A 121,896-nucleotide genomic window follows, 5' to 3' on the forward strand; every position below is an offset into this window, starting at 1 on the left:
TGACTCCAAGAAGGATTGAATGCTTACTTAATATGGCACAGTAGACAGTAATTCAAATTTTTCTAGATGCTGACACCAGCAACATAGAAGAATAGGAGGATTCTAACTATCCCTCCTCCCACAGACACACCAAATTAACATCTACACATGAAACAATTATTTCCAAGAGAATGACAGAATTTAGTTGAAAGACTCCTACACACTGGAGAATTGAGAAAATACACACATCAAAATGAGTAGGAAAGGCAGATATAAACCACCAAGCCCACCCTGAGCACTGTGCCTTACGATCAGGAAGAAATCCCCAACTCCTAGCTGCATCTAGAGGGATGAAGGATTTGTACCACACATATCACTATGTTTATAATCTCTACCAGACAGCTTGTCTATTAAATTACCTTGCTTGAGGAGCAGCAGGAAAAGGATATCAGAGGATTTCCTTCAAGCAAAAAGAACAAAGAGGAGTTTTAATCCACACAACTATTCCCAGTATCTGTATACCTCAGATCAATCCAGCTTTCAACTTCTAGAAAGAGTTTGGATACACAGATTTCCAGAAGCTCCCTGTGATCCTGGCCTCAAGGATAAACCTCCTCAACCCTAAATAAGAGAGGCAGCAATTTCTGTGCCTTTGTCCTTACGTTTCTCTAGTGATAAATCCCTGCAATCTTTCATTGGAAGGAGGACGGGCTACCTTGCTGTGCTGAACTGGAAGCTCAATGGATACCTACTGAATAAATCCAAGGAGATCCACATCAATGCATCATAAATCAGACTGTCAAAAATTATGGACAAAGAGAGGATACTGAAAGGACAAGGGGAAAGCAAATCATTACATATGAGGGAGATTTCATAAGACTATCAATGGGTTTTTCAGCAATAATCTTGTAGGTCAGAGGGGACTGAGATAATATAGTCAAAAAGCTAGAAGAAAAACAACTGTTAACCAAGAATATTATACCCAGCAATACTATTTTTCAAAACTGAAAAAGAGATAAAACCTTTCTTAAACAAACAGAAATTGAGGCACTTTATCACTGCTAGTTCTGCCTTACAACAAATGCTGAAAGCATTCCTTCAACATAAAGGAAAAGGTCACTAAATAGCAATAGGAAAATATATAAAAATATTTTAAAAAACTCACTGGTAAAAGCGTACACAGAAAGAAGTAAAAGACATTTACACATGAAAGGAAGAAATGAAATTTTATCTGTATGCCAATGACATAATCTTATACATAGAAAATCCTATCAACTCCACTGAATAACTGTTAGAACTGATTTTAAAAATTCAGTAGGGGTGCAGGTTACAAAGTCATTACGCAAAATCAATGGTGTTTCTATATACTAACAACAAACTATCCATAAAACAGACTAAGAAAACAATCTTATTTAAAATTGTATCACGAAAAAATAAAATACTTAGGAGTAAATTTAACCAAGCAGGTAAAATATCTGTACATTAAAAACTACAAAACATTGATGAAAAACTGAAGACAACACAAATAAGTGAAAATATATTTTATATTCATGGACTGAAGGATTAATACTGTTAAAGTAGCCATACCACTCAAGGCAATCTACAAACTTAATACAATTCCTATCAAAATTCTGATGTGATTTTTCACAGAAAAAGGCAAAACAATTTTAAAATTTGCATGGAATCAGAAGAGACCCCAGATAGCCAAAGAAATCTTGAGCAAAAAAAAGAGCAAAGCTGGAGGCATCACACTATCTTATATCAAAATGTATTATGAATCAATCATAATCAAAACAGCATGGAAGTGGAATTAAAACAGACACACTGACCAATGGAACCAATTAGAAAGCCCAGAAGTAAGCCCAAGTATTTATGATCAATTGATTTTTTGGCAAAGGTGTCAAGAACACACAATGATAAAAAGACAGTCTATTCAATAAATGTTGTTGGGAAAAATAGGATATCCACATGCAGAAGAATAAAATTGGACTATTAACTTACACCCTACAGAAAAATTAACTGAAAATGGATTAAAGACTTAACGTAAGACCTGAAACTGTTTAAAACTGCTAGAAGAAAACATAGGGGGAAGTCCATGTCATTGACTTCAGCAATTATTTCTTGGATAGGACCCCAAAAGCATGGAAAAGAAAATCAAAATTAGACAAATAGGATGGCATCAAACCAAAATGCTTCTGCACAGCAAAGAAAACAATCAAGAGTTACAAAACAATCCGTGTACCGGGAGAAAATATTTGCAAACCACACATCTGTTAAGGTGCTAATATGAAAAATATCTAAGAGACTCAAACAACTCAATAACAAGAAAACAAGCAACCTGATTTAAAAATGGGCCAAGGACCCAAAGAGAGAGTCCTCAAAATAAAACATGCTATTAGACAAAGGATATGTTTAAAAATGTTCGGCATCTTTAATCATGAGGGATATGAAAATTAAAGCTGCAATGAGATATCACCTCCCACATGTTAGAATGGCAATTATCAAGAAGACAAAAGATAAGTGTTGGTGAGGTTGTGCAGAAAAAGGATACCTGGTGTTCTGTTCATGGGAATGTAAATTAGTATAGCCATTTTTAAAAACAGTATGGAGATTCCTCAAAAAACAAAACATGGAATTACCATATGATCCACAATCTCACTTCTGGATATATATCCGTAAAGATTGAGATCAGTATATCAAGGAAATGTCTGCACTCCCATGTTCATTCTGGCATTGTCTACAAAAGCAAAGATATGGCAACAACCTAAGTATCCATCAATGGATAAATGGATACAGAAAATGTAGTATACATAAAATAGAATAATATACATGCTTTAAAAAGAAGGAAATTCTGCCATGTGCAACAATATGGATGAAACTAGAGGACATTGTGGTAAGTCACATTTCAAACGCTAATTCATCTGTGAAGCATTCTTCATTTACTTGCTCCCTAAGTAACTTGCCTCTTGAGGAATTGTTCAAAATATTTTTTGCAACTTGCTTATGGCTCTTACCATTTATCATCTTGTATTCTGTTAATTTTTAAAACCTACTAAACTGTAAATCCCTTTGAATCAAGAAACATGCCTTTTCATTTTCTTCTTAAGTTGCTTTGTTTCATTCCTTGAGTATCTATGTAACATTGAGATTGAGGTTACAGGTTCTGTCATTGGACTGCCTAGGTTCAAATTTCACTCTCCTACTTCAAGAGTGAGATTTTAGGCAACATTCTTGACTACAGAGTAATTCCATTTCCTCTCTACTATCTATCTATGCTGTGGATAAAATATGGGCAATAACAGTACCAAGCTCATAGAGTTGTTGTAAGAATTAATTTATACAAGTATATTGACTTGAAACAATGTTTAGAATAGAGGAAAATCCTTATTATTGATAACATTTATTACTGTACAGGTTGTAGATAATCAAATGATATTTAAGTATGAGTAAATAAGTTACAACCAAACATTTTAAAATTTTCATCAGGGAAATTTTCATAAACATAAAATAGAATTATATTAAATAATTAACTACCATCTTTCCCAATAGTTTTCAAGATTTTGCCACACTGGTATCAAAAGGTGTCTCATGACCCTCTTTTCTATGGAATATTATAAGCCAAATACCAGATATCATAATTTCCCTTAAGGACATGTTTTTTAAAAGCTAAATCACAAAATAATGATGAATAAAATTATACATTAAGTACCTATTATCTGGGAGAAAATTAGGGAATATTATCAAATCTCTTTTCTCTGAATTATCTAATAATCTTAGGGAAAGGATTTTGGTCTCAAATATTTTGACAAATTTTGTTCATATTCACATATTTAGTCTCTAATAAAAGCCATAAGACCTGCAACTTACTAAAATAATCATAAAAAATCATTGTAGTTGAAAACTCTTCTATTGTTTCTAATTAAAAAACAATTTTAGTTGAAAATTCTTCTTTTGTTTCTAATTCTGAATCCTATAGTTTTAATAAGTATATCTATTATTTTATAATTGCTATATGCTGTCTACATATAGCAATTATACAATATAAATTATACAATTATAGCAATTATACAATATAAATTATACAATTTTATAATTGCTATATGCTGTCTACATAGCAAAAACACAAGACCCTGATTCATACACAGACACATACACATACATAGTAGGACCTACTAGATTTTAATGTTTTTGAGCCAAGCAGCATGGTTCCATATATCTCTCATAGTACCAGGTATACTGGTAAGGTAATCAGATAATATTATAAATTGAATGCTGAAGAATATATATATATAGTTGCTCATTATATATATATATATTTGTGTTTGTGTGTGTGTGTGTGTGTGTATTACATAAATACATACTGCTTCATGGCTTTTACTCATATTTTAACATCAGAATTATTTTGGGTAGTTCTAGACCTATGGATGCTGATCAGTTGACACTTGTCTTGTTAGTATTTGGTTCTTTCAATAAAGGATTATTTGCTCCTAATTCTTATTCAAAGTATTTTAAAATTTTTATAAATGAACACTATATTGTTCAATAAATAGCAAGTAGCAGTAAAATAATATAATACAGATTCATTTTGTTATTTTTGGAATCATATATGAATGTATCTAGATAGTTTCCAACACTATATTGAACTTTACAGGTTTTTCTAAAATTTATTTCCTTAAAATGCAATAGTTAATATTAAAATTACATATATATAAATATAGGAAAATTAAGTGCAAAAATGATGGTGAATATATTTCTCCAAAGACTTTTATTGGTGGATAATGAATTCTTTTCTAAATATATTTAAAATAATTTTTTTTTAATTTGTGTATTTTTAGTAGAGACGGGGTTTCGCCATGTTGGGCAGCCTGGTCTCGAATTCCTGACCTCAAGTGATCTGCCTGCCTTAGCCTCCCAAAGTGCTGGGATTAGAGGCATGAGCCACCAGGCCCAGCCCCTAAATACATTATTTTTTAATATAAGAGCAGATAAACAGTAGTTGAAATATTCTTTTAAAATTGTATGGATACACATAGAACCTAGCAATTTAAGATAGGAAACTAGGGCTGGAGCACCTGAAAGAGTTTCCATGTTAACAACAATTAAGCAGAAAATAAATGATTAACTTTATGGGTAATCAACTTAGCTTTCCATAAGTCATCAGCTTTTTCAAAAGATTACATTTCTTTCATTAGTTGGCTACTTTATGTGTCTTAAATCAACATACAACTGGGGATTAGGTTAATGGTTCTACTTATTTTGTGCAATAATTCTGCCTACTCACCTATGACTGATAACTAAGTATAAATACAGTATCTCAAGTCATGCTGTATCCAGATTTGCTTTTACATTTTCTTGCCTGAGTCTGAGGTGAACAGTGAACATATTTACATTTGATTTAACAGTGAACCTTAATTCTTTCTGGCTTCACAGTGAAACAAGTTTATGCAATCGATCAAATATTTTCATCCCTGAGGTTAACAATTACCATCAAAATGTTTTGTGGAGACTATGTGAGTATAATGCTTATTTCTGTAAAGCTTTTCACTCTTTTGAAACTTGATTTATAAAATTTCATTTGTGTTTTTTGACGTTTTTAACAGAAAATGTTGTTCTAATTTGTTTTTATTCTTACTACTTTCTTACTATTTTATGCCCATTTTTTGAAAGAAACATTTATAGAATATTTAAATTTTATTTCTGGGATTATTAAACATTACTATGATAACAAGATTTTTTTAATGCAATTATTTGCTATGCTTCTGAAGCAAATAAAGAAAACTGAAGATTAAAGATTTGGATTTGAGCATACCTAAGAATCCATTTAATTAGTGGGTCTTCAATATAACTATTAAACAGAGTTAATATTATGAAATCTTAAATCCATGCTAATTTTGAAACAACGTATTATCCCACAGAGGCAAGTTACTTTCATATGTAATTTGATTCAGAATTCTAACTGAAGTTATCATAAGATTTTTTATCTCGATATTTACTTCTATCTATAAAAAATTAAAATAATTTTGACTATTAATTTTATTTTAAATCCATGCTTTCTGTAAAAGATAGCTTATTTTTGAATAATTTTCTGTTGAATAGAAGCAATGTATAACAAGATTTAGTCTTTTTTTTGGCCTTGTCTGAATCATTTTAGTCCAACTGCTCTAATAGTCATTCACTTTTTAAAAAGCCAACATGAACATTAAGTTGTCTGAATATGCTTTATATGAAAAGGTCTCCATTTCACATGGTCTTGAAAATTATATACAAATGTGAATTTATGCCTTGTGGTCTTAGAAATTATATACAAGTATATGTGTGTTAATGATGATTCTTTACAAATCTATACTATAAAAAAACTTTCAGGAGACTGAGGCAAGAGAATGGCGTGAACCCGGGAGGCGGAGCTTGCAGTGAGCCGAGATCGCGCCACTGCACTCCAGCCTGGGCGACAGAGCGAGACTCCATCTCAAAAAACAAAAAACAACTTTCTGGGAACTTTTATGCAAAAAAATTATAACATAATTATTTTGTTAAACTTTGGCACACAAAACATTGTTTACTCATACAAAGTAATCAATGCAGGAAAATTTTACTTATATATTGTGTTTCTTAAGATAAATACTGAATTAGGACTTAAAAGGCAGCTATTTTCCATCACTGTTAGTTTAACAATCTTAATTTCATCTTAAGATTTCAAGATCTCATTTTGCAGTTGAAAGTTACCATTATTGTTTTATTAATTGTAAGGTGGTTATATTTCACTACAGAGAAAAAAAGGTATCAAGTAATTAGGCCAGCATGGTAAATGATTAAATTTGCAAATGCCTATTGTTTTCTCTCTCTGTTCATTTGAGTATAGTTATTTGGGAGTAATTACTATTATATTCTATGCATTGTGTGGTCTAATGTTACTATTTATATGCCCATTTTTCAAAAGAAACATATTTTATAGAATATTTAAATTATATTTCTGGGATTATTAAACATTACCAGGCTAACAAGATTTTTTTTAAATGCAATTATTTGCTATGCTTCTGAAGCAAATAAAGAAAACTGAAGATTAAAGATTTGGATTTGAGCATACCTAAGAATCCATTTTAAGTACTTTTGATTAGCTATTTTAGAGATGAATGTTATGTTTTATGTATAATCTCAGCAAGCCTGGATGGTAAAATGGTTTTACATAATCAATATCAGTATAGTTTAAAGTAATTTTCTATCTTAAGGTATATGACCCCAGTGGTCAGAATTTAGTGCTAAAAAGGCCAATATTTGAGGCCAAGCTTATCTCTTTAATCGGATGTTCTCAAGCAAGAGACTGGCTCTTCTGTTGACAAGTAATTTCTTATTTTATAATGTGGGTAGTAATTGACTGAGTTGTTTGTTAAAGATATGTCCCTAGATCCTCCTTATTTAGCAGTCCTGATGCAGTATATATAACATCTGAACTTATACACTTGATATAAAAGGGTTACCATTTTTGAGAACCACAGAGATAGGTAGTTCATTACTCTCAAAGTATAGAAAATTTAAATATACTTCAAGCAAGAGACAAGAATCATGGAAAAATGGTTACATTTCTGTAGGAGATAAACATACATAATATGTTAAAATTATTTTCTATATTTCTGGAGTTAGGCGGGCCCCAGTGATTAAGGTAGTTTAAGTGTGCTTGTTACATTAAGAAGGAAATTTATCTTTGGTGCACTAGTGTATTTTACTTATGTGCTTGACTGTAAGACCATCTTTCAAAAGCAAGGTTTAATTAAGAGATTATTGCAAGCCTGAGTTTTGATATATTAGTCAGATATAAATCACATCATAGGAAGATATTATTATAATATTATAATAGCTCTCTTAGAATGGAGGAAATTTTACTATACAGTGTACTTGCCCAAGTCAGGATCTAAACCCAGGTATCTCTACATCCCTAGAGCTCAAATTCTTTTTATTAATATATAATGTCTCTTTAGAATACACCTGCCTCTTTAGAATACAATTTTCTTGTAAAAATTGTTCGCTGATTTTGTCCTGTTTTGTCATCAGCTGATCCCCCTTGTTCATACAGTAGCATCTTATTTACTATAGATTCATTTCTTAGATGATACCCTTCCTTTTGACCTCTAATAGGATTAGAGTTAACTTTAATCCTATTCCCTTTTCTACCCTTTTGACACCTTTTCCTACTTCTATAATATTTATTGACTGACAGAAAATGTTAATCATAGCAGTATGAAAAGTAGGATACATGTTGATATCATATTTCTTACCTAAAATAGCATTATGTATTATACAAACATATAGAAATTATTATAATAATTTACTGTCTATATACATCATCCATACCTTGTTTAATTTAATCTTCACAGCAAATTGTCCTATAAGAATACCATTTAACATGCAAAGGTTTGAAGTTCTTTTGGAGGTACTAGATATTCTACCCAAATGTTTTATACATATTATTTTTGTGTTTGCAAACTTCTAGGACAGTATTATCATCCCCTTTTTCCAGATGAAAATACTAAGGTTCAGAAAAATTAAATACTTTTCCCAGGAGTTAAAAGCCAGTAGGTGACAGATACAGAGGATTCTGTGTAACTCCAAAATCATTTCTACCACACTGAGAGAAAAAAATGCCTAGGTATGATTATTTTTTGTGACCCCAATTAAATGAGAAAAACTTAGCAGCGGTATCTTTACAAAGATGCTTTGACTCATGAGTTTGCCTCAGAATAGCTCAAGAGCACGAAAGTCAGGCAACAGCATGTTAGGCAGTGTCTACTATGGGCAATGAGACATACAGCATTTTAGCCTAACTAGAATAAAAATAAATGCATTGGTTTTTAGCAGTGGATTACATGTAGTGAAGGAAAAGCACTCCATAAATCAGAAATGAATTCAGGGCATATTACCTAGGAGTGATTGCAGACTGACAAGACATCTCATGGGAGGAGAGGCTGTTGATAAGGCAAGATTATTTTCAAGACTGTCTTTTCCTATAGAAAGTAATTCCCAGGACAAAAACTTCCATCCAAGAAATCTGACTTTGATTGTTTATCTGCAGTATGACTTACTGAGCAAATATTATTAAAAGGTTATTCATACTTCAGATTGCTTTTCACTATCACAAGACTACATTGTCTGAACTTTACACACTTTGATTCAACAAAAGTTTTGAATCATGCTGTTATGGCTTCAACTTTTACTGAAACTTCTGTAGAACTAATAAGAGTTGGATTGGAAAAATTAAATTTAACTTTTTCCTTGAACTGGCATGCATGCTTGTTGTAAATTTTTAAAAATATACCATTATAACAACCATAGATTGGTTTTAATCTAGGGGCTGGGCAAACATCACTGTAGCGTAGTGGCTAAAGATACACTTAAATCTAGCCTTTCTGCATAGGATCCATGTGACTGAGCACTACTTGCTGAATCTTTCTGCACCTCAATTTTTTTTAACCTGTTAAGTGTGATAACAGCACCTATCTTATAAGGGTCTCTTGAGAATTGTTTGGCATATAAAGCACCAAGAAGAGTATCTGGAGCATAGAAGCATCCCAAAAAGATGAGCTATTATTCACAGTACCAGTGCCAAAGCTTGAATCCGACTCTGTCTAATTCAAAAGCCCTGGCCTTCAGCTGCCCAATGCACTGCTTCTAGAGGGGAGGTTAAGTTTGTATCCATTACTAATACAAATGCATATATATATATATATATGTATGTATATGTATATACAATACATACATAAGCATATATGTATGTGTATATATACAACAGTCCCAAATTTTATAAAGAAATTTGAGAAACAACAAAAGTTTCACAAGGGGAAATATATTTTCTGTTGTACTTAGCATAATGTTTATTTATAAGTAGATTGTATCATGCAAAAAAATTTCATAAACCCACTTACTTCAATTTCTGGTAACTTCTCTTCTTTATTATGGTAAAACTCCTCAAACTTGTATTACACCCATTATATACATTTCTTCTCCTTCAATTCTCTCCGTATCCATTCATTAGGTTTCTTTCTCAAATGCCCTGCCTGAACTGCTCTTATTAAAGTAAACAATGACCTTCATATGGTTAAATCCCATGCCTAATTCTCTCCTCTCATCTTGCTAGACATATGGGTGTTATTAGACACAATCGCCTTTGCCAGAAGTATTCCAGGGCCAAATTCTTGAAACTCTTCTCCTTCCTCCTTATAGCCTCTCCTTTGGTCATAAGATCCAACATAATGGTTTTAATTACATTCTATATACAGACTCTTTTCTGAATTTATGTCTCAACCCAGAACCTATGCATGAACCCCAGATTCCTGTAACCAAGTGTCTACTCATTGAGTAGAAACTCATCCTCTTATTAGTACAGAAAAAGGAAAGTTAAAAAAAAATTAAGCCTTGCTATTATCCTTGGCTCAGGTTCTCTCATACCTTACATTATCATTGCCTGCCAACTTCTGCAGTGGCTTCCTACCTGGTGTCCCTGGTCCCACCTCCAGGTACTGGTCAGAGAGTAATAAATATCATTGTCATAAACCCTGACCTCTTGAAACATGTATTTCATTGACATATAAGATTCATACTCACTCTGCAATTACACAAAGTAATGGAATAGGAGGTAAAAGTCAGCAAAGAGGATATTTTGAGAAAGCCATCTTGGTTTGAAAGTTCTTAATTTATAATAGCTAGAAAAATAAGAAGACTTCAATTTGTAGAATCACTTGCATTTTTCCAAGTGAGAAGTTAGAACACCTCTCTAGATATGTTGGTTTCTCTTGAATGGACTAGTTTTTGAGATTATTATAAAATTATCTGTTATTTTGACATTATGCTTATACCATTAACATTAATACAGTGTGCCCATTTAAATAAGTATTACTTTAAATCTAAGGCACTCTTGAAATTTAAAAAAAAAAAAGATGTTTAACTATATGTTCTTTTTTTTATTTTTCCTAATTAATCAACTTATTTAACAAACAGTAAAGGAAGAAAGTCATTAGATTATCACAAATGGCAAGCACTAAGAACGTACTTCTTTCCTTAACCCTTAAGGTGAAGTCTTCAGAAATTATGTTTAAGCAATATGAATCATAGTTAGTTTAATGAGTCATTTATTCCTGCAATTAGGTGGAGAGGAAAAGCAGAAAGAAAGGAGTCATTTAAAGGTCATTATTTACCAACTTTTCATTTTTCAGTATAGCCTCACACACACCCACATCCGACCCTTATCTACCTTAGAGTTCTTCTATCAGTAGAAATTATTTGTAATCAGAAGTAGCTCAGCCTGATTCATCAAAAAGGAAGGGATTGCAATAATTTTTAAAAGGAGATTTCAGAGTTTATGCTGTCAATCTCCCAGCATCAGCTTCTTCTAAATAGTCTCCAGCTATTTGTAATACTTTACTCATAGCTTTTGGACATGCATTTGTTATCAAAGGCAGAGTAAAACTTGCTTCCTGGGGCCTATTTTTCCTTGCCAGCATCACAGTCTTACACCACACAGTTATGAATATATTCTTCCTCAGTTATACTTTTATTTATGTCCTCTAGACATTCTGGGTAATTATGCTGGAAGGAACCAGAAAAAAAAAAAGACTATTACAAGTATCATGTACAAAACATAAAAGTAAATCCACACAAGATAATGTGTTTTATATACCCTGTTATAGATACAGTGGGAATCAACTTCACTCACAGCAACTTTGGATTGGCTTTTCATCTTTATTTGGTGGCAATTTGTAATAATAAAGCAACAGAATGTCTTCATGTATTTTATCATTCTATCTCTTAATTGAAACATTTCTGCTATTTTATTTTTAAATAAGCCAGAATGGAAGGCATTGTAGTAATACTTTTTCAGTTATGTAAAAAGAAAGCACTTTAACCACAGCAGATATAGCATTCTTAGTACTGTGAATTAGTAATCGTTTTAAAATATGTAAATCATATTGTATTTTATTGGTGGGTTATTCTTTTGTTGTTGCCCTTAGTACAGTAGTAAACTTCTTGAATTATTGTTCAACCCTTTGGAGATATTGAATAAATGTACATATTCTTCTAGGCATTCATTTAGTTGCCAGTCTGAAAATATTGTTTGAAAAGGTAAGTAAGAAAACGGTCAAAGATGCCGAAAGAGAGAGGCGTCAGTACCTGGGGACACATGCACCTTCTGTGTACCTTTCCTCACCTGTGGGCTGACTGCTGTGTGTTTAATCAAGAGGGCAACTCACATATAGAAAAGTAAATATTCACAGTGAATACAGTAGTCCCTTCACAGTAGAAAAGGGTTAGATTCATGAACCCTCAGTGAAAGGTAATTAATTAGTGGTTTTGAAATAAGACTTTTTCATGTAACAATGGTTACAACTGAACCTAATACAACTTAACGACCAGAAGAAACTCTTCGAGATCTCACTCCCTTCTGGTTCTTATTTTGTTTCATTCTAGATATTGTGAATACTAGAATGACTGTGGGCGGCTATGCTTGGTTTTCCTTCAAGATATTCAATGACTTCTAATTTCATGACTTAGTGGACTTGGTCTTTTTTTTAAATATATGATCCATATGTCTCTGAGTGCTACAGAGACAGAAATGGTTTTTATAAAATGTTATTTTAGTCATTTGGCAGAGGGAAATCAGTATCAAATAATACCTCCTCTCAGAATCACTGGGTTACATATAAACTGTCTGCCAACAATAACAGAGAAACAAGTGAGTTAGTCCCTTTCAAATATTAGGCTTCTTTCTCTCTCCTACAACATGCAAGAGTTCAGCTTTATAATCTAGGTTCATTTCCTTTTTGTTCTTTCTCAATGCTTTTTGCATATTGAGAAAGTTTTCAAACAAAAATTCATGTAATCTAGAATCAGTTGTAGAAATTTTTAAGATAGGTGCACTAAACTCAGAAAACTAGTCAAATGGTGTATTGTAATTAAAGGCATCAGATTAACTTTTCTTACATTTAGTCATGTTTTTAATCTAGATTTTTTAAGTCTGATTTAGAGAGACATGTAGACAGGTTGAATTTTCAAAAATACTTAGCTTTATTGGCAATGTAGCTTATTCTTCTCTCATCTGATTTTGATTTACAAGAACATTCTTTCCTTAGAGTGGGATATAAAACAGATTCATCATGAAATTGTACTTCCCTGTAAGGCTTTCTGTCACCTCACTATGACAATGTGTGAGGCAGGACATTTCCATATGGTTAAGATGATTGTCACCCATCTTTCTATTCACAAACTTTTTCCCTCCTTAAGCCTCTCATACAGGTTCCTTCATCTTTAGCTCTAAGTTCTCTGCTTCTCTCTCTTGTATGGGGTGCTCTTCAAAGTGAAGACAAAAACAACTGGGATCTGTTTCCTGCTACAACTCATTATTATTCTCATGTTTGAACCTCTATCTTAATTCGCAGTTGTAATTCTTGTGAAATTATTTTGTCAAACTATACGGTTTGAAGCTAAATTCAAACCAATGTGGCAATTTCTGATTTAAAAGTTTGCCATATTTAGTTTTATGAGACTAGATATGCACCTAAAAATACTATGTTTAAACTTTTTGTTTTGGGAACATTTCAGATTTACAAGAAAAAGTTGTCAAAATAATTCATAATTTGAATTACCCTTCCCCCAGCTTTCCCTAATGTTTACATTTTATATAACCATATTGAAATTATCAAAACAGGATATTAAAATAAGCACAGTGCAACTAACTAAACCACAGATATTGTTTAGATTATACCAGTATTTCTGCTAATCCTTTGGTTTCCTGCTTGATATGGTTTGGATCTGTGTCCCCACCAAATCTCATGTAGAACTGTAATTCCCGGTATTGAAGGTGGGGCCTGGTGGGAGGTGATTGGATAGTGGGGGCTGTTTCTCATGAATGGTTTAGTACTATTCCCTTGGTGCTGTTCTCATGAGAGTGAGTTCTTGCAAGATCTGGTTGCTTAAAAGTGTGTAGCACCTCCCACTTGGCTCTCTCATTTTCCTTCACTGGCTGTATGATGTGCTGGCTGCCCCTTTGCCCTCCTCCATGATTGTAAGTTTCCTGAGGCCTCCCAAGAAGCTGAGCCCATGCCAGGATCATGCTTCCTGTTCCTGTGGAACTGTGGGTCAATTAGACCTCTTTTCTTTATAAATTACCCAGCCTCAGATATTTCTTTATAGCAATGTGAGAATGAACTAATACACTGCTCCCAGGAGCTAGTGGCCATTGGGAACACTTTTAGGCTTAATCTTACTTTTGACATTTCTTTCTTTTCTCTTTTCTTTGTGTTTTTTTTGGGGGGGAAGGGGACGGGGGGAAGCTTTTCCTTACTTACAGCTACAAGATGCATTAATCTAATCTTGTATTTTTTCTTATTCCAGCCCTAGAATTAACCACTTCTCCAAAACGCCCTGATTCCTTCCATTGAAGACCGATATTTAAAACCAAGATCTGGATACTAGTTATACTCATTGCTACTGGGGTATCACTGTTTATATGCCCTCTTAAGAGTACAGAGCAAAAAATATGTGTGTATACTAACCCATTTATCTGCACACATCTATATTTACTTTTGTACATGTGTATGCATATATGTTTGCATGTATGCATGTCTCCATCTACCTTCCTACTTATCGATTTCTCTGTCTCTATCCATACATCTATCTACCATCTATCTTCATACTAATACCTCCAATCTAATCAACAACACCGTTCTAACCTTCACCATTATTTGTTACTTCTTTCTCAGACAGTGAAAACTAAGACTATCAATATCTGAAACCTGTTTGCTTATTTGTTTAACCCTACCATACATGTAGTTTAAAACTTGCTAAGCCATTACTCTGTGAGAAACAACTTTACCAAGAGGAGTACATTGTTTGGATTATTTTTATTTTTAGCTTTACAGTTCAGTCAAAACACTATTTTCTAAAGTTACTTAGGGCACATCCCCTCTCTCCACTGAGCTTATTGTGGTTATGAGATTTATTTGTTATATAAATAGATAAATTTGCTACAAACTGCATTTTCTGTTGGGTTTTCCATACATCTTTGTTGATTTTGTTAAACTTACATTTAACAAAATGTGCTTTTTGTGGTATACAATTTTATGATTTAAGTCATGTATCCAATGCCACATTTCCTTATAGAAGACTTCCATTATCCAAAAATTCCACCACACTGCCTGCCTGTAGTCAGCTACCGACCCCAAACTCCAAACTCTGGCAAATATTGCACTGTTTGCTGCTGCTATAGTTTCACCTTCTCCAGAATGTCATGGGAACAGAGTCATAAACTATTGAACCTTTTGGACATGGCTTCCTCCGCTTAGTAGAAACATTTAACCCTAATTCATATTGTATTAATCATTAGTTCTGCCATTTTATTGCTGAGTCACTGTCTCTTGTATGGATGTACCACAATTTGTTTATCTGTTCACAGTTTGAATGGATAAACTGTGAATGGATGAACTGTGGGTTGTTTCAGGATTTAGTGATTATAAATAAAGCTGCTCTAAACATATCAAGTTAAAGTTTTTGAGTGCAGTTATGTTTCCATTTCTTTTGCGTAAACACTTAGAAGCAAGATTGCTAGGTCATATGGTAACAGTACGTTTAGCTTTAGAAAAAACTGGCAAACTGTTTTCCCAAAGTGACTATACAATTTTGCATTCTCACCAGCAATATATTACAGTAGAATATCATTGTAGTTTTACTTTGAATTTCTTTATGGGTAATGATATTGATCATATCTTCATGTGCTCATTTACTATACCGTCATTGTGAATGTGTTTGTTTAAAATACTTCCCTATTTTTATATCATTTTCTTTGTTTATTTATATTGTCCTATACATATTCTGGATTAAACGTTTTATGAAAATGTAACTTACACACCTTTCCTTTCTTTCTGTGGATTGTCTTTTCAGTCCTTTAACAGTGCTTTTCACCAAGCAAAAGTTTTCAGTTTTGACAAAGTCTAATTTATTTTTTCATTATGGATCATATTTTTGTTGTCATTTCTAAAAATTCTTTCACTTACCCAAGTCATGTAGATTTTTTCTTATATTTTTCTTCTAGAAGTTTTATAGACTTACATTTCTATTAAGGTCTATGACAAATTTTGAATCAATTTTTGTATAAGGCATGAAGTATAGGTCAAGCTTATTTTTTTATATGAATCTCCAATTTTTATAGTACCATTTCTTGGGAAAACTGTTTTTTCTCTATCAAATTGTTTTCACTACTTTGTCAAAAGTTACTTGTCTGCATTTATGTGAGTCTAGATTCTTTATTCTGTCCAATCGAGCTATACTTCAATATTGTTACCTAATAGCAGAGTTTCATTAGTACTACGACTTAATAATAATAATTCTTAAAATCAGTTAGCATTACTCCTACAATTTTGGAGTTTCTTTTCAAAATTGTTTCAGCTATTCTAGGTATTCTGCATTTCCACAAATATTTTTGAATAAAATTGTCAACATCGACACAAAATTCTGCCAGGATTTCGACTGGGATTTTGTTGAAAATGTAGGCCAATTTAAGGAGACTTGGCATCTTAACAATATTAAGTTTTCTAGCCATGAAAATGGTACATATCTTTATTTATTTATCTTTTTAAATAACTGTCAGAAGTATTCTGTTTCTTCTATTCCAATATGTATAATGCTTATTTCTTTTAATTTTCTTATTGCATTGCCTAAGATTTTTCGGTATGGTATTGAAGTAATGGAAAATAACATTCTTGCTTTCTTCCTAGTCTAGAGCAGACTGGGGCGCTGGAAAGGGAGGTGAAGCATTCAATATTTCACCTTTAATTTTAGATGTAGGGTTTTTGTAGATGTCTTTTACCAAATTAATGAAGTTGCTTTGTCTTTTAAATTTGCTTAGTTTTTAACATGAATAGATGCTATACTTGTCAAGTGTTTTTTCTGCATCATGTTTTGATGGCCATATAAGTTTTATTTCTTAAATTGTTAATAAGGTGAATTAAACAGATTGATTTTTGAATGTTGTGCCAGTCCTGCATTATTGGGATAAACACAACTAAGTTGTACTACATCCTCCTTTTTATATATTAGTACATTGAATTTTCTTGTATTATGTTGGGCATATTTGCATTTATGTTCATAAGGGTTACTATCCTACAATTTTCTTTTCTTGTAATGTTGATTTGGTTTTGGTATTAGTATAATCTAGATTCATAAAATGAGTCAGAAAGTGTTCTCTTCTATTTTCTAGAAAAAAATTTGGTAGAATTGATATTATTTCTTCCTTAAATGGTTGGCAGAAATATCCAGTAAAACCATGTAAGCTGGAGATTTTCTTGCTGAAAGGTTTCTAAATACAAATTCAATTTTCTCAATAGATATGAGGCAATTTAAGTTAACTGCTTTTCTTGAATGAGTTTGGGTAATTTTAGTCTGTCAAGAAATTTAAATTGAATATATATGGGCATTGAATCATTCATAGCATTCCTTTTGGTAGGAATGTTGTCATCTATTTTTATGTTTATAGTTTGTATCTTAGTTTTTCTTTGTAAATTGGCTACAGTTCTATCAATTTCATTGTTGTCCAAATAATAACTTTACTTCATTTTATTTATTTTTCTCTTTTTAATTTTATTGATTTTACTCTTGTCTTTATTACCTCCTACCTCCTGCTTGCATTGCATGTAAATTTCTATTATTTCTCTAATTTCTTGTGGTGAAAACTTAAATTTTATTTCGTTCTAATATATTTATATTTAATGTTATAAATTTACCTTTAGGCACTGAAACATATGAGTATTAAAAGTGGCAGACTTGTGTGATAAATGTAGATGAGTGAATTTGTTTCTTCTCTTGTTTTGATCAGCAAAGGTCCATGTGGTCTTGAAAGCTTTTGGGATCTGTAGATTTGGGCACTTTTTTTTTTAACTTTTATTTTGAGTTCAGGAGTACATGTGCAGGTTTGTTATACAGGTAAACTCGTGTCATGGGAGTTCATTGTACAGATTACTTTGTGACTCAGGTATTAAGCCTATTACCCCTGAGTTATTTTTCCTGACTCTCTCCATTCTCCCACCCACCTCCCTCCAGTATGCCCCAGTTTCTGTTGTTCCCTTCTATATGTCCATGTGTTCTCATTATTTAGCTCCCACTTATAAATGAGAACATGTGATATTTGTTTTTCTCTTCCTGTGGTAGTTTGCTAAGCATAATGGCCTCCAGCTCCATCCATGTTTCTGCAAAGCACACAATTTCATTCTTCTTTATGGCTGTGTAGTATTCCATGTTGTATATGTGCCACATTTTCTTTATCCAGTCTACCATTGATAAGCATTTAGATTGATTCCATGTCTTTGCTATTGTGAATAGTGCTATAGTGAACATAAACATGCATTTGTCTTTATGGTAAAATGGTTTATATTCCTTTGGGTATATACCCAGTAGTGAGATTGCTGGGTCAAATAATAGTTCTGTTTTCAGCTCCTTCAGGAATCACCACATTGTTTTCCACAATGGTTGAACTAATTTACACTCCCACCAACAGTATATAAGCATTCCTTTTTCTCTATAAGCTCAACAGCATTTGTTATTTTTTGACTTTTTATTAACAGCCATTCTGATTGGTGTGAGATGATATCTTATTGTGGTTTTCATTTGCATTTGTCTAATAATCAGTGATAAGCTTTTTTTCATATGCTTCTTAGCCACATATATGTCTTCTTTTTAAAAGTATCTGTTCATGTCCTTTGCCCACTTTTTGGAGTGTTTCACACATACTCCAAACATGGAGTTGTTTGTTTTTTCTTTGTAGATATGTTTAAGTTGCTTATAAATGCTGGATGTTTGACCTTTGTCAGCTGCATAGTTTGCAAAAGTTTCTCCCATTCTGTAGGTTGTTTACTATGTTGACAGCTTCTTTTGTTGTAATTTATTAGATCCCATTTGTCAATTTTTGCCTTTGTTGCAATTGTTGTTGGTATCTTTGTCATGAAATCTTTGTCCATTCCTATTACTTGGGTACTTTTCAATGCAAACAATTTTAGGTCAACAATAAGTATAAACAATTTTGGCTCAATGATATTTTAAAAACATTTATTATGAATTTCTATAGTATAATGTGTGGGAAATGGATAAAATGTGGATTGTGGACCTGTAAAAATCTTAAAGTTTTAATTTTACAACTCAATTAAGCTAGGCATTTCTAATTTTATATCAGTGTGATTCTTGAAAACAATATAGTGTTCCATGGAACTCTTGGAAGAAAAACCAAAACCTGTGTGATATTCCAGACAGGTGCTAAAGAAGAGAAATAGAATGAATGATAATTACTATTAATTGAAATACATATCTCATTAATCTTCATAGTAACTGAAACTTGCAAAACGTCTACAACTTTTACTTTACAAGGTGTGAAGTAGGGGAGTTAAAATAATTTACCACTTTGTACAGCAAGGAACAAAGATGATTTAAAATCAAGTCTGCTTTACTGCCTTACTTTAGTGAGATATCTATGTCTGTTATCACAAGGGAAATGGAAAGGAGGTTGTAACATTTTCTGGCTGTGCTTTATTTTTTACAATGTCCAGAGAAAGTAATTATCAGATGTTTTCTGGTTACATGATACATGATTTTTGCTCCAGTTTGTCACTTACTTGATAGATGTATGCTTCTTTTTATGCCCTTCTCTTCCCAATCAGAAAAAAGAAAGTTAAATCATATAGGATAAAATGCATTACATATAAAAGTTCCTGATATTTTTAGATGTGTTTCCCATGAGATGCCTCAAAGATGGAGGCATTTAAATTAGTGGCAAAAAGTATGGAGGGCCTCATGGAGTTCTTAGGAATACTATCCCCCACATTGCAGGTTAGTTGAGAGCCTCTTCAAAAGACCAACGTATCCTGTAAAATTATCACATTAGAATTCCTTTTATATGGATTCCATTGGCAGTAATATAAGCAGACCAATAAAAAAGAAAAAAATATGGATTTACTTGATTACAAAACTGTTAAATAATTCTTTGAGGATAAAATAGATTTAGACCAAGAATGTCAATAAAAGGGGGCAACAGAGTAAAGGAAACAAAGAGTTTCAGTGGAGAATAGGAGCAATTTAAGTGTTTAGAGATTTTTTAGTGAATATCTCTCTGACATTGCTAATTTCACTTTCCAATTATATAAAGTGATGAGAAATTGTTGTATTTATCCTTTACCTAAAATATATTTTTGAACAACTCTGAAATGTTTTTATCAGATAGTTTAATTAATTAAACTAAGGATAATTACTGGTGGCAAAAACCATATGCCTTTATTTCATTCTTAAATTGTTCATTTAAACTCACTAGGACTAGTTTTCCATAGGTCCTATATTAGTAAGTTTAGGCTACTATAACAAAATACCATAGACTGGGTGGCTGAAATAACAGAAATTTATTTATCACAGTTCTGGAGGCTGGAAAGTCCAAGATCAAAGTGTCAGCAAATTCGGTGTCTGCGGAGGGCCCTCTTCCTGGCTTGCAGATGGCCACTTTCTTGCTGTGTCTTTACACAGGGGACAGAGACTCAAATTTTTCTCATAAAGATACTAATCCCATCATAGGATCCCCATTCTCATGACCTCATCTACATTTAATTTCCCAAAGGCCTCATCTCCAAATACCATTATATTGGGGGGTAGGGCTTGAACATATTAATTTTGGGGGACATGAACATCCAGTCCATTTAAGTACCATTACTTTTCTGTTACTCTTAGGCAATTAAATATTCATAAGTTACTTGCACTCACAAAAATTTATAGAAATTTAAAATGTCTAATCTTGTGTCAAGGTAAAAATCATTCCCCTTTTTAGACCATATAGGGTAACTTCTTGATGTTGCCATGGCATTTGTAAACTGTGATGGCACTGGTGAGAGTGTCTTTTAACATGTTAATGTATTATAACTAGAGTATAATGAGCAGTGAGGACGACCAGGGGTCACTCTCATTGCCATCTTAATTTTGGTGGGTTTTAGCCGGCTTCTTTACTGCAACCCCTTGTATTAGCAAGGTCTTTATGACCTATATCTTGTGCTGACCTCCTATCTCATCCTGTGACTTAGAATGCCTAACTGTCTGGGAATGCAGGCCAGTAGGTCTCAGCCTTATTTTACCCAACCCCTACTCAAGATGGAGTTGCTCTTTTTGAAACACTTCTGACATTTGGTGTCATTTAGCTGGTATTATAGTCATTTAGCACTGATACACTATGGCCTTCAAAGATGTTTCTTTGGGACCATTATAGGTTTTTAGGATATTTCTCATGGCAAACAATCTTCTCTTGCCATCTTCTTATCAATCTGCTCCCTCTTAGAGTTCCTGTCATTCCTTCTAAAGGAGAATTTGGAGCCAGATCCCTTTAAAATGGTTTATGCCAACTCCTCCTACTTTGTAGCACTTATGTAGTCTGTGGCAAAGTCTCACATCTTATGTCCCAATAAACTCTGGGAGCGCAACAAATTATTGGAATTCAGATATCCGTTGTGAAGCCACCCTCTCACTTAAAATAGCTATGTAGCCACGCAATCTGAGCTTTAGACATTTCTCAATGTGCACCTAAGGTGTTCCCCAAATATGGTACACATTTCAAGTTCTCTGGGTGGTCTCCTTTATGCTGACATCACCACCCTTCACCTCATTCCCCATGGCAGGACAAGGAGGTCTCAGAGAACACTATCACCTCTACCCAAATAAATCCCCTTTATAACCTCATCTAGGTTGGTAAGTGGCTATGAATAACAACACTGATTTTTAGAATTTTCTTTGCAAACCTGGTCTAGGGAATCTGTTCTTCACTTTGGAATGTGAATGCTCTTGGCAGCTATTATTTTCCCATCAGGTTACAGCCTCAGTGAAAACTGAATTATAAAGGGACCAATTTTAAAATCTTGTTATGGTGCTACATGAACTCTTTGATGTTTCCCACATTTTTTTTCTGCTATGTACCCATCAGATGAGAATTTCTACCAACCCTCACTTTCCAGAAAGAAGATCAATGTATGTTTGGTGCAGAGCAACCCATAACTGATTTCTGTTCAACATACCATATTTATTCAGCAAAAATTTTCAGTTTAATATAAAACACAGTATGAATTTTAATGGATTTTAGTCTCCTAGGCATATGTGCTCAAGTTTTTTTAAATTATCAAAATTCTCTTACTCCTTCTATCTTTGTAGCTATTACATTTTTTAAATGAAGAAAATCGATATCAAATACTCCAAATGCAATTTATATCAGAAAATTGATTTGGACTTAAGTACATGTTAGGAAAATATTAGGTACATTACCAATAATTCAAAGTATAAAATAAATCACCAAGTTAGTATTATTTTTTAAAATAAAATGATAAAATTTCATTCCCTCTTTAGGCAAGTGACTTTACCATTTCCTGAATCTGTCATTGAGTGGTTTGGCAAAGAGCTGACAGATGAATCTGAAGATCTTTTTAAAAAATAACTGCAGACTCCTTACCATATAATTTCATGATAATCAATATTTGCTGAATCATCTTTTTCTTACCTATATAAAATCATAACAAAATATACATTCAATGTCTTTATAAAACTAGGTACTCCTGAGAAATTAAAAATTACCTTTAAATATATTTTAAAAGCATTTTAGCTATAGTCAGCTAAGCTATCTAAGTTATCTCACTTAGTTTACACTCCTTACTATAATGCATCAATAAACTTCATGTTAGGCCGGGCACGGTGGCTCACGCCAGTAATCCCAGCACTTCGGGAGGCCGAGACGGGCAGATCACGAGGTCAGGAGATCGAGACCATCCTGGCGAAGACGGTGAAACCCCGTCTCTACTAAAAATACAAAAGAATTAGCCAGACGTGGTGGCGGGTGCCTGTAATCTCAGCTACTCAAGAGGCTGAGGCAGGAGAATGGCATGAACCCGGAAGTTGGAGCTTGCAGTGAGCCGGGATAGTTAGCCACTGCACTCCAGCCTGGGCGACAGAGCGAGACTCCTTCTCAAAAAATAATAATAATTTTAAAAAATAAAAATAAATAAACTCCATGTTAGAAGTAGAAACCTGTTAACCAACTGATAGAAAACCAATCAAGATAAAATGTGCTCCTTTTGTCTCCTTCATCCCCTGGTTTAGTTATAGCTAGATGTATAGTTAATGTTCATAAAGAAAACTAGTAATGAAATGCCTTCCACCCATATTAACGATGCTACAACATTTTTATTTGTGTTAATTCTTTTTTTTTTTTTTTTGAGATTGGTACATCTTATTTCATTGACTAGAATAGAAATGCTGTGTAGGGCATTCATTTAAAATAGTTTAAGGTAAAAATTACCCTAAACAAACTGGCTGTTATTTCTAACTCTGTAATATATATTATTTGTCTATCAAGGTTAATTTCAAAATTCTAAAACTTTTGTTTCCATTGAAATTCTTTCATATAGAAGTCTAGAAGTTCTTTAGTATATAGTTAAACAACTTATTTATGGATTGCCCAGGCCAGGTTTTGTCTAGCTGCAAACTGGCTTTACTTTAAAATCACATACTCTTGCTTAAGTAAGTATTAAGGAAAGGAAGAAAGAAAAAAACAACAAAACCAACCAGAGCCATGCATTATTTTAAAGGTAAAAATCTGCTGGGAATAGAATTTCGTGATACTTTCAATGATAGTCTATCAGTGTACAAAAAGGAGGAAAGTAAAAGGTAATCTAAAGGACCATTCTTTTTCTCATTAACATCTCAAGAACATACAGTTCTCTAGATAATAATATCACTGGTCTCTGCTACTGAAAGCTAAAGAACTTTTAATCTCCAGGAATCTGTTTCTGTTTGTGAAATAGATGACTGTGCTTTGTGAGTGCTGATTACTAACCTATCTAAAAACATCAAATGAGATTAAAGTTGCTGAAATTTTAGAATCACCATTCATCTAAGGTTTGTAATACCATTTTGTAGAAATTGTTCTAATAAATCTACAGAATTCAGTCCTTCACACATTAAATGTCAGCATAATCTCTGTTTTAAGTGTGAGATTCAGGAGTGCATGCATTCCTTGAGGGTGAGCAAACACTTAGATCCTATGTTAAATTTGCTTTATGTTTAACCCTTCAAAAATCTTAAATTACTATATGTTTTATCCTTTCTAGATTAATTTATGTGTACTAGGCCTTTTAACCACTTTATGTGACATGAAAAACATAAAATAAGCCTTAATTTTTCAAAATGTGAGAATAATAATCAAAAAAAGAGTAGAAAAGCATAAAATTGACAGGGAAGATACACTATAAAAGCAGTAGTTTAAATCCATAACACTTTACAGAGGACACAACATTCAAGGCACCTATTCCAGGCTGCCAATTAGTAAGCCACTGGCCTTGTATAAATACTGTCATTTTTTCATATATAATATAGAAATAGGAACACTTACCTTGCCTGATACACTCGTGTTAATATCAAATAAGATAAAGAATATGGAGGTGCTATTTAAACTGCACAGTAGCTATTCAAATAGTATAATGCCTCCTTCATCTCTAGAATGTCATGCTTTGCAAAATATACTTATCACTATTTTATTTGGGGCACAGATATGTTCACTGAATTTAAATATTATTTCAGTTCTTTTTAAATAATATAGTACTGATCAATAAAAAGCATGTAATGACATCTTATTATTAATTAAACTATTTACAAGGAGGGCTGAGTAGTATTTTCAGATCTGCTCCTTGACATTTATCTTCAAGATAAGCACAATAGACTTCAAGAAATATCCTATTAGTGGTATATTATGAAAAAGAAAAGCCAGGCTGTGGGCAGTGGCTCACATCTGTACTCCTAGCACACTCTGGGAGGCCAAGGCAGGCGGATCACTTGAGGCCAGCAGTTCAACACCAGCCTGGCCAACATGGAGAAACCCCATCTCTACTAAAAACACACAAAAATTAGCCGGGCGTGGTGGCATTCACTTGTAGTCCCGGCTACTCAGGAGGCTGAGGCAGGAGAATTCCTTAAACCTGGGAGGCAGAGGCTGCAGTGAGCCGAGATCGTACCACTGCACTCCAGAGCCTCTGCAGCAGAGCAAGACTCTGTCTGGGGTGGCGGGCTGGGGGGAAGGCAACAACAAAAGAAAAGCCAGATTACAAAAAAAAATATGTAAATGTGACTTCATTATTTCATTTAGAAACAAACACCTTATGACTATATGTAAAGATGTGAAAAGTACAAGAAGAGCACTTGGCGGACTATTTTCTCTTTTGGTTGCTATTAAAATATTTAACGATAATTTGTAGACAATGAGATCATAAATGATTTTTCTTAACTTTTTATGTCAGAGTTTTTTCATAACCAAATTTAATACATTAATTATATATTAATTTTCTAATGACTAAAAAATATTCCCATCTGTATTTCTCCTTCATATGGAAGACTAGTCTAGCAATCAAGAGCATAGCCTTTGGAATCAGACAGATTGGGGTTTCAATATAGGCTCCATACTTCACTAGCCATATGACCTAGCAACAGAAATGAATCTCCCTGCCGGCATGGTGGCTCATGCCTGTAATCCCAGCATTTTGCAAGGCCAGGGTGGGCGGATCATTTGAAGTCAGGAGTTCAAGACCAGCCTGACCAGCATGATGAAATCCTGTCTCTACTAAAAATACAAAAAAATTAGCCAGGTGTGGTGGCACGTGCTTGTAGTCCCAGCAAGTCAGGAGTCTGAAGCAGGAGAATCGCTTTAATTTGGGAGGCAAAGGTTGCAGTGAGCCAAGATCATGCCACTGTACTCCAGCCTGGGTGACAGAGGGAGACTCCATCGGAAAAAAAAAAGAAAGAAAAAAAAGAAAGAAATCAGTCTCTCTGAATCTGTTTCTTCAACTTTAGTAATAGGACCAATCCCATTTGTTTGTATATTTGATGGCTTAATGCCTGAGAGTTAAATATGCTGTCTTAGTTCATTGTGTGCTGCTATAACACAATATTTAAAACTGTGTAATTTATAAAGAGCAGGAATTTATGTTCTCACGGTTCTGGAGGCTGGAAAGTCCAAGATCAAGGTGCTCTCACTTGGTCTGGTGAGAGCCCAGTCTCTGCTTTCATCTCACTTGGTCTGGTGAGAGCCCAGTCTCTGCTTTCATCTCACTTGGTCTGGTGAGAGCCCAGTCTCTGCTTTCATCTCACTTGGTCTGGTGAGAGCCCAGTCTCTGCTTTCATCTCACTTGGTCTGGTGAGAGCCCAGTCTCTGCTTTCATCTCACTTGGTCTGGTGAGAGTCCAGTCTGCTTCCACAATGGTGCCTTGAACTTTGTGTCCTCTCTAAAGGAAAAGTGCTGTGTTCTCAAGTAACAGAAGGTGGAGGAACTCCTTTCATCAAGCCCTTGTATAAAAGTACATAATCCCATTTATTAGGACAGAGCTGTCATGGCCTCATCACCTCCCAGAGGCTCCACCTTCTGATCCCATCAACTTGATAATTAGGTTTTATTATAGATATTGGAAAAGACACCACATTCAAACCATAGTACAGGGTAATATAAATTATTTAGCACTATTCTTGATATATAATTGAAAACTCAGTGTGTTGACTATGATTTTTGAACACTTATTCATGGTGTTGAATTACTTCTTTTCTTCCCTTTGCTTTTTTACATTTATTCAGCTTTCATTTGGTTGGAATTACTCTTTAATATTATGCTTGGAAAAGTTATGTAGGTGGCATTTTACCTTTTGCCTTTCCTTTAAATTATAGTTTTGCTGGTTTTAAAGCTTTTCAGTTTATAACCTTTCTCTCTGGATTCTGGAAGGGCTGATCAATTGGCTTCTTGTATTTAATTTTGCAGAAGAGAATGCTAAGGGCAATTTGGTTATTTCTTTTGTAAATAACCTAAATAGGTCTAAATATTATGTTTCAAATGTTAATCTTGTTTTTTCCATTAATATTATCCAACATTAGGTAATCTCTTTTCATTTAAGGACTTGATTCTTTCATTACCTACATTTGTTTATGTTTTATTTATTCTTGTTTTTTCTTTCATTGCTCTGCTATCTTCCAGATGTGTGTCTATACATATATTTTATTTATTTATTTTTTAGACAGAGTCTTGCTCTGTTGCCCAGGCTGGAGTGCAGTGGTGCAGTCTTGGCTCACTGCCACCTCCACCTCCCAGGTTCAAGCAATTCTCCCGACTCAGCCTCAGGAAATAAAGATTAACAATTATCTTACTCATTTGAAACTCTATGTTTTCATGTCATTTGACTAATTAGTTTAAGGAACATGCAGCCAGCACATGTATAGTGTCCCCTCTTGTTTTTTTAGCAATTTTTAAAACTTTTATTTTAAGTACAATGACATAACTGCAGGGTTTGTTACAAAGGTAAACTTGTGTCATGGAAGTCTATTGTACCTAATAGTTGTTTTTCCTGATCATATCCCTCCTCCCAAAATCCACCCTCTGAAAGGATCCAATGTGTGCTGTTCTCCCTCTATGTGTCCATGTGTTCTCATCATTTAGCTTCCACTTGTAAGTAAGAACATGCAATATTTGGTTTTCTGTTCCTGTGTTAATTTGCTAAGGATAATGGCCTCAAGCTCCAACCATGTGCCTGCCGAAGACACGATCTCATTTATTTTTATGGCTGCATAGTATTCCACGGTGTGTATGTACCACATTTTCTATTTTTTGTTATTTTCTTTTATTTTTTTTGAGACAGGGTCTTACTTTGTAGACTAGGCTGGAGTGCAGTGATACAATCTCAGCTCACCACAACCTCTGCCTCCAGGGCTCAAAAATCCTCCCATCTCAGCCTCCCAAGTAGCTGGGACCACAAGCATATACCACCATGCCCAGCTAATTTTGTATGGAGATACGGTTTTGCCATGTTGCCTGCTCAGGCTGGTCTGGAACTCCTGGGCTGAAGCAATCTACCTGCCTCAGATTCCCAGAGTGCTGGGATTTCAGACATGAGTCACTGTGCCCAGCCTCTGTACCTTGTTTTATTTATCTAGTCTATCACTGGTGGGCATTTAGGCTGATTCCATCTTGATGCTGAATAACCCTATCATGGGGAAAACCCTGATACCTTCACTCCCCCAAAATACCACCAACTAAAATCTATTCCAACTCACCTCTATTGAAAGTTCATGACAACAGATGGGTTTACACAGGGGTTGTGCAAATAACTTGAAATCAAATATTAGACATTCTGTTCTTAATAAATTTCAGCAACCCAGACAATGGGAATTTCTTTTTGGGTGTCTTTCTTACTGCCTTTCCATCCCTCCCTACAATACACACGCACACACACACACACACACACACACACACACACACACACACTCCCCTCTTTCTTTTTGAACTGACGTAAAAATAAGAGCTCATCCTTTTAGAATTTTGTTTTTACTTGTAGGGTCCTTTGAAAATGGAAACGTTTTTGTTCACATAAGTGAAAAAAAAGTCTTAATAGTATATGTTATTTTATTTTACACAAATTACAGCTATAATGGAAAGGGCACTAACCGTGAAGTTAAATTTGGATTTGAATGTTGGCTTCATGAGTCAATACCTGTGTGGCTTTAAACAACTTACTCAGCCTCATAGTCTTCTCGTGTGTGAAATAAGATTATCAGTCTCACAAGACTGCTGAGGTGATTACCAAGGAAACGCAGGTGAAGATGCCTAGAGCATAGCCTGCTTATGTGAATAATGAATTTTTAAAACCACTGGGTAAATAAAAGATGTCACTGTGGTACATGGATTTTTTTATACTTTATAAACATTCTCTGAGCTCGCATTACGTCTAAGGCACTGCCCTAGATGCTTTGAAAAGCAAGAAAAGGAAGGTACCTGCCCTCCGGAAGTTTAAAATTTAGAGATAAAGACAAATGCAAAAAAAATGGAATGCCATGTGTAATAGAGATGCAAAGTGAATAATAGTAATACTTGGTAAAATCTGTAAAGACTTCACATAATATAGTTGGAGCATGAACTAGGTCTCAAATTTTGAGTGGGATACAATCCATATAGACAAAACACGTGCAGAAAAAAAAAATCTTACTTTTTGAATCTAAGAAATCACTATTAAACGGTCTATTGGCAAGCATGAGTAAAACCCAAAGACTGAGGCTACAGATATGACCAGCTTGGAGACTTTAGACAAAATATTCCATTTGTCTTCTTCTGAATCTATGCCTCTTTGTGTAAATTATATGTGCAGTATTCCTCTGAGCCAATTTTGTTTTGCATGAGCCAGTAATGGGCCAGTGAACATTTATTTCAAGAAAAACAGAAGTATGGTGTTTATTATAGCATCCTCTGTAGCCAGAATAACTAAATAAAAGAATGAGTATCTCCAGAGATCTCCCCCACCCCCCAAAAAATAACTAGAAGTTTCAGTAAGCTACTGAATCAGAGAGGCAAAAAGGCACTATTTTAATTTTTCATATTTTATTTATTATTGTAGAAGAAATCCAATTAATATGCAATTTGTTTCAATAACTGAGAAAAACATCCCATTATGGAATAAAGGTAGTATTATAAACTGGTGTCGTTTTTCATACAGGATGACTACCAACCAGAACTCAGTAAGGCAAATATTTTTCCAGAAGTAGGGATGTGTTTGAGCCAAATCCACTCTCATTTTTTAAATCCATGTTCTTTGTGACCTAACAGTGAAGTTTGATTCATTGAAGCCACTAAGTGATGAAACACTATGAAATTTACTAGCAATTATTTCTCCATTTAATTTTATGAATTTCCTCCAGTTTCACTAATATCATCAGCAAATTTTTCACACAGACACACACACACACTATGTGGTGTTATTAACAGCTTTATTAATCTGTATCTCATTAGTCTTAGCCTTGGCTAATTGTAAACATCAAATCCATCATAAAATAATAAGTACTCAGCCAGGCACATGTGGTCCCAGCTACTTAGGAGGCTGAGGTGGGAAGATCACTTGAGCCTGGTTGGTTGAGGATGCAGTGAGCCATGATTGCACCACTGCACTCCAGCCTGGGCAACAGAAAAAAATCCTGTCTCAAAAATACTAAGAAGAAGAAGAGGTATTCAAATATCTCTGAAAGCAATTCTGAAATACTTACCCCAAAGTGATATTTGAACAACTGGAAAAAGTGTGTGTTCTCCAAAATAACTCCTTTTAAAAATACAACCTTAAGATTAAATACATAAATATATGCTGTATTTGTCTAATTTTTGGCAGGAACACATCACATCACTTCATGGTTTCTTATAACACTCTTTGCATTACCAGCTGCATATACCAACTCTTTGTGAATAGGGACTGAATCTTCCATGTGTAGCTCTGCCATTGTACGGTAAGTCCTCACCTGATGTCATGGATAGGTTCTTGGAATCTGCACCTTTAAGGAAAACAATGTATAACAAAATCAATTTTACCCATAGGCTAGTTGATATACGTAAGAGTTATGTTCCTACATCTCTCATCACAAAAACATCACCGAAGTTCTAAATAGACCAAAGACTTCCAATATTAAAATTGAAATAAATGTGAGCTATACATACATTGAAGAAAGATTAGTAAAAACAAGATAAGTGTTTACCAACTTATTCCACTTCAGGGTTACAGGTGGCCTCAGAGCCTATCCCAGCAGCTCAGGCACAAGGTGGCAACTGACCTTGGCCAGGATGCCTGTCCACCACAGGGTGCACTCATACAATACTCACTCACTCACTCACTCACTCACTCACTCACTCCCTCCCTCCCTCACACTGGGACCATGGGGACAAGCAGATGAACCTAATGCGCACATCAATGGAATGTGGGAGAATACAGGAGTACTTGGAGAAAACCCACACAGACATAAAGAGAACATGCAAACTCCACACAGTATCACTGCCGGAGATTCTTTTTTTTTTTTTTCCTCATCAATTTATAACCAAACAATGTTGATCAAAATGACGTAACTAGAGGACCTTCTGTGTATAAGGATTGAGGACTATTGTAAAACTCTAAAGAAACAAGGGGGAAAAAAATGGGCCCTTGGCCTAATTAGCATGGGACAGCAAAGAAATGAGCTTTCAAAAGATTAAATATAAACATAAGCATTTCCTCTTTCAGCTGAAATGAGTATGGTGAATATTGTGTAATGATCAGTGTCACAGCAGTCCCAGCCATGTCCCAACCATGTATTTTCTATTTCAGGGAGGAAGCTATTGTAACTCTGCAGGGTCTCACTCACTTTGATTTATGCTGTGCTCTCAGCTCCTGAAAAATTCTTTAGAACAACCTGAGAAGTGACTGTAATCTGATTGTTCTCTGGGAGCAGTAGGGATTCTATGATGGCACTAGTAGTGTTCTGTTTTTTTCTAATGAGTTCTAGTAATGAATGGGGAGTTGGTACCCAAACTATTGAGAATCTGGCTGGTATTTTGCTCAAAAAGGGTGTACTCTCCTTAGAAAATATACTCTGTACTCTAGAGGATTTCTCCTTCAGAGCCATTTCATGATGGGGAAGCAGACTTTTAGAGATTTGCTTTTTAAAAATATGTGTGTATATATATTTTTTAACCAAGAAGAAAACAATTCTGCAAACATTGCTGAAATGTGTAAAGACACCTTCATGGTATATCCTATTTTTTACTTGGAGAAAGAAATAATATCAAGAAGCAAAAGTTATTATTCATGTTTTTCTGCATTTTTATTAATAAATTTTGTAACTAATTCTAAAGTATCTGGCTAACAGAGAACAATATTTGTGCATTTAATCAAATGCACAAATATTTGATTATTTAATCAAAGATGACAAAAACTCAACTAGCTGAAAATATTTCATATCTATGCTTGTTTTTATATTTACTCATTATCTACATGATTTTTATTTAGTGTGCCTTGATATATATTTTTCTTCAACAATGTGTAAGATTCTATCTCATAAGTCTTGTTCTCTTCTTAGTTCTAAGCATTTACTACTATTTAGATTTGTGATGAGGAAATGAGGCTGAAAATGATATGACACAGTGAAAAAGGAACTAATAGTGTCAGCCCATAAAACTATCTCAGGAAATGAGGTGGAACCTCATAGAGATAACCTCGTTAAGAGGAGTCAGAAAAATGTACATTGCACATCCACATAATTGGAAATAGGCTGTGATAGGAAACTAGGAATTACCAAAATGATTGCAGATGTCCTTGACTCATAAGGCTGATTTTCATTTAGCACACCTTCTCATATACAGGTGGAGCAAAGCAATCAATTGTCATAGAATCACAGAATTTTTAATTTTCAATTGAGTTCTGAGTTCTTCCAAAGCAGCCACCGTACAATGGGACCATGTTTATGCTACATGGTTTATAGGTACCTGCATTTAATAGCTTAGACTGAGCTTTGCAGTTCAGCTGTATATGTTTCAAAAAGTTTAGAACCATATTAATATGTATGTCTTTGGTTAATATATGAAATATTTTGAAATATTGTTATACGCTGCAAACAATTGATTAGTTACAAGCCCAGCCAAAGTGCTAGGCCTTGAACTTTGAGAAATAGAAAGTACTACACAAAGCATGATTTCTAATTATGGGGTGCATGAAATTTGGTTGTGTCCCCCAAACAAATTATTTCAGTGGTAAGATAGTGCTGGAAAATAAGTATATACATACCAAATTAACTGGTACAAGAAATTAGGGAAAGAATTTAAGTTTTTTGGCTCAGTACCAGATAAATTTGGATTCAAGCTTCTTCTTTGCCACTAAGTTGCTGTATTGCCACAGTAAGTTCCTTACCTTTGCTGTGTCTCACTTTTTTCATTTACAAAACGGGGAATAATATAGCTATAATAGCATAGGATAGCTTTAAGGATGAAATACAATACCGAGAAATACAGTTTTGCAATACTTGGCACTCTGTAAATGGCAGCTATTTACAGCAACTCATGAAAGATTATTTATAAGTTTGGTGACTTAATGGAGATGGGGTTTTACTGGAACATTGAAATATATTATGAATTTCATAAATGTGAAACTCATAGGAAAAAAGTCAAAATAGGAAGCCTCGAACCTAGAAATAGTACCAGATGTGAAAACTTGTTAAATAATTTTTATTTAAAGCTGGTTTCCAAGAAATATAAAATTTCCAAGCAATGTTTTTCCACCTGTTGCAATCTAGTCAAGTGTAAAATTTTCACCTCAAGTAAAACATCACTCATAAGCACATCTTGGGGGAAAAATACTTGTTAGCAAAATTCATTTAAGAAAATATTAACACTTCAGGAACAAAAAAGCCTGGGTAAATAACTGGTTATAAGACTTAACTTTATTAATATATTTCTATAAATTTATTGGAATATTGTTGGACAATTGTGGTCATTATGGTAATGGTACAGAATGTACATGTAATAAATTTTGATGACATCGCAATGTTAATAAAATACCTAACAACGTTGACAGGGAGAAGAGGGAAATTAGGAAGCAATGTGGGAGGTTCAATATCCTCATCTTTTACATAATGTTTGTATTTGAATCCATCTAAAATTGAAAAATTGTTTATAAGATATAATGACTTAATGTTAATGTTTTTATTTCTTCTCTTAACCTGAAAGTGACACTTTAAAATGTCAATACTTACAGTGCTTAAAGTGGATTTGTTAAAAATCAGTACATTTTTTCAACATCACTTCATTAATTTTTTTTCATTTAATCTAAGTAGTATTTATCCCAAATTGCATTTAGTAAAAGATATTTCTTGCTTCATATCCAGATCTAGGACACAGCTACTTTGGCCCATAAGGAAAAATTCATTTGGCCGTCTGCTTAAGTTTTTGGCACTTCATTCAATATATTTCTGTTACTTTAATATAAAAGTTTTTAAAAAGCAATTCTATCTTTTAAAAATATTTATTCTCCTAATCATGTTTTCATTTGATGTTTATAATTTTTAATTCTGAGTAGTGAGACTGAGGGTTTCTAAAAATTATCTGTAGTTTTCTTCATTGTTTACATTCTTTGAGTAAACATATGTCTTTTATACTCACCAAAAAACACACACACACACATTCTAACAAGGCATGAACTGTTTTCTATTTTTCACTTGAAGATTAGTCATTTTTCTTCAAATTCCATGGAATTTTGTTAGACTTTTATGATACAATGTATCATCTTCTTCCTTGAATCCATTGTGTATACGTATTTAATTTACAATAGTAAAATTATATTACACATGTTAGCCGTTTATTTTAACTTTCTTCAAAAAGTAACATGACATTTAGTTATTTGAATCTAGGAAAGTTAAATTCTATAAAATTACAATAAGTGTAGGCTACAATTTTAATCAAAATGCACATAATTTTTAAAGTGAATAGTTTAATTATCATTTAATAATATCAAAGTTAATCTCAAAAATTTGATTAAAAACACATTATCAAATAATTAAATGCTTAGAGCTAAAAATTGAGAACATTTGGTGCTTATTCAACAAAATTCCAAGTTTCATTGTTTTAGAATATTAAAAATCGTGTTTTCATGTGTTATAGTATACACCAAAAATACTTATTTCCCATATACTCTCAATTTTTTTCATTGAACATGTTCTTTTCACAGGGAAACATTCCCTTTAGTTTTTCAGCTTTTTTGTTTGTTTGGTTTTGTTGTTTGGTTTTGTTTTTTGTTTTGTTTTTGTTTTTCTGAGACGGAGTCTCACTCTGTCTCCCAGGCGGGAGTGCAGTGGTGCAGTCTCCACTCACGGCAACCTCCACCTCCTGGGTTCAAGCAATTCTCTGTCTCAGCCTCCCGAGTAGCTGGGATTACAGGCGCCCACCACCACGCCCGGCTACTTTTGGTATTTTTCGTACAGATGGCGTTTCACCATCCTGGCCAGGCATTTCGTGAACTCCTGATCTTGTGATCCACCCACCTCGCCTCCCAAAGTGCTGGGATTACTGGCGTGAGCCACCGCCCCCGGCCAGTTTTTCAGCTTTTTACTCCTCCATTTTGACCTTCCGTGAATGAGACTCACTCTCTCAAATCCATATCCATTGAAGTCTCTTCAGATCAGTGGTGTCTTAATATTGTTTCTAAACCTCCTAATCTCATTAGAAATATAAGGGTAATAAGAGGATGGAGAGGAAGTTTCCGACTGAGATCAGGTGGTTAGAAAATAGTTACCTCTTCCTGGATTGTCTAGAAAGTAATTTACGTTGAAACTCGCACATACATTTTAAGCCCAATATAATACTCTGTACTATAGAACTAAATTCCACTTGCGTGAATTACAACTACTGAGAGAGAATACCTAGAACCGAATTCAATATATCATATTGTATTAGGCCGTTCTTACATTGCTTTAAAGAAATACCTGAGACTGAGTAATTTATAAGGAAAAGAGGTTTAATTGGCTCACAGTTCTGCAGGCTGTACAAGCATGGTGCTGGCATCTCTTGGCTTTTGGGGAAGCCTCAGGAAGCATTTATTCACAGCAGAAGGTGAAGCAGGAGGTTGCCCGTCACATGGCGAAAACAGGAGCAAGAGAGATGACTGGCGGGCAGGTTGTCACACACTTTTAAACTACTAAATCTCGTGAGAACTCACTCACTATTGTGAGGACAGCATCAAGCCATGAGGTATCCACCCCTATGACCCCAACGCCTCCCATTAGGCCCCACCTCCAACACTGGAGCCCACATTTCAACAGGAGATTTGGAGGGGACACATATTCAAATCATATCACATATTTAGCGTCATTTCAAGTTAATTTTGTGAAGGAATTTGTGTAATCAAAATCCTGCCAGTCTATTGAAAACTTTGAAAAGTCGAAGTCAGAAATTATTTCAAATCGAATACACTACTATTAATAAAATTACACTGCACAAAATCTATGGTTTTGAGAGCTTATAGCCTAGAAGAAGCAGGAAACCACGTAGGTTTTTGTGGGGGTCTACACATAAGATTGCCTCAAATACCCTGAGCATGCAATGTGGAGTCCAAAGCCTTCCCAGATTTCTTCAAACTCCTAGCATGTTATGCTGCCTTGATTCTTTCCCCCATGTGAGCTCTATAGCTGTGCGTTGTTGAAGAAATCAGAGCTGAGTAGCAGTTAAAATGGAAAAACAAAAAAAACCCAGACTTTATTTAAAAACTATTGCAATAGGGGAAAAGAGATTTCAGTATTGAATAGAACTGAGCTCAGTTCCAAATATATCATGGATAAGTGGGGATTTATATTCAAGGGAGGCAGTCTGGAATGAAAAATTACTGAGATTAAGCATCAAGAGTAGAGGGTTGATTCTGGTTTAATATACCTAACAGGAATCTTGCTGAAGGCAGGCTGGAGTGACCAGCCATCACTTGGGGGATGAGGAATTTGATCAGACATTGAGGTTCATCAGATATCACATTTAGGACGTTTTCTTTAAACTGACTTAGCAAGATTCTCATTACAATTGAGTGATGCCAAGACTAACAGAGACCCCCAAATGTAGATGTCTAGTTGGGAACAGGATTCACAGGTGCCGAACTAAAGTTTGACTAACTAAAACTTAAACTGAAGAGAGCCATTGTCAGCATGTTATTTTTTTTTCACCCAGACAAACCTAAATAACTCATTCTTTTCCCCAACTTCTATAAAAAAAAATCACTTATAACAACCTTTTAACAAATGTTAATGAAAAATTGTGACTAGTAAGGGGAGGTCACAGAGAGGAATTTTGCCTCATTTTCCATTCTTGTTCCTTGTTAGGTATCTTCCCAAATTATTTCCTGGAGATCCAAATCCTTCTTCCTTTACTTGCAAGAACAGTTCTATTTCCATATTTGCACAGCCACTCCCATTCAGGTTTACTCTCAAGAAAACTGAGGAAACCCTGTTAATAGGACCCATTATTCTCAGAAAGCCAGTAGAATTAGAAATGGAAATTTTCTGCTGACGTGCAATTGATGCTGTAGTAGCATGTGCTACAGTTCCGTGCCCAGGATAAAATAGAGGGCACCATGTTGGGAGTGGACAGTCCTACTAAAGGCATCATGAATGGCTCCATGTAAAAGATGACTCTGGAGCTAAAGCTTGAAAGATAACATCTTGTATAGACGGTCGCCATGATCATAAGGTGAAGTCAAGAGATGGGAGTTGAGGAGGAAATATTCAAACAGATGGAACAAAATGAACAATGACACAGAAGTTCCTTTTAGCTGGAGTGTGTGACTGTGAGTCACGGTGTAGGAATAGAGAGGCTCAGGAGAGAGAAAATAAAATATGAAACTATCCAGGGAGTAAGGAATCAGGTCATGAAGAATATTGTATATCTGTTAAAATATTTGAGTTGAATCCCTTGAGTCATCTATTCTGAGTCACAGGAATATGTTACAGCATGCATTGAAAATGTTTAATATTGAAGAACCAAAGTCTGACTTTTTCTATCCTATGTGATTCCTGCATTGCCTATATGATACTCTCACTCAGTTGGATTGCAATATACTTTTTTGAGTGGGCAAGAATGGGATGTAATTAAAGCTAGCATACTGGGACATGTTCATAAGCCTAGATGCTCCCAAGGATGTTTCTTTCTTCTGAAAACCATGTTTCATGTGGGCCAGAGTACAAAACAAATATTGAGAAGCATTGTTTTGGGCATTAAGGATTTTAAGCATGGAAGGGCAAATAATATTTGATCTTTTAGAAGGATCATTTTGGTAGACAAATAGGATCTACTTGGCAGCTTATCAGATATAACTCAAAGAAAAATTGGCAAAGGTCTGTATTAAGTAGTAACAACAGAAATTAAAAGAAGGCAAATTACATGAAAACTATTGTGAGGCTAGGAACGAGGGAATGGGACTGAAGGGCTCGTTAACTGCGGAAGGGTAAGGAAGACAATGTGCTCAGTAATCCACCCTTTAATGTTGGCTGTGTTTAAAGCCATTGAAACCACTTTGGAAGAACTCTTGGGAGACATGAGGCAGAGGGTGAGAAATGCCTGAAGACCTTTAGGAGAATTTAGAGCATTTAGTTCTGTCCAAAGTAAAATCCAAGGAGCAACGCTCCAAAGTTAAGTCAATGCCATGTTCTGGGTAAATGCCTCATGAACGGAAATCCTAAGATTTCTGTACAATTTCCTCTTAGGACTCTTAAAGTCTTTAATTAACTAGAGATCTAGTATCAACTGCACTAAAACTAAGCTACTTCAAACATACTGAATTATCCATTGAAACCCACACTCCAGCAGGTGTCTTGTTAGTCAAACTGTCACCCTGCCTAGCTGACATTTCAAACTCAAAAAGTCTTGAGGCACTCAGATTGTCAAGGTGCATGTGACTCAAAAGCCACATGAGAAAAAGTACTCAAATGTGGGAAGCCTAGGGATGTTGGATCTGGAGGGATGTGGTTTTGTGAATCCTGGCCACCTAATTGGCTATGAATAAGTGAAATATGATCCATATATTGATGTACCTATTGATATGAGATAGTAAAAATAATTTTTTCAACTTCACGTGCAAAACAAGTGTTTTCTTTCAGTCTGTACTCAGTCTCAGGCATTAATAAATTTGAAATTTTTCTGTCATTTAAGGATACCTATTCGCAGAGGTGGGAAGATGGTTTCTAGAACTAAATTTTAAACATACAATTACTCATGCTCTTCAGTATAGTAAGTTTATGTGGCTGTTTATTCTGTCTTCTAAAAGGAGAGTATTCTTTATTCCTTTTTCAAAACCTAAATTCTTATGTAACTAGAAGCAAAGATTATATTTTGATTACCTTGTGGTAAGAATTTAAATAGAAATGACAGTTATTACAATTTATTTTGGCTTAGACAAGTTATACTATTTCTAAATCTGGCCACTTTCAAAGAAATGAAAAAATCTTAATACATACAGATACACATTATTTCTCACTGTCACATTGAAAAATGTACATTTTTTTCAAAATTTCCAATTTACTCTAAGGCCAGAATAAAAAAAAATCATGCATATAAAAAGGGCATTGTTCGAAAGGTATAAATTCTGGAAAACTCCTAAAACAGTCTCTGACTGTCCAAGGTAACTTTTCAGGGTAAACTGCCATTATTAGGTTAAGTTAAAATGTGTCTCAAAAAAATTAGTAGATTAAATTACATTTAGTTAACCAAGAAATCTGTATTTATTGAAAACATGCTGTTTGCCTCAGTTCAGGTTTACATTATAGCTCAACTGGCATTCTAAATTACCCACTCTTGCAACTTGTATTGCTTCTTTTTTGTTTCATTCTTTACATTGTTATAAAGTGTTACCACTGGAACTCAAATCAAATTGTATCACTCTCTTACTTAGTAACCTTGTGGCTACCACCTCCAACTCTATCTTTTGCATCTCATATACAATCAGCTGTGGAAACACTGCAGTCCCACTTCCCAGATCGCTTATTCATTCATAGATGTGGTTGGGGGAAATTTACACCCTCTTATCTAGGACCAGCTCTTCCCCCCACACCTTCTTCTCCAAGGTAATTCTTATGAGTCTGTCTGATATATTTATTTCTGTTTTGTTTTCCTGATGCAAAACATTAAATATAATAAGTATAATGATTGAAAGAATCTGCATAATTCACAGAATAAGAATTCCACTAATTTAGTTGTACTTCTAAGAATAAAAATATAGACATATCACAATCATCATGTTTTTTGGTCTACTTCAAATAGACAACTTCATATTTATTAATCAGTGAGGTAGAATCCAAACTGAATTCAATTCTTAGTTTTGAGTTCTTAGTCCTTCAAATTCCTTTTACAAATATTTTGATATTAGTATATTTATATTCATTTAGCTAGAAATTATGGTCCAGTCCTGTTCTCATTAATTAATTAACTTAATTAATAGGAATGTCTGAGTTCATGTCAGGGCCTAGAAGACTCATCTGCTGTGGGAAGGCATGAATTCCCCAATGTGTCTGGGCATACTGACAACAAACAGGGAGAGCTGCCCTTCTTAATAAAGTTTGATTGACAGCTGTATTGTGCTGAGTGTGATTATATGGTGCCTAGTCCTGACGGGTTCAGTCCAAAATAATGCACCATGTGGATCACAAGCCTGCTTTAAATGTTCTACCATTTTATAATTGTCAAGAGAGAGAATTTAGATAGAATGTCAGTCAAGTTTTTCTGTTTACCTCTGCAGCCATGAGCTTTGGTTAGATAATCTCTGCGTTATCTATATCACCTGGATTTTTATGAAGCTCATAATCCAAATTCAATTATTTTTATGTTTTTCTAATATGATTTTAGGGTCCCTTATACAGAAAAAAGCTGTAGTAGCAGGTACCATTTCTAATTCATATGAATGAAACGAATCCCACCAATATGGTACCCTTTTTCAGTTTCTATAAAATAATCTCCATTCCTTAAAAAAATACTTACTGTTTGTCAAGAAGATATATATTATTAATTTGATTCTCCCATTTTTTTACTATTGGTTTTGGTATCATAGTCTCTTATTTAAATAATAGATGCAAACACAGTAGAGACCAACAGATAAAATGAACTCAACCAAATTTTCTCTCTGCAATTGACACACAAGTAAGGCGTTTGTTTAACAGGCCTTGTGTGTATGTTTTGTAGTAATTTAAACACACAGAATATACTTTCATTTTCATTTGTCTGGAAAACAATGTTGAAACCTTTTTTTTTTTTTTTTTTTTTTTTTTTGCCTCCTGAGTAGCTGGGATTACAGGCGCCACAACACCCAGTTAATTTTTTGTATTTTTTGTAGAGAGGGGGTTTCATCATGTTGGCCAGGTTGGTCTTCAACTCCTGACTTCAGGTGATCCACCCACCTCTGCCTCCCAAAGTGCAGAGATTACAGGTATGAGCCACTGTGCCCGGCCACAATGTTGAAACATTAACATGAATTATTACAATCACTTTCTCATTGATTTTCCCACCAGGTGCAAGGAACCATCTTCCCAGCTCCCAATTTCAATCCCATAATGGATGCCCAAATGCTAGGAGGAGCACTCCAAGGATTTGGTAAGTCTGATTATTTCTACCATCTTTTATTGTGATTATTTTTTGCTTTACCTTGTTTTAAGACTATACTGTGGGTATAAAATAGTTGATGTCTTACAAAACACAGATACAGATTAGACAAAAAAAAAAAAAACTGAGCAAAGAAGTAGAATGAGAAGAAAAATAATATAAAAAGACAATAATGATGAACAAATTTGCCTTTAGAAATTGCTAGTCTAATCTTAAAATGTTTGCCTTAAATCCATAAGTGCCTCATCACTAACTACTAAATGAAATCTCCACTAAAACACCTTAATCCAGGATAGAGCATTCTTTTTAACCTTTGCTTCTGTTTTCTAGCTTGTTTCATTTGCTATTTGCTATTTCCACTTCCAGTCAATCAAACTTTTTGCTATTCCCCCAAATGACTCTGCTTTTCACATCTCTGTAAATTGGCCCAATCACTTCTCTGCCTGGAATGTTATTTTCTTCTCTTGTCTACTTTTCATCTAAATTCTCTTCTTCAAGAATCTGTTCAGATGAGCCTTCCTCTCTGAATCCTTCTTTGGGCACTGCAAGCTCAATCAGCTATGCCAACCCCCCAGGCACCTTACTTCCTACCTCTCACTCCCCTAATCTCATTTGCACTGTGCTTATGTTTGTCTCACCTGCTGACTGGACTGTGAACTCCCAGAGCTTGGAGTTTGACATAGAGGTGATTCATAATGAATGATACTAAAGTTTAGAAAAAGTATATAGAGAGAGAAGAAGGGAGGACAATTTTGGGATTCTTTTACAAAAAAAAATATTATATATATAATTTTTAAGATATCATATGGAGGTATTAAACTTTCATATAGTTTCCTACAATAAAACCTGTTTTAAGAAGACTCTTGATGAGCATAAAGACAAACATAGACAACATAAAAGAAATCTTTGCATAAGGCATGCAAAAACTTTCATAAGAAAGCAAGCTCTTAACTTTAAAGACAAGGTCGCCTTTACAGGAGCTTGACTGTGTGTGTGTATGCATGAATGCACATCTGTGTGTTTTATTCACTAGCAGTATCCCATAGGAAAACAATAGAGGACTTAAAATATGCTCGCTAAAGCTGACTTTAGGAGTTTGCAATGCTTTCATGCCTTTTAAAATATCAGTCATCACTAGAACAATAAAAAGACAAGTTAACACAAAGTTATGAATTAACTTTTTATTGAGGAGTGCAATTTTTGCTTTAAAACTATGGGTCACAGCAATCTGTTCACCAAAAAGTTTTTCTTTGCTCCAGTTTCAATGTTCCTGTCATTGCAATTTTAGGGTCAGAATAAGGATTCATTTTGACCATCATAATTTGTTGCTTATCAGTGTATTAGGCTGAAGTACGTCAGGAGGTTTTGGGCTTTGATTGCACGGTGTCCACTGTAGCATGCCAGAGCATGAACACAGCTCAAATTGCTTTAAAGTTCTATCCATCTCCATGACTCTGGCGAAGTGTTATTGAAAAAGACAATAACTAATGTTTTTCTTAGCTACTGTGTTTTATTTAGAAAAATCTGAAAGCAAAAACGTATTCTGAAACAAATGAAAGTGAGTAGCTCTGATAGAAATTGCTTTAAGTTGTATAAAAATTTACTCATCATCTATAAAAAGAAACACTTATTAGTTAACATTCCCTAATAGTACAGTCTACTTTCCAATTTATCACCACTTGAAGATACTTTCCTGCCCATGCATTCTTATAACCATTTTTATTTTGTATCTATTAACATGTGTAATTGCTAGGTCAGCCCTGTGAGATCCTGGACAACCGAAGTCATTTTTAACCTACATTCCTAAATCTTGACAAAGGAGAACACAAGTCAAAATTAATCTTTTTTGAAATGCTCAGTGCTATTCAGAGTGGACAATCTCAGCTTGTTCCTGATCTTTCTGATCATTAAGTATGATGCTAGCTATAGGATTTTTGAAAACGTTCATTATGAAGTTAAGGAAGTTCCCCTCTATTCTTAGTTTGCTAACAGTTTTTAACTTGAATAGGTATTGGATTTTGTCAAGTGATTTTTCTTCATCTGTTGATATAATCACATGATTTTTCTCCTTTTTCCTGTTGATGCAATGGATGACATAACTGATTTTTAAATGGTGAAACTGCCTTGCATATCTGGAATAAATCCCACTTAATCATGAAATATAATGCCTTGTATGCATTATTATATCTGACTTTCAAACTTTTTGAGGATTTTTGCATCTATCTATGCTCATGAGAAATGTTGGTCAGTAATTTTCTTTTCTTGTTGTGCCTTTCTCTGGTTTTGGTATTAGGGTAAGGCTGACCTAGTAGAAAGAGTTATGAAGCATTCTCTATGCTTCTAATTTCTGAAGGAGATTGTAGAAAATTGATATTTCTTTCTTAAAAGTTTGGTAGAATTCATAAGTGAAGCCATATGGACCTAGTGCTTTCTATTTTGTGGGTTATTAATTACCACCGACTTAAGTTTTTGATAGATATGGGCCCATTCAGATTGTCTATGAGTTTGGGTAGGTTGTGTCTTTGAAGAAATTGATCCATTTCATCTAGACTATCAAATTTGTGGTCTTAGAGTTATTAATAATATTTTATTATGATTTTAATGTCCATTGAGATTGGTAGTAATGGCTCCTGTTTCGTTTCTGATATTCGTAAGTTTTATCTCTCTCTCTCTCTGTCTCTGTCTCTCTCTCCCTCTCTTGCTTTCTCTCTCTTTCCTTAACCTAGCTAAAGCCCTATAAATTTTATTGATGTTTCCCCCAAAAAAAACCAGCTTTTGGTGCCATGGATGTTTTCTCTTGATTTTCCAATTTCAAATTCATTGATTATTGCTCTAATCTTTCTTTTCTTCTATTTATGTTAGGTTTAATTTGCTCTTCTTTTTCCAGTTTCCTAAGATGCAAGCTTAGATTCTTGATTTCAGATTTCTTTTTGTTTCTCTATATGCATTTTTCTCTAAGCATTGCTTTTGCTCATCTCATAAATTTTGAGTCATATTTTTACTTTCAATTTGTTTGAAATTTTTAAAAATTCTCTTGTCACTTCTTCTTAGTCTCATGTGTATTTAGAAGTGTGCTGTTTAATCTGTGTGTATTTGGGGATTTTTCCAGCCATCTTTCTGTTACTGATTTCTAGTTTAATTTCATTGCAGCCTCAGAGCATATTTTGTATGTTTTTTATTATTTTAAATTGTTAAGATGTGTTTTGTGGTCAAGAATGTGGTCTATTTTGGTTAATGCTCCATGTAACTTGAGAAGAATGTGTATTCTGCTTTTGTGGCAATAAGCATTCTATAGATGTTAATTAAATCCAGTTGATTGATGGTGCTGTTCATTTCAATGATACCCTCACTGGTTTTCTGTCTGCTGGATTTTTAAATTACTTATAGAGTAATTGACAAATTACTCTAGAGGTGTTAAATTGCCCAGTTATAACAGTGGATTCTTCTATTTCTCTTTGCAATTCTATTATTTTTTTCCTCATCTCTTTTGGCACTCTGTTGTTTGGCACATACATATTAAGGTTTGTTATATCTTCTTGGAGAACTGACCCCTTTAACATTTTGTAATAACCCTTTTATTCCTGATAATTTTCTTTGCTTTGAAGTATTCTTTGTCTAAAATTAACATAGCTACTCCAACTTTCTTTTGATTGCATTTGCATGGTATATAATTCTTCATTCTTTACTTTTAATCTCTCTGTGTCTTTAATGTTGATTTCTTGTAGACCACTTAGTGCTATTAAGAAATAATTTTACTCACCTCAGTTAAAATGAGTTTTATCCAAAAGACAGACAATAACAAATGTTGGCAAGAATGTGGAGAAAAGAGTACCCTTGTACATTGTTTCTGGGAATGTACGTTAGTACCACCACTATGTGGAACAGTTTAAAGGTTCCTCAAAAAAATTAAAAAGTGAGTTATACCATGTGATCCAGAAAATCCACTGCTGGGTATATACCTAAAAGAAAGGAAATCAATATATCAAAGACACATCTGCATTCTTGTGTTTGTTCCAGCACTATTTACAATAGCTAAGATTTGGAAGCAACCTGTGCATCAACAGATGAATGGATAAGGAAAATATAATACAAATACTCAACAGAGTACAATTCGACCATAAAAAAGAATGAGATCCTGTCATTTGCAACAACATGGATGAAAGTGGAGATCATATGTTAAGTGAAATAAGCCAGGCACAGAAAGACAAACATTGCATGTTCTCACTTATTTACGAGATCTAAAAATCAAAACAATTTAACACATGGACATAAAAAAGTAGAAGGATGATTACCAGAGGTTGTGAAGGGTAGCGGAGGGCTGCTGGGGACTCGAGGATGGTTCATGGGTACAAAAAATAGTTGGAAAGAATGAATAAAACATACTATTTGATAGCACAACAGGGTGACTATAGTCAATAATAACTGTGTATTTTAAAATATCTAAAACTGTGTAATTGGATTGTTTGCAACTCAATGGATAAATGCTTAAGGGGATGGATAACCCATTCTTCATGATGTGCTTATTTCATATTGCATGCCTATATAAAAACATCTTGTGTACCCCATAAATATATATACCTATTATGTAACCACAAAAATTAAAAGTAAAAAATTAAGGAATAATTTTAAATTTTAGTAATAATTATGTTCTTGCCTAGGAGGCCACTTTTACCTATTTGACCATACAGTCGATTCTCATTATTCACAAATGCTATATTTACAAATTTATCTACTCACTAAAATTGTTTTATAACCCCCAAATCAATATGCACAGATATTTCGTGGTCATTTGCAGACATGTGCAGAGAGGTGAAAAATTTTAGTCACTAGAATGCATATTGCTGGTTGAAATCAAACAAGGTGACCTCTGCCGTCTTCTTTTAGCTTTCATGCTGTAAATAAGTCCTTTATGCAATCTATGTAGTGACACAATTTTGCATTTTTATGCTTTGCTTGGTGATTGTGCTGTTTAAAATGGCCCCAAGCATAGTGCTGAAGTACTGCCTAGTGTGTTCCTACGCACAAAAAGAAGTATTCAAGAAAAAAATATGTGTGTCACATAAACTAAATTCAAGAATTAGTTATAGTACTGTTGACCATGAGTTTAATGTTAATGAATTAATAAAATAATACATCCATAAAAAATAATAGAAAATGTATTGATCTCTGCACGATGCTGTTTGGAAAATGCTGAAGTAACATCTATTCTATGTTATGAAGTATGGAAAAGATGAAAAAATGGCTGAATTTTTGGGTTCTTGAGACTATAACTGATAACAAAATTAATAATTTTAAAAAATAATCAAGGCAGTCAGCTTTCTTTTGAAAGCAGTGTTGGGTGGCAGGTTAGAAAAATTCTGTAGATCAGGAGGCTACAGAAGAGCTTTAAAAATATCTCTTAAATGTTTATACAGGAGAAGGCTATCTGGAAGTATAGTTTTCAATGCTAACAAGACTGGCTTGTTTCATAAGGACATTGGCAAACAAACATAATGCAAATGACATTTCAGTTGACAAAAAATATTGTAACCACAGGGTTACAGAAACCTAACCCTGCATTTTCCCTAGGAACAATAGTTCAGTATTTACTAATTCAGTGTTCATGGCAAATTTGTAGAATATAAATACCACATACAATGAGTCACTTGTACAAAATAAAATTTGATAAAATTATGATGGTTCATTATGCCCAAATTTTCCATTAAAATCAGAAAAAGATAAATTATTTAGAAATCCCTGACCTAAAGCACTAGGAGAAGAAGGAGAAAAACTTATAATGATTACAAAGAAGAAATCAAAGTTGTGATTATATGAAGAAGAGGTTATATATCTAGAAATTCAAGTTTAATAAAAAGTTACTTAATATTATAAGAGAGTTCAGTAACTTCTCAGGATACAAAGTAAACACAAAAATCAGTATCACTTCTTCAATTAAGCAATTATGTGTTAGGAAATAAAACAAAAATAACATAACTGGGAATATCAATAGAAGTGCAAATATAAGTAACTTTAGCAAAATAAACCTTCTTGTCATTAGCAAAAAGCTCCACAAATCTTTACTAAGTCTTTTAGAGAAGAAAAATCCTTAAATAATAGGTTGGCAGAAATATCATGTAAGTGACAGAAAGACAACACTTACAAAATTGATTCCTAAATTTACAGTTATTTTAATTTAAAAATTGTAATACAATTATTGAGATTCATATAAAATATCTCTGGAAGAATAAATAAACAAGAATTGCTATGAAAACTTAATAGAGCAATTCAGAGCGCTAGATTGTGGATAATCTCAACAGAACAAGAACAAAAAGTAAGACTATAATAATTTCATAAATGTGATAATAGTAAGAATAAGACAAAGAAAGTAATTTTAAAATCTTCTATTTATTATCAAATATATGTTCACTTTAGAATGTCCATCATGCCATTAACAGATTCCTCTACTGGTTTTGTTTTGTTTTGTTTTTTGTTTCTGCCTTTTAGTTCAGGGTCTTAACCAGGCTTGAGCCAGACATCATCTTTCTCTATGCCTTTTCAGTGGAGTCTGCCTTTTCTCTCAGTAGCCATTAATTTCTATCTTTGAAGCCAATTCTAGGCCTTCCTCCCTCCCTGTTACAGCTTTCAGACCATTTGTGCATAAAATACCCTGATGCTCCCCCTGCTTTTCAGTGATACAGTCATCTATGTTAATTCTTAACACTTGTTCTCATTTGCTGGATATTTCAGCACCTTATTCATAGCCTTCCTGTGATCCTAAGCCCATCCAGGAGGGACTTAATTTCAAAAAAGATGATTTGCTTAACATTCTAGCTTTTCAATTCATTTTTCTCCTTATCTCCATTATATATCTTCCCTTGTTGAAGAAAAATTATACCAGATGGAATTAAACAGCAAGGAAGATTCTGCAGTAGGGATCAAGACTATTGCAAGAAGGGAGAGAGAGTGAACTCAAATCCTATGAAACAAAGGCAAGAGAGTTTTTAAGCAGTATGGTGAGATAGTAGGAAAGAACTAAAGGATGTTGGGCAGGGAGGGCATTGGTCAATGTGATTAGGCTATCTGTGATTGCTAATTGGCACTTAACAAAGTCAGGTTCCTGTCCTCACACAGACACTGGGAAATAGGAAATACAGTTTCTATCTTCCCAATGATGACATTTCAAAAGGATGGCTCCCATATCCCTGAGAAAGACAATTTTGGGTTGTCAAACTGCAAGAGGCTGGGAGGAGACTTACATCTCTAAGAGGCAGAGAAAGAATTTAAAATTGCATGTTTTCTAAAATAAATGCTCTAATAAAAGGGAGGTTAGGAGCCTGTAGTTGGGAAGAAACTTATCTAAATTTTAGTCAAGCTAAGGGAAAAGTTAATGTCATATTGCTGACTCTACTATGACTGCAAAATTCATCTAAACTAGTTGTGCACTAAACCAATCTATTAGCTTGGTGTGTTGGCACATGAGGAAGTGAAGGATACACAGACCAGAAACAGTCTATATTAGGGAGGAGATAGACAGGGTGATAGGTGTTCCATGAAAAGCATGACAGGTTCACTCTATCCCTCAGAAGCACACAGATGCCTTGTACTTTCATGATTTCCTTCTCTATTACTCCTCCCTCCTTAATATATGTTCATTATAAGCCATATCTCTCTATTCAACAAGAAAGACACAATATTAGTCAATTCTCACACTACTATAAAGAACTACCTGAGACTACATAATTTATAAAGAAAAGACATTTAATTGGCTCATGGCTTTGCAGGCTGTACAGGAAGCATGGCTGGGGAGACCTCAGGAAACTTACAATCATGGCAGAAGGCAAAGGGGAAGCAGGCACATCCTACATGGCCTTCCTACAAGGAGGAAGAGAGGAAAAGGAATTGCGACACACTTTTAAACAACCAGATCTCATGAGAACTCACTCACTATCAGAAGACCAGCAAGGGGGAAATCTGCCCCCATGATCCAGTCACCTCCCACCAGGCCCCTCCTCCAACACTGGGGATTAGAATTCTACATGAGCTTTGCAAAGAGACACAAATCCAAACCATATGATTCTGCCCCTGTCCCCCCACAAATCTCATGTTCTTCTCACATTGCAAAATATAATTACTGATTCTCAACAGTCTCCTAAGCCTTAACTCATTTCAGCATTAACTCAAGAGTCCACAGTCCAAAGTCTCATGTGAGACAAGGCAAGTCCTTTCTGCCTATGAGCCTGTAAAATCAAAAACAAGTTAGTTACTTCCAATGTACAATTGGGGTACAGGTATTGGCTAAATACTCTCTTTCCAAAGGGGAAAAATCAGCCAAAACAAAGGGACTAGAGGCCCTATGCAAGCCTGAAACTTAACAGGGCAGTCATTGAATCTTAAAGTTCCCAAATAATATCCTTCGACTCCATGTCTCATATCCAGGCCACACTGATGCAAGAGGTGGGCTCCCAAGGCCTCAGGAAGCTCCGCCCCCATGGCTCTGCAGAGCTCAGTCCCCACGGCTACTCTCAAGGGCTGGTGTTGACTCCCTGTGCTTTTCCAGGTGCATGGTGCAAGATGTCAGTTCATCTACCATTCTAGGATCTGAAGGATGGTGGCCCCCTTCTCAAAGCTCCACTAGGCAGTGTCCCAGTGTGGGGGCTCCAACCCCACATTTTTCCCCCACACTGCCTTAGTAGAGGTTCCTCATGAAGGCTCTGCTTCTGCAGCAGATGTCTGCTTGGACATCCATGTGTTTCCATACATCCTTTAAAATCTAGGCAAAGGCTCCAAAACCTCAACTCTTGCTGTCCATGCACTCACAGACTTAACACCATGTGGAAGCCTTGGCAATTTTCAGCTTGCACCCTCTGGAGCAGCAGCCTGGGATATATCTGGGGTCCTTTTAGCCAAGGCTGGAGCTGGAGCAGCTGGGATGCAGAGAGCAGTGTCCCACAGTTGTGCAGGGTAGCCAGGCAGGGATCTAAATCCAAATATCAGATGTTGCTCCCATTTAAACACTAATCAGCTTAAAGGTCAAGGAGCCATTTTTTTAGTGGAGTAAGAGCTGATTGAAGAGACATTATATTTTCTTCACTCCCCTGTACTTTTGATTGGATTTTTATTTTCCTTTCAATATTTTTTTACAAATTTAAGGGGTACGAGTGCAGATTTGTTGCATGCATATATTGCATACTTGTGGAGTCTGTGCTTTTAGTGTACCCATCACCTGAATAGTGAACATCATACCCAATAGGTAATTTTTTAACCCTTGCCCCTCTTCCACCCTCTCACTGTTTGGAGTCTCTAATATCTATTATCCTACTCAATATGTCCATGTGTACCCTTCGTTTAGCTCCCACCCATCAGTGAGAACATATGGTACTTGACATTTTCTGAGTTATTTCACTTAGGATAATGGCCTCTGATTCTATCTATGTTGCTGCAAAAGACAAGATTTCATTCTTTTTTATAGCTGAGTAGTATTCCATGGTTCCATGGTGTGTATATGCCACATTTTCTTTATCCAATCATCTGTTGATAGACACTTAGGTTGATTACATATCTTGGCTATTATGAATGGTAATGCAATAAACATATAGATGCAAATATCTTTTTTATATAATGATTACTTTCCCTTTGAGTATGTACACACAGTAGTGAAATTTCTGAGTCAAATGATAGTTCTATTTTTAGTTCTTTGAGAAATCTTCATACTGTTTCCCACAAAGATCATACTAATTTACATTTCCACCAACAGTCTTTAAGCATTCCTTTTTTTGCACATCCTCTCCAACATCTGTTATTTTAACTTTTTTTTTTTTTTTTTCTTGAGATGGAGTCTTACTCTGTTGCCCAGGCTGGAGTGCAGTGGCGTGATCTCGGCACACTGCAACTTCCACCTCCCAGGTTCAAGCAATTCTCCTGCCTCAGCCTACTGAGTAGCTGGGACTACAGGCGCCCGCCACCACACCCGGCTAATTTTTTGTACTTTTAGTAGAGATGGGGTTTCACCATGTTAGCCAGGATGGTCTCAACCTCCTGACCTCATGATCCACCCACCTCGACCCCCCAAAGTGCTGGGATTACAGGCATGAGCCATCGTGCCTGGCCATTAACTTTTTAATAATAGTCATTCTGACTGACGTAAGATGGTATCTCATTGTGGTTTTAACTTGCATTTATCTGCTGATTCATGATGTTAAGCATTTTTCATATGTTTGGTGGCTGCTTGTATGTCTTCTTTTGGAAAAAAAAAAGTCTGTTCATATCCTTTGCCCACTTTTTAATGGAGTTATTTGTTTTCTCTTGTTCTTATTGCAGTAGCATGCTGTTTTGATTACTATAGCCTTGTAGTATAGTGTGAAATCAGGTAATGTGATGACTTTGGCTTTGTTCTCTTTGTGTAAGATTGCGTTGGCTATTCAGGCCCTTTTTTGGCTCCATATGAACTTTAGGATTGTTTGTCATAATTCTAGGAAAAATGACACTGATAAGCTGATAGTGATTGCATTGAACCTGTAAATTGCTTTGGATAGTATGATAATTTTAGTGATATTTATTCTTCCAATTCATGAGCATGAAATAATTTTCCATTTGTTTGTGCTATCTATGATTTCTTTCAAGTGTTTTGTAGTTACCCTTACAGAGATCTTTCACTTCCTTGGTTAAATGTATTCCTAGATATTTTATTTATTTATTGTAACTATTATAAATGGAATTGAGTTCTTGATTTGGTTCTCAGCTTGATTGTTTTTGGTGTATAGAAATGCTGCTGATTTTCATACGTTGCTTTTGTATCCTGAAACTTTACTGAAGTCATTTATCAAATCTAGGAGTCTTTTAGAGGAGTCTTTATAGTTTTCTATAAGATGGTAAGATCATATCATCAGCAAACTGAGATAGTTTGGCTTCCTCTTTTCCAATTTGGGTGTTTTTTATTTTTTTCTCTTGCCTGATTGCTCCAGCTAGGGCTCCTAGTACTATGTTGAATGGGAGTGGAGAAAGGAAATATCTTTGTATTGTTTCTGTTCTCAGGGGGAAAGTTTTCCCTGTTCAGTATGATGTTGGTTGTGAGTTTGTCATATATGGCTTTTATTATTTTGAGGAATGTTCCTTCAATGCCTAGTTTAAAGTAATGGCACTAAATTAGGAGATAGGAAGGATCCAGGCTTCATCAAGCATCATTACATGATTTCCAATTTTAGTTAAAATTGTTCCCTGCTGTAAAATACCATCAGGGATAATGCGTGCATACTGGTTATGATCGTTAGATAAAGGATTCTTCCCAACTACAAAGTAGCAACTTTACTAATCTTCAAATATTATTCTTTTCCAGACTGTGACAAAGACATGCTGATCAACATTCTGACTCAGCGCTGCAATGCACAAAGGATGATGATTGCAGAGGCATACCAGAGCATGTATGGCCGGGTAAGGCCACTTTATCTTGACCTATTTCTAGGGCAATCTCTTGAGAACTAACCACACTCACGGATAATAGGTATTTTTTTTTTCAATCTCACAGATTGCAAATATCTCAGACATCATTATATGTCAGATACAGTTCATATTCCTCTTACATGTTTCAAGGAATAAAATCTATATTATGAAACAAATATACATGTGAGATATGTTCACACTCACAGTGACCAGTGACCACAAGTTCTTTCCCCAAAATCATTCAGTGTCCCCAAATGAAAAGTTTTGATGAACTTACATTGCCAGTGGGTCCAATTAGGCTTAAAGTGTTGTGCTGGAAACACCCCTGTGGCGAGCTTTAGGGAAGGCACATAAAAAATTAATGATCACCAGTTCAAAATATAACAGCTTTTCCTACAGTTCCTTGCAGGTCCTCACCTAACTCTCAACCAAAGTGAATTCTCTACCAGCTTTTCCTTTCACCAGCATGCAGCTATAGAGACCATTAAAAAAGAATGGCAGTTTAAAAATAGTTTAAGGCAATAAAACTATCCATAGTGTTTTAAAGTAATCATACTCTAATTTCAAAGCAAGTACCATTAAAGATTCCTTGCTTTTGCTATGCATTTAAACCACAAATTCAGAACAAAAACTCTTCAGGCCAAAAGTGCCTGAAACAACAATTACTTCATCAGCTGAGCTTTATCAATGAAACATTATCATAAAACTTTCTCAGTAGAGTTAATCCATGTAAATTTACTCCACCTCTAAACCCCAGTCTTTGAACAACTATAGTAGATGAAATAAAAGATATCCCTCAGCTTTAGATTGAATTAATAATCCAAAAGCTACTATCAGTAGTGACCTTAGTTGAAGTAAGCCAAAGTAGAAGACCAGTGATATCTTCTTTTCCACATAAACTGTTACCTCAGCCTATGTTCCACCTACACCAGTACTAGTTTTCTTTTGAAAGAGAATATAAAAACTATAAAAGTTGTATCACTGGTAATCTAACATTGTTTTAATATGCATAGTGCTATAAGAAATGTCTTTTTTTTTTTTTCTTTGAGATGGAGTTTCGCTCCTGTTGTCCAAGCTGGAGTGCAATGGCGTGATCTCATCTCACTGCAACCTCCGCCTCCTGGGTTCAAGTGATGCCCCTGCCTCAGCCTCCTGAGTAGCTGGGATTACAGCTGTGCGTCACCACGCCCAGCTAATTTTTTGTATTTTTAGTAGAAACGGGGTTTCACCATGTTAGCCAGGCTGGTCTCGACCTCCTGACCTCAGGTGGTCTGCCCACCTCGGCCTCCCAAAGTGTTGGGATTACAGGCGTGAGCCACTGTGCCCAGAGAAGAAATGCCATTTTTAAGTAACTTTTTTTTAACCCAAAGGTTTACATACATTTTTGCTTTTTACAAATCAGGTTAAATTTAGACTGAAAACATTACTTTATCAAGCTCTACAAAACTATGCTAAAGCAGATTAAAACAATTTTAAAATGAAGTACTTACACTCAAGGAATTTAAAATCTACTAAAGAATTTATACTCCACTGAAGAACTTTTCACTGTACATATAAAGTCTCAGAGTTTGTTAAACCCTCAGTTTTGCTGAATAATTCATACCTCCTGGAAAACCTTGGCTGATACACTAAATTGCACTGCCTGGAAAACTGGAAGTCATGTTTGCCTCTTTCCTCTGAAATACCCTTGTCATTTATAATCAATTAGCAAGTTCTGTAAATTATTTCTCTTCACACATTTCTCTCTTTAAACTGACTTACACAGTCTTGATTTAGATCTTCATCATTTTGTGCCCAGACTAATGCTGAAATTCCTAAATGGTCCTGTCTACCCCTAGTCCCTTCCCACTCCAGTCTATCCCCAAACCGTAGCCAGAATGACTCAAAATCTAAATTTTCACACATCACTTTGCCACTTTAATCCTTGAGTGTTTATCTTGTTTCTCCCTACAAACATCCGTGTTTCCATGCGCTACTAAAAAGTATGGGGAATCCTCGGTCCTTGATCATCTTGGGAGTAAGATAATGGCCAAGTGACAATTCAAAGACAGCAGAAATCTTTACTTGAAGGGAAAGAGGGAGCAGAGAGTTTATTTAAAGAGACAGGACATTCTGAAAGATGAGGCAGAGCAGGCTGCTGAAAGAGAATGGGCCAACAGAGAGTCCTGGGTTGGGTTTTTATAACATTGGATTTTTCTTCACGTTCCCTGCTCTGTCTCAAGTCTCTGCCTTTTTTCATTATCTAGTTTTTCTGCTTCTGCCGTAAGCCCTTGCCTTTTCCCTGCCTAGTTTCCACCCCAGGTTTGTGGGGCCCTCCCTTACTATTAGTCAGTGCGCATGCGTGGGCCAGGGGTTGGATACGAATTCTATCTAATGGCTGCACTGCTCATTACCACCACCCCAGTAAGGTCGTACAGCAGTCAAATTGGTACTTGTGCCTATATATCTCTTAGGAATTTCTCCTTTTTCCTTTTCCTTTCTTTCTGCTCACAGTTGACTAATTGTCCACCCGCTACAGCATTAGGGATTCTATTAATATGTAAGCGGTGGGTGGTCCCTTGGGCCTAAGACTTCCCAAGCTTTTCCTTTCTCAAGGGCTCCCCTTGAGTAACCCGCTCATGTCTAGCCATCTGCCTACACATATTCCTACACATGGAATAAACCTAATGCCTTCCCAGGGCACACGAAGCCTTGCTTGCTTTGTTCCTGCTCTCCGTCTTCATCCCTCTCCCCTTCCCTAACACAATTTTCACCTGCAGTCAAATAGAACTGCTATACTTGTAGTTCTTCAAATTAACCATGGCTGCCCCTCACCACCAGTCATGTTGTTTTATCTATCTTCAATAACCTGATTTCAATACCACAGGCTGGACACCTATCATCCTTCCAGGTACTAGACACAAGACCTCACAGCCCCCCACCAGATCGAGTGGAACAGACTTGGGCTGCTAATACATCCTTTTTGTAATTTCCTCACAGTAACTAATGACACATCTGAGAGCTTGTTTGTATCTGTTTCACTCTACCACAGTCTAAAGCTTTGAAAGCTGGGATGATTCTTGTTCATCCTAGAGCTTACCATAAATGTCTGTCTAGCATACCAAGATTGCTTAATTAATGTTTATTGAATGACATTGTAAAGGTGCATCTAACTACAACTCCTCCAATAAGACACAGGCAGGCTTTGACTGCTCCTGTAAACTTTCCCAGCCTGTCATGCTCACCCTCTACTCTGTGTTTCCTGCTTGGTTCCAAGAGATCCTTGTGCATAATGCTACTGGGTTGTGCTGGTTCACTTTTACATCTTGCCAATAACACTGTAATCTCCTGGAAAAGCAGGGATTGTAATATTTGCTGCTATCCCTCCAGAGCCCAGCCCAGGTCTGGCATAGAAGAGGCATTTCATTTACAGAATCAGTGAATCTAAGGCATTATATTCTGCCTATTTACTTTTTTTTAAAGAAAAGGAAAAGCATCCTTTCATTATCCACTCTGTAGTTAAAATGAATCTACACCAATTGCCTAGATTTCTTTTCTCTCATTCCTTGCCCTGGCTGCTACCAGGTTAATTTCTCCGACCATCAGTAAGGTCTTCTTGACATCTACCACCGCTCACATTTAGGACTACTTCTTCCACCTGGCCAAGGTGTATCTCCTGCTACTTTTCCCTTTCTGTGGTAAGAATGTATACATTAACCCCTATGTTAATCAATGGTATTTTAAATTTTCATTAACAAGAATAATCAAGAGTTGACAGAATCATTTTCTTAGCTGCTGAGTGAAGTACAATTCTCAGCAGGCTCCATGAACACTTCTTACTTGACATTTTACATTCGTGCAGAGTGGCTGAATTTCATCAGCTTTGCCTTACCTATTGCAGAAACTAATCCCTAGACTCAACTGAAAATCCACTTGGAATTCCGCTGATTGACATATTTATCAAAGTAATTCATGAGGTCACTTCTGATCTTCCCCACCAAAGCAAGTGCTAGTTAAAAACAATGCAGTGACACCAAGGGAACAATGAAATGCCCTTGTGAATGGGGAGAAGAATAAACAGACAATGATTCTTGGAGAAGTTCAAATTCAGCATTGATGCAATTAATTTTCTCATTTTTCATCTAAAACAGGGACTATCCGGTCTAAAATATGCTGGTTTCTGTCATTCATTTAACCCACATGGTTGGTTAAGCAATTTAGTGCCGGGGCTGACTTGCCCAAAAGTAAAACTTCAACCAAGGTCATCTGACTATTAAATTGTCTCTTCCACAGCTTCTCAGTAATGCCCACTGTTCTCAATGGAGCAAACACTCAGGCTTACAAGGGCAGACATCTATACTGCCAAATCCCTCACATCTTTCAAGGTTTTGCTTAAGTGTCAAATACTCAAGAGGGCCTAATCTAAAGCTGTCACTCACCCCAAGCCCTATGCTAGAGCTCCAGATACCCCTCACCTGACCCACAGGAGGAAGTCCAGGGCAAGCCTATCATCTAACAGTCTTGGCCAGTGAGTTAAGGCAATCCTGAATGCCTTCTAAGGCCAAAATGGTGTAATTAAGTGTCCTCTCTCCAGGTGCCAAGATTGTTGTTCTTTTTTTTTTCCTTTTCTTTCTTTGAGACAAAGTCTCGCTCTGTCACCCAGGCTGGAGTGCACTGCCGCGCTCTCAGCTCACTGCAACCTCCACCTCCCAGGTTCAAGCAATTCTCCTGCAACAGCCTCCCAAGTAGCTGAGATTACAGGACCGTGCAACCACGCCCAGCTAATTTTTGTATTTTTAGTAGAGATAGGGATTTGCCATGTTGGCCAGGCTGGTCTCACACTCCTGACCTCAGGTGATCCACCTACCTTGGCCTCCCAAAGTGCTGGGATTACAGGCATGAGCCACTGCGCCCAGTTGTTGTTCTTACTTACCACTAGAAAATTGACCTGTTCCATTCCAGTAGATATAACTTCAGTTTTTTTCTATCATTTCCAACTGATACCTAGAACTTTAATATGGAATGGTCAGGTGCAAGAGGGACAAAGCCATTTGTATACAATTTCCGGAAAGCTATTATGTCCCACACATAGTGTACCACACATAGTGTACCCACAACAATGATCCTTAACCTTATGATCTGGGATGATGAGATTCCAGAGAGAATCCAAGTGACTGAACCAGAATTGAGTTTGAATTCCTATGTCCACTTTTGATTAGGCTGCTACCCAGAGAATAGACCAACTAGGACACCCTGAGGTTGGTATTGTAATCGCCCAGTGGTTTCTCCTTGCCCTGTGACAAGACAGAGCTGGTTTATCAAGACAGGGGAATATAGAGTTTAATTCACACAGAGTCAGCTGTACAGGAGACAGGAGTTCTATTATCACTCAAATCAGTCTCTCCAAAAACTTGGGGATTGGGATTTTTAAGGATAATTTAGTGGGTAGGGGGTCAGAAAGTGTGGAGTGCTGATTGGCTGGTACAGAAATGAAATCATAGGGAGTCAAAGCTGTCCTCCTCCACTGAGTCAGTTGCTGGGTGGGGGCCGCAAGACCAGATGAGCCAGCTTATCAACCTGGGTGTTGCCAGCTAATCCACTGAGCACGGGGTCTGCAAAATATCTCAAGCACTGACCCTAGGTTTTATAATACTGATGTAGTATTGCTTCCCGGCCTTTTGGATAAGATCAAGTGTATAACACTGATGTTTTCCTGAGGAACAATTTAGGGAGGTTCAGAATGTCACAGCCTCCAGCTGCAAGACTGCTAACCCATAATTTCTAATCTTGTAGCTAATTTGTTAGTCTTGCAAAGGCAGCCAAGGGGATTTGTTTTAGAAAAGGGCTGTTACCATCTTTGTTTCAAAGTTAAATTATAACCTAAGTTCCTCCCAAAGCTAGTTCGGCGTATGACCAGGAATGAACAAGTACATCTTGGAGGTTAGAAGCAAGATGGAGTCAGTTAGCCAGCTCTCTTTCACTGGAATTGCCTCGGTTGTAAGTTTTGCAAAGTTTTGCTAACACCCTACCCACTAAATTATCCTTTCAGTATTAAGAGAAAGAAAGAAGCATCATGCTTAGAAAAGGTCAGAGTGAAATCCCAAATTTTACAAATAGGTTTATATGACCCTTTTCCTCCATCATGGTCATTTTCCAAGAAATTGAAAGGAGGTTAATATTTTCCAGGAACCGCTGAATTCAGGGACCAAACTTCCCTACTAAGCTAAGTAGGCCAGATGAAGGTCAAGAAGATAGAGTCAGAAGTCTTACTGAGCTGATCAATTTGCAGCAATACCAGAAGCCTAGGGATGGTGGAGATCATCAAATACCTTGACTCTTAGTCTATTGTTGAGTGGCTTTTTTTTTTTCTTTGAGACAGAGTCTTGCTGTGTCACCCAGGCTGGAGTGCAGTGGCATGATCTTGGCTTACTGCAAACTCTACCTCCCAGGTTCAAGCAGCCTCCTGAGTAGCTGGGATTACAGGTGCATGCCACCACGCCCAGCTAATTTTTGTATTCTCAGTAGGGACGGGGTTTCACCATGTTGGCCAGGCTGGTCGTGAACTCCTGACCTCAGATGATCCACCCGCCTTGGCCTCTCAAAGTGCTGGGATTGCAGGCATGAGCCACCATGCCTGGCCTTGAGTGGCATTTTTAATAAAACTGCATGATGGTCAGATTTCAAGTAGTCTAGAAAGCCAAAAACATGGCACAGATTATTTTCATGGGCCACAGTGATGTGGCGGAAGTCAGCTGATTGACCTGAAACAGCAATATTGTAACTTGAAAAAGTGTTATCATTTGTGAGGACCTACAGAACTCTATGAGGTAATCAAAGTCTGATGCAATCCATCTGCCAGAACTACAGGGGCAATATCCTATGAATTGTGATTTCCTTTGCCAGGAAAAACGCAAGTCAACCTTTGACAAAAGTGACAAGATTGGCAAGCGGTGGTAACCTTGGCGTCAGAAACATAGAATGCTTTACCATATGCCCAGCTTTTGAGGGTATATGTGTTGTGATGTCCAGTCTGATGATGAATACAGGTAGCAATTGTGTGATCTGAGCAACGCAGGCTGGATCAGCACCTGGATTCCAGTTGGTCTCATCAGAGAATCAGCCCTTACTGTGGACAGCTGCAAGAAGGACACAAAAGTTATCAGAACCTGCATTTTTCCCCCCACAGACTACAGAAGGAAACTTCTGTTTAATATGCAGTTTGTGTTTTTCCAAGAGTTAACCCAAAGAGAAGGCTAACAGCCCAAGAGTGAATAAAAACATTGAGTTTATCAAAGGGAACACTGTTCAGAGCTATAATAGCCTTGATTTCTGCCCATGGGGCAATAATCATTCTTTTTTTGTTCTGCACAGGTGTTTCTGAGTTGAGTAGCCACAGCATCCCAGTGGACACTATCTGGTTTCAGCTTATCTGAATCGCCAGTGAACCAGGCCATGGCATTTAGGGCAACAGATTGAGGTCCCCATTGAATCAGCAGCTTGCTGATTTCCCCAAAAGTTTCCCCCAGTGGAATAGCTACCATTTTTTTCATGTAAATGCAAGACACTGCAGGGTCCAGGCCTACTGGATTCTTTGATGTACCACTTCTATTTGACAGGTGAGACTGGCTGGTTTCTTCCACCTTGCCATTCATTGAGTCCCAGTTGATTTACCCTAATATGGGAATATCAGGCATCAGGGTCACAAGGCCTCCATGGATCAGGCATTCAGTTTATACAAGAGTCCAATAGCAGGCCAGTAGCTGCTTTTCAAAGGGGATATACCTGGAATTGTATCAGGAAGGCAGCAAGTTTAAAACATCAAGAGGCGCCTTTGAGAAGCTGCTTTCCCTTGCCAGAGGCTCCAATCAGCAAACCATCTATCATAGAAACTTATGCCTGAAAGTGATCATTAGGCTTATGGGGCTTCATAGGTAGTAGCACTTCTTACATATGCTGTTTTCCTGTGGAAAGCATCCCCTCCAGTATTTAGGAGCATTCACAGAAGAAACAAATAAACATGAATACCAAGTACGTTCAACAGTGGAAGTTATACTAGTCTAAAGGTCTCCAATCATAAGGTTTTTTGACTTTCCTTCTCCATTTCAAACCTTGTTCAAACCCATCCTTTGAATTCGGGTTTACTTTCACCGATGAGTCCAGGTAGAATGGTGACATGGACACCTGCATCCAACAGATTCACATATCCTTGAGTCCTCCTGCTCCACAAAGGCAAATGGGCATGGCCCTAGTCCACAATGGGAATAGGAAGATCTGTGTCCCACCCTCACTCACTTTTTTCCTGAAAGCAGTAGAAGTTGGGGTAGAGGGAAGGAAAAGTTCAGGGGACATGAGGGAGACAGAGGCTCTGCATTAGTCAGCATGACACGTTGATATCCTGTACAGTGGCTGTGCACACCTCAATCAAATGAATTTCCAATGGTTTTGGCCTACACAAAGTCCTCCATCAGGTGCAACTTCATCATTACTGACCCCATGTGTTTCAGCTTTGTGGGCCCTTGAGCCAGAGGTCAGAACCACAGTTATTTCTGTCACAGCCAAGGGGTTTGAGTCCTTTGAGTGAATTGGGTTTGACCCATATGTGACAATTTTTTTTTTTTTTTTGAGACGGAATCTTGCTGTGTTGCCTGGAGTGCAGTGGCATGATCTCAGCTCACTGCAACCTCTGTCTCCTGGGTTCAAGCAATTCTCTGCCTCAGCCTCCTGAGTAGCTGGGATTACAGGTGCCCACCACCACGCCCAGCTAATTTTTGTATTTTTAGTAGAGACGGGGTTTCACCATCTTGGCCAGGCTGGTCTTGAATTCCTGACCTTGTGATCCACCCGCCTTGGCCTCCCAAAGTGCTGGGATTACAGGCATGAGCCACCGTGCCTGGCCATGACAATTTTTTAAAATGAGTCAGTCTTTGAAATGGACTCTATCTTACTTGCTAACCTATGTTCACAATAACATCTCTTACCTCAAGTTTTTTCCTGTAATTGACATAGGAGCTGGGGAAATTTTCTAGGCACATATTATTATTGATCAATATTTTTATTCCACCTTGTTTTATACTCCCTCAAATTAGTCATTATTATGCCATTGTATAAGTTAGTGTTTCTTTAGTTTTATTTGTGATTCTTAATTTATTTGTACATTTTTCTTCTAATACCCAATTCTATGTTTCTGATTTCGATGTGATTTTTTTTCAAAAGGACATTCATTAGCAGTTCCTTTTTTTCTGGAAATAACAAATAAATGTTAAATTATTTCAATCTTTCCCTGAGAATATTTTTATTATTTCCTCATTGTTAGATATTAGTTTAGATAGCTATAGAATTCTGGGTGGAACTCTAGTTATTTTCCCCTACATCTTTGCAAATATAACTTCAGTTTTGTTTTTTGTTTTTTCTGGCCCTTATCGACACTTCTGAGAAAACTCTTCTGACATCAAGAGGTATTATTTTGTTTGTTTTGATCCTTTTTTCTATAGATTCTCTGTTATTCTCTGGATGCTTTTAAGATAGTTTTCTTTATTTTTGGTATTCTATAGTTTCACTGTGGTAGTCAACAGGCTTGTACATTTTTGTCTAAATAGCTGAGGATTCACGTATTCTGGAAGACTGGAAATAGTGTCTCTCCAGCATTGTCCACATTCTCTCCTACTGTAAATCCTTTTAGACCAAAGTCTGTCCGTCTCATTCACCCTTTCAAGTCTGTTAACTTTATGTTACCATATAAATACCATATATTTCTTGTCCACATATGTAGAATATTTTTGTCACTTTAAAATGTATTTTCCCAATGTGCTGATTTCATTTTCAGTTTTTTACTAGCTACTCTTTTTAGTTTTTAATTTCTAGAATTTTATTTGCTTTCTTTAAAAAGTCTGTTAACTTTTTTTCATAGTATTCCCTCAGATTGTTATTAATGATCTCAAATTCATGGGGTTTCAATTCTGATTGTTGCAGAGTCCACTATATCACCTAGGAGATGGGTCTTGTTTTTTGTTTCTTTAGGGAGAATCTTTTTCTGTTCTGGAGTGTCAGAGAATTTCTGAAGATTGGTTTTGCATTTGCTTCTTCTGTTCCATGAGAATCACTAGTTTGAGATCAGCTTTCATGATGATTTCTCTTCATGGAGGTCTCAGTTCATATGAGTTAAATAAATTTGAACTTCAAGCCTCAGGAAAGCACAGGTCTATTGTTTCAGATTATCAGGGAAAATGTTCTCCTACTCAAAGCCTAGGCAATGAGTGGTGAGCGTGAGCTTTCTGCCAATCTTTCAATGCTGAATAATATTTTTCTTCTAGTTCACGCTGCTACTGAGGATACAACCCTTTGAGGATAGCAACCTCATATGTGAGATTTCAGACTTGATTCCCTGTGTTACATTGCCCAGTAAATGTTCTCTTCTCCTCATACAGTGCCCGAAATTAGGCACTAAAGCCTAAACCAAATAGCTCTCAAAACCAGCCTCTACTTTCCCCAGTCACCTGCAGGATCGTCTCCAAGGTCAGCTCACTTGCTTATCTTCTGGTTTTCATTTTTTCCTGATTTTTACATCAAGCGGTTTCTCTTTCTTCTGAAATCATGTATACTGTTAAAAGTATTTCTGTTACTTTTTATCAGGTATTTGAAAGGGGAGAGTTTAGATTTAATATACCATGTGTGTCTAGAAGACCAAAGTATTATCATTATTATCAAACAAAAAACCCCAAATTTCATTGAAAATTAAATAATTATGTAAACTGCGAAAATATCTGTAAAATGAAGCTATTCGAAAGAATATTCTCTTACCACTGCAAAGTGACGAAGCAACTTGCACAAACATTTTTATAATACTGTCAGCTGAAGAATAACAAGGTTCATAAATTTGGAAAAGAAAGCTTTATGTTTTATAAAAGGTTGCAGCCTGCAGGGTGGCCATTCTGACAGGCTGGGAAGCATGGTCTCCTGCCGAAAACTGGAAACAGACACTTTGATAGCCAGAAGAATAAGACAGAAATTTATGCAGAACAGGGTGGCTGAATATACATATTCAATAAGCTATAGGAGTCATGAATATTTATGAAAGGAGAAACACGCACATGCGCAGTTAAGCTTCATACCTCTCCACAGGACCCACGTTCAAAACATGGTGGTGTTAGCATGTTGCGAGGGTGGAATTTTCAGCCCTCTGACACTGAAAGGTGACAGAAAACCCTCACTGCACATCCTCCATAGACTGGCCAGAACCACTAAGCGGTCAGTGGTCTCTAGCCAGGAAAGAATGCTGGCTGGTTGTTTTGTCTAAACCACAAAAAGGAGAGGCAGTGTAAGAGGGTTGGTTGATATCAGGGGTGGAGTAAGTCTTTCCAAAGGGCTGGTTTCTGGTTAACTCTTAGGAAAGAAAGGCAGTGAGCTAGGGAGGGGGTACCATAAGGTGTATTCTAAATTCCATCCCATCATTGCTAGGAACTCAGTTTTCAAGATTGCTCTGGGGCCCCCTTGGCCAGGAAGGGGTTCATCCAGTCAGTTGAGGGACTTAGGATTTCATTTTAATTTTTCAATATAATATAAAATGATGCAAGTATTTACATAGTGACCACTGGGGGAGGGAGATAGAATTAAGATAAATTCTAAATTTCACTTTATACAGCATGCATCATTGATATTTAAACAGCAAAGAACATTTTAAATAATAATAGAAAAAGCCATATAAGTGAAAAGCATATGAAACTATTCCCCTGAGCATATTCAGACAAGAAAGATGTTAGTCTTACTTCTATTTCTTGCCCCTGTTTATCCATAATAAGATAAAGGTAAGACGAATAAGAAATAAGAAAATGCCATTTTATTTTTAATTTAAATGGAGTGGTTAGAATAGCTGCAGCAAGGGTAGTCTGCAGTTTCATTGGCAACACAGAACAGCTCAATTTGCAAAGCAAGTACTCATTAGCTTAATGTAAGGCCAAGCTGTGATTCCAGCAGAGTCTGCTTTAGGGCAAGTCTTCGGAATACAGGAAAGCAGAGGCAGTCCAGCTGGGGAAAGTCACGCTGCAAAGGTTGCATTTGAAAAGTGGTGTATATATATATAAATCCTAGTGAGAATTTAATACTCTAATTAGAGAACCTATTTGAAGGCTCCACTTTGAACTTGTAATGTTCAGTTATTTAAACATGTTATTCGATATTTATCTTCCCAACTGAAAGTAACACCTCCTTCCAGTGTCCTGATAATAGCATGCTATTCCCATTACTATAGCACTTACCAAATTTTGTATTGTAATTTAATTGTAATTCCTGTATTTCTCTCCACTGAAGAAAACTGCTTGATGATAAGGACCTTCACTTATTTATGTTCAAATTGCCAAGAATGACTCCAAACAAATAATTGTTGAACTACAAGTAGTCCTCATTCACTCTTTCATTCACTCATTCATTTTGTACCTATATTGTAAGTGACGACTATGTAACAGGCACAGTTCTATGGGCTGGTGAAATAGCCGTGAAGAAAACAGACCAACAGCTCTGCATGATGGAGCTTACATTCTACCTATTCCACCTGGGTGGGAGAGATCATGCATAGAAGGCAATAAATGCTTTGGAAAAAAAGCAGAAGCCAGGTAAGAAATACAGGAAGTGTGGGGAGATGGGGTGTAATTTTAAACAGGATAAACAGGGCAGGCTTCACTAAGAAGGCAGAGGGGGTGGACCCTGTGAATACCTAGGGGAAGAACATTAAGGGCACAGTGAAGGGCAAAAGTAAAGGCCCTGACTCCCACAGATCTGCTATTCCAGGTTCAGAAAGAAGCCCGCTGTAGCCAGAGCAAGAGAAATCAGGAGCAAGGAGAATTGTAGGTGATGAAGTCAAAGTTACCAAGAAGATATTATGTATCTTGTTGACCATGTAAGGACTTTGTCATTTACATGGGAATAAAACACTGAGTGTTCATTTTCTTCTAAGATCAAGTGTATAAAATAATGGTATAGTTTATTTTGGAGTGTGGCTTGAGAGAAAACATTTTGAGCAGAGGAGTAACTAATTTGATTTTTATTTTCCCAGGATCACACTCTCAAGGTTGTTGAAGGAGATTGCAAGGTACAAGGACAGAAGGGAAACTCGCTTGGAGGCTATTATATATACATAATAAATAAGTAAATTACATATATATATATGTATCGCCTCCCAGCAATTCTATTTATATAAAATATATTTTATGTAAATAAAATATAACTCATAGGGCTTATTTAATATTTAATATATAAATAATATCTATATTATATATATAAACAATATATCTATTGTTTTTGAGACAAGGTCTCACAGTTAGTCACTAGGCTAGAGTGCCACGGGACAATCACAGCTCACTGCAGCCTCACCCTCACGGGCTCAGGTAATCCTCCCACCTCAGCCTCCAAGTAGCTAGGACTACAGGTGCATGCCACCACACTCAGCGAGTTTTTGGCATTTTTTGTGGAGACGGGGCTTCGCCATCCTGCCCAGTCTAGTCTTGAACTCCTGGACTCAAGCAATCTGGCGGCCTCAGCCTCCCAAAACACAGGCATGCACCACTGTGCCCAGCCAGAGGCTATTATATTAACAAAGGAGAGTGATGATGGTGGCCTGGGTAAAGATCGTAGCAGTAAAAGTAGTAACAGTTCATCAGTTTCTAGATAGATTTGTAAGTTGCAGACAATAGAATCCATTGACAATCGGATATAGCAGGGGTAACCAAGGAGAAAATACAGTCATGGGTTCTTAGTTTCTGTTTCTGGTTGGGCCAAGAAAGGGCCTTCCCCATCCCTCTTTTCTGCTTATCACTAGAGAGAGAAACTAAAAACCATGGCTTCAAGCTGCTAAAAGCCTAAAGCAAAAAAAAAAAAAAAAAAACAAAAACAAAAACAAAACAAAAAAAAAAACCAATAACAACAACAAAATAAGACAGGTTGGACAAGCTTGGGATATAGTAAAGGTTGCAAAAAATACGGGAAAACTGTGAGGTGAAGAGAGACAGACAAAGATGGGGGACGGTAGAGAAGGAAACAACCTAACTAATCATGTTTTATTTGCAACAAGTTACTTAAGGTTTTGTGGGGTTGGAAAGACATATATTGAATGCCTATAATATGCCATAAAATATTTTCAGAATTTTACCTGAGTTAAATCTTTTAACATTTATATCAACTCTGCGAGGCAGATGCTGTGATTATTTTCACTTTGCAGATTGTGAAACAGACACAAAGAAGTTAAGGAACATATTTAGAATCTCTTAGCTGGTATTTTGCACTGTGAGGATTCAAGCCTAAAAACCCTACCTCCAGAACCTGTACATTCGAACATTAGATGATATCTGATATTGTTTATTTTCCTGAAATTATATTATTTCTTTTTTTTTTACAAAATTAGTTCACTGTAACTATAGCTATGTATACACACACACACACACACACACGCACACACGCGCGCGCGCGTGCCTCTGAGTTGAAAACAAAGATACAAGCGCCATCTACTGGCACTACTAATCTCAGTCTACAATTCAGCATTAGTACAAAAATATCATATGTAAAGGGAAGAAATATGTTGTGATACATGTGTAGGGTGGGAGTAGTGATCAAATAAATGTGACTAAAGGTTAAATAACAAACTTTTGCAATGCTTGCATAGTCTTCAGCTTGAACATTGCCTTTTTTATCCTTTACCAAGTTTTTCTTTATCCACATTCATCCATTATTCTTTCATTTGCTTATACATTCATGTATGTATTATTTATAAGCTGTACTCCACATATTTTGTGCACTCAGTACTTTGCTAGAGCTAGATGCTGAATTTTGAAGAATTTGTGAGAAAGTCCATGTCCTGATAGACTTTTGGGGGAAATATGCACATATATTTATCATATAATGTGGTCACTGAAATATAATAAACGCAAAGATAAAGCAGTGGTGGCCAGGAAGTAATCAATTTCACTTAGGGATAGAAGAAGGCCCATGGAAGAGATGATCATTTTAATTTTTCTACCTTTCTATCAACTGTCAAGTGCCACTATCCTGTAGAGATAAAAGTATATTGAATTGATCCATTTGCATTCAAACCTTCAACGCATTGCCACAAGATTTATTTTAAAATGCCTAAAATGTGCCACAGGTACCACCTATTTGCTATGTTCATCACTTTGGTCGCATATAATTAGTGGCTTCCTATGGTGCTAGCTATGTCACCTTTGTGTGCCTGATTTTCTTATCTACATAGTGGAATGAATACAGTTCCTAACTCACAGGGTTGTTGTAATAAATTATTACAGTTATTCTAATATTCAGAATACCATCTGACAAATATTAAGTATTCAGTAAATGCTAGTTGTTATGATAATCATCACATTCTTCTGCCTGGCCTACTCAACTTTCCATTATTAGGGCCTCATGGTATACCCTTTGCACTACAAGGACATCCAAAGTCTCTTTTGAAATATTCAGATTTCAAATCAACCCAACATTTACTGAAGGCTAGCTGTATACTTCACAGGCACGTTTCACTCTACCCAGAACAGTACCTTCTCTGTCCTGAAACATTATTTATTGTTGGTATCTCCTAAGCCTTTGCCTGATCAAATCCCACTTTATCTTTCAAAGCTCACCTCACAACTACGCTTTCCACGAACCTTCATTTTATGAATAATATCTCTAATTTATACATTCGTACAATTCTGTAAGTTTCAAAGCCTTGCCCTTATATTGCCTCTCTTGTTGGCCCTTAGTAATATATATATTATATTATATGTATTACATTATATATAATATATTATATATTATATAATGTATTATATATTATATTGAATGTATTATATATTATATATTATATTATACATTATATTATATATAATTATATATAATTATGAATTATATATTTTATAATATATAATTATAAATTATATATTATATAATATATAATTATATATTATAAAATATATAATTATATAATATATAATTATATATTATAAAATATATAATTATATAATATATAATTATATATTATAAATATATATAATTATATAATATATAATTATATATTATAAATATATATAATTATATATAATTATACATTATATAGTATATTATATATAATTATATATTATAAAATATATAATATATTATAAATATATAATATTATATAATATAATATATGATATATCATATATTATATATTATATAATATATGATATATCATATATTATATATTATATATAATATATAATATATGATATATTATATATGATATATGATATATCATATATAATATAATATATCATATATGATATATCATATATTATATGTTATATATAATATATGATATATCATATATTATATTATATATCATATATTATATGTTATATATAATATATGATATATCATATATTATATTATATGATATATCATATATTATACATAATTTATATTATATGTTATATATAATATATTATATATAGTATTATATTATATATTATATATTATATATCATATATTATATATATTATATATAATATTTATTATATATAAATATTATATTTATTTATATTTATATATATTATATATAAAAATAATATATATTATATATTATATATATTATATTATATATTATATATTATATATAATATATATTATATTATATGTAATATGTATTATATTATATATAATAGTATATATTATATATAATGTATATATTATATATAATAGTATATATTATATTATATTATATATAATAGTATATATAATATATAATATATTATATAGTATATATGTTATATAATATATTATATAGTATATATAATATAATTAATATATATTATATTATATATTATATAGTATATATTATATATACTATATAATATATAATTTTATATATATAGTAGGTGACCACATTGCTTTTTAAGTGCATATTTCTTGTTTTTTGTTTTGTTTTGTTTTGTTTTTTTGAGACGGAGTCTCCACTCTGTCACCCAGGCTGGAATGCAATGGCGGGATCTCAGCTCACTGCAAGCTCTGCCTCCCAGGTTCACGCCATTCTCCTGCCTCAGCCTCCCAAGTAGCTGGAACTACAGGCACCCGCCACCATGCCCAGCTAATTTTTTGTATTTTTAGTAGAGACGGGGTTTCATTGTGTTAGCCAGTATGGTCTCGATCTCCTGACCTCCTGATCCTCCTGCCTCGGCCTCCCAAAGTGCTGGGGTTACAGGCATGAGCAACCATGCCCGGCCCCTATTTCTTGTTTTTATCCATCTTGGTGATGTTTGGCTGGAGTAAAGGGACAAACACCTGGCCTCCAAACAGGAGACTCTATTAATTTTGAATAATTTTACAAACTCTTCCTCTTACCTAGGATTCTCATGTCACCTCTATCCTCAGGCTTATTAAAAAATCATTCCTCTAGGGCACCAATATTAATGATGAAGTTCATATTTTTTCTAAGGTACACTAGCGTGGAAAAAATGCTAAAACTACTAAATTACCTGATAAATAACTTGAAACCAGTGATCTAGTGGTATGGCATATAAATTTGAAAGTAGTGAATAAATTGAAGACTTTGAAAATACATTATAGATGCCAAAATAACATTTTAAAATTAAAAATTCACAATATTGAGTACAATTTCTATAAAATAAACTTTATTTATGTTAATACAGTTTGAACACAACACAATCAAGGTATAGATCATTTCTTTATATTTTTTTTTCTTTTTTGATACAGAGTCTTGCTCTGTCTCCCAGGCTGGAGTGCAGTGGCATGATCTCGGCTCACTGCAACCTCCGCCACCCAGGTTCCAGTGATCCTCCTGACTCAGCCTCCCGAGTAGCTGGGATTACAGGCGCCTGCCACCACCCCTGGCTAATTGTTATATTTTTAGTAGAGACAGGGTTTCAGCATCTTGGCCAGGCTGGTGTTGAACTCCTGACCTGACTCTACCTGTCTCAGCCTCCCAAAGTCTTGGGATTACAGGCGTAAGCCACCACGCCCGGCCAGTATAGAGCATTTCTAATACCTCCAGACTTTGTGTCTGCTCCTTTGCAGCCCATCTCCTGACATCCTCCTGCTGAAAGAAACCACTGATCTGCTTTCTACTTGTCCTTATAGATGAATTTTTGCTATTTCTAGAATTTAATATAAATGTAATCATGTCATATGTGCTCTTTTATGTCTAGATTCATTTTCTCAGAATAATGTTTTTAAGGTTCACTTGTGAAGCTATGTGTATTCTTTTATTGCTATTTTTCTAGTGCATATATATACCAATATTTGTTTATTCATTCACCTGTTGATGGACATTCATTTTCAATTTGGGATTATTATGAATAAATGTGCTATAAATATTCCTGTTCTTTGGGTTTATAAATGTTCATTTTTGTTGGTTAATAGGAATGCATTTGATGGATTGTTTTTAAATATATGTTTAAACTCATGAGAAACTACAAAAGAGTTTGCTAACGTGGTTGCAATATATTACATTCTGATCAGTGATGACAGTTCCAAATGATCCACATCCTCACCAACACCTGGTATTATCAGTCTTTTAATTTTAGCTGCTCTAGAGAATATGTGGTGGTATCTCATGATGGTTCTAATTTCCATTAGTGTCATGACCAATGTTTTAAGCATGAAAACATTTAAACATTCCACAGGCTTATTCCCAGTTTGTAAGTTTTATTTGGTGAAGTTCTAGTTGAAAGGTCTTGTCCATGTTTTCATCAGAATGTCTTAACTGGGTTTTAAGAGATTCTTGTATCTTCTGGGCACAAATCTTTTGTCAAATATGTGAAGTGACAACTGTGGTTCTCTTTTACTTTCTTCAAAGTTCCTTACAAAAATTTAAGGTTTTTATTTCAAAGAAGTTAAATTCATCATTTTTTCATATATTGTTTATTCTTTTATGTATCATGTAAGAATTTTTTGTCTACACCAAGTGGCAAAGATTTGTTCTGGTACTTTCTTCTAGAAGATTTAGTTTTGGCTTTTCTTTTTAAGTATATAGCTCTAGTACAAATTGAAATAGAATATATCAGTAAGAGCAGACATCCTTGCCTTGTTCTCAATCTTAGAGGATAAGCATTTAGTTTTTCACTGGTATCCTCTTCCCTGTAGAAATTTTGTAAATGCCCTCTATCAGTTTGAGAAAGATTCCTTCTTTCTTTGCTAAGAATTTTTTTATTATGATTATGTGCTAAATATTCTCAAATGCTTTTGCTACATTAGTTGGTTTAGATATGTGTCCTCTCCAAATGTCATGTTGAAATGTGATCTCCAGTGCTGGAGGTGGGCCTGAAGATAGGTGTTTGGGTCGTGGGAGCGGATTCCTCATGAAGAGCTCTTTCCATGAGTAATATGTTCCCCTTAAAGAGCCTGGCAGCTCCTCCCTCCAGCTCTTGCTCCCCCTTTGCCTTCTGCCATGATTGTAAGCTTCTTGAAGCCTCATGAGAAGCAGATACTGGTGCCATGCTTCTTGTACAGCTTGCAGAACCATGAGACAATTAAACCTCTTTGTAAATTACCCAGCCACAGGTTTTTCTTTATGGCAACACAAAGTGGACTAACACGCTACTTCTATTGATATCATCATATAGCTTTCCTCCTTATACTGCTAAAATGGAAATTTACATTGATTAATTTTCAAATGCAAACCAACCTTGCATTCCTGGGATAAACCCTACTTGCTCGTTAGGTGTCATTCTTTTTCTGTGTTACTAGATGTGCTTTATAAATATTTGAATACACATGTTTGTGTCTAGGTTTATAAGGGATATCAGTGTGCAATTTTCTTATGAAGTTTTTATTTTAATTTTTGTATTACAGCAATACTGGCCAGATAAGGTAAATTGAGAAATCTTCTATCATCCACTAATTTCTTCAATATTTTGTATAGGATTTACTTTACCCCTTCCATAAGGGCTTGATAGATTACATTAGTGATTCCACCTGGGTCTAGAGATAGGCGGGAGCATTAACTACAAATTCAATTTCTTTAATTAACATTGGGAAATCTAAATTTTCTATTTATGCTTGAGCCTATTTTGGTAATTTGTATTTGTCATGGAATTTGTCCATTTCAACTAAATTTTAAAATATAGTGGCAGAAATTTGTTTATAATAGTCTCTTTTTACCCCTTAGTGTCTACAGTATACATACACATAACTCTTACACTTCCAATATTGGTATTTTGTATTTTCTCTCTTGTTATAATGCTTTTATCTACTAAAAAAGAAAATCCACAGTGTATGAAAGGTGGTGTTGGATTATGCCAAATAATAAAATGAAAATTAGGACTATTTTGTAGTTATTTCAATGTGGAATCTTTTACTTGAATTCCAGTATTGAACCACCTCAGAACCAAAGTATTGCATGTTTTTAAGTAAAACTGAATATGCTTTACACAGTTTAGTGAGAGACCATTTTAAACACCGTTCAGATTTCTTGGTAACCCTACAGAAAATAAATTGAGTATATATATATTTTTTCCCTCAAATGTTATTTTAAGTTCAGGGATACGTGTGCAGAATATGCAGGTTTATTTCACAGGTAAACATGTGCCATGGTGGTTTGTTGCACCTATCAACCTATAACCTAGATATTAAGCCCATTATCCATTAGCTATTCTTCCTGATGTTCTCCCTCCCTGCTTGCCCCCGCCCCCAACAGGCCCAGTGTGTGTTGTTCTCCTCCATGTGTCCATGTGTTCTCATCATTCAGCTCCTACTTGTAAGTGAAACATACAGTGTTTGATTTTCTGTTCTTGTGTTACTTTGCAGAGGATAATGGCTTCCAACTATCCATGTCCCTGAAAAGGACATAATCTCATCCCTTTTTAATAGCTGCATAGTATTCCATGGCATATATGTACCACATTTTCTTTATCCAGTCTATCATTGGGCATTTAGGCTGATTATGTATCTTTGCTATTGTGAATAGTGCTGCGATGAACATACACATGCATGTATCTTTATAATATTAATATAATGGTTTTTATTCCTTTGGGCATATAGCCAGTAATGAGATTGCTGGGTCAAATAGTATTTCTGCCTCTAGGTCTTTGAGGAATCACCACACTGTCTTCCACAACGGTTGAACTGATTTACACTCCCAGAGTGTAAAAATGTTCCTTTTTGTCCACAACCTCACCAACATCTGTGGTTTCTTGACTTTTTAGTAATCACCCTTCTGACTGGGGTGAAACAATATCTCACTGTGGTTTTGATTTGTATTTCTCTAATAATCAGTGATGTTAAGCTTCTTTCCATGTGTTTGTTGGCTGCACGTCTGTCTTCTTTTGAGAAGTGTCTGTTCATATTTTTCCCACTTTTTAATGGGGTTGTTTGTTTCCTGTAAATTTGCTTAAGTTCTTCTTAGACTCACTCTGGTTATTAGACCTTTGTCCCATGGATAGATTGCAAAAACTTTCTCCCATTCTATAGGCTGTCTGTTCACTCTGATGATAGTTTCTTTTGCTGTGCAGAGGCTCTTTAGTTTAATTAGATTCCATTTGTCAATTTTTGCTTTTGTTGCAGTTGCTTTTGGAGTTTTCATCATGAAATATTTGCCTGTGCCTATGTCCTCAATGGTATTGCCTAGATTTTCTTCTAGGTTTTTTATAGTTTTGGGTTTTACATTTAAGTCTTTAATTCATCTTGAGTTAATTTTTGTATATGGCATAAGGAAGGTATACAGTTTCAGTTTTCTGCATATAACTAGACACTTCTCCCAGCACCATTTATTAAATAGAGAATCTTTTCCCCATTGCTTATTTTTGTCAGGTTTGTCAAAGATCAGATGGTTGTAGCTATGTGGTCTTATTTCTGAGTTTTCTATTCTGTTCCATTGGTCTGTGTGTCTGTTCTTGTACCAGTACCATGCTGTTTTGATTACTGTAGCCTTGTATTATAGTTTGCAGTTGGGTAGTGTGATGCGTCCAGCTTTGTTCTTTTTGCTTAGGATTGACTTGGCTATTCAGGCTCTTTTTTTGGTTCCATATGAATTTTAAAATAGTTTTTTTTCTAATTCTGTGAAGAACATTAATGGGAGTTTAATGGGGATAGCATTGAATCTATAAATTACTTTGAACAATATGGCCATTTTCATGATATTGATTCTTCCTATCCATGAACATGGAATGTTCTTCCATGTGTTTGTGTCATCTCTGATTTCTTTGAGCAGTGGTTTGTAGCTCTCCTTGAAGAGGTCCTTCAATTCCCTTGTTAGCTGTATCCCTAGGTATTTTATTCCTTTTGTAGCAATTGTGAATTGGAAGTCATTCATGATTTGGCTCTTGGCTTGCCTGTTTGTTGTTGTATAGGAAGAGCATATATATATTTTTAATTCCACTTTACATTTGTAAAATAAAATGCAAAATATTTTTATGTCTGTTTTCATAGCACATTTAGTATGCATGTATTTCTCTTTAAGTGTTTGACTTTCAATATTTAAAATAATATTGCTTGTTATTTGAAGAAAGTTCTAAGACTACTTAATTAATTTACATAAGCTGTTTGGCAATAGTATAACCAGGGACTTCTGCTAAAAGAGACTGTTGCAATGATAAAATAAAATAAAGTGCATATTTTCTTTAAGGAGTAATGTTTCAGTAATTCCACAAGAAAACTAAAGACCCCCAATTAAATGTTTTTAAGTTTAACTTTTACATATTTTCATAATGAGATCAAAAGAGGAGTTGGAGTTTAGGGTCAGAAAAAGAAAATCATTCTATGTTCAAATGTCTACAATGTGCATATGCTATGTCATGCAGGGGTGAGATCAAATCAACAATTTTCAAGTTCATCATCTCATGTAATGCATACATATACATGTGAATCAGACTTGTTATGCTGTTATTATTAAATGACATGGAAAAGAAAATATTAAAAGACTTTCTGCAATTATCTCATTTCTCTTGCAAATTTGGTAACATATAATAAATATATGTACTTTTTCCTCCACAGGACCTGATTGGGGATATGAGGGAGCAGCTTTCGGATCACTTCAAAGATGTGATGGCTGGCCTCATGTACCCACCACCACTGTATGATGCTCATGAGCTCTGGCATGCCATGAAGGTAGTGATCTGATCCAAAAATATGCCTGTAACAAGTACAGGCCAGTATTTCAGTAGAGGGGAAACTGCCCTGTGATGCTCCTACATACTTATATGATCAAGGAGAGGGGAGGGAATATCTAAACAATGATGTAACAATGGAAATGTTGTGGTCAAGGGCAGTGGCCTTGTTAGGAAGGTGGAGCCTCCTGGGCTGAGTGGCTGGGATCAGCCTGTTCTTTTGTTGTACAAAGTCACAAACTTACTGAGCCAGCCCCAGTGCTGACCTACAACAAGGAAAAGTGAACAAGCCTCCAGGGCTATTCAGATTTGTCCCTGAGCATGTATTCCTATATTGAGGATAATGTATTAAAAATGATGTGAATCTTGTTACATTATTTGTAAAAATTTGATTAAGTCAAAAGAAGATATTGAATCAGGGACAATATATAGATGATGTCTTTATATTTTCTTTTTATGACCTGAAGTTCATTCTTTACAGAAACATTTTTTTTTTTGCTCAAATGTATAAAAATCTTAATTTGGAAGAATTAGAATCAGTGTTTCTTACAGGAAAGTCATTTCCATGAAATAAGTTGACTGTGGATTTGTTACAGATTTTGTTGGCTAGGTACAGGGAACAAAGAGGGCCTTGGCTTTACTTCTTTCCAAATGCAGATATTAAACACCTGCAGAACTGTTGAAATCATTCCAGTACGATGCTTGCCAATGACCAGATTACCACAATCTGTGAACAATGTGTGACAGAAAAGAGGCAACAGGAAAAAAATTAAAGGACATGGATTTTGGCCATCACATTTACTGATCCAAATAGGCATTGTACAAAAATTATATGAATTTTAACTAATCGCTTTTAACACATGTTACATGTCAATTCCTACCTCTTGCAAAATTATGTCTAAAAATTATTTAAAAAATAAAGTTATATGTTTATATGTTGCTGTTTTGATTAAACAAGTGTGTTTTATCAATAATTCATAGAATGCTAAGGATTTCTGAGGCTTTCCTAAAAAAGGTGTATTGTCTTTAAGATCTCTTTCACAGACCAATATATCCATGTGTCTGCAAGAGACCACAGAAAGCATCCATCCAAATATTTATGCAAATTGTACAAAATTCCACATCTAGAGAGGCAGGCACAGGTCCCTAAAATATTCTCGGCAAATTAGAAAACCTGTATTCTAATGTCAGCTTGCTAAAGAATTAATATTCCAGCAGCAAATGGAATATCAAATATCATTCCAACAGCAAATGGAAATGCTCAATGCCATGAGCATTGCTTGAACATGTCTTTCTCCACATTGTTTAGAAATGCTCATACTGTTTTATTCTAAATGAAGAAACAGTTTCCTTCAGATAATATTAATTCTTCAGGGTCAAATAGGTAGTAAATGGCAAAGCTGAAACTAAGATTGTGCCTGCCTTCATCCTAAACCACTTCCTTTCCCTGCCACCTCTCAAAACACTGGAAATGCTGTATCCCTTTCTTGTACAAAAGGTACACTATTACTTCCAATAAAAATATCCTTACATTTATCTCTTTTTTCCTTTCTCTAGGGAGTAGGCACTGATGAGAATTGCCTCATTGAAATACTAGCTTCAAGAACAAATGGAGAAATTTTCCAGATGCGAGAAGCCTACTGCTTGCGTAAGGAAATATACATATGTGAATATATTTTACACATATAAGAACTTTATAACACATTAAATATTCCAGTTTATGTATTTTGAAGAATTATCTAAGACATTCTTACATTTAACATAGGATTCACTGAGGACCAATTAACTCATTAGGTAAAACCGATTATTAGTGCACTAAAAATGAAACCATTCTCTAGACAATCAAGTTAAGCAAATTTTCCAGGAAAATAATTACAAGTCTCTATGAGGTGAATGTTTTCATTAAGACAGGAAAGTGTCCCACATTTTAATTCAGGGGGCATTTCACCTCTTACCCAGGAAAGACCCAGCATATAGAAAAAATAAGGTACAATAATGGCTCAGTGAATTCTACAAATATATCTGCTTCGCTTTACATAAATTTCACATTCCCGTAATCTACTACAAAATCAGATTTTTATACATTTCAAAAGTAGAAAGGGTAACTATTTTCACTTTCAAAAAGGTATAATGCCTTAAGTTCTATTGCGTTATGTAGTATATGACATTGTGTGTCAAGAAAATGTTGCGGACAGTCATCTCTATTGCATTCAAACAAAAACAAGACTTTTCTGAAGGGAATGAAGTCAGAACTTTCACTAAAATGTTAAAATGAGATGAAGCACTTAGAAAAAGTATTGGGCTGGGCAGCATTCTGTGGAAATAGAATGCATAATTCTGAATTTTGAGAATCAGAGAATGTGAAATGACTCTCAATCCTGTTTTTCAATTTTGGACTAAAGATTTTTAAAAAATAGTCCTGTGCTTATGTTACCATTAGGTGACAGAATTCTTTGGCAGACGGTTTATTGACAAAGAAATGTCAACAGGTGGACTACATTTCCTGGACTTTGTACTCACAACTGGGAAATAACATTAACTTACTCAAAACACACTGATACATAGTTCTATAATAAATCATACCTTTAACATGTTTTCTTATACAGAATACAGCAATAACCTCCAAGAGGACATTTATTCAGAGACCTCAGGACACTTCAGAGATACTCTCATGAACTTGGTCCAGGTATGGCATTCCAAAATTTACATTACTTTGCACTATCTAAGCAAATAAGTATATGTCATTGCCAAAAAAAAAAAAAAAAATAGAACAGAAAACTCCAGTATATTACAGTTCAATAGTAAATTCTGTGTAGTAACATTTACTGAAGCCATGTTCAAAATACTCAACTAGAAATTTAAGTTGTTAAAGACAAATATGGATAATGCCTCAACTCTATTTTCAAAAAATTAAAAATCTATTCTAAAGAGATTATAAATATACATGTATGTATAATTAATTTTATATTCTGAGAAAATTAAAAGATTAAAAATATTACAGTTAAAATTAATAATTCTAATTAGAAATAATTTCTTTCTTTCTTTCTTTCTTTTTTGAGACAGTCTCGCTCTATCACCCAGGCTGGAGTGCAGTGGCATGATCTCAGCTCACTGCAACCTCCTCCTCCTGGGTTCAAGTGATTTTCCTGCCTCAGCCTCCCATGTAGCTGGGACTCAAGGCACGTGCCACCACATCCAGCTAATTTTTGTATTTTTAGTAGAGATGGGGTTTCACCATGTTGGCAAGGCTGGTCTCAAACTCCTGACTTCAGGTGATCCGCCTGCCTCAGCCTCCCAAGGTGCTAGAATTACAGGCGTGAGCCACCATGCCCAGCCTTAGAAATAATTTCATTTTTAAAACTGCTACATGGGCTTAGCGCACACTAACATTTCTGAGCTCCTACAATGTGCCTAGTACTGTGTGAGGAGAGAAACAATTTTCTCATTTAATAACAACAAAACACTATAATACAAATATTCTCATAAGTACTTCAGAAAAGAATAGAGAATCACAAAGTATAAAGTTCTAGCTCTATGATTGTCTGAAGAGCTAATAAGTAGAAATCCAGAATTTGATTGAATGCTAGAGACTCTAAATGCCAGCATATGATCTTTGATGCAGCCTATAAAAATTCTGTGGTGTTATATATTACCAAAAAGGAACACTACTTCAAGTTAAAAATAGATTTTATCATTTATGTTTCTGTACTGGCTAAATGATATATAAGTATTTCCATTTAATGAATATTTCTTGAAAATATTCCACATATTAGCATTGTAATACAAATAATATTTTTAAAGATATAATTATCTCCTGTTTTATACATATTCTCCAATGTGCCTGTTATCCTATTTAACAAAGGCACTCAGGAATGCAAAGAGAAAGAGGGTCAGTGTTCAGCTCTTAATTTCTAAAAGAGAATCTCAAAGGCCACAGCTGAGAAACATGTCTTAAAAGCCAGAATTTTGGTTTGGTTTGGTTTTGTGTTTCGTGTGTGTGTGTGTGTGTGTGTGTGTGTGTGTGTGTGTGTGTGTGTGTGTTTGAAATGAAGCAAGAGTTTCTAAACCTCCAAACCTTTCCTTTACACATCAAAGGCATAGTAGTTAGCAAAGAATTAGTAGTCACCAAAGAATTTCACTAAAACCAAGAAGTTGATAGAATTTTGTACATGGGAACATGACATTAGAAAAGATTTCAATGCCTTTTAAAAAAAGAATACATGAAAGCCTTTTTAGTGGGAACAAAGCTGGAAGAGTAGGACCTAGGAGAGAGAAGGATCTATAGTCCAGGTGGAGGGGACTAGAGTGAGAATCCTGCCTAAGGCCCTCAGGAACACAGAGCCCCACACTCTTAGGTGAGGAGTTAGAATCACCAGATAAAAACGCAAGGTAGATAATTGTCTATTCTTTCATCCTTTTCTCTGAACCCCTCCAGTCCCAATTGCTTCCATGAGTTATTGGATTTGTTTTTAATCTAAACGTTTCTGTGGCTACTGTGGATAAACTCTGAGAAGTCCTCCCCTGTCCTTTATCCTGCTTGGCTTTATCTGAAGAGGTGCTATGGAGAACAGACAGTCCTCAGTCCCTGAATTTTTATGGTCTGACTTATCTACTTCATGGTACCTTTCTACTTTATGATGGTGCAAAACTGCTGCAATTTTCACATAATAGTTGATATTCCATAAATTATGTGAGATATGTAACACACTTTATTGTAAAATAGGCTTTGTGTTAGATAATTTTGCCCAACTGTAGGCTACTGCAAGTGTTCTGAGCACATTTAAGGTATGTGTTCAATAGGTTAGGTGTATTAAATGCATTTTTGACTTGGGATATTTTAATTTACAATGGATTTATCAGGACGTAACCCCATCATAAGTTGAGAAGCCTCTCTATATCCTTGTACCACTTTCATAGCAGCTCAACTTTGGCAAATTTAGAGTCCTCATATTTTGTTTATAGCACACGTTATCAATATTTCTTTAATCTTAGTTTGTAATGTCTTTGAAAATGAGGATCTCTAAAAACTTAGAAGAGTTGTGATCTACTTGCTTTTGGTTAGGTCCATTTACCACTTAACCGCATGCAAAGTTCTTTCCTAGATATATTTCTCCGGTATGACTTTCTTTGCATCCTTGCTCCCTCATTTATGCCTTTTTTATTTTCACGACTCAAAAACATTTCCTTGAAGGATCTCTTAGAAGGTAAAACTGGCCGGGTATTACTAGAGGGCTGAGTCATAACAAACCCTTACTTTTCAAAGCCTCTTCAAGTCTCAGCTTACATTGCTTGGAATCAGTAAGTGGTTTCTCTTTGTAACTCTTCAAGGCACCAAATTTCTAAACTTTCTCTCTTCTCCCTTGTATGTCTGCTTGCAAACTAGCAAGTTATTTACTGAGCTTATCTCTTTCTTGTAATAGATGACTAAAAGCATAAAGTAAATGCCATTTCTCAAGCTCACAGGAAGACCTGAACAGGTGCTACCGATCAGAGTGCATTTCCCTTCCAAGAAGTGATCCAGAGACTTAGTCTCCTTCCACCGTTACAACTGGCTTTTAAGTTTATCATGTCTGTCTTCAACCCAGGGAAGCAGAAAGAGAATAGAGGTTTCTTCACAGAAGTGTTCATGAGCCTTGTTGCAATGCATATCCATTTCTGCTCAGATATCACTGGCTAAACCCTCACTCAAGGAGGCCTACTTAATATCAAAGGTAGTGAAGTTATTTGTCTTCAAGGAAGTTGAAACAAGTTTTAAATCTGTATTTAGTGTATTTCTTCTTCTTCTTCTTCTTTTTTTTAACGGAGTTTCACTCTTGTCACCCAGGCTGGAGTGCAATGGTGCAATCTTGGCTCACTGCAACCTCTGCCTCCCTGGTTCAAGTGATTCTCCTACCTCAGCCTCCCGAGTAGCTGGGATTACAGGCACGTGCCACCAAGCCCAGCTAATATTTTTTATTTTTAGTAGAGACGCGGTTTCACCATGTTGGCCAGGATGGTCTCAATCTCTTGACCTCTTGATCCGCCCGCCTCGGCCTCCCAAAGTGCTGGGATTACAGGCGTGAGCCACCGCGCCTGGCCAATCAGTGTATTTCAAAGCTGTGAAAAAGAATTGAACATTGCAACCAAGAAATACAAATGGGTAACAGAAGATGGTAAAGACATGTTTGTCAATAAATAGAAAACTTATGATGATGACTATATTAGGCCCAAATAGAATTTCTAAAAGGGAAGCATATATAAACAAAGAATTTGCTTTGTTGTGTTTGGTTTTGGTTTGGTTTAGTTTAATTTGGATATCTGTGGTTTGGCTACATAGTTCATAAAACTCCCATGTCACCACTCTCAGTAAATCATCCTATTCTGAGGATTTTCATCTGTAGGATTATCCATGTCAGTGGAGAAAAGATAATTTGGTTTTTCATAGTACAAACTGAAGCGTCTGGTAAAATGTAGGTATAAGCTCATTTTAATTTGTAACAGAAGTTGAGGTCATTTGCAGAAAAATACATTTTCAATAATAATTACTATTTTAAAATAATCTCGATTGACAAGATGCCAATTGAATATTTTCTTTTACATTTTATAAGATTAATTTTAATTAAAATTTTTTCTCAATTTAAAAGGTAATTTTACAATAATGTTGCTACAATAATATAAATTAAAGCAACAGTTTCCACTCAGAGATTCTTCTTGGCACAGGTATTGCCCCTAACAGAGTGAAGCCAACAGTTCCATTATAAGCCATTATAAATCCTAATATCAAACAAGTTTTTATTGCTTTAGTAGGAAGAAAATTATTTTCCTAAGGACTTTATTTAATTCCATTAGGACTGCATCACAGCCAAATCCTGCTTCTGTTCCCTCCCTCCCATAGGTGTTGATCCCAAGAACATTCCATAATTAACAGGCTGGATGCCGATCTCCGTCTCAAAGTCATCTTCCCAGGAAACCCAACTGGCAATATCCCCTCTGTGTAGAGATGAGGAGACTTAAGCTTAGAGAGGTTAAGTGGTGTACCTGACATTACAGGTCTACTTAATGAAAGGGCTGACATGAAGTCAGGCCTAGATGCACTATACCTCTGCTGTTGAATTGTACTGCTCCTATCTCCAACCCCATTTGGTTCCACTCCAATTCTACTTCTATTTGGTAAAATGTCAACGATCAAAACTCAAATCCTCTTAGCATTTCTGCACCTCTTTAAAGGTTGAGCTATAAACCACCTAAAATAACTGACATCTAAGAATTAGGATCACAGTGTATTTTTATAAAGTAAGCATTCTTGTATTTCAAGGGAAAACACAAGTTCCGAAAATGAAACATGAGGGAAAATAAATCACAAGTGAAAAAATAATCAATGAATGGTGACTTTTGGATGTAATAGGGCAATCAATTTTATTCCCAATTGTAGTTATTTTTTTCCTAAAATTAAACAATGATGCTTTATTAATGATAGGGTGTGTACATGAGTACGAGTATTTGTATATATAATATCGTTTGTGTAGATATACATATATTTTAAAATAACACACAATATTTTATCACTGGTTTTTACCTAATTTAGATTATGAATGAACAGGATGAACTATTACTTTTTTTTAAAGATAACATCAACTTGAATTTTTAATTTGATTTTCCTTCTTATATATGTCATTAAAATTTTCAAAAAATGTAGCACCTATAAATTTCTAGAATTACATGTAGGAATAGTTCAGATTTTTATTGCTTCCACACACAACTTTATTTCCTAGTTTTATCTTAACAGAAAAAGCTAATCCTGTATACTGCAGACAGGACAGAATCAACATTCTATTGCTTGTGTTTTAAGTTTAGAGTTTTAGGCTTTTGGCTCCTAATAGGCATAAAGGTCTTCTCCAAACCATGATTCAGGACCCAAGACTCTTTTCCGTTTGTGGTTCCACCAAAAGTGTTACTTCTTAAGTTTGATTTCTAGAATTGGAACATTAAATATATGTATGAGTATTTAACCTTGGAACAGCACTTAAGTATAGTAAAATTTTCCTTTCAACATAGAATACCAAAAAGTGTGGGTGAATCAAGGCTTACATTTTATAAGAAGCCAAGGAAAATTAATAAAGTTTACTTTAACATTATATACTTACAAAGTTTCACAGTACATTTTCCTTAAAATATAAAATACACAAAAATACAATAATACATATTTCATAAAGATTATTTAACTCATAATAGAAAATGGAGGTACCAAACTATTAAAAACTTAATATAATCTCCTTTAATAATAGTCTCTTCGAAAATCAGAAGTTCCGTGATAATTTATACTGTTAGTAAAATGTATGAGTTCTCTTAGATTGTTAAATAGTTCAAAGATTTTCTATTGGCTTCTCACTTCTACATTAATGGCTTCTCAGTTTGGAACCACTGACTTAGGATTTGGATCAGTAAATTCAGAAAATTGGAAAAGATATAAAGTGAATAATGGGATTGTAAAAGTCCATCACTTCTCTTGATCATTGTCTGTGGTGTACACAATTTCAGAGAGAATCTGTCAAGATATTTTACAAAAAGAAATGGAGTTTTCTTCTAAAGGGAGGTGAAATTTGGAGCTGGTGAGTTCCTAGTGGGTAACTGTGGGGCACCATAGTGTAATCAAATCTCTCCCATCAGTTTTGTATCTTTGGATTTATCATTTAACCTTTATGAGATTCAGGTTTTTACTCTGTAAATTAAAGGATATGAGCTCATCCTTCTTTCAATTCCTTTCCAAAACAAATATTCTCCAATTCTTTGGTTGTTATAATCAGGTCCTCTACCTCCCTATGCATCTTCACTTTTAGAATCAAAGGAAAGATGACCCATGGTTTTCATATTTTTAACATCACTAAAATTCAGACACACCCATTTTTTTTGAATTAATAGAGACTGGGGTAATTGGAGCATAGGAGCCTTAGGTTCTTGTGAAATGGCAAGTGTTAAAAATCATTGTCATATTTTCCAGAAGACAAGATCATTTACTTTATCTATAAAGTGTTTCCTGACAGGATGATTTCTAATAAGGAAACAACTGAGCTGGAACACATTCTTCTTGAAAACTAATGCCAATTATTAAACTGGCTCACAATGCTTCCTGCATGCTTTTATTACACAGATTTATGAAAGATCTAATTATCTGTCAAATAATGAAAAATTAGTCACTTAGAGATTAATTAATCAATATGTGCAAATCACACTGGAGATGATAAACGTTTTCAGGAAGAGAAAGAATGGAAACTACCTAATGGATACTTACTGCTTACCTTGGCTTTCAGAATTCTCTTATGACAGTTTCTTGAACCCGTACAATGAGGCCTCTGGGAGTGTTATGGCCAACAGCTTTCAATAATCATCTGTAATCAATTCATCGCCTCCAAATATTTTCACCCACATCTTAGTTCTTTTCATTTCTTTCCTTCCCATGTTTATCATGCCCTTAAACTAAATTCTGTACTCATTTATGCCATTTTCTGGTACTTACATCAATTAAACATACCATGTGGCCGTCTCAGGCCCTTTACATGACAAAGCCAGCTTGACTCTGCCTTTGTCAAAGCCAAATCACAATCTTACTTATTCACATTGTTTAAATCCACCAGTGTGCTTAAAGTGCTCTTGGTAATTAGCTGCATAGGAAAATAAACAGATAGGCACCATTTCAGGTTAAATGTCCAAAACAATTATCTTTCCAAACAATATTTCAGATATGTAAAGTTGCAGAAAATTCTTAAATATCTCTCACAAACTTTGCAAAGGCAGGAGCTTACTTAGCTATAGAAGCTGAAGATCACTAAGAAAATATCAATAATCCAGAAAATCTTCCCACATCCACTGATGCATCTTTGAAGTCTGCTATCTAAAGTTATTTCTTTACTTTTCCAATTAACATTTCTTGAATGCCTACCATGTGCCAAGCATGATTTTAGATAATTGGGAATTATTGGTGTACAGAAGAGATAAAGATCCCAGCCAGCCCTTAAGATGCTTACATTCTAGCAAGAGAATATGGACAATTAAACATAAATTTAATAAATAGGTGGATTATATAAAATATTAGAAGGTTGATGAAAGATATGGCAGAACAGAGTAACAGGGAGAAGCATTGTAGGGCTGAGCATAATGGGTATGTTGCCATTTTTTTTTTTTTTTTTTTTGAGACAGAGTTTTGCTCTTGTCACCCAGGCTGGAGTGCAATGGCACAATCTCGGCTCACTGCAACCTCCACCTCCTGGGTTCAAGCGATTCTCCTGCCTCAGCCTCCCAAGTAGCTAGGATTACAGATGCCTGTCACCACGCCTGGCTAATTTTTGTATTTTTAGTAGAGACGGGGCTTCACCATATTGGCCAGGCTTGTCTTGAACTCCTGACCTGAGGAGGTCCACCTGCCTCAGCCTCCCAAAGTGTTGGGATTACAGGCATGAGCCACTGTGCCCCTCCTGCCATATTATATAGATTGGTCAGAGTAGGCCTCATTGAGAAGATGAGATTTGAGCAAAAATATGGATAAAAGAATGAGTTAACAAATAAATCAATGTGATAGGATGTTCCAAGTAAAGGGTATAGCTAGAGAAAAATGTAAGGTAAGAAAAGCTAATGGGTATGAGGGATAGACACAAGGCCAGTTGGTAGCCTCTGAGCAAGCAAAGGAAATGTACTATAATAGTAAATGAATTCAGAGAAGTAGCACGTGGTAAGATTATGTCAAATCCTGAAGCCATTTTAAGGACTTTGGCTTTTCCTTTGAGTGAAATGGATGAGAGGTAAGTCATTGCTGGGTCTTTAGTGAAGGAACGTGGTTTTATGCTTTAAAATATTCACAATAGCTGCTATATTGAGAAAAGACTACAGGGAGCCAAAGGTAGAAACAGAAGCCTGTAAGGAGGCTGCTTCAGCAGTAAAGCTAGCTGTAATGTTACCTCGGACCCATAGGAGAGCATTGGCAGTGGTGATAAGTGCCCAGTTTCTGGATGTATTTTAGATAGCAGCAGGAGACAGACAAATCTTTAGGCAGACAGGGATGGTAAAACCCAACCTTCACACCAAAGACAGTTTAAAGCTGAAAACCCATCTACAAGTCTCAGATAAATCCACAGACCGGATTGGGAACCCCTCTTCCCATGTGAGGTGCTTTCCTCTGGTTGATCCCCAGCCTTCACCTATTTTACACATTCCTACCCTTCCCTAATTGGTTTTTTACACTGTTGCGCCCATCTTTGAGTGGTGCCTTTTTTTTAGCCTTTTTGCGTCCTAACAAACCAATCAGCACATACCCCCCCATTCTGAGCCCATAAAAACGCTGGACTCAGTCAGAGCAGGGGATTGCCCACCTTCGGGTGGTGGGGGAGGAACTACCTGACTTTGGGTAAGGGGGCTGCCCAACTTGGGTCTCCCTCTTTGCTGAGAGCTGTTTCTTCACTCACTAAAACCCTTCACCTTGCTCACCCACTGACTGTCAGTGTAACCTCATTCTCCTTGGATGTGGGACAAAAACTTGGGACCTGCCAAACAGTGAGTGTGAATAGAGCTGTAGCCCTGTAGCACTCCCTTCCCACTCACCAAGCAACAGGAAAAGTAGCTGCTTGGCTCCACATGCCCCCTTTAGTCAGGCTGTCGATGGTGGAACTAAAAGAGCTGTTAACACACCCCTATTCACCTGGAGTCTCCAAGTTTTCAGGCACCACCATGTCCCCTTTGTCTGGACATTGGAGTCACTTGTGACATGCCTGGTCCAGCCACAAGCCCCACATGGAGCCCGCACCTATGCCAGCAATTGGAACAGCCAGCTGGACCCCATGCTCACTCGCTCACACATCCCCTCACTCTGCGGGCTGAGTGCGCAGTCACAGTGGCCACAGGATCCAGGCCAGGTGGCAAGGCAAATGCAGCCCAACAGGCTGAATGGGCAGGGTACCTCCTGCCACAAGCCCAGGGCGAGCAAGGCCCAGGCAGGAGCATTGCCAGCCACAGAGGTCTCCAACTGGCAAAACGCACAGAAAAAAAATCCTGTGTCATTTTGAAGGCAGTGTCTATATTATTTCCTGAGGAACTGGATGTGGGCTATGAAAAGGCCGAAGAAAAACGGAATCAAATGTGACTCTCAGTTTCTTAGTCTGAGCAACAGAAAGGATGAAGTGCAGTGTGGAAGACTGAGACTATAGAAAGAGTTTGAGGTGGAGGGAGTCGAGGCATTGAATTTTCAACATGCTAAACCTGATATGTATATTAGAAAATCAAGTGGAGATGCTGAATTGGCAATTGGAATATACATATCTGAAGTTCAGATGACAGATCTTTGCTAGAGATGTAAATAAATAAATGGGTAAGACAAATGGGTATCATTACAATATAGATGGAATTTAAAGCCACATGAGTAGATAACATTATCAAGAGAAGAAATGTAAATACAGACAAAAAGATGATCAAAGACTGACTACTTGGACCTTCCAAAATTAAGAGATCGAAAAGAAGAGAAACCAGTTCACAAGACTGAGGAGTAACCAATAAAATGAAATAGATTGCAGGATCCTGGAAGCCAAGTGATGAAAGTATAGCAAGAAGAAGAGAGTGTCGATTATACCAAATCCTACTGATCGATTCAATAAGATGAAGACTAAGAATTACCACAAATGTATGTTATTAAATAAATGGCATGTAGTCACAGAAGATATAGCATATTAATTGCTTCCAATTATTTGTTTCTTGGTATTAATTAAAATCATAAGAGAGAATTTGAAAGGGAGCCAGAACATATTGTGTAAAAATAAGTTATTTAGGCTAAGGGAAGAGTATGGTAACCAGACCTCAGAGTCAGAAATGCCACTGATATTTCATACACATTCTTCTCTAACAATCAGACCTTGGGCAATTCACTTAATATCTCTAATTTTTATCTCCAAAATATGAGGTGGGACTCCTAAGGTACCTGCACCTCAACATTTCCATGATTTGAAGATAACACCCATAGTCCTACCACTCAATAACATTATTCACTCCTTTATTTTAATACACAGATTTCAAAATAAGAATTGCATATGTGCAGTCTTAGTCTCTTGGTATTTTAAGCAAAGGAAATTGAGCAAGAAGAAATGTGACTGACAAACTCATGCCTATTTCCCATCAGTTGTTCACCTTTAGGGGACATACAACTTTTGAGTTATGATTAAACATTAAATGTTCCAGGGCTACACATTTATGCAAAAATGGTAGCTTACTTATTTCTTTGTGAATAAATTGCACTTTCTCATATGCCTCTAGCTTTTTGTTATCAAGAAAAACAGCCCTAATATTTAATCTAAAATGGCAAATTTCATCTGTGTGATACTTTGAATAGTGAATGTGGGTGCACGTTCAATGTCATCATACTTTTATTGGGTTAAGTATTTGACTCTCAGATTTCTGGCCATCCTCCTCCTTTCTTTCCAAGAAGGCAATTGGTAGAGAGATGTGTGTGTGTGTGGTTAATGAACTACCTTGGCAACAGGAAGGTCACCACTGTGTCCTTAGATCAAGATATTGCCTGCATTTTGGCTGATCTTGACTATGGAATAGCAATTCTTGGCAATTCTGGACATTGAATATATGAGGTGTCAATGACCAGCATATGGGCATTTATCAGTGTTAGCTGCCAAGATAAGCCACTGATTTAATTTATGATCTTTTCTCTGTCTTACTTAGGTCAGAGCCAAACTGACCAGTTTGGTCAGAGAAACCTTTCATGATGATTTAGCCTCACCTTTACTCTCACGGGAGCTGAAGACTCCCCCAAAGGTCTAGCTGTGTCTCCCACATAGTTCAAATCAATGTGGTCTATCCTGTAGCCCTTGGCTGCTGGAACACTGTCCCTGCCATGGTCATAAACAACTCAATCTGGCAAGCTTCCCCACAGGTTCTCAGCTAGATTGCAAGTTCCTCCATCAGGAACCGGTAAGAAATTTGGGATCCCATTCATACTATTTAGGGACTGAGGTTTATTCAAGGAAGTTGTGTTTAAGACCTCTCTGTGCCCTCTTGCTGTCTCACTGGATTCACTGCACTGTGGCTATTCCCAGTATCCTAAAAGATGACAGGACTAGGCACAGTGGCTCATGCCTGTAACCCCAACATTTTGAGAGGCTGAGACGGAAGAATCACTTGAGGCCAGGAGTTCAAGACCAGCCTTGTCAACATGGCGAGATCCTCTTTTTGAGAAAAAAAAAAAATTAGCCACGCATAGTGGCACACGCCTGCAGTCCAAGCTACTCGGGAGGCTGAGGCAGGAGGATTGCTTGAGTCCAGGAGGTCAAGGTTACAGTGAACTATGATCATGCCACTGCATTCTAACCTGTGGAATGGAGCAAGGCCCTGTCTCAAAAAAAGAAAAATGGTAGAAGCAGAAGCTACTGTACTTTCAGTGTTCTCTTAACATAGTTGGAGCAAGGAGAAAGCCTCCCCTCCATATCTTGACCCAAAAGAAACAGTTAATTAGACTGATAACATGCCTCCCTACCTCCTTCTCCCCACTGGCCCTCATAACCCTCAGGAATCAATGGACCCTGCATTGGTTAGCGCCCCTTCCCTCCTGTTTGAAATGATCAACTGGACCATGTCTGTTCTCTAAATGATAATGGAGTGAGAGTTAAACAGATTTACAAAATATTCTCACTGCACAAAGTCTGAGCTTCATTACTATTTTGTTGTTGTATAAATCCTATTGTGCAAGTCAGAGATGGACTTTCTCTGCATTTTTGCTCTAACAATGTTAACACTCATTTCTAACACCCACTGCCATGGTCAGGCAGTGGATACTCAGTTTGATAAGGGAGAAGATACTGCACAGAGACTTGGAAAACTGAAAAATGCCTAAATGTCTTTCAAACATTACCAGTGCTGCAAAGAAAAGGTAAAATAAAATAATGCACATTTTAAGACAAAACCTTATACACTATCTTCTAAAGTATTCATGAAATCAGGAAATGAACACTTACTCCAGATAATAAAAGAAGTTCCTTAGGAACAATCAGAATGTTTTTCAAGGATTTCAGTCTCACTAATCCAATATGAGTTGCTGACTAAGAACATTTACATGGAAAACCTGTGCTTACTTTACAGGGGACCAGAGAGGAAGGATATACAGACCCTGCGATGGCTGCTCAGGATGCAATGGTAACTAGAACCAGTTCTCAGACTGACTGCAAAGAACCTGGGTTAAAATGGGCTGGAGTGGTTCTGATGCTACTTCTCTGCTGGCTAATGTTCCAGGTCCTATGGGAAGCCTGTCAGCAGAAGACGGGGGAGCACAAAACCATGCTGCAAATGATCCTGTGCAACAAGAGCTACCAGCAGCTGCGGCTGGGTAATTATTAACTGGGTTTCGTTCCAGCTACTTGACCAATTATATAACAAAAAGAAGGTGGTTAACTAGAAACAAAAATGAAATATTACAAGGAAATAGCGGAAAGTCAGTTATCTCAAAGGTACTTATTTTGAATTTTGTTTATAAGATGTGCCTTATTTAATGACATTACTAAGGAATAAATATTTCCTTAATATTTTTTCCAATAACTTTCAAAAACTGAGCATTTTAAAAATAATCTCTGTATTTGATGGAGTACTTATTCAAATATATTAGCTGTTTCCTATTAGGTATATTATATGTTGTCTTGCAAAATGCATAGTAAATATAGTTTAACCAGTCAATACTGCATCAAGGCCATTAGTATTGATGTCATGATTTCTGCAATATCGACGGAATCTTATTGGTCTTAGAGGGTGCACTCATGTTAGTTTGCCCTTTGTTTGACATTCCCTAAACTACAGTGTCTTTTTCTTTTATTAAAAAAAATTTTGTTTTTTTCTATATAAAGTACGCAAATGGCTGAAAATTTTCAACAGATGGCCTACCCTACCCCAATCCCACATCTAGACTTTACAAGTCAATAAGAGACATTACCTGTCTTAATGATAATCATAATAATAATAATGAAAAGACATCTTCTTGCTTCTAATTTTCAGTAAGAATGGATGAGAACTAAAGTTGCCTGGGGTAGTCAGATAACTAAGTTCGTGAAATAAAGAATCTTAATTTAACACAATTCTAAATTAGTAAACCCTAGTCTACACCCAAAAAGTTGATTTCATATTTCTCAGAATATTCTTTATAGATACTTTGCTATTTTAATCATCACAGAGAGGACTTTTACACTTAATTCTCATATTTAAGCTCTAGTAGGAAGTTTGCTGCTGACATAAGCCTATTATATATGTCCTAAATAACTGGTCCATAAATAATGGCTTGTTGTGTGCTTCCTCTCAATTTAAATCAGCAGTGAGTTAGTGGGTCCCACTGGAGGTGGCATTTGTTCCCCAGGAGAAGAGAATAATAACAGGTCTTTGAAGTTCAAGATTTATGCTGACTCTACTAAGAGTATTTGTATTTGTTTCAATGGTATTTATAGCAAACAGAATTGATAACAGTAGTACTTTTAATTATTTTATGGAAAATATGGATTTTTACTATGTGTAACAATCTAATATTTGTATTATAATATTTTCAAAATCTCCTTTGAATTACATCAATTTGTTAAAGTTTTCCAGGAATTTCAAAATATTTCTGGGCAAGATATGGTAGATGCCATTAATGAATGTTATGATGGATACTTTCAGGAGCTGCTGGTTGCAATTGGTAAGTAATAAATTATTTGAAGCACAACAGACATTTTATTTCTCTATAAATGCTGAGTGGCTCTGATTGAACTAAAGATGCATGAGTAAGCTCTTGATCGAGTCATTTTCCCTTGAATTTAATTTTTTAAAAGGACATTAACTCCATAGGGGAAGAGTACATCAGCTACTGATAAAATGCACTAAACTGGCAACCTGATAACTTTAATGAACTGATACCCTTCCCTAACAGCTAGTTCAACTTTCATACCAGAAAACACATCATTCTCAGATATTTTCTCTTTGAATTGGCTTCTCACACTGTTCAATCCATTTTATCTTTACTGACTTCCATTCCCTTGTCCAAGAGCCGATAAATACTTAACAGTATGGTTTTCTTCTCTTTAGGAGGAAAAGGATATTTTAGTGACCATTACTAATAAATTTTGGTTTAGGAGTAAATCCTACCATAAAAGAGATTTACCAAGTAGTGATTTTCCTCAGGCTATTGTGATAGTGGCACACCTCTTGCTCCTTCCTAAGTAAGAAATGATATCCCTCCATAGAGGACAAAACGGGGCGAGTTATCCAGAAAAACTGCAATAGAACTACCTGTGCAATAGAACTACCTTTGTCTTGTACTGTGCTGGTGAATTGACAGCACACATTTCAGGGACGACCAAAGGGGATCATTATGAAATATCTCCATCGAAGGCGTAGTCAAGTAATCACTTAGATACTAGTTGAATAAATGAATATTGTGATTTTCCATCCTTGAATGGCAGAGGCATACACGGGCGTGAGAGCTGACAGATAAAGGAATTTTTGTAGCTTATCTAGTAAAGAAGTCTCAAGCTAGGCTTCCATGAAAACAGTTTGATGAAACCCCTAAAATAGTATGCAATAGATGACTATTAATAACTGTGTATTTTTTCTGAAAATGTTACATTTATTCCAGAAAATTCTCTACAAAATTTAATAACCATATATTACATCAAAATCCTTCATTTTATAAACAATGCCTAAGGAAACTAAGTAACTGCCTCCAAGCCTATCAGCTGATTAGCAGCAAAGTTATGACTAAAATTCATAATATCCGAATCTCAAGATAGCTTTCTTTCCACTATAGACCCCTGCCACAAAGCAGTGGGCATAAGAGAGGAAGTGGTGGACATTAGAAATGGCAGAAAACATTTCAACTGATTTATTCACTCAGCAGACATTTATTCAGCACCTACTGTTCTAGACACTGACTTAGGCACTGCAGATAGAACAATGAAACAACAAAAACAGCAAAAGTTCACTGCCTTCAAGGAGCTTTTAAGGAGTAGTGACTCAAGAGTGATTATGAAGATTTCGTGTATTAAAAATGAAAGAAAAGATGAGGGTATAATCTCACAATCTAAAATAATTACTTAAACTACCAGGGAAATACTGTTATGATTATTTCATTCTGGCTAGAAATTATAGCCTCTCATACATTACCTATTCATGTATTAATTTGTTAACCTCTTCAAATAAACACTACTGAATGTTTATGATCATCAACTGACTTCCAGCAAGGTAACTGTTGACCAGGCTCTAGGCTGTCCTACCACCTTAGCAGTTTTTATTAGATAACTTCTAGAACTAGTCTAGACCAGTTGTGGTCCATAGTTTCCCCTTAAGAGATTTCAGGTCTACTCACAAATCTATAAGTTACTAAAAATAGCATTCAAATAGATGAACAGATTACATGGGAGCTATATCAAATTCAATCCTACAATAATAATAATAATCTATAATAGTGTTAATAACCTAGGTCTCTTTGAAGCTCTATTAATTTAATATTCAGATAAAGATGATAAAGTTTTCACTTTGGGAGGCAGAGGCGGGCGGATCATGAGGTCAGGAGATCGAGACCATCCTGGCTAACACAGTGAAACCCCGTCTCTACTAAAAATACAAAAAGTTAGCCGGGCGTGGTGGCGGGCGCCTGTAGTCCCAGCTACTCGGGAGGCTGAGGCAGGAGAATGGCGTGAACCCGGGAGGCGGAGCTTGCAGTGAGCCGAGATTACGCCACTGGACTCCAGCCTGGGCGACAGAACGAGACTCCGTCTCAAAAAAAAAAAAAAAAAGAAGATGATAAAGTTTTCTTCATTAGGCTACATGAAGGAACTAACAAGAGTTCCAACAGATAGAAATAGACCAAGTGAAAATCTGCATGACTCATTATAATGTTGTTGCTTTATATTTTTTTCCTGTGGCTTATAGTGTTACCATTATTCTAAGTGTTGACCTTACAATACAATGTAAGAATTGTAACAGGAAAAGTGTTATTGTTTCTCAAATTCTGACGAAAATATATGTTTTCACTCTCAATGTTTCTTCTTCTCTCTCTGATTTCTCCTAGTTCTCTGTGTTCGAGACAAACCAGCCTATTTTGCTTATAGATTATATAGTGCAATTCATGTAAGTAAGACATATATTTTTAAAATTTCTCCAGAAATTGTGTCTGTTTTCTCAAAGGATTAATTTTACTTCCATCATTTAAATGTTCATTACCATTTTTGAACTTGTATGTACAAAGAAAATACACCCAAGTGAGAAAAACTGGTTTAGACACCAAAAATAAGACATATCAGATAAAAATAATGTTCTGCTTTCTGTATCAAATTTAGGGAACCATATTTGGGGTGTATCTCCCTGTGCACTTTAGAGATTATTTAATATCTGCAGAAACTGGTAAATTCAAATGTTTTTGTATGTTTCCAAAGACCCCCACATCAGACTTATGCAAGTACAAAACATATGGCATTAAGCAGAAAATGTCAAAATATTACAAACTCTCAGCAAGCAATTGCCACGTTCGTGAAGTTTCAATACACGAAATTATGTCAATGGATATTTTTGAACATTGTGCTATTTTCAAAAAGTATTTAAAGTGATAACTAGAAAACCATAAACTCTAAATCTATTTTTGTAATTAAATGGGAATGTTTTTCATACTTCAGTGTGTTATTCAGTCGCACATACTTTGGAGCATTAATTTTTTTTTTTTTTTTTTTTTTTTTTTTTTGAGATGGAGTCTTGCTCTGCTGCCCAGGCTGGAGTGCAGTGGCGCGATCTCGGCTCACTGCAAGCTCTGCCTCCCGGGTTCACGCCATTCTCCTGCCTCAGCCTCCCAAGTAGCTGGGACTACAGGTACCCGCCACCACACCCGGCTAATTTTGTTTTGTGTTTTTAGTAGAGACGGGGTTTCACTGTGTTACCCAGGATGGTCTCGATTTCCTGACTTCGTGATCCGCCCGCCTCGGCCTCCCAAAGTGCCGGGATTACAGGCGTGAGCCACCGCGCCCGGCCTGGAGCGTTCATTTTTTTAAAAAACAAACACTTAAGTGCATCATCACATAATGCACTCCTTATCCATATCTACATGAAACAAAAAAAGAAAGTCTCGGCCGCGCGCAGTGGCTCATGCCTGTAATCCCAGCACTTTGGGAGGCCGAGGCGGGTGGATCACGAGGTCAGGAGATCTAGACTGTCCTGGCTAACACGGTAAAACCCCGTCTCTACTAAAAATACAAAAAATTAGCCGGGCGTGGTTGCAGGCATCTGTAGTTCCAGCTACTCGGGAGGCTGAGGCAGGAGAATGGCCTGAACCCTGGAGGCGGAGCTTGCGTGAGCCGAGATCGCGCCACTGCACTCCGGCCTGGCGACAGAGCGAGACACCGTCTCGGAAAAAAAAAAAAAAAAAAAAGAAAAAAGAAAAGAAAAAGAAAGTCTCATAGAGATAATTATATACATGTCGTAGCCTTGAAAACTCAAAGAAAACGATTAAAAATAATCCAATAATACAGTAATTTTAATCATCAGTTTTATCCTCAAGGTAAATTTAACAGATATACTTCTTAAAAGTAGCCAGCATGCTGGGAAAATATGTTAATAGTCAGGAGTATGTTATTATATATCTTCTGCAGTGTATTTTCTCATTTATGCAAAGGAAGAACCTGGATAACCCCAGAACACAAAAGGAAGATCAATGCTCACAGTCTTGCTTCTCTCCTATTCTATTTTCTAGGAGAAACAGTTGATTTGGTTAAACATTTATTTGAAATAGTGTATTTGGAAATGCTATAGGATGATTTCAATTGTTTCCTTCTCAAAGAACCAACCACTACAACAACAGTATGAAGCTTCACTTGTGAATGATTATGGGAAAATAACTACAATTACCTTGATTCCAATTATGCACAAATTCAAGGCTACTTATTCTAATAGTACATGAAAACTGTATTTTTGCTGTGTATGTGTTATAAGGCAATAGGAAGATATGCGTATTCACAAATGGTTTGTAGGTACGGAGAAGGATTGTATATTCAAGTAATGTAATTTTTGATACCTGAAGACCTCAAATGTCAAATGTTTGTCAAAAAGCTGCTTTAATCACCCCTGAACCAAAGATATATTCTGTGTTCTCCTCCAGTGAACTCTAAAGTGAACGATCTACATTTTAAGTTTGAATACTTGTTAGATCATTCATTTTAACCACCTCAAATTATGAAAAGTTTATTAGTAATATACATTCAAAACATTGTCTTCAAAAATCAGATTCTGTTTTCTGGCCACTAGATGTCACGATTACTCTGTTTGGAAAGACAATTTGAAACTGATTTGTTAGGGTGCAGTATTTCTGGGGCTAGCATACAGACATTGATTTTGTATTTTTCTGCATTTGAATTTAAACCGGCAAATATTTGAATCACCTAGAATTCTAATTTTTTATAATTTATCAATGATGACAAGAAAATAAAATTAAAATGTTACTGCTGTCTTAGACAAATCAATGTCCATCTGACAGAGCTGAGAATGTCTTCCCCTCCAAGGAAGAATTCTTACCAGGAAGGACCACAGGATCAGATTTGCAGTTTATAATGCAGTGTGAGTGGGACGGTGTGAAGGTTAACAAGGCTAGAAAGGGGGAGCAACTATTGCAGAATCAGGGTGAAATGATAAGGGTCAGAGTCAAGGTCGTGGCACTGGAATAGAGAGCACAAGGCATTCAGAAAATAGAAGAGAATAATTCACTGTCAGCATGCGGTAAGGGAGAGGGAGAAGTGACAGAAATGACTCAGGATCTGAACCACAGCCTGTGTGGCCAGTGATGCCAGTGTTGGAAGAACTCAGGAAGAAGAGAAAATGACTACAGAAAAGGGGTGTGTCCACTTGGGACAGACTGACTTTTAGGATGCTGTCTTCTCATTTCTCCCACTTTTCTGTATCTTTTAGGACTTTGGTTTCCATAATAAAACTGTAATCAGGATTCTCATTGCCAGAAGTGAAATAGACCTGCTGACCATAAGGAAACGATACAAAGAGCGATATGGAAAATCCCTATTTCATGATATCAGAGTAAGTTTCCGACACATGATTTATTTGGACCCACATTTTCTCCTTTTTGAAACTGAGATAAAAGTTCTCATTCAAATAACTTCATGGCAGACTCTAAAAAGTTAACTATTCAGACAGGGATAACCTAGTTTTTTTCCTCTACACAGTCTTTAGAACATCGGCAGGTGCTAACTTAGAAAACCCTTTACCTCAGCTGGGCGTGGTGGCTAATGCCTGTAATCCCAGCACTTTGGGAGGCTGAGGCAGGCAGATCACGAGGTCAGGAGATCCAGACCAACCTGGCTAACACGGTGAAACCCCGTCTCTACTAAAAATACAAAAAATTAGCCAGGTGTGGTGGCACACGCCTGTAGTCCCAGCTACCCGGGAGGCTGAGGCAGGAGAATCGCTTGAACCCGGGAGGCGGAGCTTGCAGTGAGCTGAGATTGCGCCACTGCACTCCAGCCTGGGCAACAGAGTGAGACTCCATCTCAAAAAAAGAAAAAGAAAAAAAAAAGAGAACCCTTTACCTCAGCGACAGAACTTATTCCTCTTTGATGTGTTTTACCCAGAAGCATTGATGCAGTCATGCAAAATATTCATTCTCTATAATTGTGCTTAAAGAGCTAAATTCTGAAGTATGATCAGGCTCAGGAAAAATATATATTGCAAAAGGCTGCATTACTTTTGAAGAGGTTTCTTAAATCAGTTGAGCTGTCCTCTCATATTGTCATAGAAGGCAGGGCAGTCAGTCAAATATCATAAACTGCTAATTCGGAGGGACTTAATGTTCCTAGCTATATACAACTCTACATATCCTTATCCCTTTAGCCCTTGAAGGGCAAAGGAGCAATGATTCAGTACTGAACAAGCCAGTGTTTTCATTCTGATACTTTTAAACTTCATGCATTTTGATACAACCTAACAAAGAATCCTCAGAATATATAGGACCATTTACTAACTGAGAGCCTAGTGGAAAATAAAAATGCTTGGCACTGTGTTCAAAAAAGTTTCAAGAATTTCAGGATGGGGAGAGCAGAGCATTAAACCAAGCCAAGCACAGGGACATAAGAATAGAACTGAACTTATATTTTGTGCAGAACTAAAAGCTATTACCTTGTTCACGTTGTTTTCATCTGAAATTTGTAATTCCAAGAAGCAGTGTTTTAGTTTATTGAAAGAGTAATCTAGAAGCAATCTAAAGCCCAAGAGATCACATAATACAGAAGACTTTGTAGGCCTCTGGAGAGCTGAAATGGTTTCTAAGAGGAAGAGTTGATGGAGCAGTTAAGAGAAATCTTATTCCTTCATCTTTGATAAAACTCTCCTACAGCCACTTTCAAAACTCTAAACTCTTTTAGTGATGAGAAATGCATGGCATAATTCATTTTCTAAATGAATACATTAGTTCTTAGGCACTTATTATAATTAATCACAACCGACTCAAAGTCTGCTAATATGAAAATGTAATTAATGTAACTTTGCTATGTACATTTAAAGTACTGAATTATCATTACATGACTTTGTGCCAAAGCACCTTAATATGAAAGTTGATACTTAACAAAGAAACATTTTATAATATTTATTTACTACTATCATTGATTTTGGAAAATATAGAAATTATAGAAGACCATTACAAGAAAATTAAAACCTCCCTAATTTTCTACAGAAAATCATTAATAAACTTTTATTCTGCTATGGTGTGCATGTTTGTGTCTCCTGAAAATGTATCTGCTGAAATTCTAACCCCAAAGAAGTGATGATACTAGGAGGTGGGGTCTTTGTGAGGTGATTAGGTCATGAACGTGGAGCCCATGAATGGGATTAATGTCCTTATAAAATAGGCCAAAGAGAACACCTTTGTCCCTTCTGCCATGTGAGCTTAGAATGAGAAGAAGGCTGTCTACGAGAGACAGGCACTCAGCAGGCACCACATCTGCTTGATCTTGGCCTTGCCAGCCTCTAGAGCTGTTAGAAATAAATTCCTATTGTTTATAAGTCACCCAGTTTATGGTACTTTTGTCACAGCTGCCTGAACACACTAAGACAGGTACTTTCAGTCATTTTCTAAAGCTATATAAATAATAATATGTTTTGCTATGTAAAAGAGTATTTTTATTGAATCATGGTATTCTGCTGTATAAGCTATAAAGTACACAAACTACCTCACATTATTATACATTGCTTCTCAGTTTTTCACTATTATACATAATATTATGGTGTATATATTTTTAGCACAAAACTTTGTGCTTATCAATGATTGATAATAACTTTCTTAATATATATTTCTTGAGGTAGAATTACTACATTAATAATTATAAATATTTTTAAATCTTTTGAGACATATTAATTTGTTCTCCACATTCTACATTCATTTATAACAATAATAATAATAACATTAGGGTACATCTTCCTAAAGTTGAGGAGAATATTTAATTCTAAGGCAAGTTCTTATAAATACACATTCAGGTTCAACCGACTTTATGTAAACCACATACTACTGACTGTAACCAGAGCATTATTCTTCAACAACTTTCATTGGGAGCAGTACTTAGGGCATGTTAAACCTTTAGATGAGAAAAGTAAATAAGTTTAGAAAGGCTAATGGTCCATGGCTCTTTCATAGTGCAGTCCAGAGGAATTATGCTTCCTTTTTAGAACTATTATGATATTTTATTTCAAATATATTATATTTTTCTTTTCAGAATTTTGCTTCAGGGCATTATAAGAAAGCACTGCTTGCCATCTGTGCTGGTGATGCTGAGGACTACTAAAATGAAGAGGACTTGGAGTACTGTGCACTCCTCTTTCTAGACACTTCCAAATAGAGATTTTCTCACAAATTTGTACTGTTCATGGCACTATTAACAAAACTATACAATCATATTTTCTCTTCTATCTTTGAAATTATTCTAAGCCAAAGAAAACTATGAATGAAAGTATATGATACTGAATTTGCCTACTATCCTGAATTTGCCTACTATCTAATCAGCAATTAAATAAATTGTGCATGATGGAATAATAGAAAAATTGCATTGGAATAGATTTTATTTAAATGTGAACCATCAACAACCTACAACAAGAGAGTCTGCTCAAGGCCGTCTTTATCATGATTTGAAAGACCAAGGAAAATGCAGTGTGACCATCCTAGTTTGGGGAATTTTTGAGACTCCTATACAATTACAATAAAGCTAGAGTGATCATCTACAGCAGGCTTTAAAAATAAGTAAAGACGTAAACCAGCAAAATGTGGCCGGGCATGGTGGCTCATGCCTATAATCTCAGCACTTTGGGAGGCCAAGGCAGGCAGATCACTAGGTCAGGAGTTCGAGACCAGCCTGACCAACATGGTGAAACCCTGTCTCTACTAAAAATACAAAAATTAGCTGGGCGTAGTGGCAGGTGCCTGTAATCCCAGCTACTCAGGAGGCTGAGGCAGAAGAATCGCTTGAACACAGGAGATAGAGGTTGTGGTGAGCCGAGATCGCACCACTGCACTCCAGCCTGGGCGACACAGCAAGACTCTGTCTCAAAAAAAAAAAAAGATATAAACCAGTAAAATGCAGCCAGATATATGCTTGCCTGGATTAGACGTATAAGAGATTTGGGTGTAAAAATACTGTGTGTGGCCAGGCGCGGTGGCTCACACCTGTAATCCCAACACTTTGGGAGGCTGAGGCGGGTGGATCACGAGGTCAGGAGATTGAGACCACGGTGAAACCCCATCTCTACTAAAAATACAAAAAATTAGCCGGGCACGGTGGTGGGCGCGTATAGTCCCAGCTACTTGGGAGGCTGAGGCAGGAGAATGGTGAGAACCAGAGAGGCGGAGCCTAGATCACACCACTGCACTCCAGCCTGGGAGACAAAGCAAGACTCCGTCTCAAAAAAAAAAAAAAAATATATATATATATATATATATATATATATATATATAGTGTGTGTGTGTGTGTGCACGTGTGTGTGTTTGACTTGCAGCTATTCTTTTTTTGTGACAGTACTTAACCAACTACTTGCCCAAGCTATGTGAGAAAAGCCATTTCTCTCTGTTTTTATCTTCACCTTTTAACAGCAGCCTCAACGACTTTTGGAAGTTATGATATGCTTTTTTGGTGCCATCAGTAGAGCATGGTCTCTTCTGTCTCTCAAGGTTCAGAAAGTTAGGAGTGACAAAGAAAAAATACTCACTGAGATCAGATTTGGGGAATAACCTAAACTGATGCCACAATCTAGCCAGGACTGAAACCAGAGGCAAGATGGGTGAGTGTAACCTGGAACCAAAAGGAAGAAAATTCTCATCCTGAAAACACATGAAAGTGTAAAATTCACTAGTAAAGCAAACACACAAATGAGGAAGAGAAAGGAGTCACATGGTACCACCACTGAAAAACACCAAACCACAAGAATAAACAGAGGAAAAAAAAAGAAGCAAAGAATATACAAAACAACCAGTAAATAACTAACAATATGATAGGAACAAAACCTCGTATATCAGTAATAACCTTGAATAAAAACAGATTACATTCTCCACTTAAAAGATATACACTGGCTGAAAGGCTAAAAACAGATCCAACTATATGCTGCCTACAAGAAATGCACTTCACCTATGAAGACACATATAGACTGAAAATAAAACTATGGAAAAGATATTTCAAGCAAACAGAAACCCAAAGCAAGCAGAAGTAGCTATATTTATAGTACATAAAATAGACTTTATGTCAAAAAGTAAGAAAAAGACTACATAAGTCATTTCATAATAATAAAAGAACCAATCCAGTGAAATGAAATAACAATTCTAAATATATATGTACCCAACATTAGAGCATCCAGATTCAGAGAGTAAATACTACCAGATCTAAACAGAGAGATGAACTCCAATACAATAATATTGCAAGAATTCAACACCCCACCTTTAGCATTAGGCAGATCATTGAGAAATAAAATTAACAAAGAAACATTGTATTTAAACTGCACTTTAGGGTTGGGCATGGTGGTTCATACCAGTAGTCTCAGCTACTTGGGAGGCTAAGGTGGGAGGATTGCTTGAGCCCAGGAGGTTGAGACTGCAGTGAACTGTGATAATGCCACTGCAGTCCAACCTGGGCAACAGAGTGAGACCCTGTCTCAAAAAATAAATAAATAAGTAAACTGCTTTTTATACTAAATAGACCTAACGGACACTTATAGAACATTTTCTGTAACAACTACAGAAGACACATTCTTCTTATCAGCACGTGCAACATTCTCCAGAAAGGACTATATATTAGACCATAAAACAGTCCCATTGAATTTTTAAAAAATCAAAGTCATATCAAGCATCTTTTCAGACTACAATGAAATAAAACTAAAAATCCATAACAAGAGGAACTTTGGAATGTATACAAATAGGTGGAAATCAAACATGTTGCTAGATGAACATCAGATCAGTAAAAAAAATGAAGATGGAAATCAGAAAGTTTCTTGGACAAATGAAAATGGAAACACAACATACCAAAACCTGTGTAATACAGTAAAAGCAGTGCTAAGAAGGAAGTTTATAGCAATAAATAACTACATAAAGAAATATTTCAAATAAAATCTGACAATGCACTTCAAGGAACTAGAGGATCAAAAACAAACAATACCCAAAATTAGCAGAAGAAAAGAAAAATAAAGATTACAGCAGAACTAAATGAAGTTGAGACTAAAAAAACCAATACAAAGGATCACCAAAATGAAAAAATGGTTCTTCTAGAAAAGAATCAAAATTGATAAACTTCTAGCTAGACTAACCAAGAAGAGAGACACAAATAAACAAAAACAGAAATGAAAATGGAGGCATTAAAACTGATATCACAGAAATATAGAAGATAATCAAAGACTATTATGAACAACTGTATGCTAACAACCTGAAAAACCTAGGAGAAATGAATAAATTCGTGCAAACATAAAACCTATCAAGATTGAATCAGAAAGAAATAGAAAACAAGAAAAGACCAATAATGAATAGTAATTAGAATTGGTAATAAAATGTCTTCCAACAAAGAAAAGACCAGGACCAAATAGATTCTCTGCTGAATTCTGTCAAATGTATAATGAAGAACTTATATCAATCCTCCACAAACTATTCCAAAAGACTGAAGAGGAGGGAATTCTCCCTAACTCATTTAACAAGGCCAGCATTACCAAATGCTGATACCAAAACCAGACAAGGAAAACTACAGGCCAATATACCTGATGAACATAGATGCAAAAATCCTAAAGAAAATACTGGCAAATTAAATCCAATAGCACATCAAAAGGATAATACATCACAAACAAGTGGGACTTATTCCAGGGGTACTATGATGGGTTGACATATGCAGATGAATAAATATGATGATAAATCACATCAACAGAATGAAGGACAAGAAACGTGATTATCTCAATAGATGCAGAAAAAGTATTTGATAAAATCCAACACTCCCTCATGATAAAAACACTCAACAAACTAGGTATAGAAGGAACATATAACAAAATAATAAAGGTCATTTATTACAAACCCACAGCTAACATCATACTGAATGGAGAAATATGGAAAGCATTTCATCCAGGAACTGGAACAAGACAAGGATGTCTACTTGCATCACTCCTATTCAACATGTTACTGGAAACCTTAGCCAGATTAGTCAGTTAAGAAAAAGAAATAAAATGCATCCAAATTGGGGAAAAGGAAGTCAAATTGTCCCTCTCTGCAGATAACAGAATTTTATATTATTTAAAAAAAAGAAAAAACAAAAGACTCCACAAAAAACTCCTAGAACTGATAAGCATATGCAGTAAAGTTTCAGGATACAAAATCATAACACAAAAATCAGTCACATGCCTATACACCAATAACGAAATACCCCAAAGAGAAATCAAGAACTAAATCCTATTTACAACAGCTACCAAAAAAATGCCTAGGAATAAATTTAATGAAGGAAGTGAAAGATTTCTACTAGGAAAACTACAAAACACTGATGAAAAAATTAAAGAGGACAAATGGAAAGATACTATGTGCTCATGGATCAGAAGAATTAATATCATTAAAATGATTATGTAACCCAAAGCAATCTACAGATTCAATTCAATCCCTATCAAAACACCAATGTCAGTTTTCACAAAAATAGAAAAAATTAGCCTGACACTTGTATTAATCAAAAAAGATCCAGAAAAGCTAAAGCAATCCTGAGCAAAAAACAAAGCCAGAGACATCACAATACCTGATTTCCCAACATATTACAAGCCTATAGTAACCAAAACAACATTGTATTAATGGAAAAATAGACAGATAGACCAAAGAAACAGAATAGAGACTCAAGAAATAAATCTATATATTTACAGTCAATTGATCTTCAACAAAGTCATGAGGAACATACACTGGGGAAAAGACACCTTCTTCAATAAATGGTACATTAAAAAAAACTGGCTAGCCATATGCAGAAGAATGAGACTAGACCCCTATGTCTATGTACAAAAATCAACTCAAGATGGATGAACAACTTAAATGTGATACCTGAAACTATAAAACTACTAGAAGAATACATAGGGAAAACTCTTCAGGACACTGGTCCATGCAACGATTTTATGACTAAAACCTCAAAATCACAAGCAACAGAACCCAAAATAGACAAAAGGGACTATATTAAACAAAAAAGCTTCTGCACAGCAAAAGAAACATTCAATAAGTGAAGAGACAACTGCTTGAATAGGAGAAACTGTTTGCAAACTACTCATTCAAAAGGGGGCTGTATCCAGAATATATAAGGAACTCAAACAACTCAACAGTAAAAAACCAATAGTCCCATTAAAAATTGGGCTAAGACATGAATAGACATTTCTCAAGAAGAAATACAAGTGGCCAAGAGGTATATGACAAAATGCTCAAGATCACTAATCATCAGGGAAATGCAAGTCAAAACTACAATGAGATATCACCTCACCTCAGTTACAATGGCTTTTATTTAAAAATCACAAAATAACAGATGCTGGTGAGAATCCAGAGAAAAGGGAACTATTAAACACTGTTGGTGAAATGTAAATTATGCAGCCACTATAAAAAGCAGTGTGGAGATTTCTCAATAAACTAAAAATAGTACTACCACATGATCCAGAAATCCCACTGACAGGTGAAGCCAGTTGGACTTCCTGGGTCAGTGGGGACTTGGAGAACTTTTCTGTTTTACAAGAGGATTGTAAAACGCACCAATCAGCTGGGCGTGGTGGCTCACGCCTGTAATCCCAGCACTTTGGGAGGCCGAGGTGGGCAGATCACAAGGTCAGGAAATCAAGACCATCCTGGCTAACACAGTGAAACCCCGCCTGTACTAAAAATACAAAAATTTAGCTGGGTGCGGTGGCAGGCGCCTGTAGTCCCAGCTACTCGTGAGGCTGAGGCAGGAGAATGGTGTGAACCCGGGAGGTGGAGCTTGCAGTGAGCCAAGATTGCGTCACTGCACTCCAGCCTGGGCGACAGAGTGAGACTCCCTCTCAAAAAAACAAACAAACAAACAAACAAACAAACAAAAACCACACCAATCAGCACTCTGTGGCTAGGATTGTAAAACGCACCGCTCAGCACTCTGTAGCTGGCAAGAGGTTTGTAAAATGCACCAATCAGCACTCTGTAAAGGGATCAATCAGCATCCCATAAAATGGACCAATCAGCAGGATTCTAAAAGTAACCAATCATGGGGAGGACTGAGAAAAGGGCATTCTGATAGGACAGAAACAGGACATGGGAGGGGAAAAATAAGGGAATAAAAGCTGGCCACCCCAGCTAGTAGTCGCAACCTGCTGGGGTCCCCTTCCACGTTGTGGAAGCTTTGTTCTCTTGCTCTTCACAGTAAATCTTGCTGCTGCTCACTCTTTGGGTCTGTGCCACCTTTAAGAGCTGTAACACTTACTGCAAAGGTCTGCGGCTCCATTCTTGAAGTGAGCGAGACCATGAACCCACCAGAAGGAACCAACTCTGGACACACCACTACTGAATATTTATCCAAAGGAAAATAAATCTGTATATCAGAGGGATACCTGCACTCATAGTTATTGTATCACTCTTCACAATAGCAAAGATATGGAATCAACCTAGGTGTCTATCAATAGATGACTCAATAAAGAAAATGTGGCATAAACACACAATAGAATACTAATTGGCCATAGAAGAAGAATAAAATCACGTCATTTGCAGCAACATGAATGGAACTGGAGGTTATTATACTAAGTGAAATAAGTCAGGCACAGAAAGACAAATACCACATCTTCTCATTCATATGTGGGAGTTAAGAAACTTGATCTCATTAACATGGAGAATAAAATGCTAGATACCAGAGAGTGGGAAAGGTGGGTAGGCAGGCGGCTGTATAAAGAGATGTTGGTTAATGGGTATTAACATGCATTTAGATGGAAAAAAATAAGTCCTAATGTTTGGTAGCAGACTATGATGACTACACTTAGCAAGAATATTGTGATAAAACTTGAAATGATACCAAAATATAGAAAGGATAAATATGCAAGGTGACAGATACCCCAAGTACCCTGATGTTGAAACCAACCCAATAGTCCCATATACTGTTCTTTTTGATAAACGTAGAAATTGATCCTTCTGCTCTTAAAGCTTGAAGCTTATATTTGTTTTATCTGAGTTCCTTCCTTTGGACAGGATCTTCAGGCCTCTCAGAAAAGTATCAAAGAACTGAAATTTGCCTCAGAAAAGTATCAAAGGACTGAAACTCACCAGATCACAGCACCAGTTGTCAGACTTCTCATTCATGATGATGGCTTCCTTGCCCCTCCTTAGTTCCTGTTTTCTTATGCATGGTTACATTTCTTCCCTGCTATATAAACCCATAGTTAGTCAGTCAGGGAGATGAATTGGAGACTGAGCTCCCATCTCCTTGGCTGCAGCACCAAGTTAAAGCCTTCTTCCTTGGCAGTACTCATCATCTCAGTGATTGGCTTTCTGTGCAGTGAGCAGTAGGGCCTAGACCAAACCCTTGGTATTGCAGTAACAATGGGACCATTACATATTCTATCCCTGCAACAAACACTCACATATACCCCATAAATATGTAAAATATTATATATCAAGGAAAGAAAAATAATGGGTAACTAGGTAACATGAACAAATTAATTTGCATCACTATGGTAATAATTTTACTATCTATAGCTATATCTTAAAACATCATGTTGTATACCTTACATATATACATTCAAATTTATTTTTTAAAATGGAAGATATATTTCAATAACGTTAGAAAATGAGAAGGGATCAAAATGATAAGACATAAAAATCAATGGAAATGAAAGGAAGTGGCAATTGAGAAAATGAGGAACAATAATAGTATAAGACTAAAAATCCATATTAGCAATTACTTTAAATGTAAATGGTTTAAACACTCCAATCCAAAGGTAGACATTGGCAGAATAGATTAAAAAAATAAACATAATCGAATATATACTGTCTGAAAAGACTCCTTTTAGATCCCAAAGCACAAAGAGGCTGGAAGTAAAATGATGGGAAAAGATATTCTATGCAAACAGCAAATAAAAGAGATTTGGTTTGGCTATACTAATATCAGACAACATAGATTTTCAGTCAGAAACTGTTATAGATTCTGGGGTGACCTGGCAGTGTTGCCACACAGGCATTTTAGTCTCAAGCTGGAGACTGGAGTGCCTGGCCTGGAGTTGGGTAGGGGCCTCCACAGCCAGAACTGTGGAAAGCATCTCAGCAGTAGGTGTTGGAATTGTGTTCTACCCTGTTGCAATCCTGGGGAAAGAGGAGTACTTCTAAAGCTGCAGTTTCTCCTGGACAGTGAGATTTGCAGCCAGGTCAAGTTTAGTAATCTGGAATCAGTCTGCATGTGCCATTTCTTGGTGCCCCAGCCTGCTATCCTGAGATCATGATGCAATGGGGTCCATACCACTCCACTCCCAGGCAGAATTTCAGGCACTTGGAGCATCTATTTGATTGGACGAATAGCCTGAGCCACCCTATCCTTCATAGACACAGATTGTGGTCCAGTCAGGCCCTCTCCACTCCATGCCCATACAGATGTCCATGCATGCAGGGTACCCATTCACCTGCTTCAGCAGCCTGAGCTGCCCCACACTTCCTGGGCATAAATTGTGGTCTAGCATGGCTCTCTGCTCCATGCCTAGGCAAAGCTCCAGGTAGTCAGAGCATCTGCTTGCCTGATTCAGCAGCCCAAGTTGCCTCACCCCTCCTGTGCAGAGATCTTTGTAGAGGGGGGCACTCCTTGCTTCAAACCAAGCAGATCTCCAGGCACTCAGAGGACGATGCTTACCTGGATCAGCAGCCTGACCTGCCCAGTCCTTCCTGTACAGAGATCCTGGTGCATGGAGGCCCTCTTTGCTTCATGCCCAGGCAAATCTCCAGACATTCAGAGCACCCACTCACCTGGTTCAGTAGCCTGAACCACCCCACTGTTCCTGGACATAGATTATGATGCAGTGAGCATCTCCCCACTCTGTCCCCAGGAAGATCTCCAGGAATTCAGAACACCAATTCACCTGTATTACCATCCCAAGCTGCCCCATCCTTCCTATACAGACAACCTGGTGCAGGGGAGGTCCTCTCTGCTCCACATCCAGGTAGATCTCCAGGTACCCAGAGAACCTACTTTCCTCAAATAGGAGCTTAAGCCACCCTCCATCCCCAAGCAGAAAACTTGGGGCCAAGGAGATTTCCCAGCTCCATGCCTAGGCACACCTCTGGGCACCTGCTGGCCACCCACTGGATTCTCTCTTGGCATTGGCGGTGTGCCAGACATTGGGGGATAAGTAGGTGAGCCTGCCTAGTCTGTCCCCATCTATTGTAGCCCCTGCCCCCTGCCTCCAGGGCTGAGCAGGGAACTCAGATAACTGTGCATTTCATGAATCAGCCCTTTGCCTGAGGCAAAGAGAGCCTCTACCAGAAAATAAGGATCAAGTATATACAAAGCTGTGTTGGCTGCAGCTGGCTCTTTTCTATAAGCACCATCTAATATCTTGTAGGCAGAAATGCACAGTCTAATATAAAACCTGCTGAAGGAAGTAAATAAGACTATAGAAGCAAACCCAAAAGACCCTATTCAGCATTCTCTACAGTCACACCCCCTAGGGAGATAGGGAAGAGAAAAGGAAAGAAGAAAACGCAATAATATTATAGGAAAAGAAATAAAACACAAAAAATCCCACCTACACAAAATAATTACAAATATTGGAAGTGCCAGCATCTCCAGATGAAAAAACCCAGTGCAAGAATTCTGGCATCACGAAAATCTGATTGTAGTAACACCACCAAAGAATTGCACTAGCCCTCTAGCAATGGTCACTAGACAAAATGGAAATTAAGAAATGACAATTTAAGAACTGAAAGCATGGATTGCAAGGAACCTTAACGAGATCCAAGACAAAGATAAAAATCAACACACACAAAAAAAAAACCTCTATAGCAACCCAGTAAACAAAGGAAAACATTAACATATTTTTAAAAAATCAATCAGAGCCACTGGAATTGAAAACCTCACTTACGGAATTTCAAAATACAATTGGAAGCTTTAAAGCTTTATTAATAGAATAGATCAAAAGGAAGAAATAATATCACAGCTTGAAGATTGTTTGTTCAAACTGATTGAGTCAAAAAAATTAAGGTAAAATAATTTTTAAAAATGAACAAAGTCTTTGAGACTTTGGGATCCCACACATAATATGGGACTATGTAAACCAACCAAACCTACACATTTTGGCATTTCTGAGAGAGAAGGAGAAAAAAAGTAAACAGCATGAATAACATATTTGAAGGAATAATTCAAAAAAATTTCCCAGCTGGGTGCGGTGGCTCATGCCTGTAAACCCAGCACTTTCAGAGGCCAAGGCGGGCAGCCTCATGAGGTCAGGAGATCGAGACCATCCTGGCTAACAAGATGAAACCCTGTCTCTACTAAAAATACCAAAAAAAATTAGCTGGGCATGGTGGTGGGCACCTGTAGTCCCAGCTACTTGGGAGGCTGAAGCATGAGAATGGCGTGAACCCGGGAAGTGGAGCTTGCAGTGAGCTGGGATCACGCCACTGCACTGCAGCCTGGGTGACAGAGCAAGACTCTGTCTCAAAAAAAACAAAAATAATTTCCCTAATCTTGCTAGATAGGTAAACATCCAGATACAAGAAATAGAAAGAACACCTGTACAAAAATACCTATACAAAATGAAAATCACCAAGGTATACTCACCAGACCATCCAAGGTCAACAGTAAAGAAAATATCTTAAAGGCAGCTACAGAGAAGGGACAGGTCACTTACAAAAAGAACCACATCAGGCTAACAGTGGATTTCTCAACAGAAACTTACAATCCAGGAAAGACCACAGGCCTATTTTCACCATTCTTAAAAACAACAAATTCCAACCAAAGATTTTATATCCTGCCAAATTAAACTCCATACATGAAGAAGAAATATTTTCCAGACAAGTAAGAACAAAGGGAATGTGTCATCACTAGACCAGCCTTAGAAGAGATCCTTAAAGGAGTTCTAAACATGGAAACAAAAGAATGATACATGCTATCCCAAAAACACACTTAAGTACACAGTGAACACATAAAGCAACCACATAATAGAAACTACAAAACAACCAATTAACAACTTCATAATAGAATCAAAACCTCACATGTCAATATTAACTTTGAATGAAAGTGGTCTAAATGTCCCACTTAAAAGGCACACACTGTCAAGCTGGATTAACAACAAGACCCATTTGTCTGCTGTTTTTAAGAGACTGATTTCATGTGTAATGACACCAGTAAGCTCAAAGTAAAGGGTTGGAGAAAGATTCTCCATGCAAAAGGAAAGCAAAAAAGAGCAGGGGTCGCTAGTCTTCTATCAGATAAAACAGATTTTAAACAAAGAGCAGTAAAAAATGACACAGAAAGGCACTATAACAATTTATAACAGAGCTGTGGTGGGCTCCACCCAGTTCGAGCTTCCCCAGCCGCTTTGTTTACCTACTCAAGTCTCAGCAATGGCGGACGCCCCTCCCCAGCCTCACTGCCGCCTTGCAGTTCAATCTCAGACTGCTGTGCTAGCAGTGAGCAGGCCTCTGTGGGCATGGGACCCTCTGAGCCAGGCATGGGATATAATCTCCCGGTGTGCCATTTGTTAAGGCCATTGGAAAAGCACAGTATTATGGTGGGAGTGTCCCAATTTTCCAGTACCATCTGTCACGGCTTCCCTTTGCTAGGAAAGGGAATTTCCTGACCCCTTGTGCTTCCTGGCTGAGGCGATGCCCCACCCTGCTCCATGGGCTCCACCAACTGTCTGACAAGCCCCAGTGAGATGAATCTGGTACCTCAGTTGGAAACGCAGAAATCAACTGTCTTCTGTGTCACTCACGCTGGGAGCTGCAGACTGAAGCTATTCCTATTCAGCCATCTTCACAATCTCCCAAGATTGAATCAGGGAGAAACAAAAAACCTGAATAGACCAATATAAATTTCCAAAATTGAATCAGTAATAAAAAACCTACCAATTAAAAAATTATTTTTTGGAATAATTTTAGTAGAATTGGTAATAGTGTTATAGCTCTTTATATTTCTGATCAAATTCAACTGTGAAGCCACACGGGCATGGGTTACTCCTTAAATCACTCTATGAAGCCAGCATCACCCTGACATCAAAATGACATACTCATTTTTCTCACTATTTCATCTATATGCAGGCACCAAACCATCCTGTGCCTGTGGTTTTCCCTTTCACAGTCCAACAGCTGGCAGTAGTCACAAGACGTGTGGAATGAGTCCTCACATGTGTTCTGAGAAGCTCTAGAGAGGCAGGTAGAGCTACACTTATTCCTGGAACTGAATTGATGGCAGCACCCTCTCTGTGCCAGCTGTCACACTGCTGTAGGTTTTGTTTCCTCACAGAGCTTTGTGTTTTGTTACAGCTTTAGAAAACAAAAGAAGAGTAGGTAGCTTATCACAGAATCCCATTTTTTAAAGTCAAAGCCCCTAGAAAAATATATGTCTGGAACACTGAAGGCAAAGGTTGAAAGTATATGCACATACACCTGCAGTCTGGCATGTGCCCCAGCTACTAACTACTTCAAGGACATAGCCCAGCCACTCCCTTAGACTCCCAGTCACGTTTCTTTCTCTTGTCACTTCTCCTGATTCTCCTTCTTCCTCTTCCTCTCCGTTTTATCCATTCTCCCCTTTTTTTTTTTCAAATTTGATTTTTAAATGTGATAAAGATCAGAGCAAGGTAGAGAAAATCTTGGGGTGATTAATTAGTCTTGAGAGTCACTAAAAATTATTCTCCATCAGCTCAAAAGTCTTGATGAGTGTAGAAACCAACACTTTGTATTAAAAAACTATCTGCTGAATGGAATCTGATGTCCAGTAAAAAATAAAAGCATGATGGAGAGCTCCCGTGCATGGACAGTGCTATGTAGAGAATTAGCACAATGAATTACCCTCAAGGTTTTAATGAGATGCAAGAAATAGTACTTCATTGTGATATGACCATCTTCATATTTCTTCACTTCTTAAGTATCAAAAATTAATAAGGTTAGAGAAAATTTGAATAATGCAATTAGGAACCTTTCTCTGATTGCTAGTACATGTAATAATTTGAGAATATACATATACAATCTTCTCATGCATATAAGAAATGTTTATGAAAACTAACCATGTATTAAGTCACAAAACTACAAAATTCAAAGAATAAGTGTCTTAGGAACTACGTTCTCTGACGACATGATCAGTAATGAAAGATAAATAAGAAAATCAAAATAAAATGGCTTATGTCTGGCAGTTAATAAGACTACTTCTAAATAACTAAAGAGGCAAAAGTTAATTAGTCAAAATACTTGAAATAACCTTAAAATATTTATTAAAATGTATGGAATGCATCCAAAATTATGATTAGAAAAATTTATATCTTAAATACTTTTATTGGAAAGAAGTTAGAATGAAAATTAGTGAGATAAGCATCCAACTTAGCTAAGGGAATTAAAAGAACCAAGAAAAAAAGTTAAAAGAAGACTATTTTCTAAGAAAGTAAATTAAGGAGATAATTAAGATTAAAAATTTATTGACACATAAAAAAGAAAAACGATTGATAAAGCCAAAACTAAATACAACTATGACTATGCCTTACTTAGCAACAGGATACATTTAAGAAATGTGTCATCCTTGTGTAAACATCATAGAGTGTACTTACACAAACCTAGTCTACTACATACCTAGCCTAACCTCCTAGGCTACCAACATACACAGGGGTGTTACTGTACTCAGTACTGTAGGCAATTGTAACACAATGCTATTTATGTATTTAACCATATCTAAACATACTAATGGTACACCTATATAGGGCACTTACCGTGAGTGGAGCTTGCAGCACTGTATGTTGTTCTCGGTAAGTTCATGAGTGAGTGGTGAGTGAATATGAAGGTCTAGCTCATTACCGTACATCACTGTAAACTTTATAAACACTGTACATTTGGGCTACACTAAATTTATAAAAAAATTTTTTATTCCTTCATTATTAAATTAACCTTGGTTTACTGTAACTTTTTTACTTTATAAACTCTTAATTTTTAAAAATTTCTGACACTTTTGTAATAACACTTAAAACACACACCCAGGTTGTACACCTGTACATATTTTCTTTCTATATATCATTATTCTATCACCTTTTTTCTATTTTTTTAATTTTTAAACTTTTTTATTAAAAACTAAGACACAAACACACACATCAGCCTAGGCCTGCACAGGGTCAGAATCATCAATATCACTGTCTTTCTCCTTCACATCTTGTCCCACTGGAAGGTTTTCAGGGGCAATAATACACATGGAGCTGTCACCTCCTGTGATAACAATGCCTTCTTCTGGAATAGCTCCTGATGAACCTGCCTGAGGCTGTTTTACAGTTAACTTTTTTTTTGATAAGTAGAAGGAGTACACTCTAAAGTAATCATAAAAAAGCATAGTATACTAAAAGTTAGGCAATAGGAATCTTTTAGTTCCATTATAATCTTATGGGACCACCTTCATATGTGTGGTCCATTGTTGACTATAATGTCATTATGTAGCACACGACTATATTTCAAAATAATAATAGTTCAACAACATGAGCTTGGACATGCATAGTGGTAGAAATAAAAAAGAAAATAAGTGGGAGATCCATTGTAAAAAGTATGTCAATAGACATGGATACAGATTGCATCCAGAGGTAGAAAATTAGTTTAAGGATGACAAATTCATTATGACAATAAGAAACAAAACTTCTGCAGACTACCTTAAGTTTTTATTTATTTCATCTCTTGTAACATACATGAGCATCTCAGAAAGAAGGGAACAGCCCATGCCTAACAGTACCATTCTCTGGGAATACTAGTGGCAGTTTATTTATTGAATTCATATTTTACAGTGAAGAAAGAATTGTCACACAGTAAATAGCTAATAATCCACCAACACGCATACACACACACACACACAAACACACACACACATACACCCTTTCCAATGTCCCCTGGCAATAGTCCCTCACGTCTGGGTCCCTGGCAATACTCCCTCATGTCTAGTTTTTTTCTAGGCTTTACATCCTTTATTTCACTCCTGTTTACTTTCAGCTGATTCTATTTGTGTGTTTTCTATATATCACACCTGTTGCTAAAGAGATTTGTTTACACATTGATATGGCCTGGCTCTGTGTTACCACCCGACTCTCATGTTGAATTGCAATTCTTAATGTTGGGGGAGGGGCCTGGTGGTAGGTGATTGGATCATGTGGACAGATTTCCCCCTGCTGTGCTCATGATAGTAAGTGAGTTCTCATAAGATCTGGTTGTTTAGAAGTATGTGGCACTTCCCCCTTCACTCTCTCTCCTGCTGCCATGAGCAGATATACTTGCTTCCTCTTCACCCTTCTGTCATGATTTTAAGTTTCGTGAGGGCTCCCCAGTCATGCTTCCCATACAGCCTGCAGAACTGTAAGTCAATTAAACCTCTTTTATTCATAAATTATCCAGTCTCAAGTACTTCTTTATAGCAGTGTGAGAACTAATACAGAAAATTGATACCAAAGAAGTGAGGCATTGCTATAAAGATACCTGAAAATGTGGAAGTGACTTTGGAATTGGGTAATGGGCAGAGGTGGGAACAGTTTAGAGCACTCAGATGAAGACAGGAAGATGTGGGAAAGTTTGGAATGTCCTAGAGATATATTGAATGGTTGTGACCAAAATGCTGATAGTGACATAGACAATGAAGTCCAGCCTGAGGTGGTTTCAGATGGAGATAAGAAACTTATTGGGAACTGGAATAAAGGTCATCTTACTATGCTTCAGCATAGAGACTGGGGGCATTATTCCCTTGCTCTAGGGATTTGTGGAACTTTAAGCTTGAGAGAGATGATTTAGGATATCTGGCAGAAAAAAATTTCTAAGCAGCAAAGCATTCAAGATGTGGCCTGGCTGCTTCTAAAAGCCTATGCTAATTTGCATAAACAAAGAAATGACACTAGAGAACATATATTTAAAAGGGAAGCACAGCATAAAAGTTTGGAAAGCTTGCAGCCCAACCATGTGGTACAAAAGAAAAAAAAATTTTCTAGGGAGGAATTCAAGGCTGCAGAAATTTGCATAAGTAAAGAAAAGCCTAATCTTAATAGCCAAGACAATGGGGAAAATGCCTCCAGGGCATTTCAGAGACCTTCATGGCAGCCCCTCCCATTACAGGCCTGAAGGCCTAGGAGGAAAAAATGGGTTCATGGGCCAGGCCCAGGGCCCCACTGTTCTGTCCAGCCTTGGGACATGGCACCCTGCATCCCAGCTACTCCAGCTCCAGGAGTGGCTAAAAGGGGCCAAGGTACAGCTTGAGCCATTGCTTCTGAGGGTGAAAGCCCCAAGCCTTGGCAAGCTTCCAAGGCTTGTGCCTGCAGGGGCACAAAAGCAAGAGTTGAGCTTTGGGAGCCTTTGCCTATATTTCAGAGGATGTATGGAAATGCCCGGATGTCTAGGCAGAAGTCTGCTGCAGAGATGCAGCCCTCGTGGAGAACCTCTACTTGAGCAGTGCAGAGGGGTTGCAGCCCCACAGACAGTCTTCACTGGGGCACCGCCTAATGGTGCTGTGAAAAAAGGGCTACCATCTTCCAGATCCCAGAATGACAGATCCAGCAACAACTTGTGTCGTGTGCCTGGAAAAGCTGCAGGCACTCAACACCAGGCTGTAAAAGCAGCTGTGGGACCTGTACCCTGAAGGGCCACAGAGGCAGAGCTGTGCAAAGACTTGGAAGTCCATCCCTTGCATCAGTGTGCCCTGAATGTGAGACATGGAGTCAAAGGAGACTATTTTAGAGCTTTAAGATTTAATGACTGCCTTGTTAGGTCTCAAACTTACATGGGCCCTGTAGCCCCATTGTTTTGGCCAATTTCTCCCTTTTGGAATGGAAGCATTTATCCAATGCCTGTACCCCCATTGTGTCTTGAAAGTAACTAACTTGTTTTTGATAACAGGCTCATAGATGGAAGGGACTTGTTTGTCTCAGATGAGACTTTGGACTGGAACTTTTGAGTTAATGTTGGGATGAGTTAAGACTTTGTGGGACTATTGGGAAGGCATGATTATGTTTTGAAATGTGAGAAGGACATGAGATTTGGAAGGGAACGGGGCAGAAGATATGATTTGGCTCTATTTCCCCACCTAAATCTCATGTCATATTGTAATTCTTAATGTTAGGAGAGGGACCTGGTGGGAGATGACTGGATCATGGGGCGGATTTCCCCCGTTCTGTTCTCATAATAAAGAGTTCTCACAAGATCTGATTGCTTAAATGTGTGTAGCACCTCCCCCTTTGCCCTCTCTCTCTCCTGTCTCCATGTGAAGATGTGCTTGCTCCCCTTCACCCTTCCACTGTAATATTAAGTTTTCTGAGGCCTCCCCAGCTATACTTCCTGTACAGCCTGAGTAAATTTGAATCAATTAAATCTTTTTTTCACAAATTACCCAGTCTCTGTTAGTTCTTTATAGCAGTGTGAGAACAGATGAATACACACATATTGTGTTATATATGCAAAAAATAGAATATAAATTTAAAATCAATGAATAAAATAAAGTAATGGGTAAATAAGGAAAGGAAAATACTTGAAGCCCAGATTGAGATGTATACTAAATGTCTCCCCTGAGATTCCCCTTTTCTAGTGCTGTGAGATGACCACAACTCCTTTATATCACGAGATATTTTCTCACTTTTGTATTTCACCCTGCAACTTATCCCCAAACTATAAATATAGTAATGATGGTGTTTTAGGAAGTTAATAATATATAATGCCCTTTTTATTCTTACATGGTTTAATTGGAAAATGACACAGGTGATAGATGAATGGAAATACAATGTCAGCCTTGTGACTATAGTAAATTTCCTATTGCTGCTATTAATGAGTTACTATTAAATTAGTGGTAATATCACTGTTCTCAAAGTCAGATGTCTAAAATGGACCTCACATGCTAGAATTAAGTGGCTGACAGGGCTGTGTTCCCTTCTGGAGGCTCTAATGGAGGGTCTTTCTTTGCTAGACAAGGGAAGGGCTGGATCTACAAAGTAACTGAATAAGCCAAGGTGGAAAAATAATGGGGTCCATAAGAGTCATGTACCAGAAAAGAACATGAATATGTGCTAATAGATGTCTGCTAAAATACTTGTCTGTATTGTACATTTTTTAAACTTCATATTTTCCAAATGCTTCAACATCCCCACAAACAGGCTGTGAACACCCTGCCCAGGCATCCAGGCACACTTCTTTTCCTCCACTCACTGTCACCTACTGACATTCAAACACACCAGTGAAATCCCCTCATCCCTGATCCCCAACAAAGACACTTGCCCAGGGGTCCTTTCCCTCTCTCTGCTCCCCACCTACTTGGTTGAACCTGAATGGTGACCATTCCTCTCCCTCTAGAACCTGTGAGTACAATAACTTTTCATTTCCTATGCCTCAGCAAGTGTACTGTCTACAGCCATGTTGGATTGATTTTTCAAGATCCTATAATATTTATAATCCAATTTATAACCCAATTTATAACCTGCTATCAATAAGCAAAAACCTAGATCATCCTTCATTTTTCTCATAATGTCATATTCGTTATATAATCCATCAACAATGTAAGCCTACTTGAGTTTACACCTTCTCTCCCTTTCTACTGTAGCTAATTTAATCCAAGCCACACACTTGTGTCATGATGACTGTCATAGCCTCCTTCTCTCCTTGCCTCCTCCAGTCTGTTTCTCATGAGGTAAAAGAACATCATTTGGAAACGCAAATCATAGCATGTCTTGACCACGTCTTGGCCAAAATGTTCCACTGTATTCTTCAAATCTATAGCCTATAAGGCCCCCTTCTTCTATTCCACTCTAATCTCTTACCACTTTCCTTATTTACTTCACACAGTCACACTGCCCTTCTCGGTATATCTTAAACACAACTTTATTCTCCCATCAGGCCTTTGCACTGCTGTTTCTCTGCCTGAAATTTTTTTCGTAATTTCTTCCTTTTTTTTTTTTTTGAGACAGGGTGTCACTCTGTCACCCAGGCTGGAGAGTGCAGTGGCACAATCATGGCTCACTGAAGCCTCGACATCCCAGGATCCAGCGATCCTCCTACCTCAGCCTCCTGAGTAGCTGGGACCACAGGTATGTGCCACCACACCTGGCTATTTTTGTATTTTTGGTAGAGATGGGGTCTTGCCATGTTTTCATGGCTGATTTTGAACTCCTGAGTTCAAGCAATCCATCTGCCTTGGCCTCCCAAAATTCCGGAATTATAGGCATGAGCCACTGCACCTGGCCTGCCTGAAAATTTCTTTCTCCAAACCTTTGTGTGGCTATTTTCCTCCCCACTCCCAACAGTTTTTATATAATTATCTGACCCTTATCCTATTTTGTCAATGACTTTAATAGGACATAAAATTATGTTATATATTTATGTGCAAAAACTGCAATTACTTTTGCACCAACCTAATATTTCAGCCTCAGTGTTATTGAACTGCAGACTCAACGTGCATAAAATCAGCCAGGGTTGGGGTATGATTCTTTCTCAGAGAATTAAACATCTATGTAGAGTTGTATCAAGAAAGCCAGGCCCTGTAATAAAAGGGTCTACATTTTCTGGTTTCTAGGATATTGTTCAGCTGCATCAGCTATGATAAAAGCTTGTTATCAACTTCAGAGTCACAAAGATGTGCAGTGCAAGCATTATTAATCCATTTATTACTGGGAAATTAGATTTGGTTTCAGATTGGTACACCCACATAAATAATAAGAGCTAATACAGGTTTAATCAAATGCATTGGTAAGACACAATTTTTTTTCATAGGCACTCAACCTAGTAGGGACTTCACCTGCTTGTGATATAAAGATGATACAGTGGGTCTTTATTGCACAGGAAAATATAAACCGGATCACAAAGGGATATTGAGAGGAGCAGGGACTAGCTTTGAGTATATTCTCTGGTTATGGAAGGCTTGCTCACTTATATAAGATTTCTTGCAGTAGCAAAAATTCCTATAAAGATCAGCATTTCAAGTTGAAGAGGCAAAGCTTCCCTTGACCCAGTTACTGATTCATGCAAAAACTGTAGTATCAAACATCCCCCAACATGTTCAGACCTTCCTTTCTTTTGATAAAAATGTCATGAATGAAAACTTCCATTTCTGGGCAAGATGGAGCAACCTCATTTCTTCCAGGTCTTTTTTCTTACAACTCAAAAAAGGTCTTCTTTCTTAAAACGCAAAAACCTTGGACACAATATAAAAGTAAGAGTAAGAAGACTGAAACATGAGAAGAAGAAAGCGAACTACCTAGTGATCTCAAGTCAAGGAGCAACATGGCAATATGTTTCCTGGGTTTCCTTATTGACTCCCACATATCCTGGCCATGGTGCTACAGAAGTCCATGACCTAGAACTGCCAACTGGCACAGATAAAACTAGTCCAAGAAAAGCCTATTTTCCCCCAGCCAAATGACCTTAACAAAGAGTGGTCTAATGTAGAAAGCCTTTTTGGCAATATCCGTTGCTATGCTTTGAATATGTTGTCCCCAAAACTTAATTGGAAACTTAATCTCCAATGAAACAGTGTTGAGAGGCAGGGCCTAATGGAAGGTGTTTAGGTCACAATGGCTCCACCCTCATGAATGGATTAATGCCAATTATAAAAGGGCTTCAAGCTTCAAGTTCAGTCTCTTACTCGCTCATGTGCTCTCTCTCTTGCCCACATGATGACTTCTGCCATTTTATGATGCAGCAAGTAGTAATTCACCATTCTGTGTTCCCTTGATCTTGGACATCTCAACTTCCAGAATCATGAGCCAAATAAACTTACATTGTTTATAAATTACCCAGTCTGTGGCATTCTGTTACAGCAGCACAAAATGAACTAAAACATCCATCCTACTCCTTCCAAACACCAATAGAAAAAAATACAGCAACTCTCCTCCACTGCAGTTTCAACAGAGCAGAGTGAGAAGCTAATCCACTGCCTGTGCCCCTGCCCCATAGAAGCAGACAGTGGCACTCTCATTCCCTTGCCTGTTGGTGCTGGCAGGGCTGAGCAGGGAGCTATTATTCCATTCCCTGCCTAAAAGAAGCAGGTGTTGCTCAGATTCCCTCACCAGGATAATGTCAGCAGGTTCCAGCAGCAAACTAAGCCTCTACCCTTACCTGGCAGCAATGAGAATTGATAAAGAACTAAGAGGTCGGGCTAATCACCACTACGCTTTACCCTCTCCTGGTGGCATTAGGGCCTTCTGAGTCTCTCCCTGACTTGCCATCAGTGAGAATGAATGAGGTAGTGTGAAGTGGGGCTCATTGGTACTCTCCTTTTACCTCCCTCCCTGACAATTCTCCATGTGTCCCTGAAGTGACCCAGTTCTCCTCCCTCTCTTGCTTGTAGTTGTCCTCAAGAATAACTATGGAATGTGCTGTGAATGCAATATCCTGAGATAAGGGGGAATTGGCTGGAATCATCCAGGCTCTGTTTTAGTCTTCCCCAGAATAGGCTGTGCATTGAAATTCTTTATCCCAGTGACTCCTGTTGCTATGGGGTATAAAAATCAAACCAGGCTGCTTTCTAAGGTCCCTCAGCTGTGGTGCAAGTAAGGCCCCAATAATTGAGATTTCATCTTCCTTGCCAGCTTTCCTGAGCCTTGGGGCACTAGTTCGCAATGAATCGGAGGCTTCTGTTGTACCTTGCTGCCTATCTGTGAGTTATAAATCTGCCTCATGTAGTTTGCTGTGCATGAGTGTGTTCTTTCTCATCAGACTAAGACAAGGTGGTAAACCAGTACTCAGTGAACCTACTTCACAGTGTGTACCAGGGTTGGGATGGTCCGCAGTGGAATGCTGAGCTTCCACTCACAATCAACATCAATAAGGAAGAATGAGGTGGAGCAAAGCAAGACTAATCAGCTCTT

General features: G+C 36.4%; 1 protein-coding gene and 2 long non-coding RNA genes across 6 annotated transcripts; 2 read left to right on the forward strand and 1 right to left on the reverse strand.

The window, feature by feature from the left end:
• The first annotated feature begins 5,307 nt into the window (after positions 1–5,307).
• On the forward strand, positions 5,308–100,507 carry ANXA10 (annexin A10). Of its 2 annotated transcripts, XM_011531571.3 has the most exons (13): positions 5,308–5,489; positions 40,855–40,936; positions 52,257–52,351; positions 73,005–73,064; positions 75,299–75,412; positions 76,969–77,059; positions 78,018–78,097; positions 90,511–90,564; positions 90,661–90,754; positions 91,988–92,083; positions 94,454–94,512; positions 97,330–97,452; positions 100,137–100,507. In XM_011531571.3, exons 1-13 carry the CDS (start codon positions 5,472–5,474, stop codon positions 100,203–100,205), a joined length of 1,035 nt encoding a protein of 344 aa, XP_011529873.1. In that variant the 5' UTR covers positions 5,308–5,471; the 3' UTR covers positions 100,206–100,507. The 2 variants fall into 2 exon arrangements, with proteins under 2 accessions (XP_011529873.1, NP_009124.2); NM_007193.5 differs by lacking the exon at positions 73,005–73,064.
• On the forward strand, positions 5,508–15,500 carry LOC124900170 (uncharacterized). Its single transcript, XR_007058357.1, has 2 exons — positions 5,508–12,087; positions 14,356–15,500. It is a non-coding gene; the product is annotated as an uncharacterized LOC124900170 (long non-coding RNA).
• Positions 82,781–111,818, reverse strand: LOC105377524 (uncharacterized). 3 transcript variants are annotated; one of them, XR_007058356.1, is made up of 4 exons: positions 111,779–111,818; positions 107,168–107,267; positions 84,905–85,049; positions 82,781–83,361 (listed from the first exon to the last, which is right to left on the reverse strand). It is a non-coding gene; the product is annotated as an uncharacterized LOC105377524 (long non-coding RNA). The 3 variants fall into 3 exon arrangements; XR_939424.3 differs by having other exon boundaries at positions 82,781–85,049; XR_001741917.2 differs by lacking the exons at positions 107,168–107,267; positions 111,779–111,818 and adding an exon at positions 98,548–99,937 and having other exon boundaries at positions 82,781–85,049.
• Positions 111,819–121,896: the final 10,078 nt, after the last annotated feature.

The sequence above is a fragment of the Homo sapiens genome, chromosome 4 (genome assembly GCF_000001405.40).
Source record: "Homo sapiens chromosome 4, GRCh38.p14 Primary Assembly".
Lineage (NCBI taxonomy): Eukaryota > Metazoa > Chordata > Mammalia > Primates > Hominidae > Homo > Homo sapiens.

Excerpts from the sequence above, each read along its gene's own strand:
- ANXA10 (XM_011531571.3), top strand. Across the intron at positions 52,352-73,004 it reads ACCAGAGCATGTATGGCCGG|GCCCAGTGTGTGTTGTTCTC; the intron begins GTAAGGCCACTT and ends CGCCCCCAACAG. Across the intron at positions 73,065-75,298 it reads TCATCATTCAGCTCCTACTT|GACCTGATTGGGGATATGAG; the intron begins GTAAGTGAAACA and ends TTTCCTCCACAG.